The sequence below is a fragment of the Mus caroli genome, unplaced genomic scaffold (assembly GCF_978045245.1).
Source record: "Mus caroli unplaced genomic scaffold, Mus_caroli_1 scaffold_1, whole genome shotgun sequence".
In the NCBI taxonomy this organism is placed as follows: domain Eukaryota; kingdom Metazoa; phylum Chordata; class Mammalia; order Rodentia; family Muridae; genus Mus; species Mus caroli.
This window is the reverse complement of record NW_028227256.1, coordinates 21,840,617-21,984,795: the sequence shown is the minus strand read 5'-3', so window position 1 is coordinate 21,984,795 and position 144,179 is coordinate 21,840,617.

Sequence of the window (144,179 nt, the reverse complement as noted above, 5' to 3'; positions counted from 1 at the left end):
AAATAAAAGGATATACCTTCGTCTCAGCACCTCACGGAACTTTCTCCAAAATTCACCATATAATTGGTCACAAAACAGGCCTCAACAGATACAAAAATATTGAAATTGTTGCATGCATCCTATCAGACCACCATGGACTAAGGCTGATCTTCAATAACAACATAAATAATGGAAAGCCAACATTCACATGGAAACCAAACAACACTCTTCTCAATGATACCTTGGTCAAGGAAGGAATAAAGAAAGAAATTAAAGACTTTTTAGAGTTTAATGAAAATGAATCCACTACATACCCAAACCTATGGGACACAATGAAAACATTTCTAAGAGGGAAGCTCATAGATCTGAGTGCCTCCAAAAAGAAACTGGAGGCAGCACACACTAGCAGCTTGACAACACATCTAAAAGCTCTAGAAAAAAAGGAAGCAAATTCACCCAAGAGGAGTAGACAGCAGGAAATAATCAAACTCAGGGGTGAAATCAACCAAGTGGAAACAAGAGGAACTATTCAAAGAATTAACCAAATAAGGAGTTGGTTCTTTGAGAAAATCAACAAGATAGATAAATCCTTAGCTAGACTCACTAGAGGGCACAGGGACAACATTCTAATTAACAAAATCAGAAATGAAAAGGGAGACATAACAAAAGATCCTGAAGAAATCCAAAACACAATCAGGTCCTTCTACAAAAGGCTATACTCAACAAAACTGGAAAACTTGGACGAAATGGACAAATTTCTAGACAGATACCAGCTACCAAAGTTAAATCAGGATCAAGTTAATGATCTAAACAGTCCCATAGCCCCTAAAGAAATAGAAGCAGTCATTAATAGTCTCCCAGCCAAAAAAAAAAAAAAAAAAAAAAAAAGCCCAGGACCAGATGGGTTTAGTGCAGAGTTCTTCCAGACCTCAAAGAGGATCTAATTCCAGTTCTGCACAAACTATTCTACAAAATAGAAGTAGAAGGAACTCTACCCAACACATTCTATGAAGCCACAATTACTCTCGTACCTAAACCACAAAAAGATCCAACAAAGATAGAGAACTTCAGACCAATTTCCCTTATGAATATAGATGCAAAAATACTCAACAAAATTCTCGCTAACCCAATCCAAGAACACATTAAAGCAATCATCCATCCTGACCAAGTAGGTTTTATTCCAGGGATCCAGGGATGGTTTAATATAGGGAAATCCATCAACGTAATCCATTATATAAACAAACTCAAAGACAAAAACCACATGATCATCTCTTTAGATTCAGAAAAAGCATTTGACAAGATCCAACACCCATTCATGATAAAAGTCTTGGAAAGATCAGGAATTCAAGGCCCATACCTAAACATGATAAAAGTAATCTACAGCAAACCAGTAGCCAATATCAAAGTAAATGGTGAGAAGCTTGAAGCAATCCCACTAAAATCAGAGACTAGACAAGGCCACCCACTTTCTCCCTACCTATTCAACATAGTACTTGAAGTCCTAGCCAGAGCAATTCGACAACAAAAGGAGATCAAGGGGATACAAATTGGAAAAGATGAGGTCAAAATATCACTTTTTACAGATGATATGATAGTATATGTAAGTGACCCTAAAAATTCCACCAGAGATCTCCTAAACCTGATAAACATCTTCCGTGAAGTGGCTGAATATAAAATTAACTCAAACAAGTCAATGGCCTTTCTCTACACAAAGAATAAACAGGCTGAGAAAGAAATTAGGGAAACAACACCCTTCTCAATAGTCACAAATAATATAAAATATCTTGGCGTGACTCTAACTATGGAAGTGAAAGATCTATATGATAAAAACTTCAAGTCACTGAAGAAAGAAATTAAAGAAGATCTCAGAAAATGGAAAGATCTCCCATGCTCATGGATTGGCAGGATCAACATTGTAAAAATGGCTATCTTGCCAAAAGCAATCCACAGATTCAATGCAATCCCCATCAAAATTCCAAATCAATTCTTCAACGAATTAGAAAGAGCAATCTGCAAATTCATCTGGAAAAACAAAAAAACCTAGGATAGCAAAAACTCTTCTCAAGGATGAAAGAACCTCTGGTGGAATCACCATGCTTGACCTAAAGCTTTACTACAGAGCAATTGTGATAAAAACTGCATGGTACTGGTATAGCGACAGACAAGTAGACCAATGGAATAGAATTGATGACCCAGAAATGAACTCACACACCTATGGTCAATTGATCTTCGACAAGGGAGCTAAAACCATCCAGTGGAAGAAAGACAGCATTTTCAACAAATGGTGCTGGCACAACTGGTTGTTATCATGTAGAAGAATGTGAATCGATCCATTCCTATCTCCTTGTACTAAGGTCAAATCTAAGTGGATCAAGGAACTTCACATAAAACCAGAAACACTGAAACTTATAGAGGAGAAAGTAGGGGAAAGCCTTGAAGATATGGGCACAGGGGAAAATTCCTGAATAATACAACAATGGCCTGTGCTGTAAGATCGAGGATTGACAAATGGGACCTCATGAAACTGCAAAGCTTCTGCAAGGCAAAAGACACCGTCAATAAGACAAAAAGGCCACCAACAGATTGGGAAAGGATCTTTACCTATCTTAAATCAGATAGGGGACTAATATCCAATATATATAAAGAACTCAAGAGGGTTGACTCCAGAAATTCAAATAACCCCATTAAAAAATGGGGCTCAGAGCTAAACAAAGAATTCTCCCCTGAGTAATACCGAATGGCTAAGAAGCACCTAAAAAAAATGTTCAACATCCTTAATCATCAGAGAAATGCAAATCAAAACAGCCCTGAGATTCCATCTCATACCAGTCAGAATGGCTAAGATCAAAAATTCAGGTGACAGCAGATGCTGGTGAAGATGTGGAGAAAGAGGAACACTCCTCCATTGTTGGTGGGATTGCAAGCTGGTACAACCACTCTGGAAATCAGTCTGGCGGTTCCTCAGAAAATTGGACATAGTACTACTGGAGAATCCCGCAATACCTCTCCTAGGCATATATCCAGAAGATGTCCCAACCGACAAGAAGGACACATGCTCCACTATGTTCATAGCAGCCTTATTTATAATAGCCAGAAGCTGTAAAGAACCCAGATGCCCCTCAACAGTGGAATGAATACAAAAAATGTGGTACATTTACACAATGGTGTACTACTCAGCTATTAAAAAGAATGAATTTATGAAATTCCTAGGCAAATGGTTGGACCTGGAGGGCATCATCCTGAGTGAGGTAACACAATCACAAAAGAACTCAAATGATATGTACTCACTGATAAGTGGATATTAGCCCAGATACTTACTATACTGAGATATAAGTTACAATTTGCAAAACACATGAAACTGAAGAAGAACAAAGACCAAAGTGTGGACACTTTGCCCCTTCTTAGAATTGGAAACAATCACCCATGGAAGGAGTTACAGAGACAAAGTTTGGAGCTGAGACAAAAGGATGGACTATCTAGAGACTGCCATATCCAGGGATCCATCCCATATTTAGCCTCCATACGATGACATCATTGCATACACTAGCAAGACTTTGCTGAAAGGACCCTGATATAGCTGTCTTTTGTGAGACTAGGCCGGGGCCTAGCAAACACATAAGTGGATGCTCACAGTCAGCTATTGGATGGATCACAAGGCCTCCAATGGAGGAGCTAGAGAAAGTATCCAAGGAGCTAAAGAGATCTGCAACCCTGTAGGTACAACAACATTATGAACTAACCAGTACCCCAGAGCTCTTGACTCTAGCTGCATATGTATCAAAAGATGGCCTAGTTGGCCATCACTGGAAAGAGAGGCCCATTGACATGCAAACTTTATATGCCCCAGTACAGGGGAACACCAGGGCTAAAAAATGGGAATGGGTGGGTAGGGAAGTAGGGGGAAGGGTATGGGGGACTTTTGGGATAGCATTGGAAATGTAATTGAGGAAAATAGGTAATAAAAAAATATTTAAAAAAAAAAAGAAAAGAAAAGAAAATGAAGCCACAACATACCCAAACTTATGGGATAAAATGAAAGCATTTCTAAGAGGAAAATTCATAGCTCTGAGTGCCTCCAAAAAGAAACTAGAGAGTGCACACACTAGCAGCTTGACAAAACACGTAAAAGCTCTAGAACAAAAGGAAGCAAATTCACCCAAGAGGAGTAGACAGCAGGAAATAATCAAACTCAGGGGTGAAATCAACCAAGTGGAAACAAGAAGAACTATTCAAAGAATCAACCAATCGAGGAGTTGGTTCTTTGAGAAAATCAACAAGATAGATAAACCCTTAGCTATACTCACTAGAGGGCACAGGGACAACATCCTAATTAACAAAATCAGAAATGAAAAGGAGACATAACAACAGATCCTGAAGAAATACAAAACACCATCAGACCCTTCTACAAAAGGCTATCCTCAGAAAACTGGAAAACCTGGATGAATGGACAAATTTCTAGACAGATACCAGGTACCAAAGTTAAATCAAGATCAGGTTAATGATCTAAACAGTCCTATATCCCCTAAAGAAATAGAAGCAGTCATTAATAGTCTCCCAACCAAAAAAACCCAGGACCAGATGGGTTTAGTGCAGAGTTCTATCAGACCTTCAAAGAAGATCTAATTCCAATTCTTCACAAACTATTCCACAAAATAGAAGCAGAAGGTACTTTACCCAATTCATTCTATGACGTCAAAATTACTCTGATACCTAAATCACAGAAAGACCCAAAAAAGATAGAGAACTTCAGACCAATTTCCCTTATGAATATCTATGCAAAAATACTCAATAAAATTCTCACTAACCGAATCTAAGAACACATCAAATCAGTCATCTATCCTGACCAAGTAGGGTCATTCCAGGGATGCAGAGATGGTTTAATAAACGGGGAGGGTTTGGGGGACTTTGGGGATAGCATTGTAAATGTAAATGAAGAAAATACCTAATAAAAAATCCCCCCCCCCAAAAAAATGGTATTCAGAGCTAAACAAGAATTCTTACCTGAGGAATACTGAATGGCTGAGAAGCACCTGAAAAAATGTTCAGCATCTTAATCATCAGGGAAATCTAAATCAAAACAACCCTGAGATTCCACCTCACACCAGTCAGAATGGCTAAGATCAAAAATTCAGGTGACAAACAGATGCTGGTCAGGGTGTGGAGAAAAAGGAACACTCCTCCATTTTTGGTGGGATTGTAAGCTTGTACAACCACTCTGGAAATCATTTTGGAGGTTCCTCAGAAAATTGGACATAGTACTACTGGAGGATCCAGCAATGCCTCTCCTGGGCATATATCCAGAAGATGTTCCAACTAGTAAGAAGGACACATGCCCCACTATGTTCATAGCAACCTTATTTATAATAGCCAGAAGTTGGAAAGAACTCAGAATGCTCCTCAACAGAGAAATGGATACAGAAAATGTGGTACATTTACACAATGGAGTACTACTCAGCTATTAAAAAGAATGAATTTATGAAATTCCTAGGCAAATGGATGGACCTGAAGGGCATCATCCTGAGTGAGGTAACCCAATCACAAAAGAACTCACATGATATGTACTCACTGAAAAGTGGATATTAGCCCAGAAACTTAGAATACCCAAGATACAAAGTACAATTTGCAAAACACATGAAATTGAAGTGTGGGGAGCAAGTGTGGCAGCAGTCCCAAGAAGGCGCCAGGGACTGCAGCTAAGTCTTATGACTTGCACCTGACTTCCTCATACATCTGAATATAAGCCACAAACATCGTGAGAGCTGCGCAGGTGTACCAGGTTACTGGCGAAGCCATTTTGGTGGAGATATGCCCCTGCTGCCCTGATTAGCTGAAGCTGCGTACCTGGTGAGGTGATGTGGCCTGCTGTGAGTGGATGGGAACTGATAGTATATAAGAGTGAGAGACCCAGGGCTCGGAGTCTTTCGCCTACACAGTCAATGTGCAGCCCAATAAACGTGTGCAGAAGGATCCTATTGTGGTGTCTTTCTTGCTGGCGAGTCAGGCGTCCCACACTGAAGAAGAATGAAGACCAAAGTGTGGACACTTTGCCCCTTTTTAGAATTGGGAACAAAACACCCATGGAAGGAGTTACAGAGACAAAATTTGGAGCTGTGATGAAAGGATGGACCATCTAGTGATTGCAATATCCAGGGATCCATCCCATAATCAGCTTCCAAACGCTGACACCATTGCATACACCAGCATGATTTTGCTGAAAGGACCCTGATATAGCTGTCTCTTGTGAGGCTATACCGGGGCCTAACAAACAAAGAAGTGGATGCTCACAGTCAGCTATTGGATGGATCACAGGGCCTCCAATGGAGGAGCTAGAGAAAATACTCAAAGAGCTATAGGGGTCTGCAACCCTATAGGTGGAACAACAATATGAACTAACCAGTACCCCCGGAGCCCATGTCTCTAGCTGTATATGTATCAGAAGATGGCCTAGTCTGTCATCATTGGAAAGAGAGGCGCCTTGGTCTTGCAAACTTTATATGCCTCAGTACAGGGGAACTCCTGGGCCAAGATGTGGGAGTGGGTGGGTAGAGGAGTGGGCAGGGGAGGGTGTGGGGGACTTTTGGGATAGCATTGGAAATGTAAATAAAGAAAATACCTAATTAAAAAGAAATCTATTATTAAAAAAAAAAAAAAGAAAGAAAGAAAGGTCTGACCCAGGTCTTTTAAATGGGAAGTCATTTTAAAACTCTGTGTGACAGGCATTTAGGCAAAGGACATGCTGCCACATTAAGCCATTACCAGGCAATGCACGTTTCCACACGTACAGTGGACTGAACAAGCATGGCATGCTCTCTGTCTTAATCCGATGTTGCATTTTTGATGAAACACCACAGACTGGACCAACAGTGCAAATATGTCTTCCACTGGAGGAATCCTATGCCTACAAAGAAGTTGACATGATATTTGATTTCTGGCAAGGGTTCTACTCCACTTTGAAGATGTTACCATCCTGTGACACCTTACAGAGAGGAAGCAGGCTGTATCCTCAAAGAGTGGAAAGAGGAAAGACACAATACAATGCCCACTTTTCATTGTTTTATTTATTTATTTATTTATTTTTAATAAAACAATAACCCATTCTTATGAGTGGAGCTATTATAACTAAATCACCAGGGTCTTGTGTATCTCAAGGTGACCTTGAACTTACTATGGTAGGCAAGGATGACCTTGCACCTCTGACCCTCCTCCTTTATTATGAATCTCAACCAGGGCTTCCTGCAAGTTAGGCAAGTCCACCACTCACCAGTTATATCCTCTGATCTTCATTACCTATTAATACTATCTGACTGGGTGTTAGGATTCACTACATGAAATTAGAGAGCCACAAACTCTATGTTCCACATTCAATTTCTTCCTTTATTATGATATGCTTCATGGGCCTAGAAACTACACAACCGTGTCTTCTCTTAACAGGATATTAGGCAGGTATATTTAAAGCAACAAAGACAAAGCAAATAAGATACTATTTATATTTGTCTTGTGGAGCAAACCTAAATGTGCTGGCTTGTCAAGAACTCGAATGTCAGAGTCCAAACACTTCCTGCACCAACATCCAGGCAGCAACGTGTCCCCTGTCGAGCTGCACAACCTATTTATCTACAAGGTATAAGTCTATTTGTATAAACCCAGCCTGCAGCTTTTAAATAGTGATGTGTAGTCTGTCTACTTCCATTAGCTTACAGCGGGGCTCCTGAAGCACTGTTACAAATGAATTGATTTCAGTGTCAGCCAAAAGTCTACCCAGAGACAAGTGCCAGGCAAGGCTAAAGAGAAAATTGAGTTAGCGGCATATGGGATGTTTGTTCCTTGGATCGTGTGAAGGTTACTCCCAATTCTTCGTGCTTATCATCTGAGGTGGCTATGAGGACAGTCTCCCCTGGGGAGGCAGACAGTCGCCTATCTGTAGAGAGAAGTGAGATCATGCTGCAACAGTAATTTGTCAGATGGCTCGGGAACAGAGCAGCTCGCAAGACGTTTTTGTTTATTTCAGTCAAATAGTTCCTGTCCATGTTCCCCCAAACCTTATTCTCCCACTGTTTCCGAATATTTTGTTCAAGCCATCCTCTTTTTTTTTTTTTTTTTTTTTTTTTTTTTTTTTTGTCAGTTGCTGTGAGTTTTCTGAAGTCCTTATTGGAAGACTTGTTCTTTCTCAGAAAAGGATATACCATAAAGTGAAGTCTGTCTGTAGGTTCGAGAACAAACTTACTCCTTCCTTTGCCTCGTGCCTGGTGCCTTCAGGCTGCTCTGCCCACCAGGAAGAAAGCCACTGCCTGCAGAAGAAGTCTGTTTGTTTGTTTGTTTGTTTGTTTGTTTTGCCTTCAAACACCACCTATCTCTGAGGAGACTGGGAAAAATAAGTGTGTACTTCTTACTTTAAAACAGTTCTTAGATGTCATGGGTTCTCTAAACACTTAGCCATCTTTACTGAAGTACACCTGGGTATTTCAGAATGTCTATTCTGACACAATTTCCCTCCCTGTCTTCTTCTGGGCCTTCTCTGCCCTGATGAATTCTTTTCCGAAGCAAATGCTATTCCTTTGATCATGAACCCTCTCTGGATTATGTTGGCGAAACAAAATAACAAAGGAAATCTTCTTGCAACCCACAACGTTAGTAAGTGAATAAGCATCAAGTCAGATTGTGATACTCATCAGCAACTTGGTAAAAGATTGCAAAAAGCAAGCAATCAGTCTCTCCCTTTTACAGAGTCAGGTAGATGTAGCTTCGAATGTGCACCATTTCATGCTAAACACACAAACAAAAACATTCTTCAAAAAACTCTGTGTTTAGTTGACACTGTTGGTACCCCTGGGAGCTCCCAGAGACTGAGGCATCAATCAAAGAGTATACACAGGCTGGTCATACCCCTCCACTTTACCCCCACATGTGTAGCAGAGGGCTACTTTGTCTGACTTCAGTGTGAGAAGATGCCTAATCCTGCAGAGACTTGATGCACCAGAATGGGGGATAGGCAAAAACTCTGTGCTTGTTCACCACTATTATGCCAGCACTTGGGAGGTAGAGTCAAGAGTATCAGAGTTCAAGTGAATTGAAGTCAAGCCTGAGCACCTAGGACCCAGCCTTTTAAAAGGTAACGACACCATTTTGACAGCCTGGTTGGTCCACATGGATCATTGTCATGATCAAGAAACTGGGTAACCACCTATGTTAGGAACTGGCTTCATTCAGAGGAAGAAATAAACACATACAGGTTTATGAAAACAGACAGTTTTGCAATTTGAAGCCCAGTAACTGCGAATAGAAGCTCTAAGAAAACATCATGAGTTTAGAGCCTGAGTGCCAGGCTCAGTGCCCAACACCCTCATATCTCAGAACTACTCAGGAATCTCCCTCAATAAGAGATAGTATTTCTTCCTCGTAGTAATGACTCTGAGATCCTTGAGTAAGATGAGGCAGAGTCACAGGGCCGAGCAAGGCTTAAACAGGACCTAGATGCATGCCAGAGAGGAAGCAAGGGTATCATCTCAAGTCCCCTGCACCAAATGGCTTAAGAACAGTGGTTTCAGAGATGTCTGCCGTAGTGTCCACAAGAAAGATCACTCCTATTCATGTTTCTCCTTGTAGTTTAACCTTGACATTGCTTTCTATCTACTGTGTGCGTGTATGAGGACCAGGTGCAGGAACAGGGATGGAGGTTACTCTATGAGAAAGCTGTACAAGTTGGGGCAGGAGGAAGAAATAGGCGTGGACTCACCCTGGAGCTGGAGGAAACTCCGGAGTTCAGAAACACTTGCTGAAGGTGTCGCCGGCAGAAACATCTGGACATGATTCTCAAGTACCTCACCCCCCACCCCCCGTACACATTTTTGTGAATTCATGTCTAGCATTGTGGAAAAAAAATCCTGTTTTCAATAATTGGGTTGTTTCGGGTTTTGTTTGTTTGCTGGTTTTTGTTTATTATTTTTGTTGTTGATTTGGTTTTGTTTGAGGCTTTTGTTTTGTTTTTGAGATTATATAATTCCCCCCTTCCCCATCTTCGCTCCAAACTCTCCTATGTACCACTTTGCTCTCTTTCAATTTCATGGTTTCTTTTGTGTTTAATTATTGTGTGTTGAGGTGGTTCCTAAATATATAAATACCCACAACCCGCTCTGTCTGTATAATGTCCTTGTATGTATGTTTTCAAAGCTGACCATTGGTTGGATAACCAGTTGGTGTTGCACTTCCCTGGGGAAGACTGTTTTACTCACTATAGGCATTCCTTAGTTGTCTGCAGTTCTCTGTGTAAGGTTCGGGCTTTGTGAACTTTCTCTTGTTCATGTCGGCCTGTCTGTTTTTGTCATCCTTGTTCAACTCATGATCAGGCAGCCATATTGGTAAGTTTGTATAGGCTTAGCATGGGACATTTCTAGAAGACATGATCTCGCAGCAAAATCCCTGTTCCTCTGGTTCCTAAAAGACTTCTAAAACACCCCCTTCAAATGTTTCTGCAGTACAGTCAGGTTTGGGAGCTCTGAGTTTAGATCTAACAACTCAAGCTGGTCTCTAGATCCCTCCTCGCCCCCCACCCCCACCCCTCAAACTACTCCTAGAGAATTAAGCCTAATATAGTACTGGAAATGAGATTTTAAAAAATATGTAATACTATTATCTTGTAAATAAATAAATAAATAAGCAAGCAAGGTCATTCCGTTCAAATATGACTTGGAAAGGGAATTTGAATTCTTCCAGCTGAGGAAGCAGATGGGTTGTTGCAGACACTTCCTCTGTCCTGCCCACTGAATCATGGAGTTGAGAATCCAATGATGGCATTTTTGGTCTTTGGATTCGTTTTTAAATGGGTTCGATCCCTGTTACTTCAGAAAAAAAAAAATTAAAAAGGACATTTTAAAAAGGACATTGATTTCAGGAAAAGAAATAGAGATCTTCAGGTTAGGATAGGCCCCTGAGCTGCAGGAGAAGCAGATAGAGGTTTCCTAGGATGTTATCAATGGCTCCAGGAGAGAATACTTCCAGGAAATGTCCAAGGCTTGAGTGGGAACAGGACATCCAAGAACTTTAAAATAAGCTAAACTGATCAGTCTGCTACCATTCCTGCCTTCGTCTACTACCCTGTCTCCATTACACTCCAGTTAGTACATGAAAAGCCAAAGGCAGAGCACTGTGTCTGCGACAGATGACTGGCAGCAGTAATTAAGCAGGAAGCTTGGTTGAAGGCTTGCCTTCCTGAATAGCATTTGGATCCTTAGGGCTGAGAAAAATATGAGTTTCTTAGCACCTACAGGTAAACTGGAGAGCCTATAAAAGATGTTTTCAAGGTCTCTTGGTAGGTGGGCAGTGCTGTATGCCAGCAGGACTCTGTCTGAAGAACAGATGCTCTAAAAGTAGTGTCTTGAACACAATAGGGTTGGGTGCAGAGATGCAGAGGCAAGATGAAAGAGAAAGGACGTTTTGATAAAGCAATATAAGTTAATAAATAGCAAAGAGAGAATAAATGGGTTATGGTGTCCAGTAAAGGGATTTAAGATGCAAGATGAACAAAAATCATGGATAAAATAAATCATAAAGGATTTGCAGACCTTCACAGATATAAATCCTTTGTAACTCTGCCTACCAAATAGAAATATATCCACCATTTATTCCACAAGAATCAGAATAAATACCAGCTTGCATCACCTTGGAATGAAAATAAAACAAAGGAGCTGGGAGAGTGATTCCTATGTAATGAAATTAAATTTCCTCTAATGGTTACCAGGAAATACAGCTTCACAATTGTATAAAGGGAGGACATGACCCCTCCAAAGTATGGTTAACAGAAGGATTCTTATTGTAGAAATGAGAGAGAATACAGCCAGAGGCATTTAAAAGAGTCCAGAGCAGAGAGAGAGAGAGAGAGAGAGAGGGAGAGAGAGGGAGATTGCCAAGAGAGAGCATGGCTGATTTGTCAGGGTTATATAGGAATGAGAAGCTGTGGGAGAAGAGAAGCCAGTGGAGTGGGAAGTATAGAGTTGGGGCTACAAGAGAATTTCTGAAGGAGCCCCAGGCACTGAGTGAGCCTGAAGGCCAGCATGGGCTTTGGTACACTAAGAGGCACCACACTTAGCTAGATTGTCCCCATCTGTGTCTTATGAACCTGTCAACACTAAGTAAACGCCATGAGAAAACCGTCATTGGTTAGTGCTCACTGTGTGTAGGTAGGAAGGTAGGCAACTCACACATATAAGATCAGAAATCTTCCAAAATAATGGCAAAACCGGGCATTATTTCTATGGAATGTGAGTTTCTGAGAAATGAGTTGCATAGATTAGACAACTAAGGAATGGCAGAGTTAGAATGGAAACTGAGGACTTAGAGACAGGGAGCCTTTTGTACCTCCCCCACCCCTTAGTTTCCTGTATAGATCCTAAGGACTGTACTCCCAGAGGCTCCATTGTGTGATGAATTCCAATAGTCATGAGACACAGAAGCACTATGCAAACTTCTCATCTAAGCATACCATCCCATATGTCTTTGGCCCTCAGTTAATCTATGTACAGCGGATAATCTCGCCTACTGATTTCCAGTTCTCCAGTGGGTCAAGTTTCCAAGCCTTTCCTATAATGTTCTCTCATATATCATATATACATATAATTTATGCAATGTTCTCTGTGATTTCATACCAATATGTGTGCATTACTTATTGCATATGTACATGTGAATGTGCAAAATATATTATAAATGTTATAGATTATTATAAATATACCTATATTTTGTAGGTATTTATAGGTATAATATATTCATATTTTATAGGTATATTTTAAAATATATTATAAATTTTAAATTAAAAACACTTTCAGCATAATTATTGTAATAACTTTATTACTATTGCTCAAATATGCTAGATGCAGTATGATAACATATGTGTCTTTTTTAATTAAAATGATAGATGAGGAGGAGTTTCTTTTTTTTAATTTTTAATATTTTTTTATTACGTATTTTCCTCAATTACATTTCCAATGCTATCCCAAAAGTCCCCCACACCCTCCCCCCCCCCACTTTCCTACCCACCCATTCCCATTTTTTTGGCCCTGGCGTTCCCCTGTACTGGGGCATATAAAGTTTGCATGTCCAATGGGCCTCTCTTTCCAGTGATGGCCAACTAGGCCATCTTTTGATACATATGCAGCTAGAGACAAGAGCTCCAAGGTACTGGTTAGTTCATAATGTTGTTCCACCTATAGGGTTGCAGATCCCTTTAGCTCCTTGGGTAGTTTCTCTAGCTCCTCCATTGGGAGCCCTGTGATCCATCCAATAGCTGACTGTGAGCATCCACTTCTGTGTTTGCTAGGCCCCGGCATAGTCTCACAAGAGACAGCTATATCTAGGTCCTTTCAGCAAAGTCTTGCTAGTGTATGCAATGGTGTCAGCGTTTGGAAGCTGATTATGGGATGGTTCCCTGGATATGGCAGTCTCTAGATGGTCCATCCTTTCGTCACAGCTCCAAACTTTGTCTCTGTAACTCCTTCCATGGGTGTTTTGTTCCCAATTCTAAGAAGGGGCAAAGTGTCCACACTTTGGACTTCGTTCTTGAGTTTTATGTGTTTCACAAATTGTATCTTATATCTTGGGTATTCTAAGTTTCTGGGCTAATATCTACTTATCAGTGAGTACATATCATGTGAGTTCTTTTGTGATTGGGTTACCTCACTCAGGATGATGCCTTCCCGGTCCATCCATTTGCCTAGGAATTTCATAAATTCATTCTTTTTAATAGCTGAGTAGTACTCCATTGTGTAAATGTACCACATTTTCTGTATCCATTCCTCTGTTGAGGGGCATCTGGGTTCTTTCCAGCTTCTGGCTATTATAAACAAGGCTGCTATGAACATAGTGGAGCATGTGTCCTTATTACATGTTGGGACATCTTCTGGATATAGGGCCAGGAGAGGCATTGCTGGATCCTCTGGTAGTACTATGTCCAATTTTCTAAGGAATCGCCAGACTGATTTCCAGAGTGGTTGTACAAGCTTGCAATCCCACCAGCAATGAAGGAGTGTTCCTCTTTCTCCACATCCTCGCCAGCATCTACTGTCACCTGAATTTTTGATCTTAGCTATTCTGACTGGTGTGAGGTGGAATCACAGGGTTGTTTTGATTTGCATTGAGGAGGAGTTTCTATCCACACTTTTTTTTATTTTTAGAAAGATTTATGAATTTGTTTGTTTTGTGTATGTGGGTATACCATCCCTCTCTTCAAACATGCCAGAAGAGGGCATCAGATTTCATTATGGATGGTTGTGATTGACCATGTGGTTTCTGGGAATTGATCTCCGGACCTCTGTGAGAATAGTCAGTGCTCTGAACTGCTTCGCCATCTCTCCAGTCCCAAAATATGTGTCTCTTTTAACTTTCTTATTTTATATTTTACTTTGCAATAATAAATGTTTTCCAGATTTATTTTCTGTTAATATTCTTTTAATTTATGGGTTTTCCTATGGTTTACTTTTAAAATTATGATTCTGTTAAAACCAGAGACCCCGAAATTAATAGAGGAGAAAGTGGGAAAAAGCCTCGAAGATATGGGCACAGGAGAAAAATTCCTGAATAGAACAGCAATGGCTTGTGCTGTAAGATCAAGAATTGACAAATGGTTCCTCGTAAAATTGCAAAGCTTCTGTAAGGCAAAAGACACCGTCAATAAGAGAAAAAGTCCACCAAAAGATTGGGAAAGGATTTTTACCAATCCTAAATCAGATAGGGGACTAATATGCAATATATACAAAGAGCTCAAGAAGCTGGACTACAGAAATTCAAATAACCCCATTAAAAATGGGGTACAGAGCTAAACAAAGAATTCTCACCTGAGGAATACCGAATGGCTGAGAAGCACCTGAAAAAATGTTCAACATCCTTAATCATCAGGGAAATGCAAATCAAAACAACCTTGAGGTTCTATTTCACACCAGTCAGAATGGCTAAGATCAAAAATTCAGGTGACAGCAGATGCTGGCGAAGATGTGGAGAAAGAGGAACACTCCTCCATTGTTGGTGGGATTGCAAGCTTGTACAACCACTCTGGAAGTCAGTCTGGAGGTTCCTCAGAAAATTGGACATAATACTACCAGAGGATCCAGCAATACCTCTCCTGGGCATATACCCAGAAGAAGTTCCAACTGGTAATAAGAACACATGGTCCACTATGTTAATAGCAGCCTTATTTATAATAGCCAGAAGCTGGAAAGAACCCAGATGTCCCTCAACAGAGGAATGGATACAGAAAATGTGGTACATTTACACAATGAAGTACTACTCAGCTATTAAAAACAATAAATTTATGAAATTCTTGGGCAAATGGATGTATCTGGAGGATATCATCCTTAGTGAGGTAACCCAACCACAAAAGAAGTCATTAGATATGTACTCACTGATAAGTAGATATTAGCCCAGAAACATAGAACACCCAACATATAATTTGCAAAACACAAGAAAACCAAGAAGAGGGAAGACCAATGGGTGGATACTTTGTTCCTCCTTAGAATAAGGAACAAAATACCTGTGAAAGGAATTACAGAGACAAAGTTTGGAGCTAAGACAAAAGGATGGACTATCCAGAGACTACCCCACCCAGGAATCCATCATCAGCCACCAAACCCAGACACTATTGCATATGCCAGCAAGATTTTGCTGAAGGGACCCTAATATAGCTGTCTCGTATGAGGCTATGTCAGTGCCTGGCAAATGCAGAAGTGGAGGCTCACAGTCATCTATAGGATGGAACATAGGGCCCCCAATTGAGGGGCTAGAGAAAGTACACAAGGAGCTGAAGGGGTCTACAACCCTATAGGTGGAACAACAATATGAACTAACCAGTACCCCCAGAGATTGAGTCTAGCTGCATATGTAGCAGAAGATGGCCTAGTCGGCCATCACAGGGAAGAGAGGCCCCTAGGTCTTGCAAACTTTATATATCTCAGTACAGGGGAATGCCAGGGCCAAGAAGTGGGAATGGGTGGATAGGGGAGCAGGGCAGGGGGAGGGTATAGGGAACTTTCGGGATAGTATTTGAAATTTGAAATGTATATAAAGAAAATATCTAATAAAAAATTATGTGTCTGTGTGGACATCTGTGCATGGTGTGTGTACATGTGAATGCAGAGGCTTTGAATGCTAGAACGGGGTCCCCACTCTCCTGGAAATGGAGTTACAGACAGTTGTGAGCTGTCCTACATGGGTGCTAGGAACGTAACTCAAGGACATTGTAAGAGGAGCACCAGGATGTTCTTCATTGCTCGGCCACCTCTCCATCTCCGATTTCGATTTTCTCAGGGTCTGCCTTTAGAATTCAGCTTATCCTTAAACGCAGGACTGACACTCCTTCCTCAGCCTCCCTGAGTGCTAGGATTACAGACTCAGAGCACAATGTCTGGCTTAGGTGATGAATCTTCTCTTTTTCTGTGACAGTTATTAAAGTTGGTAAATAGATTTACCCTTTGGCATGAGCTTATGAAATGCTGGTGCTCTTATATTTTTAACAAATGTGCTTAAATATCCCAAGATATAAAATATTTTGAACAGCTTAAGATTTTCTGTTTCTAATTTTCTTACATATTTTGCACATGACTGTCAATAGAAGACTTAATGATAAGAGAGAAGCAATGTCCAGATGCTAGTTTTTACTGTAGTCAGTCTGTGGCAGAAAGGGCAGCTGGTTTCTGTTCCTATGCTACCAGAGTAAAATTTGCACATAGATAACTGCGAATCTACCTGGCAGTCCTTGGCGGAGCTGAGGAGATGCCTCTGACTTTGTCCATCTGGTATGGCTCACAAAGAACCTGATACAAATAGTTACTTGAATACATTCTGGGAGCGCACGCGTGCTTCCTGTGTTAATATTTTAACTATAGTCTCCATGTTGATATGCATTAGACCTGCTGAATATTTTCTTAGGTATATGTAATTAAAACTAGCTAGTAAAATCGTGAAGCCTGCCTGTCCAATGACGTTGCTGTGTGACCAAGCCCTTATGAGTCACCGCTGTCGATCAGTGGTGGCTTTGGAATAAATCTTGGTAGAGGAATACTCACTACTTACTGTAACACAAGTGGGTACAAATCAGGAGCCACAAGAAGAATCCAGGGACTATACATGGGTGCCACTTTGCAAAGGTTAATTGTTTAAGTTATGATAATTCCTTTTTGCTTCCTGATAAGTGGATGCCCGCATTCTTCTCTAGAGACCATGATAACTTCCACCTTCACTGACCCTTCCTAAGAGTGATTACAAGCTCTCATCTAACACAGAATGCCTTTGCATCTTTCTCGCTAAAACCCAAAAACAGCTATTCCTATTCCTATACTTAAATATTGAACAGAAAAATGCCAACCATCAAGAAATAACAGTGAAGCACTCCATAGGGGGCATAACTGTTGTGGGTTTAAAACAAGGGGAGGAAAAAAATTAAAATACCATTGCCTTAACTCTTGGGCTTTGTAAATTAAAAAAAAATAGGTGATTTTGTTAGTGAAAGATATGATTTCACTAGTATCAAATATTAAAAGAATATTTTCAAATGTCAACATTCTGTGTGTGTGTGTGTGTGAGAGAGAGAGAGAGAGAGAGAGAGAGAGAGAGAGAGTCTCCTATGGTATTTGGAATTTCAGAAGACAGACTAAAGGTCCTTCTAAAAAGAGAAATAATCACAGGTGTACATTAACAGTAGTTTTATCTGGAGCCATGCATGGAGGTACACACCTGTAGTAACAGTATAGTGGGAGAAAGGAGAAGCAAGAACACCAGGAGTTTCCAAAGTTATCCCTGGTCAAATTATAAGTTAGTGTGTCCAGCCTGCAGTATATGAGACCCTGTTTCAAAAGAAAAACAACAACAACAACAATTAGCAAAATAACAAACAAAAATGAGACTCTGAAAGCATATTTGACAATATGTGTGTTCATGCTATACAAAAGGAACACAATATAAAAGGGGCATACAAAAGGTGATCATATTGTCATGAACGAGATTAAATTCTGGAAATTAATAATGGAGCATGTGTTTTTAACAATTCAGAAGCCTAAATAATGGAATCATAATTGGATTTTATTTAGTTTTTAATGTGTTTCTATTTTTAAATATGTATTATGCATATGAGAACATTCTAGTCACTGTAAACATTTTAAATATAAAGTACTATTTTGGAATTTATTTGGCTGCACCCCATTGACAATTAAAACATATGACTTCTGCAAGATAAGCTTTATTTTTCATACTTAAAAATGGTCTCAATGAGGTATGGTAATTTCATACCATCAATGACCCAGCTGCACTGGGAGTATAGGTTTTTTCCTTGGGGCATCTGAAAACCCACCCAAAGAGTATTCCCTGTAGCAAGATTGAAAGCAGTAGCCAGTGCACAGCTGCAAGCAGAAGGAAGGCTTCCTTGAGGAGGGCCTGCTGGCTCACTCTAAACTTCTCAGCAGCAAGCTGGGTATTCAAGTTTTTACCCAGAGGTAAGCTACTTTCCCCCCCACCCCAACTTGACATAAACCTGGATGTATCTAGAGGAGCAAAAACCTTAACTGAGAAAATGCCTCTGTAGAATTGGCCTATAAGCAAGTCTGTGGGATATTTTCCTGATTAATGATGGATGTGGAAGAGCCCAGCTCACTGTGGGCAATGATATCCCTGAGGTTCCTAGACTGTATAAGAAATCAGGCTGATCAAGCCTCTAAGAGCTAGTAAGATCACACTCCTCTATGGCCTCTGCTTTAATTCCTGCCTCCAGATTTCTGTCCTGGGGTTCTGCCCTGGCTTCCCTCAGCGATGGATTATAACCTGTGACCTAAAATAAACCCTTTCCTCCGCAAGGTGCTGTTGATCATAGAAACACTACAACAAATTGGTAACCAGAAGGTCATCTGATAATCGTATAATATATAACTAGCTTCCAAATATTTGAAGTTTTATAAGAATGGCATAATTATCATAATAGCATCAGCAAAAGAGCAGAAGAGAAAGAAATGAAGATAAAGGATGCAGATAAGAAAAAAAAAACTGTAGAAACTAAAGATTATTCTCACCTGTAAGAGGAAGAAGAAAAGCCTCAGTAGTGGGATCAACTACAAACATTGGAAGATCACATTCTATGTTCCAAAAGTCAGTTGCAGAGACCAGTTAATTGAAAAGAGAAACATGCAGAGGCCTAGGGATCTCTGCATGGCATGTCCTCTTCTTCCTTTTCCTGAATCCCTAGGAGATAATGAGAATCTTAGAAATAAAGTAGATGATGACAATTAGTATCTAATCTCTGATCTTCTGTGTGTGAAACAGAGAAGGATACAGTTGATAGGTAATGTGTACATAGATAACTTCAGTGCCATTGTAAATTGTTTTTGTATGGATTTGATACATTAATAAGATTTGAGTATATATCTAATTTTAAAGAATATAGGTGCAGATATGTACTTGAACTGTGGCTACAATGAACCAGTCACAATAATTTCAAATGTCTATGAGATCATTTTTAAAAGGTATATATTGTGGGGAATTTAACTTGTGTAACAGGCATATGGTTTTAGAAAAACTGGATCATAAAGATAATAGAATATCTTAGGACTAAGATACTAAGAAACTGCAAAGGATTGTGCCGGTTTACTTGTGCATATCCCAATGATTCTGACTTCTTGTATATGTGAGAATCAAAAGGTGTGTATATATGTGTGCAGAAGGGCTCTTGTGCAAGGGAGAGATAGGGATACAAGCATCTAAAGAGCTACAGATAACCTTCCATGCTCAATAGAGTCTCCGTGCTGCCCAGCTAAAGGTGAGGGCCCCTTACCATTATTAGGTCATCAGAAAGCCTCTCCTCCCAAACAGACTGGTCCTTTGGATGCTAAGCAATAAAATGCTAGTAATCACAGAAATCCAGTTTTACCACTAAATAACAATGGGTTTGTTTGATTAAGGCAGGACAATCATTTCCAGAAAACAGACATCAGACCATTGAAAGGCTCCATTGAGTTTATCTCTACTTTGTGTTCTACCAACTCAACTTGCCTGTGAAAGCAGAAAACTCCTGTTTTCAAAACCTATTCTACTTGATCTTTCAAGATGACACACTTGAATAGCATTGATCAGAGTCTTCGGTACTTTGTATAATGTAGAACACTTTCCTGAAACGCCCAGATAAATGTAGTTCTTGACCTCTGGAGGCTTCCTTTGGTGAAAATAAGACCTTACTAAAATTTTAAGAAGAAAAGGAATTTTCACAGCCATCTATTACTGTGTCGCTCCTTGTCATGAATCACACTGACTGTGTCATGATAACCTGACGATGTGGGCACCAGTATTATCTTCATCTTGCAAATGAAGAAACTGAAACTCAGAAGTAAAATGATGTGTCAGAGAGAACAAAACTAACAACAAATAATGCATAAAAGCCCATATAAGAGCAAAAGGGTCTAAATTATCTAGGTCATGTACCAATGTACCATAGCCATGGTATGATTGCTTTAAAATATGAACTTTTAACATATGAAAATAGTTTTGAAATTATGTAAAGCAGTATAAGTGTGTCAAACATTATATTTAAATCATTGTTTTATATGGTTAGAAATTAATTATAAACATTGTAAAGTTTTAAAACTTTATACATTTATGGAGAAAAATAAGAAAGGAAACACCAGCAAACTGAAGTAAATACAGAGCTGGATAATATAGCATTTGATCAGCTATATTGCAGCAAGATTTTGTAAGTCAATACTCAATATTGCTGTTATTATTGTTGTTTATTATTATTACTATTGTGAGGCAGTGTATGTGGTTTAAGGGATGATTGACGTCTAAGGCGAGTGGGCACCAATTTGCTCTGATGACTAAAATACTCTTAATTTGAAACCCAAACCTGGGATCAGAGCACAGCTTCTCCTCTTAAAAACATAAGGACAGGCCTCTAGAAGTTACCCAGTTCTGATTTCACTTCTACCCAAAAGTGTAGTAAATAAAGTTGTTCCTTATCCTTCAGTAGGAGACAAATTGCCCACGTGGGAGACTCTTGCTTTCAATCTTCAACCCCCCTACTCATCTTATGAAATTTAGGGGTAAAATCACTTAGACACACACATTGTTAAGTCTAGCCAGCTCTCACCTCCCATCTCCCCATGGGTCATTGTTGGCCATCTCTCCTCTAATGAATTGTCACTCTTGCAAAGTTGTGAACATTAACACCAAAGACCCACAGGGACACATGGACCAACTCTCCTGGAGTTAAAACATCATATGTTAGAGTCAAAGATGTCTTGAGCAGTAATAATCTTTAGGACTGGAAAGTAACTTGAACCAGCCATACCCAACATTTTCAACCCATTTAGGGCCGCAAGCTCCAAGGTCTCTCATTCTCCATATAATGTCTGGCTGTGGTTCTATGTATGTGCTTCCATCTGCGCAGAGGAAGCCTCTCTACTGACTGGTCTATGAGAATTGCAGGATGTCATTAGTGTTTGGGACTGGGTTGGTGTTTGTTTCTCTCTTGGTAGCCTGCAAAGTACTTTCCTGTACCAAAGATGCTAGAATGTAAGGATGAAGGCTCTATGTGACACCAGCTAGACTTCTCCACATTCAATGAATTGTGTAGGTGTTGTCCTCAGCAATGGGAGCTTCCTGTCTGTTTGTGGAGAGTGACCTATAGTCTTCACTATGGCTTGGGACATTCAGATATTTCCATAGAAACCCTGTGTGATCAACAACTCAGTTAAATGTAAAACTATCTTAGGGCTTGAAGTTTCACTTGGTGGCAAGAGAGGACTCTGTCTCCTCTGTTATTTGGTGATTTAATTTAGATTACCTTCATTTATGTATATGTATTTAGGAAGCTTCTACTGTATTAGGTTTCCATACTACCCCTCCAATGGCCCTTACCTGTAACTGAACTTCCTCAATCAAAGCCCTCTCTCCTACCCTTCTGATTCCTGGCTTTAACTCTCTCATCCATTTATAACTATTCTATTGCCCTTTCCTAATGAGAATATCTGCCTGCTATTGTTCTTTACTCTGATACCCAATATCTGTGGTTCCACAGATTGTATCTTATCACTGAATTTATAGCTAATATTCACATATAAGTAAATACATACCATATTTCTCTTTCTGGATTTGGAATATCTCACTCAGGGTGGTTTTTTTTCTAGTTTCATCCATTTGCCTGAAATTTTGATGATGTTATTTTTTAGCAGCTATGTAAGACTCCATTGTGTAAATGTACCACACTTTATATATCCTTCTGTTGAGGGACAACTAGGTTGCTTCGAATTTCTGGCTATTTTGAATAGAATACCAAAGAACATGTTTGAACATATGTGTCTGTAGTAGGATTTTAAAGGGTCTTTGAGTGTATGCCCAAGAGTGGTTGTCTTAGAGTTTCTATCCCTGCACAAACATCATGACCATGAAGCAAGTTGGGGAGGAAAGGGTTTATTCAGCTTACACTTTCCACGCTGCTGTTCAACACCAAAGGATGTCAGGACTGGAACTCAAGCAGGTCAGGATGCAGGAGTTGATGCAGAGGCCATGGAGGGATGTTACTTACTGGCTTGCTTCCACTGGCTTGCTCAGCTTTCTTTCTTTCTTTCTTTCTTTTTTTTTCAGCTTGCTTTCTTATAGAACCCAAGACTACCAGCCCAGAGATGGTCCCACCCACAAGGGGACCACTCCCCTTGATCACTAATTGAGAAAATGCCTTATAGGTGGATCTCATGGAGACACTACCCCAACTGAAGCTCCTTTCTCTGTGATAACTCTAGCCTGTGTTAAGTTGACACACAAAACCAGCCAGTATAGTGGTGTAGGTGGATTTTGAGGTCTCATCTTCCCAAAGAGCTGCCATACTGAGCTCCATACTGGCTGTACAACCTTAGACTCACACCATCAATAAAATAGTGTCCCCTTGCTGCACTGATTCGCCAACATGAGCTGTCACTTGTGATACTGATCTTAGCCATGCTGGCAGGTGTAAGATAGAATATCAAAGTGATTTAGGTTTGCATTTCCCTTGTGACTAGGAATGTTGGCCATTTCTTTAAGTGTGTCTTAGCCATTTGAGATTTGACTTTTGAGAATTATCTGTTTAGAGCTGTACCTCTTTTATTAACTGGGCTATTTGTTTTCTTGATATCTAGTTCTTTGAGGTTTTTGTATGCTTTGGATATTAATCCTTTATTGGATATGGAGTGAGAAACACTTTGCTGAAAGTGTTTGTCAGCTGTAGGAGTTTTCCGGTGCAAGTTTAGTTTGATATGATAGTATCATCTCATATGTAAATAAAGATACTTTTGACTTCTTCCTTTTCAATCTGTATCCCTTTGGTCTCTGTCAGTTGTCTTATTGCTCTGGCTAAAATTTCAAGTATCTATATTGAATAGGTATGATCTTAGCCATGCTGGCACATGTAAGATAGAATATCAAAGTGATTTAGGTTTGCATTTCCCTTGTGACTAGGAATGTTGGCCATTTCTTTAAGTGTGTCTTAGCCATTATCTTGTTCCCGATTTTAGTAGAATTACCTTGAGTATCTCTCCATTTAATTCTATTCTGGCTGTTGGCTTGCTGTACACTGCCTTTATTAGGTTTAGGTATGTCCCTGGTATCCCTAATCTCTCCAGCACTTTATCATAAAGGGATGTTGGATTTTGTCGAAGGCTTTTCCTCCATATAATGAGATTATCATGTGTTTCTTTTGTTTTCTTTCAGTTTGTTTATATGGTGGATCACATTTACTAATTTTTATATATTGAACCATCTCTCCATCTCTGGAATGAAGCTGACTTGATTGGGCTGGATCTTTTTGATGTGTTCTTGCATTTGGTTTTTAAGTATTTTACTGAGTATTTTTACAACTGTGTTCTTAATGCAAATTGGTCTATAATTCTCTTTCTTTGTTGGGTCTTTATATGGTTTAGATATCAGGGTACAATGTTCTGTAAATATTGATTTGGCCCATGTAGTTTATGATGTCAATTACCTCCAGTATTTCTCGGTTTAGTTTTTGTCTGAATGAGCTATTGGTGAAAGTTGGGTATTGAAGTCTCACACTATCAGTGTATGAGGGGCAATATGTGTTTTTTGTTTTTTGGCTTTTTTTGGTTTGCTTTTTGATTGAGTACAAAATGTCCTTCCCTACCTCTTCTGATTGTTTTTGGTTTAAAGTCTATTTAGTCAGATATTAAAATGACTATACTAACTTGTTTCTTGGGTTCATTTGTTTGGGATATCTTTTTTGTCCTTTTACTGTGATCTGATGTGTATTGTTGATATTACTGTGTATTCCTGGATGCAGTAGAACCTGGGGATCCATCCCATAATCAGCCACCAAACCCAGACACTATTGCATATACCAGCAATATTTTGCTGAAGGGACCCAGATATAGCTGTCTCGTATGAGGCTATGACAGTGCCTGGCAAATACAGAAGTGGATGCTCACAGTCATCTATAGGATGGAACACAGGGCCCCCAATGGAGAAGCTAGAGAAAGCACCCAAGGAGCTGAAGGGGTCTGCAACCCTATAGGTGTAACAACAATATGAACTAACCAGTACCCCCAGAACTTGTGTCTCTAGCTGCATATGTAGCAGAAGATGGCCTAGTCGGCCATCACTGTGAAGAGAGGCCCCTTGGTATTGTAAACTTTATATGCCCCAGTACAGGGGAGCACCAGGGCCAAGATGTGGGAGTGGGTCGGTAGGGGAGCAGGGGAGGGAGAGGGTATAGGAAACTTTCGGGATAGCATTTGAAATGTAAATAAAGAAAATATCTAATAAAAAAAGAATAAAAAAAAGAAGGTTGGATCCTGTTTTTGTGTCATTTCAGTCAATCATTTTATTAAAGAAATTAAGTTGAGAAATATCAATGAGCAGTGTTTCTTGATTGCTGTTATTTTGTTAACAGTTGTAGGGTGTGTGTGTGTGTGTGTGTGTTTCTCCTGTTTTGATTTGCTAGTCACTCAAGAATTATTTATTTCTGTTTTCCTTCCTGCTGTCCACTCCAGGCTCCTCATGTAGCACTCAGCTTCAGCCCTGGCCATGGCCACATGCAGGGCCTAGCCTGGAGCCTAAGCTAAGTTGTATGTGTTTCTTGAAGACCTGTGTAGAAAGACAAAGAACCTGATTGGGTGCTATTTCCCTTGGATGCATTCTAAAAGGAGCCAGCTCTCAATGAACCCAACCAGAACATTCTAAAGGCTGTATTGGGCATCCAGTCAAGGAGGAAAACAAAGTATGTATGTATGAAAAAAATAACAGAAAAAGAAAGAGAAGGATGAAAATAAAGAAAGGGGAAGATAAAGACAAAAATCCTTCCTATGACCCAGTGAACAGCAGCAAGGAGATTGTGGTCCTCTTGCAGTGCCTAAAGCCTGAGAGCAATAAATGTCATTGAGCAACCTAATCTAGTTGCAGCTATTGACACCTCCAACAGAGGAAGAGAATCACTTTGGAGTGGCTGTCCAGGAGAAGGTGTTTGAGTGAAAGACAGGAAGGCTTCCTATTATAGTAAATATTAATGGGGGGAGGGCTTCTATCCCACCTTAGATAATTTAGTTCCCAGGTAAAAAACACAAAACCTTTATATTCATAGTATGCCTTAGCAACACAAAAGCTGGGTAGACATCAGCCCTCCAAGCTATTTTATGTATTTTATCCCTATCAATAATCCAAGATATGACTTGCTGTGTTCTGCCTGGACTGCTCTTACTCCAGCCCTCATGGCCTTTTCTCATGATTCACCTACCCTGTGGTGTCCTCTCTCTTCATTTTCCCTTTCCTCTTATGATCTCTGCTCAGGCTCCATGCCTGGCAACTGAATGCTCCGCCTATCTCTCTTTTACCTCTATAGCCAGCTATAAGCTGTAGGCATCTTTATTCAATCAATACTTTTAAATCAAGGAGCAAAGTTATATAACATCATTTGATATATGTGAGGATCTCCTCATGGGGGGGGGGGGCAACCAGACCTTGGGGGCCAATATTTCATATTATAATACATCAACAACTTCCATTGGGAAATCCTTGAGTACTTCTCAAAGAGGGGCAAGTCAATGACCAGAGCATCCAAGCATCCCCATGTGAGTAATTATTGGCAAGTGGTGCAAAATCTGGATGAAGCAGAGTACTTCGATATCGGAAAATTGTGACAGAGATCTATAATGCTTATGCTGTGCTTCATGACATCATTTTGAAGAGCTTTGAGAAGTTCAAGAAGGCCCATAGGGAATCAAATGAAATGATCTATTAAGCCCCTTCCCTCATTCTGTGATTTAAACAGTAGAGAACTTCCTATTCATCACCAGGAACTCTAGGTTTTACCCAATCTTCTTTCTGTAGGGGTTTCTCTTTCACTTTGCTTTCCAAACATAATGAATATATAGTTGCCCACAGAAAGAAAGAGAGAAAGAAAGAAAGAAAGAAAGAAAGAAAGAAAGAAAGAAAGAAAGAAAGAAAGATAGAAAGAGAGAGAGAGGAAAGAAAGAAAGAAAGAAAGAAAGAAAGAAAGAAAGAAAGAAAGAAAGAAAGAAAGGAAGGAAGGAAGGAAGGAAGGAAGGAAGGAAGGAAGGAAGGAAGGAAGGAAGGAAGGAAGGAAGGAAGGAAGGAAGGAAGAAAGAGAAAAAAGAAAGAAAGGAAAAGGCAGTAAATAAATGTAAAAGAGCAAACACAGATTTACATATCTTAAAATGTATGGGTTCATACTCATTAAATCTCCCGACATTGATTCAGTCTGATGAGTTCTATGAGGAATAAACACATGAAACTTTTTTTTTTTTTTTTTTTTTTTTTAGCAGTAGGCAGGAACCAGGGAATCAGGGAGCAGTAATAGCAAACAAAGGAAAGAATACAGGCCTGCTGATGACCTTCTTGTAAAAAGCTAAAGGGGCTAACTGCCCATACCTCCTTGGAGGAGGGTTTCACATTGCAGTTAAGTACAAGAGTGAATGCTGTGAAGGCCATTCTACTCAGATGGAAAGGTGTTCTGGATGTCCTGAGACTTGAAAGCCCAAGAACCACACAGCTCTGAGGTGGGACAGTGTCCCAGTGGAAGGGCATCCTAAGACATGAGAGCTTAGGAACCACACATCTCTGAAAGGAAGCCTCCTCAGCAGAGGTGTTGCAGCTCCCAAGGGAAGGGTATCCCCAGCTGAGCTGAGGGCTCAGCCTCACCCCTTTGCTTCTCTTCTTCTCTTCATTGTTTCTTAATTTCTTCTGATGAGAAAGTCAGCAGGCAGCAAATCTCATGAAAGAGATTTATTGGAGGTGTATAGGGATGAATCCAGCTGTGGCTGCCTATTCTCCCAAGAGGAAACAGACAGCAGCAGTGAATTAGACAAAGCCCAGTGCTTATACAGGGGTTCTTGGGGTTGGCGCTTTCTAGTGTGAGGATTGGTGGGGTTTTAAGTCCTGAGCTTAGAAGTTTGGTGGGTTTTTGTGTTCAAGGACTGGTGTATTTCTGTGGGCACTTTGGGGACTGCTGGTTTTTCCTATTCAGGGAATTGGTGGCTTTTGTTCAGTTTTTTCACCTAAAATTAGCATAATCTGGGGAGGTTCTGGAGATGACCTTTGTGACAATTATGATAGTTGGGACAGTTTGGGGTAGTGGTCTGGCTGCTGGAGGCCACTGGCTGGCTTGACCACTGCTGGCTGGCCACTTTCCTGCCTTGAGGGTTTACAAATCGTAAAGTATCCAAAGTTTACAAAATACACAACATTCACAAAGGGAGCCCAGGGCAGGGAAAGCCTTTCCTGCTACTTGAGTTTTGTAAATTTCTAACAAATGTGATGATGGCCTAAGTCATCTAGAAAATATTACTGTGTTTTCTTTCAAGTCAATAAAGATTATCTTAGCATGCTTTATATAAAATTAATCTCACTACAAGCTCTCTCTCTCTCTCTCTCTCTCTCTCTCTTTGTGTGTGTGTGTGTATGTGTTACATAGATCATAGTAATCACTGTAGTTATTCCCCTCAACAGTTATACAGTTCATTAGTAAAGCTATTTAGCATTCAGTCTCTTGGCCTTTAGATAACTGAAGTGAACTTTTCTAGAACAGGAATTCATTCTTTGTCACTCTCTTCTCCATAAATAAAACATGGTATTCACAAACTTACATTTCTCTCCTAGTCAAAAATTCCTGTGAAAGTATGATATCAACAACAGTGGTTACAATGTTATCAATTTTACCTGTTCTTCTCTCCTTCCTGAATGAGGTGACTTGGACCCAGAAAGATACTCATGGCATATATTCACTTATAAGTGAATATTATCTGTGCTATAATCCATATACCCAGAGAAGTACAGTAACAAGATGGGCTCAAGTGGTATTGTAGAATCTCCCTGTGAAGGAGATAGACAACATGGGTAAACAGCAGGAAGAGTCTTGATGGAGTTGTGCACATGGAAACAGGAGGGATCAAGTTAAGGAAAAATGAAGGAAGAGAATACTAGGAGAGATAACTGGAAATGGGGGAGGGATACATCTTGGGGACAAAGTAAAAGCCCAGAGCAGTGAAAATTCCCAGGAATCTATGAGGGTGATCCTAGCTAAGACTTCTAGCAATGGAGAATATGAATCCTGAACTGGCCATCTCCAATAACCAAGCAAGACTTCCAGTGGAGGGATTGGGACACAATTTGAAGTTATCTGGAAAGAGGTGGCCAGCTAAGGAATCACCTCCATTAGATTGGCCTATGAGCAAGTTTGTGGGCCAATGTTTTGACTGATGATTGATGTGGAAGGGCCCTACCCACTGTGAGCAATACCATTTCTTGGCAAGTGGTTCTGGAAAGCAAACTGAGCAAATCAAGAAAGAAAGCCAGTAAGCAAAGTTCCTCCAGGTTCTTGCTCTGCTTGACTTCCTACCTTGACTTCCAGCAGTGAGGAACTGTGAGCTAGGCATGTAAGACAAATCAGCCCTTTCCTCCTAAAGTTACTTTTGGTCATGTTTAACTCATCAATAGAAAGCAAACAAGAGTAGACATGAAGGTTCCAGCCAGACCTCTATGGGCTCTAAAATTTTTCAATCATTCCAGGTCTCCATGTTGCTTAATGTCCAGAACTTAGTTATCTTTTGGATCTTTTACAACCTTATGTCTATTCAAGAACCAGCCTGAGTTCTGGTCCTGGTGTAGATTCTGCATTCTTAGGACCAGAGTTGCAACTCATCTTTGATAAGTTCTCTAGCCCTCTTGCTGAGGCCGTTGTCTGCTTTCGTCAACACCATATGAACAGAGAGGCCAAATCTGTTAAGTTCAGACTCCACTTTAGAGAACCTGGCCTAAGTTTGAACTTGGGTAAACTAACATACTGGTATCTAGCATTAGTTTCCAAGTTGCCCCGCTCCCTCCAAATAAAACCTGAGCCTAGCTCTGGTCTCTAGTCTAATCCACAACAAGACCAATGTCTCCAGGTTAAACCCTCAACAAGACCAGTGTCTCCACATTATTTCCCCAACAAACCTGCACCACCAGATTACCCCCTGCCTAATGACCACTAATGCAGAGGAGAGCAGAAATTAAGTTTATGATATAATTCCCAGCACCACCCAATTATGTTAAAGGCCACAGTAGCTTTCCAATTAGATGTTTGCACACTTAGATGTTTCCCCCTGCCTTGCTGCTTACTATGAAGCCTTGTTCCAATAATTTATTCAAGGCTCCCCAACCACCAAAACCATCCTGCATGATGACAGTATATTGGAGGGTCTTAGACTATCTTGAACTGAATAAAGACCCTGCTGTGAGTTGCATCAGATCAGTTCCTGTCTGTTTTGGAGGGAATCACTAACACTACAGAACAAAGTTTATCTCATTTATCTTCCACATTGCCATGAATGGCATTGCCATTTACCCAGTCTCCAACCAGAACTATTTTTTATTCTGTCTTCTTCAACATTCATCAGATCCATCCTCCCATTTTTTCAATTAATCTACAAGCTTATCTTGAGTCTATTATCTTCTCTGCATCACAACTTCCATTGCTATAGTAAAACCTATTCTCATCCTTTTCTAAAAAATTGTTCTACTTATAATCCTGTGTCTCCTTTGACCTATCCATTTTTAATACAATAGCTAAAATGATTTTGTGAAAATACAAGTCTCTGACACCCTACTCCTACTAAAAATACTCCACTTATGTCCCATTTTGCATGGAATGAAATAAAAACATCTAAATTCAGTCAACAAGAAACTTGTGTAACAACAACTTGTCTATTTGAGCTTGTTTTGTGGTCTATAGGGCCTCCTTAACTTCACAAAGAACTCAGACCATTCATTTTTTTTCAAATCCTAAGATTCTTCCTTCTGACTGGAATGCTCTGAGCAACAGCCTCTTGGACTCCGTGACTTATCACAAGTATCATCTCCTGGAAGAAGCTGGTGATGACAACACTCTGTCCTCTCACCACTGCCTATGGTTGATCCTTTAACTAACTAGAAACTCACAGGAATGAGAGTGCCATTACTTCTTGCCCTTGAAAACCTGCAGCTCATTCTTCTTTTGAGTTTGCATCTTTTCACAGCACTTGAATCAGAAGTTTGCTTCTAGGTGGAAATATTAATGAGAAGTTAGCGAGGTCCACTGGCAGGCTTTCTGTTGTGTTGAATGCTTGCCATATGCTAAGCCCCCTCCTTTTTCTGACTTTTCTATATTTTCTGGCTGCACAAATAATTAGTTATTATCCATTGCTGCAAAATAACTTATTTTCCTTGTTGAATGTTTAGTGGTACTCTGCTACATTGTCAATCAGCTTGGTTGCCCATGTCACTCTCTGGAGCTGGTCTAGCTACATCATCTCCATCAATTCCTGCCTGCCTGTTCTAACCTGCTAATAAGAAATATCATTCATCTTCCCTTCTGCCCCCTCCTTCTATGGATGCTTTACAGGACAGTGGATGCTATTTCAAAAGCCCAGAACAAGCGACCATCTGCCATCTGTTAAGCCATCATTCCTCCTTCATTAAAAAAACAACAACAACAAAAAAAAACAAAAACAAAACTTTCTTAAATGTAAGCTTGTTTTAGAAAAAGTGAGTTTAGAGAGAAATGAGATACTGCACATTTAGATTCATGTGTCTGACAGTGTTCCGCATGGCTTACTGCGTTCACTTAATAAGAAAAATATGAAAAAGCCTAAACAGAAAAAGCAAAAACACACATCTTCTTTCTTTGTATCTTAAATGCATGTAGCCAAATTTAATGGATACATATGCCCATTCTATTTGTGACATGGTACAGTGTGACAAATCAATGGGGATCCAGAAAGTTCTATTCCATTCTGTGGAGTATACAACATATTCCATATTCATATTTTGTAGTACACATAGTACTACATAATTAAGGTATATATAACATATATATGCTAATATCCTAAATGCACCCTCAAAAGAACAGGGTACATAAAATGAACAGACTACAAATAATTTGAAAAGGATGTTAGTCTGGAAACCTTTCTTATATATAAAACAACTGATTATCTCCAACTTACACAAAAGCTATCTTTGTAACATAAGACCACGTGAGCCTAAAAGTATCTGTCTTCTTTACAAATAAAGACTTTATGCATTTATTGAGACAGTCTTCACTTAAATACAATAACAACTTATAATTCTCCAACAAAGATCAAAATATAGCATTCATTGTTAACCACCCCCCCCCGAAAAAAAAAAAAAACCCATAGACAATTCTACTGAGTATTTCTGATTCTTTGAGTCCTAAACCAAACATAATACAAGCTATGGAAATTCCTGGCTGAACATGATGATAGCTTTTTATTGAAGTGGGAGATAATAAAAGACCATGAGTATACTATGTATCAGTACTAGTGTCTCTTAAATCTCTTATCTAAAGGAATTAATCCAATGAGATTAGGCAATGAGTCCCTTCTTCTATAGGCATAATCCCAGTTTACAAATTTCAGAAGAAATGTGGGTAATTTTTTAAGGCTGCTGGAAGAAGCATAGTGCGATACTGGGCAGGATGATTATACAACCTACAAGAAAGAATAAAGCAACTGAAATTAGTCTTCAGAATTGAAGATATCAGGGTGACAACTACTTTTATCAAAATACAGAACTTTTATGAAAGGGTTATTTCCAGATTTTTCTGTGATGTGATTACTGTATAAAAAGAAAGATGAGTTTAAATTATAACTTAAAAGAGATTTTTTCTTTAAAAGTAAGGAGGTTTGTTGGGATATATTATAGAATTCAAATGAAGCATCGGCAGAAATTAACTCAATCTCCAGTCTCAGAACCATAGAACAAGAAGCCTAAGAATCTATCTGAAGTTGCTTCCATACCAAAGAAAAGAATTTAAGCAGAGTGCACCTAAGGAATATCTTGTGAATTTGTATTCCTGGGTTATATTCTACATGAATCATTTAAAAAAATACTTTTAGCGACTTCGTTAAAATTTCACTTACGTATACAATGTTTCTTAAGCATGCTCCCATTACCCCTTATCTGCCTTTCAACTTCATATCTTCTTTTTATATTGTTATTATTTCTAACCCACTGAGTCTAACTAGTACTACCCATTGCCATTAGATGTCATGGACACCCTACCAGTGGCTATCTGTCCCCCCCCCAAAAAAAAAAAAAACAAAAAACCAAAAAACGTAACTCTCCATTTCTCTATCGCTATTAGCTTCCAGTAGTTCCCTAGCTAGAGGTCAGGGCTAAGTAGGCCCCATCCAAGTTAGAATTTCCACTGACTTGATCTTCTGCGGATAACCACAACTACTGTAAATGTATGGATGTAATCACATGTCATGCTTAGAAGACAGCATTTGACAGCTCTCCTCTATCCACCTCCCATTCTCCGTCTTTTATATTCTTTCTGTCCCCTCATTCACAATTCTTCCTGAGTCTTGAAGGAGAAGTGATGTAGAATTCCTAAGTATGGCTGAGAATCTAATGTTTGCATTAACCACTATCCACATTAATAAGCTTCTCTGACCAATGCTAAGACCAGCACAAATCTATGGATATAAACAAATACTTAGAAGGGAGTTTGACAATATGATTCTTTTAGCAAAACAGCATCAGTTCCCTCCAGGTCTTTCAGACACAGGTTTGATTCTGTTTATAATATCAGTCATATACATCATGTACATGCACATACACATACATATATCCTATGGGGCAGGCCTCAAATTCAATCAAGAGAACAATTGGTTACCACAACAAACAGTCTTGCCTCTATTGCAATAATGGGCACATTTAGCCAAGGTAGTTAGTATTGTAGCACACAGGGACCAGAATGGACAAGATCAGTGATGACTTCCCCCCAGCATCCTGCACAATGCCTACTAGTCCTATGAAGACGAGCCAACAGAGACAGTTTCCTGTCAGTTCAAGACTGATCTCTCTATAATCAAAGCACATGGCATCCTCAGCAACAGGTTCGTACTGTATAGATTTGATGAGTAACCAAGAAGAATGGCAGTAGCTTATAATTTTTGGATGTCTCTGATGCCTTCCTGACCAGTAACTTGTAGAGAGGTGACCCATGTTTGTCACTGAGATCTTCATTTAATAGCCCACACCTTCTGGCAGGATCATTATTCTCCACATGGGGTGCCTCTGTTTGAATATTTTAACAAAATGTATTACAAGCTAGTGAGTGTCATAAGGCTTCCTCAAGCATCCTCAATTAGAATGAACTCATTCCCTAGTCCCTCCTCCCTGCATCCCCTTACTCTCTTTGTCATCTCCTGTCTTTACCCCGAATTCAATTTTCAGTGATTCTTTCAAAACTTTACTTTTAATATTAATTTTGTATTTTAATAGTATGTGGAATTCTATTTTCAGAAATGAAAAATTATTACTGGAAAAATTATTATTATGTAGAGAAAAGTATGTATAGTCAAAGTCAACATAAAGGTAAGCAACAATTTTCACACTTGTAGATCATTTGAAGGTTGTCACATCTCTTTTTCAATATCACACGCTCCACGATGCTGAAGGTCAGGTCCTGACACAACACTGAATTCCAAAGTCAGGAGATAGAAGCAGCTATCACTAAATTTAAGCTCTGGGAAAATCTAAAGATGAAGAACTTTGTGAATTAAATATGCCACAAATATTGTATGTTGAGAAATTGCATTCATTAGACACAGAAGTGTCCCCATTACTAGCCTTAGTTCCCCTCAAGAGTGATAGGGTCACCCCTATTTCACAGTTATAAATGTCACTATAATCTGAATGAGTCTGACACTTTTTCTTCTAGATTAACTGCATAATGGCTCGGCCTCATTCTGACATTTATATTTCTCTGCAAGGGGAAACCCAAAATGATATCTATCAATGCGGAAAGAAGTCCTAAAGACTGACCTTTAGCTCTCTCAGGAAGATTATGTAGTAACAATGTTTTGAAAGAAAAAAAATAGTATACTTATGAACTGATAAGTCTCTCGGTCACAAGAATAATGTTTCCTGTGAAGGCCCTGTGGTAGTCAGCTTTCCATGACTGTGACACAGTGCTGAGAAAATTAAGAGGAAAATCTACCATTCCAAGGCCTACTTCAAGGACACACTCCCAATTACCTGACTTTCTCAAATGAGGGCCCTCATCTGGTTAGCTTAATCCCCTCCCAATACCGCCACCTGCTGGCAACTGAGCCTCAAACATACGAGCCTTGGGGATCATTAGAGCATTTAACTCATTAGAGAGTTCTAAGAATCTTTAATAAAAGCTCTCTGGGGTAAACATGTAAAACTATGCCAATATACCACAAATGTTACATATTTATGCACTCTAAAATTATAACACTATAAGTAGAATAAATTAGAATGCATTTAGTTTGTGGTGAATGCACACAGGCACATGTGTGTATATGTGTATACTCACTCATATGTAGGGCTGAGGTTGATATCTGGTTTCTTTCTCAATTGCTTTTCACCCTATTTTCTTGAAATAGAGCCTCTCACTGAGCCTGGAGCCTGCCAGGAAGCCCCATGGACTCTCTTATGTCCAGTTCCTCATCACTGAGATTTCAGTTGCTTGCCGTTGTGACCAGCTTTTTACATGGGGCATAGGGATTTGAACTTAGGTCCTAATGCTCTTCTTTCAGTAGATAGGAACTAATGAGTAATGTATCTGTCACGTATCAGCCACCTGGGAAAACACTGCTTCTTCCTGACTGTGTGTAGATTAGCTATGGCTCTGATAAAAACAGCCACACACACTGAGTAGCTTAAACAACAGACATATCTACATAGACTTCTGAAATCCAGACGTCTGAGGTCAACATTTGGCTGACTTTGCTCCTCTAGAGGCTAGGTAGAGAATCTACTCCATGCCTCTTGCCTGGCCTGAGTTTGTTACTGGTCATCTTTGCCATTCCTTGACATGAAGAAAACTCATCCTGACCGCAGCCTCACTCCCACACACTGCTCCCCTGTGTCTTTGTCCCTGTTTCAAAATTTCTACTATTTATAAAAATGCAATCATATGGATTAGGGCCAACTCTGTCAACTTGATCTTAATTTAATTACTTAGAAAGACATTACTAGCAAATAATGTTGTATTCTAAAGTGCTGGCCATTAAGACTTCAATATTTAAATTTAGGAATAAGAGTCTAGAACAGATGGAGGCAACTTCACCAGCAGTAAGGAGGAGAATAACCTGGAGGTAAGAAATGCTGGTGTTTATCTTGGAGTGTGATGGCATCTTAAACAAGACCCCAACTGTTTTATACAAATTACCTACTATGGCAGGTTTGACAATTTTATCATTTATTTCTTCCATGGTTGACCAAATCATATTACCTTGTGACTAAATAGAAGTAATTGTCTGTACTCTCTTCCCAGCACTTTTCTACCCCGAAACAGATATATGATGGATATATATCATAGACAGACAGATAGATGATAGACAGAAATAGGATAGACAGATAGATGATAGATATATGAATGGATGGATGGATGGATGGATAGATGGATAGATAGGATAGACAGGGAGATAGATAGACAGACAAATAGATAGATGACGGATAGATACAGCCATTCTTCCATAGATAGATAGATACATAGATTCATAGATATATAGATACATAGATACATGCATGGATAGATATATAGATAAAGACATATATAGAGACATAGATAATCCTTAGTTCCTTCAGCTACTTCCTAATTCTAGGGCTAATAAATAGATCTCTCAGCAAAGAAGCTGTCACACAGCCACTAAATTCCTAGTCCCAGACCAGTGCCAGAATAGAAGCATCAATTTTTACCAAAGAATTGCTATCCTATTCTCCAAAGTAACCATTAGATTTAACAATTACCTTCACTGGAAGGTCAGGTGATAGTTCATCATCCTCCTCATCCCAGGAGAATCAGTGGTAACAGCAATAATCTATCTGGGACATTCGATTCTTTGTTGACTCCAACTCTGGTCCCTTTTCAGTGCCTTAAATAGCTTGCATTATCTTCATACTATGTGTGAAGTTTCCTTTAATCAGATGTCTAGTATTCATCGAAGTGGTTCAATCCTATAATTTTCAGAAAATTGTACATTAGTGGTGTGTGTGTGTGTGTGTGTGTGTGTGTGTGTGTGTGTGTGTGTGAATAGAAACAACACAAGAAGTAGCTCAAGACTACAATTAAGATTTAAAGGGGAGTCACAAAAATGGCCAATAACAGGAAATACCACTTCAAAAAATCACCATAATATAGTAGTGGAAGCTGGAAATGTCTTCAGAGCAGATTGTTTACGTTTATGTTTTCTTTTCTCCCACCCTGACCTTTTTTTTTCTTAATAGTTCTTCCTCTCATCTTGCCTGGCTTAAAGTTTCATTCTGTCTTCCCACAAGAATATAACTCCCTTGTAGCCTCTGTTGGATCAATCCACTGTGGTGGTATTGTTGTGAATGCTGTGGCTGTGGTTTGGAGTATTTAGTTTGTCTTGGTTTGAGGGAAGGGTTCTAAAGATAAAATTTCTTCTAAGTAACCCAAGCAGGCCTTGAACTTAATCAGTAGTCCAAGTAGGCCTTCACCTCTCAAGTAGCTAAGATTACAGGTGTGTACTACTGCTTCTGACCAGGATCCTTTTCTTTTCAGATATATAACACATATTCTTCAATACAGTAATAATCTTTTCAAAGACACAGTGGTATAAATTACACTGCAATATGTGTTATGCCAGAACAAAAAGTCATGGAAGAGAAAATATAAGTAATGGGTTCTATCTAGCAGGGAAAGGGGGTATAATTAAAAACAGGATTAAAATTTGCCAGATTTTTATGTGAAATATCAAAAGAAATTCCAAAGTAAAATTTCTATTTTGCTCTATACTGTTTAGTCTTATGAGAATTGATACTATAAATAAACATATGAGCATCACTTCAAAGTGGAGGGGGTCAATGGCTATGATATTCATTCCAGTCTGTGACATATTTACTTTCTTGTACTAGAGAATATAGATTAACATGAAGTAAATCTCCAGAAACCACATAAAATACAGCTATGGTTTGACAAGGATAATGGCAGATTTCAAGAGCTCACATGCTAACCAGCCTAATCAGAATGGCAAGCTTCAGATTTAGGGAGAAAGCCTGCCTTGAAAACTACAGTGGAGAGTAACGTGTCAAGACTCTTGTTATGTTCTGCTGGTATACACCATACACACACACACACACACACACACACACACACACAGGAGTAAGTTATAATTTTCCTATTTTCTGCCTAATTCATTGTTAGGTTGTCTGGATAGTCCTGCTATAGATGATGGATTGGCAACTGTCTGCTGCATCCTCTGCTCTTTTTCTGTGCACCAATGCCCTTTGTAAGAATAAACAAACAGACCTTGGGCACAGAGTCAGCGGACACCCCCAAGGTCCCTAGAGGACTCTCCACATGATCTTAGAACCTCTGGTGAGTGGAACACAACTTCTGTTCCAATCCAATCGAGCAGGACCTGAGACAGCATTAATTAGGGAAACAGAAAACCCAGCCTGACCAGGGTCACAAGTCCCTCCCAGTCGGTGCCAGCACTGGGTAACCTTGGGCACAGAGTCAGCAGACACCACCAAGGTCCCTAGAGGACTCTCCACTCGATCTTAGGACCTCTGGTAAGTGGAACACAACTTCTGCTAGGAGAAAGGTTCAAACCCCAGATATCTGGGCACCTTCCCTGCAAGAGGAGAACCTACCTGCAGAGAGTACTCTGACCACTGAAACTCAGGAGAGAACTAGTCTCCCAGGTCTGCTGATAAAGGCTAACAGAATCACAGGAGGAACAAGCTCTAACCAGAGACAACTACAACAACTGACTCCAGAGAATACCAGATGGTGAAAGGCAAATGTAAGAAACTTACTAACAGAAACCAAGACTACTCACCACCATCAGAACGCACCACTCCCACCTCACCCAGTCCTGGGCACCCCAACACACCTGAAAAGTTAGACCTGGATTTAAAAGCATATCTCATGATGATGGTAGAGGACATCAAGAAGGACTTTAATAACTCACTTAAAGAAATAAGGAGAACACTGCTAAAGAGTTACAAGTCCTTAAAGAAAAACAGGAAAACACAACCAAACAGGTAGAAGTCCTTAAAGAAAAACAAGAAAATGCATCCAAACAGGTGATGGAAATGAACAAAACCATAGAAGACCTAAAAAGGGAAGTAGACACAATAGAGAAAACCCAAATTGAGGCAACGCTGGAGATAGAAACCCTAGGAAAGAAATCTGGAACCATAGATGCGAACATCAGCAACAGAATACAAAAGATGGAAGAGAAAATCTCACATACAGAAGATTCCATAGAGAACATCAGCACAACAATCAAAGAAAATGCAAAATGTAAAAAGATCCTAACTCAAAACATCCAGGAAATCCAGGACACAATGAGAAGACGAAACCTACATATAATAGGAGTAGATGAGAATGAAGATTTTCAACTTAAAGGGCCAGCAAATATCTTCAACAAAATTGTATAAGAAAACTTCCCAAACCTAAAGAAAGAGATGCCCTTGAACATACAAGAAGCCTACAGAACTCCAAAAAGACTGGACCAGAAAAAAAAATTCCTCCCAACACATAATAATCAAAACAGCAAATGCACTAAATAAAGATAGAATATTAAAAGCAGTAAGGGAAAAAGGTCAAGTAACATATAAAGGCAGGCCTATCAGAATTACACTAGACTTTTCACCAGAGACTATGAAAGCCAGAAGATCCTGGACAGATGTTATACAGACACTAAGAGAACACAAATGCCAGCCCAGGCTACTATACCCAGCCAAACTCTCAATTACCATAGATGGAGAGACCAAAGTATTCCACGATAAAACCAAATTCACACATTATCTTTCCACGAATGCAGCCCTTCAAAGGATAATAACAGAAAAAAAAAAAACAAAAAACAAAAAACAAAAAAAACAAACAAAAAAAAACAATACAAGGACGGAAACTACACCCTAGAAAAAGCAAGAAAGTAACCCTTCAACAAACCAAAAAGAAGACAGCCACAAGAACAGAATGCCAACTCTAACAACAAAAATAATAGGAAGCAACAATTACTTTTCCTTAATATCTCTTAATATCAATGGACTCAATTCCCCAATAAAAAGACATAGACTAACAGACTGGTTACACAAATAGGACTCAACATTTTGCTGCTTACAGGAAACCCATCTCAGGGAAAAAGACAAACACTACCTCAGAGTGAAAGGCTAGAAAACAATTTTCCAAGCCAGTCTGAAGAAACAAGCTGGAGTAGCCATTCTAATATCGAATAAAATCAACTTCCAACCCAAACTTATCAAAAAAGATAAGGAGGGACACTTCATACTCATCAAAGGTAAAATCCTCCAAGAGGAACTCTCAATTCTGAGTATGTATGCTCCAAATGCAAGGTCAGCCACATTCATTAAAGGAACTTTAGTAAAGTTCAAAGCACACATTGAACTTCACACAATAATAGCTCTAGAACAAAAGGAAGCAAATTCACCCAAGAGGAGTAGACAGCAGGAAATAATCAAACTCAAGGGCAAAATGAACCAAGTGGAAACAAGAAGAACTATTCAAAGAATCAACCAAATGAGAAGCTGGTTCTTTGAGAAAATCAACAATATAGATAAAACCTTAGCCAGACTCACTAGAGGGCACAGGGACAGCATCATAATTAACAAAATCAGAAATGAAAAGGGAGACATAACAACAGATCCTGAAGAAATCCAAAACACTATCAGATCCTTCTACAAAAGGCTATACTCAACAAAACTGGAAAACCTTGATGAAATGGACAAATTTCTAGACAGATACTAGGTACCAAAGTTAAATCAGGATCAAGTTAATGATCTAAACAGTCCTATATCCCCTAAAGAAATAGAAGCAGTCATTAATAGTCTCCCAACCAAAGAAAAGCCCAGAACCACATGGGTTTAGTGCAGAGTTCTATCAGACCTTCAAAGAAGATCTAATTCCAGTTCTGCACAAAGTATTCCACAATATAGAAGCAGAAGGTACTCTACCAATGCATTCTATGAAGCCTCAATTATTCTGATACCTATTCCACAGAAAGATCCAACAAAGATAGAAAACTTCAGACCAATTTCTCTTATGAATATCGATGTAAAAATACTCAATAAAATTCTCACTAACTGAATCCAAGAACACATCAAAACAATCATCCATCCTGACCAAGTAGGTTTCATTCCAGGGTTGCAGGGATGGATTAATATACAGAAATCCATCAATGTAATCCACTATATAAACAAACCCAAAGACAAAAACCATGTGATCATCTTGTTAGACGCAGAGAGAGCATTTGACAAAATCCAACATCCATTCATGATAAAAGTCTTAGAAAGATCAGGAATTCAAGGCCCATACCTAAACATGATAAAAGCAATATACAGCAAACCAGCTGCCAACATCAAAGTAAATGGTGAGAAGCTTTAAGCAATCCCACTAAATCAGGGACTAGACAAGGCTGCCCACTTTCTTCCTACCTATTCAACATTGTACTTGAAGTCCTAGCCAGAGCAATTCGATAAGAAAAGGAGATCAAGGGGATGCAAATTGGAAAGGAAGAAGTCAAAATATCACTTTTTGCAGATCATATGATAGTATATATATAAGCGACCCTAAAAATTCCACCAGAGAACTCTTAAACCTGATAAACAGCTTCGGTGAAGTAGCTGGATATAAAATTAACTCAAACAAGTCAATGGCCTTTCTCTCCACAAAGAATAAACAGGCTGAGAAAGAAATTAGGAAAACAACACCCTTCTCAATGGTCACAAATAATATAAAATACCTTGGCGTGACTCTAACTAAGGAAGTGAAAGATCTGTATGATAAGAACTTCAAGTCTCTGAAGAAAGAAATTAAAGAAGATCCCAGAAGATGGAAAGATCTCCCATGCTCATGGATTGGCAGGATCAATATAGTAAAAATGGCTATCTTGCCAAAAGCAATATACATATTCAATGCAATCCCCATCAAAATTCCAACTCAGTTCTTCAACGAATTAGAAAGAGGAATCTGCAAATTCATCTGGAATAACAAAAAAACTAGGATAGCAAAAACTCTTCTCAAGAATAAAAGAACCTCTGGTGGAATCACTATGCTTGACCTAAAGCTGTACTACAGAGCAATAGTGATAAAAACTGTATGGTTCTGGTATCTTGAAAGATAAAGTAGACCAATGAAATAGAATTGAAGATCCAGAAATGAATCCACACACCTATGGTCACTTGATCTTTGACAAGGGAGCTAAAACCATCCAGTGGAAAAAAGACAACATTTTCAACAAATGGTGCTGGCACAACTGGCGGTTAACATGTAGAAGAATGCGAATTGATCCATTCCTATCTCCTTGTACTAAGGTCAAATCTAAGTGGATCAAGGAACTCCACATAAAACCAGAGACACTGAAACTTATAGAGGAGAAAGTGTGGAAAAGACTCAAAGATATGGGCACAGGGGAAAAATTCCTGAATAGAAGAGCAATAGATTGTGCTGTAAGATCAAAAATTGACAAATGGGACCTCATAAAATTGCAAAGCTTCTGTAAGGCAAAAGACACTGTCAATAAGACAAAAAGGCCACCAACAGATTGGAAAAGGATCCTTATCTATCCTAAATCAGATAGAGGACTAAAATACAATATATATATATATATATATATATATATATATATATATATATATATATATATATATATATAAAGAACTGAAGAAGCTGGACTCCAGAAAATCAAATAACCCCATTAAAAAATGGGACTCAGAGCTAAACAAAGAATTCTCACCTGAGGAATACCGAATGGCTGAAAAGCACCTGAAAAAATGGTCAGCATCCTTAATCATCTGGGAAATGCAAATCAAAACAACCCTGAGATTCCATCTCACACCAGTCAGAATGGCTAAGATCAAAAATTCAGGTGACAGCAGATGCTGGAGAAGATGTGGAGAAAGAGGAACACTCCTCCATTGTTGGTGGGATTGCAAGCTCGTACAACCACTCTGGAAATCAGTCTGGCAGCTCCTCAGAAAATTGGACATAGTACTACCAAAGGATCCAGCAATACCTCTCCTGGGCATATATCCAGAAGATGTCCCAACAGGTTAAGAAGGACACATGCTCCACTATGTTCATAGCAGCCTTATTTATAAATAGCCAGAAGCTGGAAAGAACCCAGATGCCCCTCAACCCAGGAATGGATACAGAAAATGTGGTACATTTACACAATGGAGTACTACTCAGCTATTAAAAAGAATGAATTTATGAAATTCCTAGGCAAATGGATGGACCGGGAAGGCATCATCCTGAGTGAGGTAACCCAATCACAAAAGAACTCACATGATATGTACTCACTGATAAGTAGATATTAGCCCAGAAACTTAGAATACCCAAGATATAAGATACAATTTGTGAAACACATAAAACTCAAGAACGAAGTCCAAAGTGTGGACACTTTGCCCCTTCTTAGAATTGGGAACAAAACACCCATGGAAGGAGTTACAGAGACAAAGTTTGTAGCTGAGACAAAAAGATGGACCATTTAGGGACTGCCATATCCCGGGATCCATCCCATAATCAGCTTCCAAACACTGACACCACTGCATACACCAGCAAGATTTTGCTGAAAGGACCCTGATATAGCTGTCTCTTGTGAAGCTATGCTGGGGCCTAGCAAACACAGAAGTGGATGCTCACAGTCAGCTATTGGATGGATCACAGGGTCCCCAATGGAGGAGCTAGAGAAAGTACCCAAGGAGCTAAAGGGATCTGCAACTCTGTAGGTGAAACAACAATATGAACTAACCAGTACCCCCTGGAGCTCGTGTCTCTAGCTGCATATGAATCAGAAAATGGCCTAGTTGGCCATCAGTGGAAAGAGATGTCCATTGGTAGTGCAAACTTTATGTGCCTCAGTACTGGGGAACACCAGGGCCAGGAAGTGGGAGTGGGTATGTAGGGGAGTGTGGTGGAGGGTATGGGGGACTTTTGGGATAGCACTGCAAATGTAAATGAGGAAAATACCTAATAAAAAATTTTAAAAAAAAAGAATAAACAAACATCAGTGGATGAGGGGTGGCTCAGTGAGGAAAAAGTGAACATGAAGAGTTGAGTTTGGTTCTGTTGCACTGTCAGGCAAATCCCTAGGATGTGCTGGTCAAGCAGCGTAGCCAAACCAGTGAGTTGCTGGGAGATGGTTTCTCAAAAAAAGGAAGATGGAGAAGCAAACGAGAAAGACATCAACCTCTGGCCTCCATGTGTGACTGTGTCAGTAAGTGCACCTACCTGCACACACATGTACGGGGGTGGGGGGTGGGGGTAGAGAAAGGGAGGGAGGGAGGAAAGAAGAAAGGACAAAAGGTCAATGGAAAGTTTAAAATCACAAAAGAATGTGATGTTTATTATGTGTTTGGCTACTTAGCACTAATTGAGTCAAAAGACATCTTTTATGAAAAATTGAGAGAGGAATGCTTTTAAAACATAAAACAGATCATCAATAATGACCCCTTTTAGGAGATAATAACATTACGGTAACTATCTCTTTAAAGGAATTTCACACACACATGAGATTCATGTAATCTTAGCTGTCGTTCAGATTTTATTCCATGCCATCATGTAGCTGGTATCACAGGAGCACTCAAACACCAGACTACAAATGGGGTTGGCTGAATATGTTCTATTTTAGTGCATCAGGAGGAGGCAGCAATGTCCCAGTTTAGTCAATCCCATTTTCTATTTGGCAGGTCACACACCAGCCCTCCAGTTCATGAAGTTTCTCTCTATTTCTGGGATAAAAGCTCTTCTTGCCTGTAGAGCACTTCAACCATGTCAACTCTGTGAGGAGGGAGTTGAGGGGACTGATGTCTCTGCTGGATGTCATGAGCAAGACAAGTGCAAAACTGACAAGCTTAAAGATTCAGGAGAAATATCCCAATTAAAGTGCAGTTGAAATGCAGAGACCAGTCACAGTAACAATGTATGCATGTAGGAAGGAGAAACACATCCCTGTGGCCAGGGTCACAGAAGAAAGGGCATAGGCAAATCTGCTCAAAGGAGGCTTTTAGACACGAAGGAGGTGGCGGTAAAATAAAAAAATAAAAGATAAATAAAATGAAAAAAATCACAAATTCTTACATGCCACATGAAGCCCTCCACTAAAGAAATGCACTAGAGTGTTTAGAGAGGAAGTAAGAAATGGCTTCTTTATGAAGCTGCCTGGTTCTTATCTGTACAATATTTGTTTTCTAAAGCTCATCTTCAATACCCTGTCTAAGTTGTTATACTTCAACTGTATCCATAATGGCTCTCTTTCTTCCCTCCTTCATAAATGTCTACTTTTTCTTCTTTTTAATTTTTTTTATTTATTCACTTTATATCCTACTCGCTATCTGCCTCCCAGTCGTCCCCTCCCACATCCTTCTCCCCCCTTTCACCTTCTCCTCTGAGCAGATGGGGCCCCCTGGGTATCCCTCTCACCCTGGCACATCAAGTTTCTGCAGGGTTAGGTGGATTCTCTCCCACTGAGGCCAGACAAGGCAGCCCAGCTAGTAGAACATATCCCACATATGGGCAGCAGGTTTTAGGATAATCCCCAGCTTCCATTGTTCAGGAACCATGTGAAGGCCAAGCTGCACATCTGCTACACGTGTGTAGGGGCGGAGGAGAGTGTATGTCAGGCCTCTGTGTACTCTTTGGTTGGTGGTTCAGTATGAAGAGTTCCAAGAGTCTATGGGTCTTCCTGCGGGTTCTCATCTCCTTCAGGGCCCTCAATCCTTCTCCCCTGACCCCAGACAACTCTGCCATAAGAGGCCCTAAGCTCCACGCACTGTTTGGCCATCATTCTCTGCATTCTTCTGTGTCTGCTTGTTGGGTGGAGCCTCTCAGAGGACAGCCTTGCTAGGCTCCTGTCTTCAAGTGAAATCAGGGATTGGTGCTTGCCCATGGAATGGGCCTCAAGTTGAGGCAGTAATTGGTTGGACATTCCCTCAGTCTCTGTTCCATCCCCTGTCCCTGAATTTCTTGTAGACAGGATAAATTTTGAGCTGAAAGTTTTATGGATGGTTGGTGTCCCTACATGTCCTCAAGATCCCCACCCACCCCCACTCCCACCCCTGCCACCTCCTCATTCCTGTCACTTGCAGATTTCCATTCATTCTTATAACCTTCTGGTCATCTCCTCTGTCTTTCCCCACACATGATTCTGAACTACCACCCTATTCCCCTCCCCATCCTTCCTCCCACCCAGTTCCCTCCCTTCATCTGCCTCCTATAACTGTTTTATTTTCCCTTCTAAGTTAGATTCAAGCTTACTTGCTTGGGCCTTCCTTCTTGTTTAGCTTCCTTGACTCTGGAGTGCAATGTAGGTATCCTGTATTTTATGTTTAATATCCATTTATAAGTGAGCACATACCATGCATGTCCCTTTGGGTCTGTGTTACCTCACTCAGGATGATATTCTCAAATCCCATCCATTTGCCTGCAAAATTCATGATGTCTTTGTTTTTAATACCTGAATACTATTCCATTGTGTAGATGTACCACATTTTCTTTAACCATTCTTCAGTAAAGGGACATCTAGGTTGTTACCTGTTTCTGGCTATTACAAATAAGCTCCTTCTATGAACATAGTGAGTGAGTGTCTTTGTGGGATGGTGGAGCATCTTTTGGGTATATGCCCAGGAGTGCTTTCACTGAGTCTTAAGGTAGAACTATTCCCAGTTTCCTGAGAAACAACCAAATTGACTTCCAAAGTAGTTGTACAAGGTGCACTCAGATCAGCAATGGAGAAATGTTTCTCTTTGCTCCACATCCTTGCCAGCATGTGCTATCTCTTGAATTTTTTATCTTAGCCACACTGACTAGTGTAAGATGGAGCCTCAGAGTTGTTTTGATTTGCATTTCACTGATGAATAAGGACTTCAAACATTTCTTTAAGTGCTTGTCAGCCATTCAATAGTCTTCTGTTGAGAATTCTGTTTAGTTCTGTAAACCAGTTTGGTTTTTTTTTTAAAGAATCATTTATTTATTTCTATGTATGTGAGTACTCTGTAGCTGTACAGATGGTTGTAAGCCTTCATGTTGGGAATTGAATTTTTAGGACCTCTGCTCAGTCAGGTCTGCCCCTGCTAGCTCCTGTTGGCCCCACTTTCTCTGGTCAACTTCCCTAGCTCAGTCCCTGCTTGCTCTGGCCCAAAGTTTATTTATTATTATACATAAGTCCACTATAGCTGACTTTCAGACACACCAGAAGAGGTGTCAGATCTCATTACGGGTGGTTGTGAGCCTCCATGTAGTTGCTGGGATTTGAACTCAGGGTCTTCAGAAGAGCAGTCAGTGTTCTTACCCATTGAGCCATCTTGCAAGCCCTGTAAACCAGTTTTTAATTGAGTTAGTTGGGATGTTGGTGTCAAAGTTCTTTAGTTCTTTATAAATTTTGGATATCAACCCTCTATCAGATATAGGGATGGTGAAGATCCTTTGCTAAACTGTAGACTGCCATTTTGTCTTAATGACGGTGTTCTTTAACTTATAGAAGATTTTCAGTTTCATAAAATTCCATTTATCATTTGTTGATTTTAGAGCCTGAGTCATTGATGTTCTTTTTAGGAAGTTGTCTACTATACCAATGAGTTCAAGGCTATTCCTCACTTTCTGTTTTATTAGATTTAGTACATTCTGTTTTATGTTGAGGTATTTGATCCAGTTAGACTTGAGTTTTGTGCAAGGGTGATAGATACGAATCTATTTGCATTCTCCTACATTCAGACGTCCAATTAAATCAGCACCATTTGTTGAAGATGTTTACTTTATTTCATTGTATATTGTGGGCTTGTTCCATAGGTGTGTGGGCTTATTTCAGGGATTTCAATTCAATTCCATTGACCAATCAGACTGCTCCTGTACCAGTACAGTGCTTTAGCAATGTTTCCACTTACAAATTTGGGTGCCTTTGTGTTTGGGACATAGGTGTTCAGAAACAACATATCATCTAGGTAGATTTTTCCTCTGATGAGTATGAAGTGTCCTTTCCTGTCTCTTTTGATTAATTTTAGTTGAAAGTCTATTTTATTAGATATTAGAATGGCTACTCCAGCTTATTTCTTGTGTCTGTTTGCTTGAAAAAATTTGATCCAGTCTGTTACTTTGAGATAATATCTATCTTTATTGTTGAGGTATGTTTTTTGTATGCAGCACAACGATGGATTCTGATGGATCCTGATTTTTTATCCATTCTGTTAGCCTCTATTTTTATTGGAAAATTGAGTCCACTGATGTTGGACTCAATGATGTTGGACTTAATTATCAATGATTATTACTTGTTGTTATTTTTATGTTGGTAGGGTTACTGTGTGTGTGTGTGTGTGTGTGTGTGTGTGTGTGTGTGTGTGTGTGTGTGTTTGTATACTTCCCTTGTTTTTCTGAGTTACTTCTTCTTTCTGTGGGTTGTTGTTTTGTTTTGGATGTAGTTGTCTTCCTTGGGTTGGAGTTTTCCTTGTAGTATTTTCTGTAGGTGCTTGATTTGTGGATAGATATTGTCTTGATTTTTGTCTTGAAATATCTTATTTTCTCCATCTATGATGACTGTGGGGTTTCCTGGGTATATTAATCTAGGTTGGTATCTGTGGAATTTTAGAGGTTGCAAGACAATCTGTGCAGGCCTTTCTAGCCTTTAGAGTCTCTTTTGAGAAGTTGGGTGTAATTCTGGTAGGTCTTCCTTTGTATGTAACCTGGCCTTTTTCCCTTTCCAGTTTTAACATTCTTTCTTTGTTCTGTAGGGTTTTTTTTTTTCTGTTTTGATTATTATGTGGTGGGAGTATTTTCTTTTTTGGCCCATATCTATAAGCTTCTTGTATGTTTATAGGCACCTCTCTCTAGGTTGGGAAAGATTTTTTTCTAAGATTTTGTTGAAAATATTTTCTGGGCCTTGGAGCTGGGACTCTTCACCTTCTTCTCTTCCTATCATTCTTACATTAGGTCTTTTCATGGTATTACAGATTTGGTGGATGTTTTGTGTCAGGAATTTTTTAGATTTAGATTTTTTTTTTTGACTGATGTATCAATTTCTTCTATTGTATTTTCAGCATCTGAGATTCTCTCTTCCACGTCCTGTATTTTGTTCGTGATATTTGCATCTGTTGTTCCTATTCTTTTCCCTAGGTTTTCTATCACCAGAATCCCCTCAGTTTGTGTTTTCCTTATTGCTTCTATTTCCATTTTTATGTCTTGAACAGTTTTATTTATTTCCTTCACCTGTTTAATTGTATTTTTTTGTATGTCTTTAAGGGATTTGTTTCCTTTTAAAAGATCTCTACCTGTTTGACTGTATTTTCCTGTATTTCTTTAAGAGATTTATTCATTTCCTCTTTAAAGGCCTCTACCATCCTTATACGATTGGATTTAAGTTTCTTGTGCTTTGGTTGTGTTAGGATACCCAGGGCTGTAGTACAGTAGCTGTGCTCTGAAGGTGTCATATTGCCTGGAATTTTGTTGATTGTATTTTTTCCAAGGCCCAGGGTCATCTGGATGATTTTGTTTCCTGAATGTTTCTGTTGTAGTAGGTACTGGAAGGTGGGTTAACTTCAATGGTCCTGGTGTGGCAGGCCTCTGATGGGTAACTTTTGGCAGTATGGTTCCAGATCATCAGGTTTATATGGTTCAGGATCTGATGAAGATGGCTGAAGAGGTGGCAGGAGAATGGTGGTTCATTGGGAACAGCAGACTGTTTAGGGCAGCGTGGGGTGCTCCAGAGGACTAAAAGAGCAAGGAAGATAGGGGAGGGGAGGGAAGATAACCTGTATGGTTCAGAATTAGGTCGAATCAAGGTGGGCAGAGAGCTGTCAGGTGAATCTACTTTTTCTTATTAATTATTTCTATAATGTAAGAAGAAATTGGTGAGCGAGTTCAATTTAATAACATTATACACCACATATAACCCATGACCCAAAGAAAGATCCAGAATAAACAGCAATAGTGACCAAAGTGTTATCCCTGCAGTGGGGTGACATAAATGAGTAGTACACCTTAGATGTGCAAAGTCACAAATGGAAGCCCAGCTCTGCCTTTGGCACAAGCTATTTTATCTTTGACTTCCATATTGTTATCTCACACATTTAAAATTTGAGCTAGTTGACAAAAGTAACAAACATGAAAAATTTTCTTAAAAAACACAATTACTCGTTTGGTTGGGCATTGTGGTTTATCTACTGAAATAAGCCTGTCTTATCTGGCCTCAGGTTACATTATCTTTAAAATGGGCACACACACAAAAAAATAACCTGTTTTATAGAAGTTTCTGAGGATTAAATGACAATGTGACAATGTACTGAAAGAACTTGTATTAGTACCTGGCACTGTATGGCTACACAACATATACTCGATATTAATACTGATGATGTCTTCTTGCATTCGAAAAATGATTGTATTAGTCAAGGTTCTTTAGAGGAATGGAATATATATATATATATATATATATATATATATATATATATATAGAATTTGCAAGTTTATGTTAAAATTCCAACAATAACTGAACCACATCTGAGAAACTGAGAAACTCAGTCCTTAAGTATGGGTACCTCATGGGTACCCAAAATGGCCCTGAAAGGTTTTTGGAGAGCAATTGGAACTTAGTCCATATAGAAGTCTGGAGATGTTTGTCTTGATGTCGGAGAAACAACCAGCAGCAGCAGCAACAACAACAACAAAGTAGGTCAACTCCACAGCAGTGGGGAGGCCAAGTGAGCAGAAAGACAAGAGACCTTTCTTCTGTCATATCAAAGGGTGTTTGGTCTTTTAACATTCAACTTTTTAAAAAGAATCTCACATCAGCTAACTCACTGCCCCCATCATCCCCTCACAAATTCATGATCACTTTTTAAAAATGATTATTGTTATAGCTGTATAAATGTGTACATCTATGTATATTTCAGGCTTCTTTGGGGATTAACACCCACATAAGTCATCTGATCCCAAGTAGTCAGTCCTGTAGACAGAGATAGATAGATAGATAGATAGATAGATAGATAGATAGATAGATAGATGATAGATAGATAGGTAGGTAGATAGATAGATAGATAGATAGATAGATAGATAGATAGATAGATAGATAGATAGATGTAAACCCATATGAAATCATTAGAATATTATCCCTGGAAGAGATTGATACTCAGCAATTGCTGGTCAATTGCTGTAACTCCTCATCTGAGAGAACTACCGCATGGTTTTTCACCTGCCACTATTGGAATGACAACTGGTGTTATCATTATGCTGATCTTTTTCTGGTAAGCTAGTGAGAGTTCATGGGTGCACTTTCCATACTGTGTCTATGGGGATACAATCTACCTATAGGTCTCCTGGGCCTCTGGGTCTTCTAATTTTTCTGTTCCTTATTCCCTGATTACTCCTGTGCCTTGGGTTTAATGATTGCATTGCAGATGTATTAGTTAGGATTTGGCAGCTCATAGTCCCTTGTTCTCCATTTTGTTAAGTTGTAGATCTTTGTCTCCATATATTGTAAAATTAAGCTTCTTTGATGAAGGATGAAAACTAAACTTCTTTGTGAATATAAATATTTTTAAAATAGGTATTATATTAGTTTAGTAAAACGGCAGTAGTTGAGTCTCTTTTCAAGTGTAAGACCTCTCTAGCCATGGCTAGGTTTACAGTAACAGGAATGATTTGCTCCAGTTGATCAGGTCTCAAGTTCAATTAAACAGTGTTGGTAATCCCTCAGCTAAAAATGTCACAGTTTCACTATTGTGGTTATCTTCCCAGTTATCATGGTTATCCTGGAGATCCGTAGATTTTACAACTAACTAGGTAGGATCACCAATTGCTCCTCTCCCTTGGCAATTTGCATAACACCTTCTGGTTACCATGAGAGTCTCTCCTCAAGCAGGAAGCTTTCAGATCAATTGCAGATTAATTCCTCCAAGTCCTGAGTCCCTAATGCATCATATCTTCATAACTACTGGCATCATATATTTGACAAATATGTCAGAAACACACAATGGCAAAAAGACAGCCTCTTCAATAAATAGTGCTGAGATAACAGACTATCCATGTTTACAAGAATGAAATTATATTTATCACCCTTGCAGAAAAATCAATGCCAAATATATATGAAAAAATCCTCAGCGTGAAACATGAAATGCTGAAAATGCTCTAGCGAAACACAGCCAGTGCCCTGCAGGATATAGGTATACAGAAAGGCATTCTGAACTAACCTCTATTTGCCCAGGAATTAAGCCTAAATATTGACAAGTAGTTTCTCAAATAACTCAAAAGCTTTTGTACAGCAAAAGAAACAAGTAATCAAGTAAAGAGGAAGCCCAGAGTGGAAAAGAATCCTTGCCAGCTATACATTTGACAAAAGATGAATGTCCAGAATATATAATGAATCAAAAATGAAAGAGTCAAGAAAACAAGTGACCCAATTTTTAAAATTAGCTCGTGTGTTGGTTAACTTTGTGTCAACTTGACACAAGCTGGAGTCTTCTAGCAAGAAAAACCTTAGTTGAAAAAAAGGTCTCTACCAGATTGTTGGTTGGCAAGTCTGTGAAATATTTTCTCAACCAATAACTTGTGAGGGGCCTAGCCTACTGTTGGCAGTGTCATCTCTGGACAGATGGACCTGGGTTGTACAAGAAAACAAGCTGAGCAAACCACAGATAGCAAAACAGCAAGCACCATTCCTCTGAGGTCTCTGCTTCTATTCCTTGAATACTTTCCCTGACTTCTCTCAATGATGGGCTAAAGCTGTAAGATAAAATTTTCTGTCTAAGTTGTTTTTGGCCTTGCAATTTTGTCATAGTGATAGGACTCTAAACTAGAAGTGACATGTATCTAAACAAAGAATTCTCAAACAAAGAAATAAGGTGGCCAAGAAAGATCTCAAAAAAGTTTTCAATGTCCTTAGCAATTAGAGAAATGCACATTAAAACTACTTTGAGATTTTATCTGACCCCACTCAGAATGACAAAGATTAAGAAGACAACCAAAAACAAATGCTGACAAGAATGCAGGGAAAGGGTAGCAATCATTCAGTATTGGTGGGAAAGCAAACTGGTGCAGCCAGTCTCTCAGTATGGAGAATTCTCAAAAAGCTTGAGGCAGATTTACTGTGTGACCCAAATTTACCACTGCATTGCATATGTCTAAGGACTCAACATCCTGCTCCAAAGACACTTGCTTGGCCATGTGTATTACCTTTCTATTCATGACAGCTAGGAAGTGCAAATAACATAATGGCCTTTCGTTGATGAATGGATAATAGTGATGAGGCATATATACACAATGGAATTGTGCTCAATTTAAGAAAAAATTAAATCATGAAATATGCAGGTGAACGGATGAACTAGAACATACTCTATTGGGTAAGATAAAGCAAACCTAGGGAGACAAAGCACCACATTATCTACTTGTGTTTCTTAGCTCCTAGTGCTTTGATATGAGTATATAAGCTAAATTAACAAGAAGAAGGAATCTCGAATGGCCAAGAAGCACTTAAGGAAATGTTCAAAATTCTTAAACATCAGGGAAATGCAAATCAAAACAACCCTGAGATTCCATCTTGCATTTACCAGAATGGCTAAGATCAAAAACTCAAGTGATAGCACAAGCTGGCAAGGATATGGAGCAAGGAGAACACTCTTCCATTGCTGGTAGGAGTGCAAACTTGTACAAGTAATTTAGAAATCAATTTGGTAGTTTCTTAGAAAACTGGGAATTCTACCTCAAGAACCAGCTATACCATTCCTGGGTATATACCCAAAATATGCCCCACTACACCACAGGGGCTCTTGCTCAATTATGTTCATAGCAGCTTTATTCATAATAGCCAGAAACTGGAAACAGCACGGATGTCCCTCAACTAAAGAATGGGTAAAAAAAAAAAAAAAAAAGTGGTACATCCACACAATGGAATAGTATTCAGCTATTACAAACAAAGACATCATGAATTTTGCAGGCAAATGGATGTAATTTGAGAATATCATCATGAGTGAGGTTAGCCAGACCCAAAAGGACATGCATGGTGTGTACTTGTTTAGTAGAAGAAGATATTAGCCACAAAATACAGGTATGATGACGGAGGAATGCTTCCAACTTCCAGCTATTATAAATAAAACTGCTATAAACGCAGTGGAGCATGTGTCCTTATTACATGCTGGAGCATCTTCTGGGTATATGCCCAGGAGTGGTATAGCTGGGTCCCTAGCTATATAAATATATCCAATTTTCTGAGGAACCACTAGACTGATTTCCAGAGTGATTGTGCCACCTAGCAACCCCACCAGCAATGGAGGAGTGTTCCTCTTTCTCCACATACTCACCAGCATCTGCTGTCACCTGAGTTTTTGATCTTCACCATTCTGATTGGTGTGAGGTGGCATCTCAGGGTTGTTTTGATTTGCATTTCCCTGATGACTAAGGATGTTGAACATTTCTTTAGGTGTTTTTGAATTTCCTCAGTTGAGAATTCAACTCTGTTCCCCATTTTAAATAGGTTTATCTGGTTCTCTGGAGTCCACCTTCTTGAGTTCTTTGTATATATTGGATATTAGCCCCCCTTAGAATTTAGGATTGGTAAAGATCTTTTCCCATTCTGTTGGTTGCCATTTTGTCTATTGACAATGTCCTTTGCCTTATAGAAGTTTTGCAATTTTATGAGGTCCCACTTGTCGATTCTTATCTTAGCGCATAAGCAATTGATGTTCAAAACAGTTTTCTTTAAGACAGTTTTTATTCGTTGAAAAGAGCATGTGAAGCAACACTGGGAAAACATAGTCATTAGCACTCATGCATGCTCACAGGGAAAGAATCCAAGGCTTACATAAAAATCGAATAAATGGTGCTAGAGGGATGCTCCTGTAACTGCTACTCCTGAACCCACATTGGGTGGCTCAAAACCATCTGTATATGCATTCCAGGGAAGTTAACACTCTCTTCTGGCTTATGTGGATACAGGGCAGGCACACGGTGCGCATACATGCATGCAAGAACTCACACACATGCACAAAATAAATAAAGCTTAGATTTTTAACAAACATTTGCAATGGTACCGTTTAAACAGTTTTAAAAACTCACAGAAAGTTAATGTGCCTTTTGGTTATATCTTATCTAAAAACCTAAAATGAAATAACATATAGGTAACCATCTTACTGTGAGATGAACGATGCCTGTAAACATACATATGTAAATATCAATTGTAAGTATAATATATATATATATCATTATATTCATCATATATATCATAATCTCATATCTTTATGTGTATGTATATAAATTTACACATGACATATGAATATATACACTCCTATACTTAAGATGCAGAGCACTTTTGTCTTAATTAATATTCAGTATATCACACTAAAAGATTAAAGTCCTCATTATATGATGAACATTCATAAATGTTAGATAGACTCTAATGTCACAAAATTAAACTACCTTTTAAAAAAATAATAAATATATTAACTAAAAACATTTTAGTTATGCTACTAAGAAATAAATGTAAATTGAACGCCCAATGGAGTTATGTATTTTATACAGAAGTTGGTAGGGACATTAAAATTTAATAGTCAAAGTTAATGAGGGGCATAGGAAAGGAGATGCTTGTCCACTGTTGACATTAAACACCATATAAGCTGCTATAAACGACCATAAAATATGCCTAGTCTTTAACCCAAAATTTCATTCTTCATCTTTTGCCCTCAAAATTAGCCATTGAGTGTGGAGAATTTTCATGTATAATTATGTTATTCCCAATACTTATTGTAAAAGCAAAATCCTGGAAGTAGTGCAAATATTCAAATTAGAAACTCATTAATTATCTTATAAAAAGAACATATGAAAGACCATTCCACAGTCTAAGGTACTACCAGAGAAAATGAGATAATAATGTATTCATTTTCTTCTTGGAGCTCATTATTTTCAAATCTTCTAAGATTATTTTTTAATGTGTATAACTTTCATTAAATTAAATGTTATTTTTATAAAATATCATAGCCAAAAGATGCAGAAACATAAGCACAAATAAAGTTCCATGAAGCAGTTCTAAGAGGAGAGATTTCATGGATTAGGAAAAATAAATGCTTCAAGCTCACAGCAAGAGTAGTAGAGTAGAAACAAGAAGCCAGGTGTGATTTTTGAATAAACAGTATGCATCTATCTTTGACATATTTGCTCAATAATACAGAAAAAAAGTGTTCAAGTGTTCCACATTTTTCTTTCCAATATTCCACTCAGTGTGGTGATCAATACACACCACATGCATTGTCTAGAGCACCATAGGACTAGGCACTGAAAAGATTGTTTCTTGGATAAATAGAGAGAGGCATTATATTGTTCTTTCATCATCTCTAATGATAACATAAATTATGTGATACACAGATAAACACCTGAAAGGGGAATTTTTACTTTTTCCTAAAGTCTTTGACACCGAATGTCAATGCAGAAATTATTTCTAATGATCAAGACAGAAAGAGGTTATATCTCACGGCTTAGAGAGTCTCCAGCCAGCCAGGTTCAACTAGAACTAGACATTACCAAGTTTGTCACAATGACTGACAGAACAATAATGGTCTTCCTCTGATTCCATTACTTTAATCTCCAGGTGAGCTGCCTTGAGCTCTTCTTCTTCTTCTTCTTCTTCTTCTTCTTCTTCTTCTTCTTCTTCTTCTTCTTCTTCTTCTTCTTCTTCTTCTTCTTCTTCTTCTTCTTCTTCTTCTTCTCCTTCTTCTCCTTCTTCTCCTTCTTCTCCTTCTTCTCCTTCTTCTCCTTCTTCTCCTTCTTCTCCTTCTTCTCCTTCTTCTCCTTCTTCTCCTTCTTCTCCTTCTTCTCCTTCTTCTCCTTCTCCTTCTTCTACTTCTCCTCCTCCTTCTTCTTCTTCACCTCCCCCTTCCCCCCCTTCTTCTTCTTCCTCCTCCTCCTTCTTCCTCCTCCTCATTCTCTTCCTCCTCTGTCTCCTCTTCCTCTTCCTCTTGTTCTTCTTTGATTCTTTGTGTATTTTATGACATGCATCCCAACCTCACTCAATTTCCTGTCTCTTCATATCCTCCCTTGCAACCTCCCCTACAAAAGAAAACTAAAACAATGAAAATTAAAATAACTAACACTAAAACAACAACACAGTATACCCTTTGACCATACTTCTTTACCTACAAATGTTTGTTGCAATGAGTCATTGGTCTGTTTTGAGGCCTTTGGCTTCTGTTAAACCATCAATACTAGATCTTCACTGAGACTCCTTTCAAATATCCTTTTGTTGCCCTATGTCATGGAGATCCTGCAGCTTTGGATCTGCAGGACTGACCTCTTCTTGCACTCCAGCATTTCATAGATGAGGTAGATGTTGAGTTGTGCCAAGTCAGAACCTGGATCTGGTCCTGGGTGATAGCTGAGTTGGTCAGATTGCCAGTTTTCCTGTTTTGCCCAGGCAATGTGCTGGGCCAGTTCTCTTGAGTAAGGCAGCCAGTGAGGGGCAGGGGCAGCTCTCCCAGATTCACACTACCCAGTTCTTCAGCACCAGTGCCACCAGACCCAGCTCTCCTATGCTGTTCAGGTGGGAAGCAGGGCCAGTTTAGCAGTTTTCAGACATCAGCATGGCCTCAGGTAGGAGCCCTGACCACTGACATCTACAGGGCCTTTGATAACCCGAATCTGGGCTATCACAACAAACCCTGGATGCATAGAATCGCAGCCAAGGTCCACTGCAGCAGCATAGGTCTGGATGTCACCATGGCCTCAGGTGGCAGCGCAGACCATTTAGAACAGTATGTCCTCAGGTGGCAGCATGGTCTTCAGACATCCACAAGACCTTAGGTTACAGTAACTCAGGCCATGAACATCTACAGAGGCCCCAGCTATAGCAGGACCAGGGACCCAGACATGACTCTCAGCGGCAGCCTGGACCATGGTGTCACCAGGACCTCAGATGACAGCACAGGCTACTCAGATCAATTTAACCCCCTGGCATCAGTACAGCCACCAGACATCAACATGGTCTCATTCAGCACCCCGGCCTCCTGACATCCAGATGGCCTTCAGTGGTAACACAGGCCACAGATATCATCAGTGCAGACCCCACATGCATCAGAGCCATAGACCCAGATCTCCTCAGAGCACAAACCACTCAGTGTTGCTTTTGCTCCTGTCTCGATGCTTCTCACTCCATCGTTTCCATCTCTGCATCACATATTTGCTCTTGGTAGTAGTACTCGCTGTAGGGCCGAGGGTGAGCACTTGGTTTGTGCTCTTTGTCTCTGTCTCTGACTCTGTCTCTGTCTCTCTGTCTCTGTCTCTGTCTCTGTCTCTCTGTCTCTCTCTCTCTCTCTCTCTCTCTCTCTCTCTCTCTCTCTCACACACACACACACACACACACACGCATGCACACACACATCCCAGGACCCCAAACAACTTATTTCTAACTCTTACTCTCTTATGCTCTTTCCTCAATATCACACAGGAGATTCCCAAACCATTATTCAACAGAGAAGTTAGAGGTCATTAACACAAGCCACACACCCACCTCCCAAAAAAAACTGTTTCTAAAAAGCAGCCTGAAATCTCTGTATCAGTCAAGAAGAATATATAAGCTGTGACAAGGGAAGAACTCAGGGGAAAATAAATTCTTGCCACAGAGATATAAAATACAAAACATTCTTAAGTGCCCCAAAAGCTCTTACATACCAAAATAAAAAGAGACAGAGAGAGAAAATAGCAGTTGAAATGGCCAAAACATAGCTGTAGACTTTTCAAACTTAAATACTATGTTAAAGCATATCAGAGGAAAATATATTTACTCTTAGTCAAATAAATGCGGACTCCATGTTTTACCTCCTAGATTTGCAATAAAAGTGCTTGATAATTTTGTGCTAGGAACAGTGCTCAGATTTAGGGCTGGTAAAGATCTTTTCCTAATCTGTTGGTTGCCTTTTATCCTATTGACAGTGTCCTTTGCCTTACAGAAGCTTTGCAATTTTATGAGGTCCCATTTGTTGATTCTTGATCTTACAGCACAAGCCATTGGTGTTCTGTTCAGGAATTTTTCCCCTGTGCCCATATCTTTGAGGATCTTCCCCACTTTCTCCTCTATAAGTTTCAGTGTCTCTGGTTTTATGTGGAGTTCCTTGATTCACTTAGACTTGAGCTTTCTACAAGGAGATAAGAATGGATCAATTTGCATTTTTCTACATGATAACCGCCAGTTGAGCCAGCACCATGTTGAAAATGCTGGGGGGGGGGGGTCCTCACTGATTTTTAGCTCCTTTGTCAAAGATCAAGTGGCCATAGGTGACTTCAATCTGGATCTTCAATTCTATTCCATTGATCTACCTGCCTGTCATGACCAGCCAGAGACTCCCCCACCTGGGGCTCATCCCATGCACAATCACAAAACCCAGACACTATTGTGGATGTCAACAAGTGCTTGCTGACAGGATCCTGATATAGCTGTCCCCTGAGAGGCCCTGCCAGTACCTGACAAATACAGAAGGAGATGCTCACAGCCATCTTTTGGACAGAGTACAGGGTCCCCAATGAAGGAGCTAGAGAAAGGACCCAAGGAGTTGAAGGGATTTACAGCTCCATAGGAGGAACATCAATATGAACTAACCAGTACTCCTAGAGCTCCCAGAGACTAAATCACCAACAAAAGAGTATACACATAGTGGGACTCATGTCTCCAACTACATATGTAGCAGAGAATGGCCTAGTTGGTCCTATGAAGGCTCAATGACACAGTATAGGGGAATGCCAGGGCCAGGAAGTAGGAGTGGATGGGTTGGTGAGCAGGGAGAGGAGGAAGGGGATAAGGGGAGGAGGTTTTTGGAAGGAGACCAGGAAAGGAGATAACATTTGAGGTGTAAATATAGAAAATATCTAACAACAAAAAAAAGAATTACTGACCTAAACAATAAAGAGTTTCTAATGGTTATTATATCCAGGTGAAGAATAAGGAATCTGAGCATGGAAAAAATTTACCTAGATTCACATAGTTCATGATTATAAACTATAATTCAGACAAAATGAGGCTGTCTCAAGACCTGGAATTTTGGACCATGCAGTCCTTTGCCTTTGAAACATGAATCCTGAAATTAGGTTTAGGAGGGACAATTTTTCCCACTATGTTCTTTGTACATTTGTCATATACTAATTTTTCAAAGCTTGCTGGTAAAATGACTCAAAATATCATACAGATTTTAAAACATAGCTATAAAGAAGAGGAAAAATCTTGAAAAATTTTGAATCTGTCTAATGAAGAACTAGTCCTTCCAGATAGTAAAGGCATCTATAAATACAGAAAACAATTATTAAACAGTAAAGAATTGACAGAAAGCGATGGGGAAAATGGTTCAACCTGCCAAGTATTTACTGCAGATGCAGGAGTACACAGGTCAGTCTTGAGCACTGCATCAAGAGTTACAAACGGCAGCTGGCACCTGGAATCCCTCAATCCTGGAGCCGGAAGACAGCAAGTCTATCTGAAACCGTGAGCTCCATGTTCCATGAGAGATGCTCTCTCGAAGAATACGGTATAGAAAGATCTACTAAAGACAACCTGGCATCGCCCTCTGCCATACACACACACACACACACACACACACACACACACACACACACACACACACACACTCATGAGCTGATAGAAGTCGAAGAGATCAATGTAGAGAGGAAAAATGACTTAAAAGCTAATTTTAGGAAACTAAGAACATAACGTATAACAGTGAAGTCTTCACAAAATAGGAGAGCTATCCAATTAATGTGACTGGGTAAAACTAACTACTTGGAAGAACGCGCATTTAAGATGTCATCTAATCTCATAGGCAAACTAACCTGCAAATTAAATAGCAACCACTGAAGTTGAAGCAGGGAGAAAAAAGTCAAGAAATGCTTTGGTGGAGCAGCTACCTCCCTATCTAAGCACATGTGAGGAAGGGAGGGAAGCACACAGTCTGGGAGGGAAGCACTATCCTTCAGAAATCATTGTCAGGGGCTGGAAAATGGCTCAGGAAAGAGTGTTTGCCAGAGCACAGATCCACAGAACCTGTGCTTTAAAAGACCAGTAGAAGAGGTTGGGGATTTGAGGGGGAGTGGGGAGACACATGAGAGGAGTTGGAAGGAGAGAGACAGGGGTTGAAATTATGTAAATTCTGTGTTTGCGTATGAAGTTCTCGACAACAAAAAGCACAGCAGTTGCAGTGGCCTGAGTCTAAGCCGCACAGGGGAAGCAGGAGCAGAGAACCCTGTAGCAAGCCACCTAGTTGGACAAACAAAAGGGTGAGGTCACAGCTTAGGGAAAATCCTTGCTTGAGTATATGAAGTGGAAAGCACTCAAGAAAGACACCAGATGCCAACTTCAGGTCTCCACAAGCATGCAGACACAGATATATATGCAATGTCACACACGTGAGCACACATGCACACATAAACACGCACAGAAAAATAATTTTTAAAAAATACTTAATACACATAAAAACAAGATCATGAACTGGGAGTCTTTTTTACATTATTTTTATTAGATATTTTCTTTATATACATTTCAAATGCTATCCCGAAAGTTCCCTATACCCTCCCTCCGCCTTGCTCCCTTACCCACCCACTCCTGCTTCTTGGCCCTGGCCTTCCCCTGTACTGGTGCATATAAAGTTTGCAAGACCTAGAGGCCTCTCTTCCCTGTGATGGCCGACTAGGCCCTCTTCTGATACATATGCAGCTAGAGACACGAGCTCTGGGGGTACTGGTTAGTTCATATTGTTGTTCCACCTATAGGGTTGCAGACCCCTTCAACTCCTTGGGTGCTTTCTCTAGCTTCTCCATTGAGGGCCCTGTGTTCCATCTTATAGATGACTGTGAGCATCCACTTCATTTTTCTAACAAATATAAGGAGTTATTAACATTGTATAAATAGCACAATTAATAATCAAAAAATAAAGTACCAAGGTGCTACAATGCAACACTGTCCAGGGAGATGAGTTGACCAAAGAAGAAAGCACAAATTACACACAATTCATTTAATTCTATCTTTGCTGAAGATCTCATTATTCTTCCTATTTATAGGTAGGTATAAACTGGCAACTGGAAAGTTTAAGCTTTGTTCAATGAGATATGAACACAGCCCCTCCTTTCACTCCAATGCCTCTGCTTTTCTTTGAAACACTTATTCCACTCTCTAGACATCGCTGTGTATCTCTATACTGCTCCTCCTCCATTTGAAATGGAGATATGTCCAAATGAACTCACTGTAAACTGGAAAAGAAAAAGGAGAAAGAAAGAAAGAAAGAAAGAAAGAAAGAAAGAAAGAAAGAAAGAAAGAAAGAAAGAAAGAGAGAGAGAGAGAGAGAGAGAGAGAGAGAGAGAGAGAAAGAAGGGAGGGAGGGAGGGAGGGAGGGAGGGAGGGAGGGAGGGAGGGAGGGAGGGAGGAAAGCCAAAGATGCACCTACTAAACCCGATCTACTAAAGGCCCAGTGGTAGAAGAAAGCACCAGGACATCACTGTGCATCCTGGTGATGGGTGGAGGGACCCCTGGAGATACAGCTCCTTGCCTTGCTGCCAGCTAGCTCTATGTGCACACTGCCTTACATCCCACTGGCCAAGAAAATGTCAAACTGTGGAACTGGAAATAAGGTGGTAGTACATTCATACACTTGCACATCATCTTAAAGACTAAATATTATAACTTAGGCTACTGTAACCTGGTCACTGCACATGTGGATATGTACAACAGCAAGAAAGTATGTTGCCATCAAAGACAAAATTGAAAGAAGTTCTATTTCATAGTTATGAATTCATGGGTGAGATCTCTGAAGTCACTGTACCTTGTTGATTCAGGAAACATCCTTAGAAGATTGGCTAGTAAGACAATCTAATCTTATTCAGGTAGGAGTGGCTTGGGGAGATGAACAAACAAATCTCTGTAAATACATTTCTGGTGGAATTATTTCTATATTCTGTATAGTAACTTACCAGCAAGCCAGAGGCCAACTAATAAGAAATATCTAAAGCATTCTCAACCTGCACAAATCCAGTTGAGTGTATATTATTACCAAGAAATGGAAAGTATATTTTAAGAAAACTATCAGTGATTTCTAACTTGAAATTTTCATTTGCTTGAATTATTTAAAATAATCTTATAGCTAAATTAAAGCCTAAGGATATTTCTGCATAAAAGTTAATACCTATGTTCTGAGTTAAATCAGTTTCCTGGCCAGATCATTGCCTCAAAGAGCTATATTATTACTGACTGACCAAAGTTAACTGACTGCTAAACAAGAGAGGATAATGTAAACTTGGATAGGAGAGGTTATGTCTGAAGCATTTTATGAATTCTTGCCAAATCCAGGATCTATTTTCATGTTCAGACATCTGTTACTCTGAAATGGCCTCCTTCCTCCCTAATCTACCCTCGTTATTTCAAGCCTCCAGTTCCTTCAGCCTAAAGTTTCCCTCGTTTGCAATAACACAGAGACTTTTTCCTGTTCTTTCCTGGATCCTCACGCCATAACGATATATTTTATATTCCCAAATCTCTAGGTCATATTAGAACAGATACCAGGGTTGTTAGCTGTAAAAGAAAAGGATTGGCTATGAGAGGCGGAAGGGATTCTGGGTGGTTAAACTGCATATCCACAGTCACTCAGGGACCTTCATTATGGGTAAACCCATAAGTGGGTGGGGAGAAGAGCAAGGGGTATCAGGTGCCAACATTCCATTACAACAATTACCACTGCTGCCAAGTGGCATGCCTTTAAATGTCCCCTAATTAAACCGATGGCTTGCAAATCGATCAGGTGAAAACTGACACTTTTTTAACATTCATAAAATGGATTAGATATCATAGTGTTGAACCGGATGGCTTATACTGATTTTAACCCACAAGGTGACATCTAGTAGTAAAAGTCTGTACATATAAACTATCAATAGTGTGCCCACTGAGTCCATGAAACACATACTCTGGAAACACGCTATGAACAAATACGGCAAGGTTTATCACTGTTGAACAAATACGCAAACACAACACACTAAATAGTACTCTCAAAATCAAAATAGAAAGCTGTGTCAGATTTGCTTTTATTCTGGGTGCCGAAAACTACAAAGAAAATGAGAAAAATAGAAATGATGAAGGACATGCATATTTTGATTATTCAATATTATTAATATTAATATAATTAAATGTTATAATTAATATTATATAATTAAACATTAGTAATATTTAATATGTGTATATATTAATTAATTGGTTAAATGTTGTGAATCTGTTTTCTTTTCTCTTGAGGTTTCTAAGAGACTACAGCCTAAGTGTTTTTACCACAGTAAGTAATGGTGATTTGAAAAATCAGTATACAGCATCAGATTTTTTCATTTCTTTCATAAATATAGGATGCACCCTAGACATTCACAGCCATAGGCTTGATGAAAGGGTGACCGGAGCAAAGATGGAGTCCCACTGATCTTCTGAGCAGCACGGCGCAGTCGGTCTCAGACGCAGTGATGAGCATGACAGACCCCGAGTCACTGGGGTGCTTTACACTTTCAGTTTTCTAGTGTGTAATTCGTTGTCTGAACACTGAGTGCTGGGGAAACACAAGTGACCGCATTGTATGTAAAATAATGAAGCCGATGCTGCCAACCACTGGCAATGTGCCAAGACAGACACATTTGGTCTAAGAAACAAGGACCAAAGCTTACCTTGAGGAATCGGCAGCCCGGGAGTCTCTTATGTTTTAGCAATCATCAAGGTTAACTGCTCACCTTGTTACCACACTCTCCCAGGGGAGAGTGTTGACAGACTTTAATTCTTAATGTGTTAATGTTTCGGATAAAGGAGATGAAAAAAAATACAAAGAAAAGAAATATGCATATATACAATCTATATATGTATTTATTTTCACACACACACATATATATTCAGAGAGAGAGAGAGAAGAGAGAGAGTAGGGAAGCAGTGGGGAGGGAGGGGGGAAAGAGAAAAGGAAAGAAATCGGAGCTAAAGCTTGCCATTGTAAAAAGCAATTTTCTTATCGTATAGACTGAATAAAGCAAATGTATTTTTTTCATACACTTAAAAAAAAAAAACAAGGCCAAGAAGTGGGAGTGGGTGGGTAGGGGGGTGGGTGGGGAAGGGTATGGGGGACTTTTTGGATAGCATTTGAAATGTAAATGAAGAAAATACCTAATAAAAATATATATTTTTAAAAAGCAATTTTTATATTTAAGTATAGACTTCTGGAAAAATTCAAACTGTCTGGAAGTAGCAGGAAAAAAAAACAAAAACAAAAAAAAATATTAGTGGCCCCAGGTACTTTCCTTTGACAAGAGCATCACTTTCCTGTGTTTCACACCAGATATTTTTAAATGTAAGTAAACAAATACATGATCTCTCTATTAACCACAAGAGGCACATTGTAGGGCTTACTTTTTCTACATGGTCTTACCTTAGAGATTGTTTCATGTCAGTGCATCATAAAGAGCTTCTCACTGCGTAGCGGTCTCTTCTATGAATGTATATTTAGTTGTCAAGTCTCCCTTTCAAGTAGTAGATGCCGTAGTCATTGTCACTTGTATAGATGCATATTTAGTTGTCAATATTCCCTATGAAGAATGTTAGCTTGTTTCACATCTGTGTTTTTATAAAGAAACAGAGCACTACTATACAGGGATAGTATAGCTTGATTGGATCTTAAATCAGAGCATTATTTAATAAATTGGTTGAAACAGCAAAGAGGCACGTTTTCATGCTTGAAACCATCTTATCTGATCAGTTTACTCCATAAAATCCAGTTTTATCACCAGGTATAACAGCAGGCTCCTTCTGAACCTTGGTTACGGATGGCATGCCATACTGAGTTTCATTAACTAAGAAATGGTGTTACCAGTCATCAGAATATTGCCTTCATTTGAGGACATCTTTGACCTTAATTAGTGAACTCCCCCTTGCTTTTCTTTACCTTTTCGGGGGTGAGACCAATGGTGTAAATTTTGTTTTGTGTCACCCTCTCTGGTGCTGTGAATATGCTTGCCCCAGGGAGTGGCACTATTAGGAAGTGTGGCCTTGTTGGAGGAAGTGTGTCACAGTGTGGGTGGACTTTGAAACCCTCTCCTAGCTGCCTGGAAGTCAGTCCTTCTCCTGAATGCCTTTCAATCAAGATGTCTTGGGTCCTCAAACACCATGATTGCCTGGATGATACCATGCTTCCCACCATGATGATAATGGACTAAACTACTAAAACTATAAGCCAGCCCCAATTAAATGTCATTTTTGAGTTGCCTTGGTTATAGTGTCTCTTAGCAGCTGTAAAACCCTAATTTAGACACCAGTTTTTGATTTGACCCTTCCCCATTTCAGATCTCGCCCAGTATCAGTATTCAGAGCTTAACAATGTATCTCAGCATAGTTTATAGGTCACAATAGTTCAGCTGTGAAATGCATAGGCAACAAAAGAATTTACTGGACGTATATCAGGAGCTTATAAAACTGCCCAAAGGACAAGGCTTTCAAAACAGAAAGAAATCCAATTGAAAGGTGAATACAAATCAGAACATCTGAAATCACACTTGGACTCATAGAGGAGAGGAGAGGAGAGGAGAGGAGAGGAGAGGAGAGGAGAGGAGAGGAGAGGAGAGGAGAGGAGAGGAGAGGAGAGGAGAGGAGAGGAGAGGAGAGGAGAGGAGAGGAGAGGAGAGGAGAGGAAAAACAGAAGGAGTAAGGGAAGAATCTAGGAAGCAGAACCGAAAGCAGAGAGAGAGGGAGGGCATTTTTAAAAATATAATCTAGCAACTCGAATTCAACACAATAGCTTTTAAAAAAAACTGTCCCCCTGATCTCAGAGACAAGCCTGGCTTTTTTTCGTCCTTTTCAGCTTTGCTGAACTTCCTCTTTTCCCTGCCATTTCTTATGCTCCAGACTGGTTATTTGACACAAGCTGTCAACATACAAAGAATCATCAAATTAAAAGGAGTCATTTTACAGGATCCAGCTGCCTCCAGACATATTCTGCCCAGATCCTAGATGAAATTCTTGTTGCATTACATGACAAGGAATACATCTAAACTCAACCCTGAAGTTAAGCATCGGGGCTCACCATGTTCCTAACCTTGTGCTCAGTTTTGTGATCTGACCATGATTGGCTGACATGGCCTTCATCCTTGCTCTCCCTGTCATCATTTGGTGGCTCTTTCTCTACTGGGAACAGTAAGCCTTCCTGCAAGGTTTCAGCCTTGGCATTTATCCCTCCACGGTTTTATAGTTAGTAGAGAAGTTGAAATATTTCCTTGATTATGCCTCCACTCTTTCAAATTACTCTCAGGAAATGTCAAAGCCAGAAGAAATATCTTGGAGAATGTGACTGAATTAAAATTGTGCAGAAAAAGTGGCCTGTCTTAATGAAATTACCTAGAACAGGCATGCCGGCCGATTAGTCTTCCAACCTCAAAGAACTCATTTCCTTACTTGATTTCTTCCTCAAGGAATAATCTAACTGTCTTTGTTGTCTGGATGTCTAAAACAGCCCATGAAAGGCCAGGTGAAATGCCCATGCTAACTAACCATTTGCTGGGTGGCAGGTGTCCCATACTTTCTTCATCTGACAGTTAAAAACCCTACTTTAAACTTCTATTTATAATCACATTGTAACAGACTGCCAGACCTTAACACAACTAACACAATGATGGAGGTACCATTCAGGCCTTGGAACCCAGCATGTAGGCAGCAACACTTGCCAAAACAAAAACAAACACCTGATGCATCAAAGTCCACTAATGTACCAGGGACTGGAAAAGTCCCTAAATGTACTAGCCTTGACTATTGGCTTTGGTAGTTCTGTTTATGCCTAAATGTTCTTGCTAACTGAGGTGTGTCAAACTAGGGTGTGCTTTTTGTGTTTAGAAACTCACCCTGGGAAAGGCCCAGGACTGTACTCTGGTCCAGAACACCCAGATAATAAAGACTTTCTACTGACTTGAACCCATGTCTGAGTAGTTATCTTTAGTGGCTACCTCACAACAGCATTTATAATGATTGCATGAAAAATAAGTGGCTCGTTGAACTCCTATTACATGTCAGTTAGAGAGAGCAAATATAACTCTGACAGTTACTAACTTAGAACTAAAGAATTTCTCAACAGTTTGGTTGTGAGAATTTGCACATTCTGAAAGTGGTCGTTTCCTGGATGCACTGCATTCGCAGAGAAAATGTGAAATATGGTGTACGAGCAGAGTTGGCATTCACAGGTGACGATCAGATTCTTGGGAATCTAATTATAGCAGAATGGATTAACAGCAAAGAGCTGGAACCTAAATTTGGTAGATGAAGAGGCTATGTAGACATCATGGTAAAAGCAAAAGGGTCAGCCATACATTAACAAACACAAAATTTAACCGTGTCTGGGGTCAAAAGAAAAACATAAGACGAACGGGAACTTTGCATCTAAATATTTCTTAAGACTTATTACTGTTCTTGCAAGAGGCTATTTTTATTGTTTCATTGCTGTTATTTGTTGGTTTATGACAGGGTTTCTCTGTTTAACCCTGGTTGGCCTATAATTCACTATGTAGATTCAGGCTGGCTTTGAACTCACACAGATCCAAGCTTCTGCCTCCTGAATACTGTAATTAATTTGTGTGTGTGTGCGTGTATGTGTGTGTGTGTGTCTGTGTCTGTGTGTCTGTGTGTGTCTGTGTCTGTGTGTGTCTGTGTGTGTGTGTGTGTGTTGTGTGTGTGTGTGTGTGTGTGTGTGTGTGTTTGCACATGCATCTGTGCATATCGGGCATCTAGGTCCAGCCCTCGTATGCTTTTTGGTTGGTGGTTCAATCTGTAGCCCCCAAGGGTCCAGGCTAATTGACTGTGGGTCTTCTTATGGAGTCCCTACCCCCTTAGGATTCCTCAATTCTTCCCCCAGCTCCTCCACAAGACTTCCAGTGCTCTGTCTAATGTTTGTGGGTCATGCATCTGTTTTAGTCAGTGGCCAGGTGGAGCCTCTCAGAGAACAGTTATGCTAGGCTCCTGTTTGCAAGCACAACAGAGTATCACTAATAGTGTCAGGGATTGGTGCCTACCCATGGAATGGGTCTCAAGTTGGGCCAGCCACTGGTTGGCCATTCCATCAGTCTCAGTTCTATCTTTGTCCCTGCACTTCTGGTAGGCAGGATAAATTTGGGGTAAAAGGTTTTGTGCAAAGTTGATGTCCCCTCCCTCCACTGGAAGATGGCTTGGTCTGTTGTTCTTTTATATGTCGTCTTACTTAAGTAAATGACAGTTTTCAGATTTAACATTAGTAAATTATTTTCAATTAAACAATTCAGTAGGCATATTCTTAAAGTGTATCTGGTGATACACACTTCGCAGACTTTTCACATTACTTCTATTGGCTAACTAAATTCTTAGTATTCTAGAAGACTTTAGAGATGGTACTTACTATATTCCATTCAGTCACATTTAGAGTGGTCTGAAGACAACATCAAACCAAAGACTTGCTTATACAACTATTTAAGATGAAAATCTTCAGTTCTCTTCCTAATTACAGGCAGTGACTTTTACCATTCCATGGAAAGCTAAATATTTTCCCTGAAGTGGGTGAAGCAGAGGTTTCCAGAATTGTCAGAAGCCAGGGACTATTGAAGAGAGAAGGCTGAAGAAATGCTAGAGAAAGGAAAAACAAAACTGTATTAATCCAGTAACCAGAGAAAAACAATTCACAAACATTACTGATACAATTAAATTATGAAACTACCAGATGAAAACAGAAAAATACCCAGGAACTTGGAATAAAGGGTACCCAAAGGCTCAGGAAACAAAAGCAAAGGCAGGCAAATGGAACTCCATCAAACTGAAAAGCTTCAGGAAGCTATCCTCAGTGTGGAGAAAAAAAAAAAAATCTATGAATGGGAGAGGTCTTGCAGACTCTACCCTGAAGAGGGAGTTAATGAATATGAAGAACTTGTAAGAACACCCACAAGTTTAATAGCAAAATGAATAATGAGAGAGAGGAGGAAGAGGGAGAGGGAGAGGAAGAGGGAGAGGGAGGGAGAGAGAGAGAAAGAATAAATCCCAATTAAAAATAGACAATAGGCTGGACAAGGTGGTGTAGACCTGCAGTACCAGCACTTAAGAATCAGAGGCAGGTCAAGGTCTGTGACTATAAAGCCAACCTGGTCTCTACCGAACATTCCAGGGCAGCTCAGGCTAAATGGGACAAATAATTAGAATCAGGAAAGATATAGTTAGGTGTGTTAAATTTATTTTTACGATTTTTAATTCTCTGTGTTTTTGTGTCTACAGGGAGTCATGAGCTAGGAACCAAACTTAGGACTTAGATTTCTTAGATTTCTTATCTTTTTTTTAAAGAAGAAATACAAGTGGCCATCATATTTTTAAAAAATTCAACATTACTCATCACCATAAAAATGTAAGTAAAGAACACCACAATGAGAAATGGTGTCAATTCACCAAGATGAGCTGCTGTCAAAAAGTTTGGGTAACAAATGCTAGATAGAATGTTAGGAAAGAGAATTTTTGAATACAACAGATTAGTGCACTTGTTTTACAAAATAATAATAATAATAATAATAATAATAATAATAATGAGGAGGAGATGGAAAGGAAGAAGAGGAAGAAGAGGAGGAGGAGGAGGAGGAGGAGGAAGAAGAAGAAGAAGAAGAAGAAGAAGAAGAAGAAGAAGAAGAAGAAGAAGAAGAAGAAGAAGAAGAAGAAGAAGAAGAAGAAGAAGAAGAAGAAGTTACCTCAAAAACTGAACTATCACAGCATCCAACAATCTGACTCCTGGGGATATATTCAAACAAGAGAAATCAGTGGATCAAAGACACACCTACCATCCTATGATAACTACAACACTATCCACAACAGCCAAGAAATAGAAACATTCAGTTTCCATTGTCTTGGAAGGATCGAAAAAGATGTGGTATGCATACAAAGTAGAATAGTACTCATACACAAGCACATGCACATGCGCGCACGCACGTACACACACACACACACACACACACACACACACACACACACATCTTATCATTTTAAAAACACAGAAATAAAAATGGAGCTGATTTTTTCATGAAATAAACCAGGCCAATAAAAATAAGTTACTCGGGGTCTTCTATGTTGAAAAGAAGCAGGTTACTCTCCTAGAAGTTAAAAGTAGGAAGGTAATTAATGACCACAAAACATAAAAATAATTTTTAAAAAATTGACTACCTGAAAAAGTTTTATATGCATTTTTTTTCAATTCTTGCTGTGACAATGTTTTTAAATCACAGCAGCAAGCTCACCAGGGCCTAGTTTTCCTTAAGTCTCCCCCACTTAATGAATGAATGAGAAGAAAAAAAAACAAATAAAAGGAAATGACATGACAGGTGCTAGGAGGGGAACGATTACTATAGATAAAAGGGACAGGATAGCCAGAAGCAGGGACATCTGGGAGAGTTCAGAGTGAACATGACCAGCCTGAGCCAGGCTATGTGAGGGGAGAGAGAGGCAAGAAGGGAGAGCCCAACCAAGAGCCCAGAAAGGTAATGGGTCAACCAAAAGTCAGATAACCAAAATGACTGAATTATATACAGAAGGGCCTCTGAGGAAAGAGCACTGGGCTGGAGAGTTCAGGGGTAGAGGGCTGGGTATGCCAGCCATACCCTCTAACAGGAGAGACTGAAGGAAGCTGGGAGATGGCAGCCAGGTTCACTTTATATATATATATATATATACACACATTAAGTAAACACCTCAGCCATTTGTCATGGGAAACATTTGAGATGTAACAGTAAAACTTCATAATACAAATGCCCCTACTGCACTTCCCGAACCTGATGTCCTGGAATGGCAGACCTCTTGTCTCTTTCCCTCATTTCCTTTATGCTTACTCTTTTAAAACTAGCCAGTTCCTTGAAACAGTGAGGTCAGACCCCAGACAATGAGGAAAAGACAGTCACCACCTGTGTTAGACTAAAAATTATATGAACTTCCCGCCCCAGTGTGCTTGCTTTGATCAGGGTACTTTCTTTTAGCAAAAAGAAATTGTCTCCTAGAGTTCCTTTCTCATAGCTCCTGTATTTCTTTGTGTGGCAGCAAGAATATTTGACCCAACACTCTCAACCTAATGTTCTGTAATGAGTATCAATTTAAATCTTCATTAATTTTATAGAGTGATTTGAACGTTTATTCGGTTTAACAATTAAATGGGCCAGAAAAGGAAACAATTTTACATAAAATAATATCATTTTCATCAATTAAAACTGAGGAAATTTAGTGACCAGTGGGAGAAAAATAATAAATAAACTATCATAGAAAACACAAATATAAATAAGCTATCACAGGAAAATATGAATATAAGTCAGAATTTAGCACATGAGAGAAGAATTTCGAATCTGTAGCAAAAGAAGATTAGCTCACCAATATTGCTGAAGTCATTATTTGGCTGTCTGCTTTTTTCCTTTACACTCTCATCTAAAATATAAGCTAATTAAGGAGTTACCAATGATGAATAAATTAATAAATCAAGACACATAAATAAGAAATAAATCCAGGAAATAAAGTCTAATCAGATGTAGGGGGACATACTTGTAATCTTAACACTCTGAAGACAAAGGCAAGAAGATACTTCCAAGTTCGAGGTCAGTCTATTCTACACAAGTTCATGTCTTCGTGTGATGGATGGAAAGGCTCTTAAAGTCCCCCTGGTCACTGAGGAGCCACTGGAAATTGATGGTGATGGAGATGGAAATGGAAAGTCAGTTTACTTCAGGGATATGGCAGCAGGGAAGCTTCCTGGGCTCCAGTAGATGGTTTTACACCCACAACCATACAAGCAGCACCAAGTGGTTTTAATGAGTATTTTAAAAGAGCACATGTGAGAGAAAAAATGGTGAAGAAATATAAAGGAGGAACTGGAGGGGAAGATATTTCAGGTGCATGTTTTTCAAAACACAATATATGTATATACATAATTCTCTATGAAAAAAGACTCAAATTTAAAAATAAATAAAATTCACAGGCTTCATCACAAAATAATTAAAGCCTATATCAAAAGGCATTTTGTATTGACAAGTAAAAGACATTCAAAAGGAAGATACATATCAGCCACATATATGTTCAAATTATTAAGAACCCAGCAAGAAAAATATTAAATAAAATGTTATATACTTAAAAATGGGGATAAGCAATAGCAAAGAAATGACCAGGAAACACAGATAGTTTTCAATATCAAAATACTTATTTGGTCTGCCATATTTATGAGAATCTATATATCTATTTGTCCATCGAGCAATTAATCTAATCATTTATCTTTTAAATTCTAAGACTGGCAAGAAGAAGGGAAATTTATAATACAGAATTAAGTATGAGAAAAGCCCAGGTAATAAAAATTTCTAGCATCATGGGTATACAATCTCTAATATAGCCAGTAAATTCTGCTGCTATAGAAACAAAGAATGTATATACAAGTAAACATGACTGTGTTTCAATAAAACTGTATTGACACGTACAGGATATATTTGGCCCATAGAATTTAATTAATAAATTCTCATTGTAGATGGTAAGAACCAACCATCCTTTAGAACAACTTTTCTACTATATGTACTAAAAGCATTCAAAATATGCTCATCATTTGTCTAAGCAATCTGTGTGCAGCCCCACACCATCTTGGGCGTGAACTCTGTGGACAGTCCCCAGGTCCCCAGAGGCTCTGCCTGTAGCCTCCCCCAGCCTGAAGCGGGCTTGTGCAGACCTTGTCACCACTGAAGTGGGGCCACCTGTGGTGTAGCTTTCCAACTTGGCTGACTTCTTTTGTTGTGTCAACTGCCACTGTGCTTCACTGGGATCCTGCTGCCTGCTGAGAAACCTTTGAGACAATCCATGTTGTGAGGAATCTTCAGGCTGAATCCAGGTGCCTGGATGGACTGGCAGGGGGGTGGGCCTACCCCTTCTATAAGCTTAGACTCTAAATAAACTTTAAGGTGCCTTGAATAGAGTACTTTTATCCCGACATCTTTAATTCTCTCCCCATCAAGTCTCTTTCAGAACCAACCTGCCTTTCAGGAGTACACGGTTCATGTAGGCTGTGGGCAGCTTACAACTACATCTGACCCCAGGACTCAGGTGAGAGTGCGATCTTTTATCACGGGTCTGTCAGAGACCAGTCCACTCAGGAGAGCACACAGGCCTCAGAAGCAACAGAGCTTCTTGTACAGGATCCCTTCGGGCATTCATCTTCAGCCAGGAGGTGGATCAAAGCTCCTAACCTCTGTGCACCTTCCCTATAAGAGAAGAGCTTGCCTGGAGAGAGTGCTCTGACCACTGGGACTCAGGAGAGAGTTGGACTCCCAGGAGTGCTGACACAGGCTAACAGAATCACAGGAGGAACAAGCTCCAGCCAGAGACATCTAGAACACCTAACATCAGAGATTACCAGATGGTGAAAGGCAAACTCAAGATTCTTACTAACAGAAACCAAGACCACTCAGCATCATAAGAACCCAGTACACCCACCACAGCAAGGGCTGGATACCCCAACACACCCGAAAAGCAAGATTTGGATATAAAATTATATCTCATGATACGAGTAGAGGATTTTAAGAAGAGCATTAATAACTCACTTAAGAAAATGCAAGAGAACACTGATAAACAGGTAGAAGCTCTTAAAGGGGAAGCACAAAAATCACTTAAAGAATTACAGGAAAACACAATGAAACAGGTGATGGAATTGAACAAAACCATTCAAGATCTAAAAATGGAAGTAGAAACAATAAAGAAAACCCAAAGGGAGACAACTCTAGAGACAGAAACCCTAGGAAAGAAATCAGGAACCATAGATACAAGCATCAGCAACAGAATACAAGAAATGTAAGAGATGATCTCAGGTACAGAAGATTCCATAGAGAACATCAGCACAACAATCAAAGAAAATTCAAAATGCAAAAAGATCCTAACTCAAAACATCCAGGAAATACAGGACACAATGAGAAGACCAAACCTACAGATAGTAGGAGTAGATGAGAATGAAGACTTTTCACCTCAAAGGGCCAGAAAATATCTTCAACAAAATTATAGAAGAAAACTTCCCTAACCTAAAGAAAGAGACACCCATGAACATACAAGAAGCCAACAGAATTCCAAATACACTGAACAAGAAAAGAAATTCCTCCTGACACATAATAATCAGAACAACAAATGCACTAAATAAAGGTAGAATAATAAAAGCAGTAAGGGACAAAAGCCAAGTAACATATAAAGGCAGACCTACTAGAATTACACCAGACTTCTCACCAAACATAATGAAAGCCAGAAGATCCTGGACAGAGGTTATACAGACCCTAAGAGAACACAAATGCCAGCTCAGGCTACAAGACCCAGCAAAACTCTCAATTACCATAGATGGAGAAACCAAAATATTCCATGACAAGACCATATTCACACAATATCTTTCCACAAATCCAGCCCCTCAAAGGATAATAAAGGGAAAACTTCAACGCAAGGAGGGAAATTATACTCTAGAAAAAGCAAGAAAGTAATCCTTCAACAAACCTAAGAAAAGATAGCCGCAAGAACACAACTCCAACTTTAACGACAAAAGTAACAGGAAGCAATGATTATTTTTCTTTTTTTTTTGTTAGGTAATTTCCTCATTTACATTTCCAAAGCTATCCCAAAAGTCCCCCATACCCACCCCCCACTCCCCTACCCACCCACTCCCCCTTTTTGGCCCTGGCATTCCCCTGTACTGGGGCATATAAAGTTTGCAAGTCCCATGGGCCTCTTTCCAGTGATGGCCGAATAGGCCATCTTTTGATACATATGCAGCTATAGTCAAGAGCTCCGGGGTACTGGTTAGTTCAGAATGTTGTTCCACCATAGGGTTGCAGATCCCTTTAGCTCCTTGGGTGCTTTCACTAGCTCCCCCATTGGGGGCCCTATGATCCATCCAATAGCTGACTGTGAGCATCCACTTCTGTGTTTGCTAGGCCCCGGCATAGTCTCACAAAGACAGCTATATCTGGGTCCTTTCAGGAAAATCTTGCTAGTGTATGCAATGGTGTCAGCATTTGGAAGCTGATCATGGGATGGATCCCTGGATATGGCAATCACTAGATGGCCCATGCTTTCATCACAGCTCCAAATTTTGTCTCTGTAACTCCTTCCATGGGTGTTTTGTTCACAATTCTAAGAAGGGGCAAAGTGTCCACACTTTGGCATTCGTTCTTCTTGAGTTTCATGCAGTTTAGCAAATTGTATCTTATATCTTGGGTATCCTAAGTTTCTAGGATAATATCCACTTATCAGTGAGTACATATTGTGTGAGTTCCTTTGTGATTGGGTTACCTCACTCAGGATGATGCCCTCCAGGTCCATCCATTTGCCTAGGAATTTCATAAATTCATTCTTTTTAATAGCTGAGTAGTACTCCATTGTGTAAATGTACCACATTTTCTGTATCCATTCCTCTGTTGACGGGCATCTGGGTTCTTTCCAGCTTCTGGCTATTATAAATAAGGCTGCTATGAACATAGTGGAGCATGTGTCCTTCTTACTGGTTGGGACATCTTCTGGATATATGCCCAGGAGAGGTGTTGTTGGATCCTCCGGTAGTACTATGTACAATTTTCTGAGGAACTGCCAGACTGATTTCCAGAGTGGTTGTACAAGCTTGCAATCCCACCAACAATGGAGGAGTGTTCCTCTTTCTCCGCATCCTTGCCAGCATCTGCTGTCACCTGAATTTTTGATCTTAGCCATTCTGACTGGTGTGAGGTGGAATCTCAGGGTTGTTTTGATTTGCATTTCCCTGATGATTAAGGATGTTGAACATTTTTTCAGGTGCTTCTCTGCCATTCGGTATTCCTCGGGTGAGAATTCTTTGTTCAGTTCTGAACCCCATTTTTTAATGAGGTTATTTGATTTTCTGGAGTCCACCTTCTTCAGTTCTTTATATATATTGGATATTAGTCCCCTATATGATTTGGGATAGGTAAAGATACTTTCCCAATCTGTTGGTGGTCTTTTTATCTTATTGACGGTGTCTTTTGCCTTGCAGAAGCTTTGCAATTTTATGAGGTCCCATTTATCAATTCTAGATCTTATAGCACAAGCCATTGCTATTCAGGACTTTTTCCCCTGTACCCATATCTTCGAGGCTTTTCCCGACTTTCTCCTCTATAAGTTTCAGTGTCTCTGGTTTTATGTGCAGTTCCTTAATCCACTTAGATTTGACCTTAGTACAAGGAGATAGAAATGGATCAATTTGCAATCTTCTACACGATAACAGCCAGCTGTGCCAGCACCATTTGTTGAAAATGCTGTCTTTTTTCCACTGGATGGTTTTAGCTCCCTTGTCAAAGATCAAGTGACCATAGGTGTGTGGGTTCATCTCTGGGTCTTCAATTCTGTTCCATTGGTCTACTTGTCTGTCACTATACCAGTACCATGCAGTTTTTATCACAACTGCTCTGTAGGACAGTTTTAGATCAGGCATGGTGATTAACAATTATTTTCCTTTTGTTTTCTTTTTGTTTTTTTGTTTGTTTGTTTGTTTGTTTGTTTGTTTGTTTGTTTTTTGAGACAGGGTTTCTCTGTGTAGTCCTGGCTGACCTGGAACTCACTCTGTAGACCAGGCTGGCCTCCAACAATTATTTTTCTTAATGACTCTTAATCTGAATAGACTCAATTACCCAATAAAAAGACATAGAATAACAGACTGGCTACATAAACAGGACACAACATTTTGCTGCAGACAGGAAACCCACCTCAGGGACAAAAACAGACACTACCTCAGAGTAAAAGGCTGGAAAACAATTTCCCAAGCAAACAGGCTGAAGAAACAAGCTGGAGTAGCCATTCTAATATCAAATAAAATTGACTTCCACCCAAAGTTATCAAAAATGAAAAGGAGGGACACTTCATACTCATCAAAGGTAAAAATCTACCAAGATGAACTCTCAATACTGAATATCTATGCTCCAAATGCAAGGGCAGCCACATTCATTAAAGAAACTTTAGTATAGGTCAAAGCACACATTGTACCTCACACAATAATAGTGGGAGACTTTAGCACCCCACTCTCATCAATGGACAGATCCTGGAAACAGAAACTAAACAGAGACACATTAAAACTCACAGCAGTTATAAAACAAATGGATTTAACAGATATCTACAGAACATTTTATCCAGAAACAAAAGGATATACCTTCTTCTCAGCACCTCATGGCATCTTCTCCAAAATTGACCACATACTTGGTCACAAAACAGGCCTCAACAGATACAAAAATATTGAAAATATCCCATGGATCCTATGAGATCACTACAGACTAAGGTTGATCTTCAATAACTACATAGATAATAGAAAGGCAATATTCACCTGGAAACTGAACAACACTCTTCTTAGTGATACCTTGGTCAAGGAAGAAATACAGAAAGAAATTAAAGACTTTTTAGAGTTTAATGAAAAGGAAGGCACAACATACCCAAACTTATGGGACACAATGAAAGCATTTCTAAGAGGAAAACCCATATTTCCGAGTGGCTCCAAAAAGAAAGTAGAAAGAGCATACACTACCTGCTTGACAGCACACCTAAAATCTCTAGAACAAAAGGAAGCAAGTTCACCCAAGAGGAGTAGAAGGCAGGAAATAAGCAAACTCAGGGCCGAAATCAACCAAGTGGAAACAAAAGGAACTATTCAAAGAATCAACCAAACCAGGAGCTGGTTCTTTGAGAAAATCAACAAGATAGATAAACCCTTAGCCAGACTCACTAGAGGACACAGGGGCAACATCCTAATTAACAAAATCAGAAATGAAAAGGGAGACACAACAACAGATCCTGAGGAAATCCAAAACACCATCAGACCCTTTTACAAAAGGCTGTACTCAACAAAACTGGAAAACCTGGATGAATGGACAAATTTATAGACAGATACCAAGTACCAAAGTTAAATAGGTTCAGATTAATGACCTAAATAGTCCTATACCCCTAAAGAAATAGAAGCAGTCATTAATAGTCTCCATCCATAAAAAGCTCAGGACCAGATGGGTTTAGTGCAGAGTTCTATCAGACCTTCAAAGAAGACCTAATTCCAATTATCCTCAAACTGTTCCACAAAATAGAAATACAAGGTACTCTACCCAAATCATTCTATGAAGCCACAATTACTCTGATACCTAAACCACATAAAGATCTAACAAAGAAAAAGAATTTCAGACCAATTTCCCTTATGAATATCAATGCAAAAATACTCAATAAAATTCTCACTAACCAAATTCAAGAACACATCAAAATGATCATTCATCATGATCAAGTAGGCTTCATTCCAGGGATGCAGGGATGGTTTAATATATGGAAATCAAATTCAAGAACACATAAAAATGATCATCCATCATGATCAACTAGGCTTCATCCCAGGGATGCAGGGATGGTTTAATATACGGAAATCCATCAAAGTGACTCAATATATAAACAAACTCAAAGACAAAAACCACATGATCATCTCTTTAGATGCTGAGAAAGCATTTGACAAAGTCTCAGGAATTTGTGATAAAAGTCTTGGAAAGATCAGGAATTCAAGGCACATACCTAAACATAATGAAAGCAATATACAGCAAACCAGTAGCCAACATCAAACTAAATGGAAAGAAACTTGAAGCAATCCCACTAAAATCAGGGACTAGTTAAGGCTGCCCACTTTCTCACTACCTATTCACTATAGTACTCAAAGTCCTAGCCAGAGCAATTAGACAACAATAGGAGGTCAAGGGGATACAACTTGGAAAGTAAGAAGTCAAAATATCACTATTTGTAGATGATATGATAGTATATATAAGTGATCCTAAAAATTCCACCAGAGAACTCCTAAACCTGATAAACAGCTTCAGTGCAGTAACTGGTTATAAAATTAACTCAAACAAATCAGTGGCCTTTCTCTACACAAAGGATAAACAGGCTGAGAAAAAAATTAGGGAAACAACACCTGTCACAATGGTCACAAATAATACAAAATACCTTGGTGTGACTCTAACTAAAGAAGTGAGAGATCTATATAAGAACTTCAAGTTACTGAGGAAAGAAATCAAAGAAGATCTCAGAAGATAGAAAGTTCTCCCATGCTCATGGATTGGCAGGATTAATATAGTCAAAATGGCTATCTTGCCAAAAGAAATCTACAGATTCAATGCAATCCCCATCAAATTTCCAACTCAATTTTTCAACAAATTAGAAAGGGCAATTTGCAAATTCATCTGGAATAACAAAAAACCTAGGATAGCAAAAACTCTTCTCAATGATAAAAGAACCTCTGGTGGAATAACCATCCCTGACCTCAAGCTGTACTGCAAAGTAAATGTGATTTAAAATTGCATGGTACTGGTACAGCGACAGACAGGTAGATCAATGGAATAGAATTGAAGACCCAGAAATGAACCCATACACTTTTGGTCACTTGATCTTTGATAAAGGAGCTAAAACCATCCAGTGGAAAAAAGACACAATTTTCAACAAATGGTGCTGGCTCAACTGGAGGTTATCATGTAGAAGAATGCAAACTGATCCATTCTTATCTCCTTGTACAAAGCTCAAGTCTAAGTGTATCAAGGAACTCCACATAAAACCAGAGACACTGAAACTTACAGAGGAGAAAATGGGGAAGATCCTCAAAGATATGGGCACAGGGGAAAAATTCCTGAACAGAACACCAATGGCTTGTGCTGTAAGATCAAGAATAGACAAATGGGACCTCATAAAATTGCAAAAGACACTGTAAGACAAAAAGGCCACCAACAGATTGGGAAAGAATTTTTACCAATCCTAAATCTGATAGGGAACTAATATCCAATATATGCAATGAACTTAAGAAGCTGGACTCCAGAAAATTAAATAACCCCATTAAAAAATGTGGTACAGAACTAAACAAAGAATTCTCAACTGAGGAATGCAGAATGGCTGAGAATCACCTGAAAAAATGTTCAACATCCTTAATCATGAGGAAAATGCAAATCAAAACAACCCTGAGATTCCACCTCATACCAGTCAGAATAACTAGGATCAAAAATTCAGGTGACAGCACATGCTAGCGAGGATGTCGTGAAAAAGAAAGAACACTCCTCCATTGCTGATGGGATTGCAAGCTGATACAACCACTCTGAAAATCAGTCTGGCAGTTCTTCAGAAAATTGGACATAGTACTACTGGAAGATCCATCAATACTCTCCTGGGTATATACCCCAGAATATGTTTCAACTTGTAATAAGGACACATGTCACGAGCTACCGTTCTCGCCAGCAAGAACATACTCGGAAAACCGGATTCTTCTGCAGCAAAAGCTTTATTGCTTCTTCAAGAGGGAAAACCCAGACCCCAGAAAATGGCGTTGCTTATATAGCCCTCAGCCATGGCGTTTCAGCACCTGATGTGGCGTGTCAGCTCCTGATTTGATGCTCGCCCATCACCCCATTACTACGCCCCGAGATGAGCAGTGACTAGGCGTGAGTTCACTCTTGCACCTGCGTACAAGGCTTGTTTACTAGTTAGGCACAGTGGAGGCCAGCGCCATTTTATGATGGCGATTGCTCACGGCACAGCTCTCCACAGACACATGGTCCACTATGTTAATAGCATCCTTATTTATAATAGTCAGAAGCTGGAAAGAACCCAGATGTCCCTCAGCAGAGGAATGGAAACAGAAAATATGGTACATTTACACAATGGAGTACTACTCAGCTATCAAAAACTATAAATTTATGAAATTCTTAGGCAAATGGATAGATCTGTAGGATATCATCCTTAGTGAGGTAACCCATTCACAAATGAACATACATGATATGCACTCAATGATAACCTGATATTAGCCCAGAAACTTAGAATACATAATTTGCAAAACACATGAAACTCAAGAAGAACAAATACCTGGAACACAGGATCCCCAATGAAGGAGCTAGAGAAAGTACCCAAGGAGTTGAAGGGGTCTGCAACCCTATAGGTGGAACAACAATATGAACTAACCAGTACCCCCAGATCTCGTGTCTCTAGCTGCATAGGTAGCAGAAGATGGCCTAGTTGGCCATCTTTGGGAAGAGAGACCCCTTGGTCTTGCAAACTTTGTATGCCCCAGTACAGATGAACACCAGGGCCAAGAAGTGGGAGTGGGTGGTTAGGGGAGCAGGGGGGGGGGGGTATAGGAACTTTCAGGATAGCATTTGAAATGTAAATGAAGAAAATATCTAATAAAAATTTAAAAAAAAAAAAAGAAGAAGAAGAAGAAGGAAGACCAAAGTGTGGGTACTTTTTTCCTCCTTAGAATGGGGAAAAAATACCATGGAAGGAGTTATGGAGACAAAGTTTGGAGCTGAGACGGAGGAGAGGCCCTTGGTCTTGCAAAGATGCCCCAGTACAGGGAAATACCAGGGCCAGGAGGATGGGCGTGTGTGGGTTGGAGAGCAGGGCGGGGGGGGGGGGGGAGGGAGGGTTTGGGGACTTTTGGAATAGCATTTAAAATGTAAATGAAGAAAATACCTAATTTTAAAAAAGAAAAAAAAAACAAAAAAAACATTGTGTGTATCTTAATGGTATTCATCAAATAATTTTATTAGTATTTAAACTTAAAATTTTAGGTACACTTTCCCTGATCACTCCATATCTCAAAATTATGCCACAGATAGACTTTGTGAGATGAACAAATTCAATTACCAACTGAAAAGACCAAAGTTCCAGGAGTATACTGTATGTCCTAAAGAGTCTGCATATGTGTGTGTATTTGCATGCACACACATTTTACGGTTAACAGTATAAAATGACAGATAAGAATTCCTGGTTTGAAATTCACGTTAATGTCAATATGAATTTGGTCATCACTTAGCTTCTTTAAACATTTCTTTGATGGTAAAATGAAATAAGTACCTGTAATTGCCACACTGATGTATCATGAGATTTAAATAACACTTTTGAATGGCAAAACAGGGCACTGGAGTGACAATAAAAAAATGCCACTAAGTTAAACAGCTTACAAAAAGTAGAAAATCATGTTTTCACTCTGATGGAGATCTGACACTCCAAGAGGCTTAACAGGGTGGTTTAAATGGGAAATGTCCCCCATCAGCTTGTACTTGGACACTTAGTCCTCCAATACATTGCACTGTTTGGGGACATTATGGGACCTTTAGAAGGCAGTACCCTGCTGGAGGCATATGTCATTGAGAAAAAGCTTCGAGGGGTTAGAGATTTGCTTCCTGCTCTGTATACAATTACAATTTTATCAGCCAGCTCCCTGCTTCTGCTTCATGCCACGCCTTCTCTACTTTAAGGATCCATCTCCCAGGAACCATAAAATAAGCACTTACTTCCTTAAGTTGCTTTTGATTGTAGTATTCTACCACAGTACAGAATGCAGCTAACAGGCTTCATTGTGTGAATTTTGGTGATACGAAAGTACTAGGTGTATAGCAAATGCTTAGAATGATTCAATCAATGACATGTAAATACATAACCAAGTGATCCAGAATTCTTATTTTTATTATCTTCTTTGTAGTTTCTTACTTTTTAAAGTTTCATGCAACATGTGCATATTATCACATAATTATTTGAAAATATTGAACTACATTTCATTTCATTTCAAAGGAGAGTACCTTACTAATAGCACTTTCAAGAGTTCTGTAATTTCTGGTGAATACTAAGCTGGTCCAAAAAAAACTTCACAGCAGGCTAATGCTCTCTTCTATCAATAGAAGAAATATGGGGATGTTTTATCTCAGTTGAGGTAGATTTAGATGTGGATTTTAGAGCAGTGGAAGAGAGTCTCATTGGTAATTAGCAGCAAAGTGACCTGTCAGGAGGCAGGATGTCCAGTGTTCTCCCAGCCTCAACAGCTCATGCCCTATTAAAAACTACAGCTGAGAAACAGTATCTGTGAATCTTGAATCTTTGTTGAATAAACCAATTGGACCAAACATGCATTTTCTCTAGGATCTGAGTCCAGAAGTTTCAACTATAATCTCATTTAATCAGGTAATCTACCTGCCAGTTTGTAAGAAATATTCTTGGAAAAAAACCATTCCAGTGTATAGTCCCAAATCCCCCTTCACAGTTCCCTTTATCCCTCCCTCCCTTCCTCCCTCCCTCCAGTCTTTTCTTTCTCCCCTCCCTCCCTCTCTCTTTCCTTCCTTCCTTCATTCCCTCTTTTCTTCTTTTCTTGCTCTGTTCAGATTTCAATAACAAGGTGGTGTGGTCAGCATACAAGCAATCTAATTTTGCTTCTCACAGTTTGAACAGCAGAAAAGGTCAAGATCAAGGTCCCAGAAGATGCAGTAGCTGGAGAGGGCCTGCTTTTCTGGTTCAAAGAGGATACCTATCAATTTTGTCCTCACATGGCAGAAGGCACATAGACCCTCTCTGGTGTCTCCTTATAAAGACACTATAACAATCAGGAGGGATAAACTCTTGTGCCTTTATAACTTCCTAAATGTGCATCTCCCAGTGTCAACATCTGCAGAGTTAATTTTGAGACTATGAGTCTGGGACGTTAATTTGGAGCTTTAATGTCCATCTCAATATGTTCCGTACAGTCACACTCAATGAGTGCCTACTTTTCTCACTTCCTCTACCCCAGCACACTAACTTACCTTCAACTTTATAAACAGGCATGTTTCCTTTTCAATATGTAATTCAAAACCTTAAGTTGTACTGCAATGGTAGAGAGGTTGACAGATTCTGTAGCAACATCCCTGTGTGCAGCTTTCCTTAAATGCTAGTTAAGAAATGGTTGACAAAGCCTAGTGATTAAAAACATTTGCCACTCTTCAAGCAGACACATTTCCAGAGGACATGAGCTCAGTTCCCAGCACCCATGGCATGTGACTGATAATCAACCAGATCCAGAGGACATAATGTTCTTTTTCTTCTGCTTTTTCAGTTACTTGCATATAAGCATACATATATGCATAGACATACACAAAGGCATATGAATTTAAAAGTATATTTAAAAGCTTGTCAAATGGGAATGTGAAGATTTGGGGCATCTACTATGTGAGTATAGACGGAAGCAGTAGCATGGTTTGAGGGTAATGTCCACAGTGGTAGTTCACCACTGTCAGTAGCAATGGAGGCTCAATACAACACTAAGCCAGTCTTGTCTAGTCTGGTTCTGCAGTGCTGCCCTGAATGTGTTCCTGACACTTCAACCTGTCTTTTGTTTTTCTGGTTCTTCTGGTGATACAGTCCCGCAAACCTTTTCCAGCTGAAAATGGTTAAAGATGTTCTCCAATCTGCAACTAAGATTCTGTAGTGTCTAATGTGAGACTTTGCATGCCTTTCTTAAAAACTATTTAGGTGAGGTTTGGAAATTTTCATGGGCAGAATAAATATTGATGGACAAGAAAAAAAACATTATAAAACTCAGCCATGAAACCACCCCTTACTTACCAGGAAATCACCCATTGTCAAATTGGAGTGCATTGTGCTCAACTCTGAAGACATAAACAAAAATAGTGCTTGCTCTAATTGCAGCAATAAAAACCAGATAATAGTAAACCCCAAGAATAACTGTACATCACCTATATTATCTCATTTTCTCTTCAATCAACCTAAAGGGTATTTGTCCATATTTCTTTATTAAACTTATGCTTAAAGAGACTTAGAGACTTAAACAGAAAGTTGAACATTGTTCAGAGTGATATTAAAATTAAAACTCTGACTACAGACTGTGACAGAGTAGAACAACCTGTAGATATCCATTCACTCAGTCTGACAACAGTAATTGGCACTAGCTCTGGTCAGGCCTGATACTAGAGATCTTGAGAATAGTTCGATTCATAAAAACATGAAGTTGGGGTTATGAAGTCATGGCAAGTGACTAGAGGCAGATGTGGGACTTGATAGAAATTAAAGGCAAGCTGTCATTCCTCAAGCACACACAGAATTCAGTGGAACCAGTGGTGTTCACTGAGTACCTCTGAGATCCAGTTTGTCTGCTTGGAGCTGAAGAGGGATCATCAGCTGCCAAGTGTTTGCCCTATTCACTTACTGCTATGGTGTCAGAACCAAACCTCAAAAGATTCATGCAAGTTTGGGAAAACAATATGGTAAGTTTTATTCCAATGTGATGAATAAGAGGACATTGGATAGGGGAAGTTGGAAGGTGAGAAACACTTCAAATGAGAAATAATGGAGTCTTAAAGAATGAGTAAGACTTTATAATGAGTTTTAGACCAATATCCTCCCTCATATCCTATTTTGATTTCTTGTCACAACTCTAAATTTTAGGGGTTTCTTAAGACTATGATTCTACGAATACAATTTAGTCAATGTGAAGGCGAATACTGCTAGATAAATCTTTCAAAGCTGGAAAATCTTATGTGCATATTTCCCATATTGCTCCAATCTTTATAAAATTAGTTGTAATGCTTGGCCTCTTTCTTTAAGCTTTAAGTTTCTGTCTTTAGATAACTATACCTATGTATAATGCAGAATATAAATTGACACAGTCATATATGTACACACATATATGATCACTCTAGCTTCAGCACCTTGCAAAAATCATATATTAATATAAGTAAATAGAACTTAATAATCGTTCAAATAATTGTCAAGTCACCCTTCCTATCTCCTCTGGCATCAGTACCTCCATTTAGCCCAGACAATTACCCTTCTTGTCCTTTCTGGCCTTCAAACCCTTCCTGTCTCCTCTGCTCATCTGCATCCCAATAGCAAATGATGTTAATAAACCCATATCTCAGATGACATGGTGACAGGTGAGTTTAAGTTTCTTCACACACTCACAGAAATAGCTTCATATTTTCTTGGGAAAATATTATTGAACAAATTTTTCTAAGAGTTTACATGGATGCTATATGATAAACATGGAGAAAAGAGTGTAACGGGATTCATCATCGCCCTTCATGGGTAGTGAAGCCAGGTGGAGAAATCATGCAAAAGATCAAGAAATTGCACATGGAACTCATTTCCCTAAACTTTAGATTTTTATTTCTTCTCTGTGGTTAAGCACTGGCACTTAAGGTGGGATAAAGTATGGCTGAGAGGAGTCATATTTTGTTCACTGAAATAATGCTATATTTAACAGGCACATGTGTTGAACATACTTTTATCCTTTGAACATTGGAAGCATGAGTGCTATTAGAAATAGGAAAAAGTATAATCTCGGGTATTTTTCCTATTCTAAACTTTCATGCTGATGTAATGGAAAAGTGAGTTTTTGTTAACTTCAAAAAACTCATTTCTGTGCTTGCTCATAAAATTCTGGTGATTCTTTGAAAATATTTCATGAGGTCTTACTTAATTGTTTTTATGACAGCAATAAAGCATTTCTCAGACATTTGGCCCATCTCACACAAGTGAGTCATATTCTTATGCTAGGACAGGCCATTTGATGTTCCTCCATTATGGCACTTCTGGGTATATGATGACTATACAATTCTATAGGTAGACTTGGTCTGGAAAAAGTCCAAAGATGACAGATTACAGAACAGCTTGGTAATGTGAAAAGGTTTTGCTGCAAAGGTCAACATCCCAGTCCTTATAAGAGATTGTACTGCAGGTTATCTATTATTCTTAGCTATGATGAGGGATTGATAGGTAAGTTTTCAACCTCACATACTGTATAACTGTTCTAGTGTATCTCAAACAGGCTGGCTAAAATAGAGCAAATGCATCGTCTTACATTTCTGGAGCCTGAATGTTGAAGATAAAGATTGAACAGGGTTGGTTCCTCTGAGAACCATTGTATCAGGAAAAGATTTTTTCTCCAGGTCCCTCTCCCAGGACTGCAGTTTGATGGCAGTCTTTAAGTATTTTTGCTTGTTTGTTTGTTTGTTTTTGCAATGATCTGCCTTCCTCACTAGATACTGTTCTTGTGTGGAGGTGGCCCAAAGTTCTATAAGAACACCAGTCAAATTGGAGTAGGGGTCCACTCCTTTCCAGCATTAGCTGATTTTAACTAATTAGCTAACATATGTATTGGCAGTATTCCTGACTTAGTTATGACATTAATCCCAGTTGTGCAGAATACAACCACATCAGGAAAAAAGGATCATTACTTAGGAGTTTCTGGGCAGCCTGTTTCAAATTATAGCATCTAGGTTTAGAATTGCCACTCTAGAAAAATACTCAATAGACATCCCTTAAGAAGTGACTATGATTTTCTCCTAATTTCATGAAAAAAGGAGGAACTTTTGCTACCAAGTCCTGCATGGCTAGGGAGGGGACAGGGTGATATGGCTCCACCCTGGAACAGGGCCAGCAGGACATGGTCCTCCACAAGTGTTGATGGTTGTTAGGCATAAGACTTGTTTGTGTAATAATTTACATATTATTATGTTTCTCCTCCTGGGGATGCTCTCCCTGTTAAGGTTAATGACTTCATGATAATTAGAAACAGCATGAGTCTAGGAGATGGGAGTGTGTTCCTCGGCAATATGGTAAACCCTGTGATGTTCAGGATAGCCCTTAAGGCTGTGGGGAAGAATTCTGAAAACATGAGTTCAAAAATGTATAATTTTAAACTCTGCAAAATGTAAGGATGCAATATGAATTGTGTGAAGGGCTTGACAGACCTAAAAGAACAAAGGCAGCTGCACTAATAAGCTGGCTTGTCAGAAAGATACAAAGGCAGGCAGATTTCTGAGTTCAAGATCATCCTGGGACAGAGTGAGTATAGGTCCATGCATAGTGAGAATGGTGATCTCAGGGCCAGATCCTACCCAGCTAGCTTACTGTCTGTGCTTACAAAGCCAGGAAGATTCCTGAGTTCAAGGTCATCCTGGGACAGAGTGAGTTTATTTCTGAGCATGGTGATAATCATAGGGCAGAATCCCCCCAGCTAAACTTATTGTTTGTGCTTGCAAAGGCAGACAGATTTCTGAGTTTGTTTGCTATGCTAAAAAAATTTACTTGCTGTCTTTTTCTAAGAATCAAGAGGCTAAGGTCATAAAATGCTGATTCATGGGATAAACAAAAGGAAACCAAGGGTAATGATTGAATTGATATGTAAATTAAAGACTAGGCTTTGGTCTTCAAGAGCTCAGCTATCTAAACATCTTTTTAGAAAGCCAGCTCTAGCAGAACACAAAGCTATCAGCTTGTACCCACTATTGACAAGTTGTTCTTTCAATGCTCTCAAACCCCTCTTCCTCCAAGCTGATGATGATAGAATCACATAAAGGGAAAAAAGTATCCTGTACTCTGATACCATGGAGACCCCATGGAAAGGCACTGGTTGTCCTGGTCAAGGTGCAAGCAGATGAAATGGCAAGTAGACAAATTTTGTTGGTCCTATCATTACTATGAATGATATTGAAGCACTACCTTCTGAAATGGCTGATTCTTTTTTCCTTGCAAATACAGTACTGCAATGTTGTTCAGGGAGTAGTAAAGTATCCTGGTAACATAAAGGAAGCCATTTAAAATTCCCTGGAGCTATTTGTTCTTTGAAAATGATGAATGGAGTGGACAGCCACTTTCTTATCTCGGTGTTCAGAAAAAGGGATGAATGAATGAAGCTAAGAGTATAGGGAAGATCTCACATTCCCTCAATGAACTTTAGACTCTAAATATACAGCTCTATGTTCATCTTCTGTTGCTATATAACCTGTTGGTATAACTTTGAGATGTCAAGAATTCTTTTTTTCCAACAGACCTAATGACTAAAGCTCTGCAAAATCTTTACAGGAGTTTTCTCCTCAGGATCTCATCACACCAAAGCCACGGTATCTCATGACTCTGAAATTAAGATATAAGCCAGGGTTGCAAGTGGTAGCTAGGGCTCAAGGGCATTTGTTGGTATTAAAATTATTTCTCAGGCATTTATACAGCCTCCTCCATCTTCAAGCCAGTAACAACTCATTGACTAATCACATTTTTACCTCCTATGATATCTTGCTACTTTCTCCAAGGTATTTAAAGGTGAATGAGATTGCACTGGGCCAAAACAAAAACTACAGGCTATTTGCTCAATTTTAATGTAATCTATTTAGAGATCTTAATTATATCTTAACAACAACAACCAGGTTAGTTTAGTTGACTAACCAGTAGATGGGAAGGGAGACCTCTTCAACATCCTGCCAATCCCATAATCTAAAGACTCAAGAGATTGATAATAATTAAATAATATTTAAGCCCATTGTTAAAGCAAGTACATAGAGAATAAAACAATAGCAAAAAAGAAGCAAAATACAGATAATTATCTTTCATTTTCTTTGACTCAGTCTTAGTTTACTAATAAAATCTCGAGTAACAGAAAAAAATAAGTTAGAAAATCATTTAAATCTGGTATCCTACAACTCTGCCCCTCCTGTGGACGTGAAGGAAGGTGGACCAGCCTTTGTAAGGCTAACTTCCCTGCTGTAATGATTAGCTTTTGTCAACTTGGGACAAACTGGAGTCACCTGTGAAGAGAGAAACTCAAATGAGAAGATGTCTCCATAGGATTGACCTTTAAGTAAGCTTGTGGGACATGCTTTAAAATTATAATTGATAGAGGAGGTCCTTGTTCCTGTGGGCAGCACCAACCCTTACACCATGGATCTGGGGTGCTTAAGAAAGCAAATTGAGCAAATCAGTAAGCAGCTTTTCTTCATGGTCCCTGAGTTCTGGCCCTGGCTTCCTTCAAAGATGGGCTGTAGCATGGAAGTGTCAGCCAAGTCAACACTTACTCTGCATGCTGCTCTCCGTCATGATATTTACCACAGCAACAGCAAGGAAACCAAGGCCCCTCCCTGGCTTGTAGCATCATCAATGAAAGGTAAATAAGATTCACACCAAGATAGCAATGTTATAGGACTCAAATTTGATAACTTCTAGGTACTATATGTAAATTATACACCCTAAGGCAATTGTGATTCATTAAGATTATCACAGAACATCTAAACCAGATTCAGAAATGACCAGTTTTTTTCAATCATTATTTCACTCAGTAAATTAGTAAGCATGGAGGATAAATGAATTTTGTGAACCAAGAAGTAGACATTTATAAACACTTGTCTAACACTCATGTAAGGGGCATCCTCTGTATGATTGTGTGTGTGTGTGTGTGTGTGTGTGTGTGTGTGTGTGTATGTGTGTGTATGTAGTTTCATGAGTATAGATTGTATTTGAAAGGACTATGCGGCAACTGTACTGTGGTAGTTCAATGGACACCATAATAAAATCAGAGCCTAAAGTAAAATAAAGATTTTTTTTCTTTTTAAAGTTACAACAAATTCTGGTAAAAGAGATTTAATAACAGAGCATTAGAGAAAAGTCTGAGAGAATGACCGGGAACCAAGCAGGTAGAGGTGAAGTCATAGCAAAGGAAACGAGGAAGGCATCACCAACCCTCAGGAAAGTTGTCACTTGTCACACTCAGCCTGGGTGACCTTGACACAACTCCAATCACACAGATATGGTCAGGTACCTTCCATATCCCTCGTCACCAGTCTTTTACTCTGCATATCCCTGTTTCCCTTTAGTACAGCTCTAACATTCTGCATCCTAAAAATTATTATATTTATACTTAACAAGCACTTGTGTAACATGAATTATGTGCAAAGCACTGTTCTATACTCCTTAATATTAACTTAACATGATAATCCATCTTCATAACACTCCTATAAAGTTGGAATTGCCATTATATCTATTTATAGGCAAACATAACTATAGTAATTTGTTTCTGAGCCTTTTTCTCCTTAAACTGTAACTTTATTTGAAACTTAAGCTTCCATATATAATATTAACATTATCAAAATCTGTTTCTTCTTGTTTTAAAAAGAAAAGAGTAATTTTTTTCCAAGTGGTTTCTTCCTCTGTTCATAGCTTCCACAATTTACATCAGGAAAGGGTTTGAAACAAAGTTGCTCTAGGCTTTATCTTCATGCAAATGACAAAACATATTCAGACTCACTTTACAGACATCTTTGAAGTGCACAGATTACCCTCACATAAAATGAATCCTGATTAGAGGTGACATTGTGATTTTCTAAACAGTGTCAGTCTTAATGAAGGAAAGTTCTTCCTCCACAAAACAAAAGGCTCCAAGTAGTCTCCTTTTTATCCACATGTCTCTTGTACAGCATTCAGCCTTTCTCTATTTTAAAAGATCATTCAGTTCAAGATCTTTTGGTTTTTTCTTACTTCCATTTAATAGATATGACTAAAATCTGTCTTTCTTGTACTCTTAGCAGGAAAAGCATGTTCTTGACTTTCTCACATTTTATTACTTTAGCATATATATATATTCTCATATTTATCTCCATTTTGCTACCTCAAGGTCAGGTTGAAATATTAGAGAAATAGTCCAATGTGGTAAATTGCTCTGCCCCATTCTCCCACTATAAGGTTTTCAATTAGCCCTGGGTGTGATCCTGACTAATAAGCCACCCCTGGCTTACTCTGAAAGCTCCTGGGAGCTAGTGATGGAAAGCAAAGGCCAGGAGATGAACTGAGTGTACCCACTTCAGCAGAAAGGCATTCCCCAGAAAAGTGTCAATAAGTCTAAATTTCATTCTGTGTTTTTAATCTTTCAAGTTTCAAAAATGGACCTGATATCTAAAAAATGCATATAAAATATATAAACATAAACCGATAGCTGCACAATACTACAATAGGCTGGAAATAGATGATATTTGGGGCTGGATTTTATTTTAACTTATTTGTGAAAAAAGATCCCACCATGTAGCTCTGACTCTCCTAGAACTCACTGTGTAGACCAGGCTGGCCTCAAGCTCACAGAGATAGTCGGCCTCTGCTTCTCAAGTGCTGGGATTGAAAGCATGTGCCACTACACCAGACTTGGACTAGAATACTTAAAAAAAAAAAAAAGAAAGATTATTTTTATTTTTAAGTGGGGTTGTGTGTACGCAGATGAGCAACCCTTCCTTGCAGAGGCCAGAAGGTATTGGATCTTTGGTGCTGGCATTATTGGCACTGTTAGCTGCCTCCCACTGGTGTTGAAAACTGAAGGCCAGTCCTCTACAAGAGAGGAATAGAAACTTAACTGCTAAACCACCTGTCTATCACTGGACCAGAATATTTTGAGAAGCTAATCTAACTGGCTTTCTTGGTTAGGGTTTCTATTTCTGTGATGAAGCTGTATGACGAAGGTAACTTATAGAACAGAGAGTCTACTTAGGTTTACAGTTCAGAGGGTTCGAGGCCATGACCTTAGCGCCAGGGAGCATGGCAGCAGGCACACAAACATGTCCCCAGAACAGAAGTTGAGGGATCTCACAACCAGATCCACAAATAGAAAGAAACAAGGAGCTAACTGGGAATGACACTAGTCCTATGAAAGCCCAAAGCCAATCCCCAGTGACACACCTTCTCCAGCAAGGCCACTCCTCCAAATCTTGCTGAACAATTCCACCAACTGAGTCCAAGCACTCAAAATTAGGATTCAAAGGTGCTCATTCTCCTTCTAACCACCATATGGGTAGATATTTGTATTTGAGAATTCAGAGGAAATAATGTTCACTGAAAATTAAAAGCTCAGAAACATGAAGACTGTAATGTGTTTGAGGTTGTTCTCTGACAATAGTTAACAGCTTTCTCCATCATGATCCTAAAGCAATTGTCCCTAAGTAATGCAGCCAGAAGGATACCGGAGGATCCAGCAATACCTCTCCTGGGCATATATCCAGAAGATGTCCCAACCGGTAAGAAGGACACATGCTCCACTATGTTCATAGCAGCCCTACTTATAATAGCCAGAAGCTGGAAAGAACCCAGATGTCCCTCAACAGAGGAATGGATACAGAAATTATGGTACATTTACACAATGGAGTACTACTCAGCTATTAAAAATAATGAATTTATGAAATTCCTAGCCAAATGGATGGACCTGGAGGGCATCATCTTGAGTGAGGTAACACAATCACAAAGGAACTCACACAATATGTATTCACTGATAAGTGGATATTAGCCCAAAACTTAGGATACCCAAGATATAAGATACAATTTGCTAAACGCATGAAACTCAAGAAGAATGAAGACCAAAATGTGGACACTGTGCCCCTTCTTAGAATTGGGAACAAAACACCCATGGAAGGAATTACAGAGACAAAGTTTGTAGCTGTGATGAAAGGATGGACCATCTAGAGACTGCCGTATCCAGGGATTCATCCCATAATCAGCTTCTAAATGCGGACACCATTGCATACACTAGCAAGATTTTGCTGAAAGGACCCAAATATAGCTGTCTCTTGTGAGACTATGCAGGGGCCTAGCAAACACAGGAGTGGATGCTCACAGTCAGCTATTGGATGTATCACAGGGCTCCCAATGGAGAAGCTAGAGAAAGTACCCAAGGAGCTAAAGGGATCTGCAACCCTATAGTTGGAACAACATGATGAACTAACCAGTACCCCGGAGCTCTTGTCTCTAGCTGCATATGTATCGAAAGATGGCCTAGTCGGCCATCAATGGAAAGAGAGGCCCATTGGACTTGCAAACTTTATATGCCCCAATATAGGGGAATGCCAGGGCCAAAAGAATGGGAATGGGTGGGTAGGGAAGTGGGGGGTGCTATGGGGGACTTTTGGGATAGCATTGGAAATGTAATTGAGGAAAATATGTAATAAAAAATATTAAAAATTAATAAAAACAAAACCTCTAACAAGACACTCTGAAAAAAAAAAAAAAAAAAAGACCAGCCCCATAGTTCTCTGTGCTGAGGGCAGTCATGAATGCCTGATTTGGAAACTCACTCACTAGGCCAATTGCAAAACAGGCTTCATGTTCTCTTATAGTATATTGCAAGGTACTTTTCAAACTTAAGATGCCATTTGGGTGGAAGGTAATCTGAGCACAGAAATAGGAATAACAGCTAATGTTTATTTCACGTTTACCTATATTTCAAATGCTCAAGTACTTTACAGGCACTGATTTTTATTCTCTTTCTTTGTCATCCAGATGAGAAATCTATTGGGAGCATTAGGCCACAGTCAGCCATGATGGAACCCTGTAAGGAAAGAGAACCTTCATTCCCATCAGACAAGGGGGGTACTGGTCGTCACATGACCTAGCATATATTCCAGACGTCACAAAGGAAACCACCAGATAAGAGTCAAGTTATAATCAAAGTTGCCTTGGGTCTTAGGCCAGGAGGACTGGGCTTGTATAATAGGCAAAAGCAAGCTCCTCGTCCTTAGTTTTTAACTGAGGAGTGAGAAGCTTGGGAATTTGAGAAAACTGGTGAAAGAGTTAGTGGGAGCCAGGGTTAGATCCCTGGATATCTAGCCCAACATCTGATAATCATACAAGTCTGAATTGAAATCTTATCTTTCACATCTGTCTGAGATTTCCATTATGAAAAATATATCTCCAAGCCTCACATAAGTTATCTGTTGTAGCCTTTAATAACCACCTTACATTATGTATATGTATTAGCTATGTATTGTTGTTTCACAAATTTACTCAAAACCTGCTTGCTCAAAAATAATAATAATTAGCATTACACAGTCTCAGAGTGTTAGGGATCTACAGGCAGCCTAGCAGGTTGGTTTTGCCTCGTGACTCACATACTACCATGCACTAATCTGAAATCCTGATGAAGGCCAGAAATATGTCCTCAAGGGGGCAAAATTGGGCCTTTGCTGTAATTCCTTTTACTGAAGCTTCTTAAGCCATAAACAAGGCAGTGATCCAAGTTACGGCAAGCCAGGAGCCATGCGGCATTTGGTTTTGGTTGGTATTGTTGTTTGTTTTTTGCTTTGTTCTTTAGAGGTTTTGAGAATTCTGCCAATTCTCAGTGTTTGAGCACCATGACTTCTGTCTTCATCAAGCCAATTCATATAAGCCACTAACATAACCCAATCTCAGGAAAAAGAAATGGTCTGGAACCTCTAAAGAAAGGTCCAGAGCTTGTTGGACATATTTTACAATCATCTACAATATTTAATCTAGATTAATCAGAGAAATTTCTGGCTTCACTGTCAAACCATCAACAGATTTTAATTTTACCTTTAAATATCAGAATGTTTTATTTATTTACAACATCTCATAAAAAAATAGGGAGAAAGTCTGGCCTACCTCATCTTTTCTTATTGTTACCTCAACTCCATTGCAGTGTACCTAGAAATGCTGAGTTGATCAAGGGTGGACCCTGACTAACCTATGTCACCATGCCCTTATCTGCAGCCGTGATGCACTAAGCTCTCTCCCTTCCTGTATCATACTGACAAATGCACAGTTTGTTTCCAACTTCAATGGCCAGCACTTCTCCCTGGATGACTGACTTCCATTTCCACAGGCTTTGGCCCTCAATGCCTGTCCATGGTGCTCAGCAAGTTGCTGTTTCCTGTCTCTGTCTTCACAACTTCCTTTTCTCCTACACTAATAGGACTAACCATTAAGGGAAAGGGTCTCAGCCTGGCACTGCTGACATTTGGTGCTGGATGACTCTGCTGTGAAGGGCCACCCTGCCCTCTGTAGCACACTTAGTGACATGCCTGTCCTCTACTTGTGAGATGCTAACACGTGAAAAATAAGAATGTGATTGCCAAATTGTGTGTGTCTGTTTGTGTGTATGTTTGTGTGTTAAAATTGTTTCAAATGTGACTTTCTTTTCTTTTTCTTCTTTCTTTCTTTCTTTTTTTTCTTTTTTTTTTTTTTTTTTTTTTTTTGAGACAGTGTCTCACTAAGTAGCACTGGCTATCCTGGAGTTCATTATGTAAACCTGGCTGGCCTAAAATTCATAAATCCTCCTTCCTCTGCCTCCTCTGCCTCTGTCTCCTGAGCACTGGTATTGAAGGCATGTTCCATCATACCCAGTTTATTCTTTATTTCTCATATCAATCTTATCGAGCAACAGTCATATACACATCCCCTCACTAAATATCTTATCAAAAATATTAAAATTCACTTACTTTGTATTTGATCAACATATAATTAAGTATTGTCTTAGTCAGGGTTTCTATTCCTGGACAAAACATCATGACCTAGAAGCAGCTGGGGAGGAAAGGGTTTATTCGGCTTACACTTCCATGCTGCCGTTCATCACCAAAGGAAGTCAGGACTGGAACTCAAGCAGGTCAGAAAGCAGGAGCTGATGCAGAGGCCATGAAGGGATATTCCTTACTGGCTTGCTTCCCCTGGCTTGCTCAGCCTGCTCTCTTATAGAACCAAGACTACCAGCCCAGAGATGGCACCACCCATCTTGATCACTAATTGAGAAAATGCCTTACAGCTGGGTCTCGTGGAGGCATTTCCCCAACTGAAGCTCCTTTCTCTGTGATAACTCCAGCTGTGTCAAGTTGACACAAAACTAGCCAGTACAAGTATCTTATCTTTCCTTGACAAATGAAGATGCTGGGGCAGAATTGCATAATATGTAGATTTCAGAGCTCTCCTGTGCGCGCACAGAGAAGCTAGCACTACAGGGTGGGACAAGTATCTCTCTACCAAACAGGGCCCATTGAGGAAGGCAGGAGACTGGAACTAGAGACTTTCAGAGTGGGGTGCTGCCAAAGGGAAGGAGGAAAAGAAGGAAGCATTTGTGTAAGGCAAACAACAGACACACCTAAAACAGAGCTCAGATTTTAGTACAAACTTGGCCCACGGCCTTGAGTGAAATTAGGAAAGCATCTAAGGAAGCTGTTTTCATCACTCAAATGTAAGAAAATATGTAATGCATTCGTTACTCCACAAATAATTGCTTGATGCCCACTTTTGTGTCCAGCAGTGTCCTAAGTCTACATCCTACTCCTGCCCCTTGGAACCTCTAGTGTCTGCTCACTCCATTGCCTTGATGAGTAAGGTCTTTTCAACTTGACCCTACCCTCCCTTCTCAGCCCAGTCTTTGCCTTTGATGCATTATATTTCACTAATGGTATTTCCCTGAAATGTCTTTCCTATCTTTCAACTTTTATTCTCTCTTAACATGCTTGTGCTGGCTAGTTTTATGTCAACCTGACAAGCTAAAGTTATTAGAGAGGTGGGAGCCACAGTTAAGAAAAATGCCTCCATAAGATCGGGCTATAGGTAGACCTGTAGGGTATTCTCTTAATTAGTGATTGAAGTGGGAGGGCCCAGCACATTGTAGATGGTGTCATCCCTGGGTGGTCCTTAGTTCTATAAGAGAGCAGGCTGAGCAATTCCGTAAGCAAAGCCCCTTCATAATCCTCTGCTCCAGTCCTGCCTCTAGGTCCCTGCCTTGTTTGAGTTCCTGTTCTGACTTCCTTCAGTGATGGACTACAATGTGGAAGTGTAAGGTGAATAAACCCTTTCCTCTCTGACTTGTTTTTGGTCACAATGTTTCATCACAGCAATAGAAATAGGACATCCTTTCCCGTGTCTTCTCTGTCAAGGGTATACTTCCTTTCTAGGCTCAGATGTTATAGTTCCTACTCCAAACCTCAGTCTGTAATGCCAGCTGTTAATTCACCCACCATAATAACTTCCTACAGTGCCCATCTGGACTTCTTAGAGCGTGGTTCTCAACCTTCCTAATGCTATGTCTATTTAACACAGATCCTTCTGTTGTGGTGACTCCCTAACCCAAACATTCTTTTTGTAGCTACTTTATAACTGTGATTTGTTACTATTATGAATTATGATGTAAATATCTGTGTTTTCAGGTGGTCTTAAGTGACCCCTATGAAACAGTCATTTCACATCCCAAAGGGGTCACAATCCAAAGGCTGAATCTTAGAGGCACCTTTGCTCTTTTCTCTAAGTTTTAATGAACTGGTCATGGATCAACCTAGGCCACAAGTAAACCCCTTAAGAAGATGAAATTTGGTCTCACCTTTACCACTGAAGCTGTGATGGCTATTCTTGGTTGTCAACCTCACTACACCGGGAATTAACTAAAACTCAAGTGTCTGGCTACATCTGTGAAAAAAAAAAATCTTAAATCATTTGAAGTAGAAAGACCAACTTTTGATCTAAATCATTTGTGGTGGGAAGACCCACCTTTAATCTGGGCCACACCTTTGGCTGGCAGCCTATATAAATAAAGGACGTGGAAGAAGGAAGCTTGCTCACTCTTTGTCTCCTTGCTCTCACTAGCAAGTCCATTCCTTCACTGGCATTAGAGCCTACTTCTTTGGAATGCTGGCATCTACTGAAAACCAGCTGAGACATCCAGTCTCATGGACTGAACAACTACTGGATTCTCATATCATCCATGTTCGAATAACTGGAACTAACTGGGACACAGACACAGAGACAGATAGACAGACAGAAAGACACACATATACATAACACACACAGACACACACATACACACACACAAATTTTATATATATATATATATATATATATATATATATATATATATATATAGTATATCAGTTCTGTTTCTCTAGAGAACCCTAAAACAAAGGCTATATGTGCTTAATAAACATTTATTGAATTAAATTAGAAGTTGAGTTTTCAACACTTCAATTTTTAAAGATTAAGCAAAACCTAAGCCAGCATAAGAATCCCCATTTTCTGTGTATGCTGCCAACTATCTTAATAACTTTGGCATTTGTAGAACTTTATTTCATTTCTGAAGTGCTTTATAAATATTCTCTAATTAACCCTCCAATGGCCCTGGGCTGGTGTATTGAGTGATTCTCTACACCTTGGACTAGCGCGCTTATGAAGGTGTGAAGCTGGATCTTTTCCAGAGCACAGACAACATGAGAAACTAGAAGGATTGTCAGTCACAGAGAGGGACTGTGCCAATGAGGACAAACACAGTTTTTTTCTGTTCTCTTTCTTACCACCAATAACATTTTATTCTGACTTTTAAATGGTAATTTTTATAAAATAATTCAAGTCTTCTGTAGCTGATCTATTTTTTATAAAAACAAAAGGTTCAAAGGAGTATAAATATGGCTGTGTTCAAGGAGAGAAAAAAAATGATTACATGTACTAAAAAGTATCTTTCAGATGCAGCGAACTCTTAACACAAGCCATTGTGGAAACATACAGACTTCCTGAACACATATGTTCAAAGTTAATGGTGACACAGACAACACGAATCTGGCTCTGTGTCACACCATTCATTTTACACACACAAAAAAAGGGTTCCACATAAATTTTTAGAATTGTATCCTCTAGCTAAATTACACAGAAACATATAGAAAGCTATAATTAAGAAAGTGTTTCCCCTCCTCAGATTTAATACTCTGAGATATTATAAAATTGTGTCTAATTTAATTTTTCCCAACATATTACACAATTTGTTTTAATACCTACAATGCACTAAGTACCAGGCAGTATTAATCACCTATAAAAGCATATCTTGTGCTATAGTTAAACATGTATAATAGCATTCATTATAGGCAGGTTGACTACAAAGGCATCATTATTAACGTATCTCTTGATTTCCTACACACTAAAGCACTTAGTGTTTAAATTACATAGCACTTGAGGACATTTTCTCATTTAAGCAACATGAAATTATGAGGCCTACAGCTGACCTCTTTTATTTGGGGAGTAGTTTTCAAGACTCCTGAAAGCACCAGGAATTGTTGTGAACCAACGTCTATGCAGTGCAATTTGGATCCACTGAATGAAAGGATTATTTATGATCTAGTTTAGACCCTCAAGAGCTCACCATGCTATTCAAAACAGTAGACAGCTTTTGAAACCTTTCAGTTATTCCTGAAATTTGATATTTTTCAGGCAACTGGAGTAACAGAAAACAAGAAAATGGAACCACAAATGGGGCAGGGACTACTTTCTATGTTAAATTGTTCAAAGGAGAGAATTAAGTTCTCCCTTCAAAATTGTGGTAGCCAATACCTTACCGCTGGGCCATATCCTCCTCCCAGCACTGTGTATTCTTGGTGAGACTGGATGTATTTGGGGTGGCATTGTCAAAGATTAGTGTATCATCTAGAAATGATATAATGAAGACAGCATCTCACTTCTGTGCTCACCTCCTAAAAGCATATAACCTCACTCTAGCAATCAAATACCAGCAGAGAGACATTATATAATACATTTGACCAATATTCTTCACAGCTCTCCAGATCATCAAACAAGAACTGCCACCGCCACAAGTTAGCTAAGAAGACATGACAATTGCAGGTAATCACTTCAATACAAACCTGGGACAGGGGCTGGAGAGACGGCTTAGCGGTTGCCTCAGAGGTCCTGAGTTCAGGGAGAGACGGCTTAGCGGTTGCCTCAGAGGTCCTGAGTTCAATGCCCAGAAACCACACAGTGGCTCACAACCCTCTGTAATGGGATCTGATGCCCTCTTCTGGTGTGTCTGAAGATAAAGACCATTGTACTCATATATATTAAATAAATAAATCTGTAAAAATCAAAAACAAAGCTGAAACAGAAATTGAACATGAGGTAAAAAAAATAGGAAAGATCAATAAAACAAATGTTTCATTAATATTAATGTATCATCAATTATAAGAATGCACCATACGGGTGTAGATATTAATAATAATAAAGGAAAGTGGGTGTGAGATGCATAGGAACTGTTTGCATTCTTGTTGTATTTCTTTTTCTTTTCAATTTCTAACCGTTCTAAATAAATACTCGGTTTAAGATAACTTGCACCGAAGAACATGTGCAAATACTTACATACAGGAAAGAGCTCATCCACAGAATATGTAAAGGCAGCCTTGGGCTGGAGAGGTGACTCAGGGCTTAAGAGTCCTTGCTGCTCTTACAGAGGACTGAAAGTTTCAATCCTAGCCCTCAGGTCAAGTGAGCCACAAGCATCTCTAACTCTAGCACTAGAGTATCCAACAGCCTTTCTGGCCTCTTCAGGCACTGCACTCACATGCACAGTACATGCATACACATACAAATACACATGGACTTAAAAATAATGTCTTTATTTAAAAAAAAAAAGAACAGATCTGTGTCAGATATATCTTTTAGAACAACATGTTGAGGAACTATAATCACTTGAACTAAAAAGACGTTTACAAAACAGTCTATGCCAATGGCCAGATAGAGAAGACAGTGATTAGCATCATTCACTTACCAAGAGAGAACTAAAACCATAAGAAACCATCCCATTGCTAAAACCATCCAGTGGAAAAAAGCATTTTCAACAAATGGTGCTGGCACACGTGGCGGTTATCATGTAGAAGAATGCAAATTGACCCATTCTTATCTCCTTGTACAAAGCTCAAGTCTAATGGATCAAAGACCTCCACATAAGACCAGAGACACTGAAATTAATAGAGGAGAAACTGGGGAAAAGCCTCGAAGATATGGGCACAGGGGAAAAATTCCTAAACAGAACAGCAATGGCTTGTGCTGTAAGATCAAGAATTGACAAATGGGGCCTCATGAAATTGCAAAGCTTCTGTAGGGCAAAAGACAATGTCAATAAGACAAAAAGGCCACCAACAGATTGGGAAAGGATTTTTACCAATCCTAAATCTGATAGGGGACTAATATCCAATATATATAAAGAGCTCAAGAAGCTGGACTCCAGAAATTCAAATAACCCCACTAAAAAATCAGCCACCAAATCCAGACACTATTGCATATGCCTGAAAGATTTTGCTGAAGGGACCCTGTTATAGCTGTCTTGTAGGAGGCTATGCCAGTGCCTGGCAAATACAGAAGTGGATACTCACAGTCATCTATAAGATGGAACACAGGGCCCCCAATGGAGAAGCTAGAGAAAGCACCCAAGGAGTTGAAGGGGTCTGCAACCCTATAGGTGGAACAACAATATGAACTAACTAGTACCCCCCAGAGCTCATATGTAGCAGAAGATGGACTAGTCGGCCATCGCTGGGAAGGAAGACCCCTTGGTATTGCAAACTTTATATGCCCCAGTACAGGGGAATGCCAGGGCCAAGAAGCAGGAGTAGGTGGGTAGGGGAGCAGGGCGGAGGGAGGGTATAGGGATAGCATTTGAAGTGTATATAAAGAAAATATCTAAAAAGAAAGAAAGAAAGAAAGAAAGAAAGAAAGAAAGAAAGAAAGAAAGAAAGAAAGGAAAAGAAAGAAACCATCCCATTTTCATGCAGATGATTACGGCTTTAAAAACTTAACAGTGCTAAATCTTGGTGTGAAGAAGGGACGTCAGAGTCTTGGTGTTGGGAAGGTATATTGGTAAAACTAGTCTGTAAAACTATTTATTACAATATATCACTTATATCCCAAAATCCACAGTGGTAATCATAAGAACCCCAAATCTAAATAATGACAATTTAAGTCCCACCAACAAAGAAAATAGATATTGTGTGAATGTATACAAAGAGATATTAAATAATAATGAAGAGAGATTCAGTTACCATGTATAAGCAATAGAGGTGAATTTCAAAGGTATGACCAAATGAGCCAGGCATACAAGAGTCTTGCCATACAGGCAGAAGATAGACCTGAGCTATGGAATTTAGAGAAACAAATCCTACAGGTGGCTCATAGACTGTTTCTTGTTTTGACAGGCTGCCAATCTATTGTAAAACCTTGGTCTCAGCCTTCACTGCAAAAAATTCCATTTTACAAGTAACAACATGACTTAACACCAAGATAGTATTTCTTTAACTGATAACCAGGGACTTTGGGTAATCTTTAAAAGGAATGAGATATTTGTTAGATGAGAGGCAACCAAGAAACAAATAGCTGTATCTTGGTATCTGTGCTCCAGATGGGCAAAATGCCCCTTCCCTGCTAAGCATCGTTCAGGCTGGAGATAGGCTGTTCTCATTTCATTATATTTTTAAAGTAAGACACCAGGGAATGTTCTCCCATGTGTGTACTAATGAACGGTCGATATCCTCAAAGGACCTCAGCTTCATTATAATCTCATTTGCATTGTGGTTTCTGCCTCCCTTCCCACTATCTGGGCTTTTCTAGAGTCTAAACGGGAGACTCTGACAACCATAATTTAGGAAAGGAAAGGAGGTCACTTTTCCTCATGAATATGCCCTTTACCTCATAAATATGTATAAAAACATACCAACTCAAATCACCGAACAGTCAAAACACAATCTTTATAAAACCAAAGAGAAATATGAGCTTCAGATATTTGATATTAGAGAGTTATTGTTTCTTTGTAATGCTGATCTGAATGCCTACATTTTAAATGGGCAGCCCTTATGTTCTCTTTAATAAAAAGTTTTACTTAAGTTTAAAGTTACATATACAGCTGACAGTCCCACGGTCCCCAGAGGACTCTCCACATCGCAGGCGCTAGATCACCCAGGATCTTGGGATCACTAGTGAGTGGAATGCACCATCTGTCCCAAAACAACTGGAAGGGGCTTGTGCCAGCAGGAACAGGGACACAGGAAGCCCGCCCAACCAGCAGCTGGGATTTGTTCTGTTCAGCGTCAGCCCTGTGCCACCTTGGGCATTGTACTGGCTAGTTTTGTGTCAATTTGACACAGCTGGATTTATCACAGAAAAAGGAGCTTCAGTTGAGGAAATGCCTCCATGAGATCCAACTGTAAGGCATTTTCTCAATTAGTGATCAAGGGGGAAAGGCCCCTTGTGGGTGGGACCATCTCTGGGATGGTAGTCTTGGTTCTATAAGAGAGCAGGCTGAGCAAGCCAGGGAAGGCAAGCCAGTAAGGAACATCCTTCCATGGCTTCTGCATCAGCTCCTGCTTCCTGACCTGCTTGAGTTCCAGTCCTGACTTCCTTAGTGATGAACAGCAGTATGGAAGTGTAAGCCAAATAAACCCTTTCCTCCCCAATTTGCTTCTTGGTCATGATGTTTGTGCAGGGATAGAAACCCTGACTAAGACAGGCATGAACTTGGCAGACAGTCCCACGGTCCCCAGAGGACTCTCCACATCACAGGCGCCCTACCACTCCAGGATCTAAGGATCACTGAGGAGAGTTGGCCTCCAGAGAGGGCTCTGACTCCGGGACTCAGGTGAGAGCACCATCTTGTATCACAGGTCTCTCAGAGACCAGTCCACACAGGAGAGCACATGGGCCTCAGAAGCAACAGATCTTGAACAGGGTCCCTTTGGGCCTTCATCCTCAGCCAGGAGGCAGATCTGAGCTCCAGACCTCTGTGCACCTTCTCTGCAACAGGAGAGCTTGCCTGCAGAGAGTGTTCTGACCACTGGGACTCAAGTGAGAGTTGGATTCCCAGGATTGCTGACAGAGGCTAACAGAATCACAGGAGGAATAAACTCCAGGCAGAGACAGCTAGAACACCTAACACCAGAGATTACCAGATGGCAAAAGGCAAACGTAAGAATCTTACTAACAGAAACCAAGGCCACTCAGCATCATCAGAACCCAGTACACCCACCACAGCGAGTCCTGGATACCCCAACACACCCGAAAAGCAAGATTTGGATTTAAAGTCATATCTCATGATGCTGGTAGAGGACTTTAAAAAGGGCATTAGTAACTCACTTAAAGAAATACAGGAGAATACTGCTAAACAGGTAGAAGTCTTTAAAGAGGAAGCATAAAGTTACGTATAAAGGTCAATAGTCTATTTTACGTCCTTGATTTTTCAGGTTAGTATACCAAGTCATAAATATTATATATAATATATATGTTATAATTATATACTATATATTATTATTGCCTTTTCCTTCCCTGTGCCATTAATCATTCTTTTACTGACTTTTGTCATTTTTTAGAACCTCTCTTTCTGTTCCCATAATTTCCAAGTAGCCCCACCCCTTGCTCTCATTGATGAAGACAGGAGAAAGAACCCATGACCCAGTTAGAGCAGGGACCACTAAGGAGCAACTCGGCTTCTCACCCTGTCTTGGCCAAACCAAGAAATAGCCTTGCTTCTGTCTATCAACAGACTGGCCCAGATGGAGACCAGAAAGACCCCAAATGGTAAGGTATCTAGATTTGTGTTCTTGTTTGTATTTTTCCTCTCTGGTATCCTCATTAGCAATGACCAAAACCACTGTGGGAAGGAAAGGGTTTCTTTCTGCTCAGAGTTCTGTATAACCATTTATCATAAAAAGCAGTGAGGGAAAGAACTCACTCAGGGCAGGAACCTGAAGCCAGGAAACTGATGTAGAGACCATGGAAGGGTGCTGCATACTTGGCTTGCTCTGCCTGCTTTCTTATAGAACGCAGGAGTATCACCGGCCCAGGGACAGTGCCATCCACAACAGGATGGACCTTTCCTGTTGATAACCAGTTACAAAACTGCCTTACAACCAGATCTTATAAAGGCATCTTCTCAGCTGAGGTCCCCTCCTCTCTAATGACTCTAGGCCATATCAAATTGACAAGAAACTAGCCAGTATACCTGGGGAGAGGGAACCTTGACTGAGAGATTGCATCCATCAGATTGGACTATAAGCCAGTAATTGATGTGGGAGGTCTCAGCCCTTGGAGGCAGTCCTGTGTTGTAGAAGAAAGCTAGTTGACCAAGCTTTCAGGTACAAACCAATAAGCAGCATTCCACCATGGTTCCTGCCTTTGTTTCTGCTCAAGTTCTTGCCCTCTGACATCCCTTTGTGGTGGACTGGGATCAGGACATGTAAACCTGTAAATCCTTCTTCCACAATTTATATTTGCTTCCTGATAGTTATTACAGCTATGGAAAGCAAAGCAGGACATTCTCCTTTTCACACAGCTTCGCGGAAGCTCTGGGAGGTTGGCTACTTCATTGGCCCTAGAAAGTGTAAACTCAAACTCCAGTCCTGGTATCTTGGGTGGGGAGGCACATGACCACTGTGAGTGTGTGGCACCTGGACTGACCAGATCACCGTATGCCTCAACCCAGTGAGTCTTACTGACTCCTAGATAGGGACCCTCAGTGATGTTCCTGTCTTGGTATCCCTCCTGCTCCCACGGGCGTCCATCCTATTACCTTCCTCCTAAGCTCTCAGCTATAATGAAATTCCTTTCTGAAACTTACTCCTCCATTGTCAGAGAAAGTCATTCTCGGAGTTCATGAGACAATGTACAGGAAGAAGTTGGCCAGGGTGGCACTGGTAGCCATTTATCAGTCAAGACCCTAGCTCTAAACTTATGTTATTCTCAACGCAATAAATCCCTTATCCTATCCAAGAAGCAACCCCCAGCCCTCAGTTACCTTCTCCTAAGAATGTTCCCCTTCCTAATGGTCTCATGGTTCTCCCTCTGCGTGCATGTATACACACACACACACACACACACACACACACACACCTAGATTCTCCATGTAGAGACAATATGAGGCATTTGACCTTCTGAGCCTGGCTTATTTAACAATCTTCAAATCCATCCATGTTTGTGAAAAATGTCACGATTTCGTAATTCTTTACAGATGAAAAAAAGTCCGAGTCATATTTTCTTTAACCACTCATCTGTTCTGTCATCTAGGACTGTTCCACTCTTGGCTGTGATGAGCAGTGTAGCAGTAAACAGTAAATATATGCACTGGTCTCTGGGACAAGTCAAATTAAAGTGCTTTGAATACACCCAATAGAGTCAGTGAGTGATGTGTTAGTTCTACTTCTGGGGTTTTGCAGTCTCCTGTATTACTTCACTGGCTGTACCATCTTTCATTCCCATTACACTAATTGTTCCTTATTTTCTTGATGATAGACATTCTGAATGGGGCAAGTTAGACACAAAGAAGTTCTAATCTGCATTTCTCTGACAGTTAAACATTTTTTTTTTCAAATATGCCAAAGCCATTGAAAGTTCTTTAGAAAATCTCATTTATTGATTGTATGACTGGAAAGTGTTTAGTTACATAAATACTTTTATACTTATTTATTTTATGCCTAGGTGTTTTGTCTGTCTGTACATCTGTGAAGAATGTATATGCCTGGTTACCAATTCAAAGGGTAGAATTGGATCCCCTGAACCTAGAGACAGAAATGGTTGTAGACACTTGTAGGCCCTGAGAATCAAATCTGGGCCCTCATAAGAACAGCCAGTGTTGTTAGAGCCATCTCTGTAACCCTGAGTGTTTAACTTTTCTGCTCTTTGTATATTGTAGATATTAGTACCTTGTTTGTTGTATCCCTGGCAACTATTCTTCGTTACTCTGCAAGCTACTACTTCATTTCAGTGGTTGTGAATTTTGTATTGAAATACTAATACACTTGTCAGTTTTAGGGATAATTTCCTGTCCTTTTACAATCTTTTCTAGTAAGCTTATATATATAATGTTTGTGTGTATATATAATACATATAAGTGTTTGTATATATGTGTGTATATACAAATATATAGTGTACATATGTATATATATGTATAATACATATTCAGTAAGCTAATGTATGTATACACATACACATATGTGTGTTGCCTATGTTTTCATCTAGGAATTCCACGGTTTGGTGTCTTATATTAAGGTCTTCAGTCCATTTGGAATTGATTTTTGAGCAGGGTAAAAGATATTGATCTAGTTTCTTTTACATGTGAATATCTATTTTTCCAGCACCTTTTGATCATGACCTTTTCTTCCAAATACACGTTTGATATTTTTGTCAAGAATTAAGTGGCTATAACTTGGTGGGTTTATTTCTAAATTAATCTATCCCATTGGTCTCTATGTTTATTTTGTGCCTGTGCCAGTACCTTACAGTTTTTATTGTTACAGCTCTGTACTATAGTTAATGAGTATATATTGCTCTTTCTGCTTAGGATTACTTTGGCTATCTCAGAGGATTTTGCGTTTCTATATGTATCTTGAGATTGTTTACCTGGAGAAAAATGTGATTGGAATTTTGATGGAATTGCATTGAATGTGTAGTTTGCTTTCTGCAGGACTGCCAATTTTATAATACTAACCAATGGCAGCCTTTGTCTTTTAAGATACATTCTGAGATAGAGGCAAAATATCACCATGTCCAGGGTCTTTTCAAAGTAATTCTACAGAAGAATAGGGAATTAAGACAGAAAACAGACAAGGGTTATGGCTACGAGTGAATTTCTTACATGATTTATGTATTTTTGTATTTTTATATTTATTAAACCAAAGGGATTTTTAAAATGGAGTAAATTTTTTCCAACCGAAGAAGTGAAGAAATAGAGAACAGGAAAGAACTCCTGGGGAATTGCAGGCAGAAGTACAGGTTTCTCTGTCCAATATTCACCTCTACCAAGCTCTACAGACAACATTTCCCCACTGTTTGATGCTGCAAACTTTAGAAGAGTGAAATAAATCATTCTCTCTAACAATTTGCTTGCAGCATTTAATTTTACACATATTTATTTTTAAAAGCCTTCCAATGTAAGATACTACTGTGCTACAACTCACTTTACAGTTACCCAGGAGCAGTCCAGAGCCCGAGCTAGTCTAAATTCACAGAATGATTCACCCAAGGAGTTAATTAGCATTCAATTTATTGCTTTTCATATCATCTTAGCTGCTGAAGCAACTAGTTACCTGAAAAAATTATGTATTTTTGGCATGCTTGTCAAATTTAATTTGGTCGAGTTCTGAGGCAGAAGTAACAAGTATTTTTCTATTTCTCATGTCTGAAGAGCCACAAGTATATCTGCTACATTTGACTAGAGTAATGTAATGTGCTAGAGTATCCGTCTCTAGGCAGCTGTACAGTCAAAGCCCCCAGAATTTAACATCTCAAAGGACATCCCTGTTGCAACTGCTATTGAGGATAACAGCTGTCAACAGCTAATTGCCTGGTAGCATATCTAGTTTTCTTACATCACAGCAACTGATTTGAGACCCAAGCTGGTGTTTGATGTGCTATATCAAGGGCATATTCATTTTAAGAGGAATGCTCTTCTAAAGCAAAAATCAATGACTCTTCCTTTTGCTTTCTTCATTAATTTGATAGGAATAAATTAGGCTGACCTCACCCTGAGAAAGTAATGTTAGGGGGTCTCAGGAATTATCTTTGTGTGTTATGTCAAAATACAAATATAAAGACTAGGAATATAATTCAGTAGTAGAGCAGTTGCCTGGCATGGGTGAGAGACCTGATTGGAGCCTTAGCAATCTCAAAAACCACTAAAACTCAACTACGGTCTTCTGACTTCTCATTCATTTGCATCATTTAAGCAAATAGCAAATGAACATATAACACCCAGTAAATTTAAACTTGAGATAAGCAATAATATTTTCAGAATAAGTATGTCCTGTGAAGATTTAATATATTTTATGCATATAAAGTTCTTATGCACCCTTCATATATCAATGCTAAAGTATTTGCTCTTTACTTTATACTTAATACAAATTTAATTATTTGTATTAATTCATTAACACTAATTAATTAATCTTGTATCCTGTATTTTGTTTGACAATCTTAACCCTTCCTTACATCAACACTAGGAACAAAGAGAGTAATTAATCCCATACAGGAATAGAAAGTTAAGACAGAAAACAGACAGGAGCTATGGGTACAAGTGAATTTCTTACATGATTCTCCGATTTGTAATTTCTGGATATTTATTAACCCAATGGGACTTTTAAAATAGAATTAAATTTTTTAAATGAAAGGGGTGATGATAGAATGGAGAACAGGAGAGAACTCTTGGGGAATTACTAGGAGAAGTGACCATTTCCAGGACTTCCAAGTAGATGAGATATTGTACATCATTTTAGTTATTCCTGGTCTTACAGGGATAGTGTCTCAAGGATACCAAGTTAACATCCAGCCAGCTATACACATTGTTTCAAAATGAATTCCAACAACAAATCTTCACTGGAGATGCAAACTCATCAGAAGGAGCGCCTCAGTCAATTCGACAAATAGATTCACTTGGAGAGAGTTGCACTCAGAGTCACAGAACTTGACATTCTGCAGGAAGTGTGCCACTAACTTCCCTCTGTGACCCGGGGGCAACCACAACCTTGCTGAGGAAATCAAAGTAATCTCTATTGAAGAGTTGCTTCTCAAACTTTAAATGCATGCAAATTACCTTGGAAACGTGTTAAAATGTGGATTCTGCTTAGGGGGAATGAAGTCTGCATTTCAAACAAGGTTTCAGTTAATTCCTACACTGCTGGTCTGTACACCACTCTAAGAAGCTAGGGACTAAGGTAAAGCAAACTACATAAGGGATCTAGGCAAGCTGCAAGCTGTGACACTAAGAGAGAGACTCTGCTACATAAATTGAGTCTCAAGGATGCTCAAAATCAAGGTAAGTTACCTGTACTCAAAGCCAGGAATATAGCCAGAATCTCATTAACTAATGATTTAAAAATAGATGGAATCCACCTTTAATAGATATAATATATATAATATATAAATATATATAAATATGTATATAATATATATGTGTGTATAAATATCCATTGCCTGAGTGATCATCACTTGCGTCATAAAATTAGTGTTTACAGAAAATGGGTTAAAAGCAAACCAATCTGTAACTTTCTCCAGCTCTGGACTGGGGCCGTTGTCTTGAGATCCATATGCCTAACTGGGTCTGGAATAGATTTTAAGGACAGCACAAGAACCTCTTGGCATGGTACAAAATTGGATGCTAATGATGCAGTGCTGATAATTAAAATACTTAATAAGCATATGGCTCAGGTGTAATTCCAACTGGAATGTGTCTGGCCAGTCCAGAGAGCTTCTACGCCATTCTGGTATGGACCAGGTGAACGTCTGGGCCTGCTATTTCCAAAGCTGTTTTAACCTTCATTCAATGGTTGAAGGACTTAGTGGTCCAGACAAAGGCCTGAACCACAGCTGTGAGTGGATTGTCGAAGGCCATGGAAAGTAACATGCTTCAGAAATCAAGCACATGGCACAAGTCGACGAAAGTTATTTTGTGGTTACCACCATGTACTTTCCAAAATTGCTTTCACTAAGTTTAATTAGAGTTGAATTATCAGGTTTCACTGAGGATTAACAAGAAAGATTTTCATGAAATTAGCAGATAAGGGTTTCTTAAAGCCCCCACATAGTTTATTTCATTGTGTGACCTATCCAACATAGTTCCAGGTCAATTGACTGGAAGTCAATGCAGGGAATGTCTAATTTGAAAGTTGGTTCAAAAACACAAAACAAAAACAACAAAACCTACTGTGACCATTTGCTGGTTTGAAGTTTGCTTTTATAATATGATGAAAAGGAATGTTTTCATCCCCTCTCTTTAACTCTGTAACTCTTCTAACTTTGCAGACAGTTCAGCTATATTTATCAGAGAGAGAGAAATACTCAAGTCAAGAGTGAAAGGCACATAGCAAAGAGAGGGAGGATGACAATTCACTTCAACAACAGTAGCAGCAACAACAACAAACTGACAAAACAAGCAAAGAAACCCACCTTACCCATCTTTCTGAGAAGTAACCCAAGAGCCATCATAATGGTATATATATATATATATATATATATATATATATATATATATACATACATATACATATAGTTAATTGTGATATTGTGATTCTCCTTTGAGGGGCCCATACCACATACTAGCTTTCTATGATTGTCAGTTGGAGAAGCCCATACTCTGGCTCTCTAGTGTGTCTTATTTCCTTTGTTCAATGACACTTTCCCTTGACCTTTAAACTTAAGCCTGTGTTATCTCCAATTCAGCCTTTGTCACACAGGCTATGCCTGTTCCTCCAAAAAAGTCAGGAATCCTGGTTTGGCCTGATCGAGTCCCTGAACATTTGGAGAAATGCTTCAGGCTGCCATGTGACTCCTCATAGCTGTGTCTCTGTCCCCTTGCTACTGACAAATGAATCTTGGCAGAGGGAGACTCTAGGCTGAGCTCTGGAGATGCAGAGAAGCGGGCATCAGCCACTCAGGTACTCACACCCTCACTGAGGACCATAGGCAACCTGCAAATATCTGCACAACCATAAAAGCACAGCAAAGAGAATCTCACCAGATCAAGCACAGAAAAGGGATAAACAACTCCCAGTTCCCAGGGTCCAGTCTACTCAAGGTGGCTTTTTTCTTCTGCTCAATAACGTAGGTTTGGGAGTGCTGTAATTTTCTCATTCTTTCCAGAAACTCCAAAGCCTATCTACTTTTTTTGCTTGTTTGTTTCTTGTGTTTTAATAAACCAATGAAAAGAAACAAAACCCATGAAACAGACAAACAGCTCACCTCAGTGCTGCAGGGTAACCTAGTCAACCTTTAAATTAAAAAGCCTAGGGTTCCCAACAGTCTGCCTCTGAGTGTACTGAGTGCAGCCTGTCTCCCTGCTGATAGGAGAAATTCAGGAACTTTATCTTAAGAAAGAAAAGTCTGGGACAAAAAGCAGCAAGGGATACAAGCAAAACACAGCAGACCATGAAAAGAAGCCAAGATGCAGGGAGAAAGGCAACTGCATCACCTGTGTGGGCAGGAGAGCAGCCATCTTTGCAGGGATGAGACTGGTTTGAGGTGTTTGCCCATGAATAACAGATGTCAGTTTGACTGCAATTATTGCGCTACAGCTTTTAGATGAGAGATGTTGTACATATGACTTTAAAGAGGACTGAGAATACATGGTACTTGCTCTGTGAATTATAAATGAAAAGGCTATAAAAAAAGAAATTAGGGCAAATTTTTCATAAACAAAAAAAAATTGGATGTACCGATCACATTTGAAAATAGTGCTTAAACGCTGAGAAGAATGAGACTAATAATAGCCAATAATATCTTTTATATGAAGAAATCTCATTAAGTCATATTTGATATGGTCAAATTTATTTTTGTACAACTTAGCTCGTAAATCAAAGGTTGGACTGGTCTAGAAGGTGATTCAAAATTCATAATTAAAGCCATCTGGCCTGTTACTAGGAAGACAGAATAATCTTTCTTTCACTGCATAGCTAAAATAAAAGTCCTTGGCCCTGTTGCTCCAAATTCTTTTTGATGCTATCATGAGTCCTATTGTTAATTTTGTTCTTTAGTCTTGCTATGCTTTTTAAAAAAGGTTATCTTGGTATCTTTATTTATGTGAATATGTGTGCATGCATGTATGCATACATGTGTATGACTGCCCCAGGACACCAGAAGAGGATGCTGGATTCACTAGAGCTAGAGTTAAGAACATGTGTGTGACTTCTGACATGGGTACCAGAAGCAAAATCTCAACATCCCCAAACCACTGAGCCATCTTTTAGCCTGGGTTTGTTTGTTTGGTTGCTTGGTTGGTTGGTTGGTTGGTTGTTTAGTTGTTTGGTTGGTTGGTTGTTTGGTTGGTTGGTTGGTTGGATGGTTTTTCTGTTTGTTTTTTATCTGACTGTCACTTCTTAGAGTATAAAACAGCTTCAATCTGAGAAGAAAAAGAAATACAGCTTTACCTACAGGTAATGAGTCAGAGGATTCAAGACATACAACATAAAGTTCCTTTCAGTCCACACCGGTATCTCAAAGCTGGCCTGAGTCAATCCAAAGCAGAAGGCTACAGAGGAGACTTGTAAGGGTAAAGGGCAAAACAAAATGACCCCCAACCCATATCACCCTACCCCCAAAAAGATAGAAAACTTCAGACCAATATCCCTTATGAATATTGATGCAAAAACACTCAATAAAGTTCTTGCTAACCGAATCCAAGAACACATCAAAACAATCATCCATCCTGACCAAGTAGGTTTCATCCCAGGGATGCAGGGATGGTTCAATATACGGAAATCCATCAACGTAATCCAGTATATAAACAAACTCAAAGACAAAAACCACATGGTCATCTCGTTAGATACGGAAAAAGCATTTGACAAGATCCAACACCCATTCATGATAGAAGTCTTGGAAAGGTCAGGAATTCAAGGCCCATACCTAAACATGATAAAAGCAATCTACAGCAAACCAGTAGCCAACATCAAAGTAAATGGTGAGAAGCTTGAAGCAATCCCTCTAAAATCAGGGACTAGACAAGGCTGTCCACTTTCTCCATACCTATTCAACATAGTACTTGAAGTCCTAGCCAGAGCAATTCGACAACAAAAGGAGATCAAAGGGATACAAATTGGAAAAGATGAAGTCAAAATATCACTTTTTGCAGATGATATGATAGTATATATAAGTGACCCTAAAAATTCCACCAGAGAACTCCTAAACCTGATAAACAGCTTCGGTGAGGTAGCTGGATATAAAATTAACTCAAACAAATCAATGGCCTTTCTCTACACAAAGAATAAACAGGCTGAGAAAGAAATTAGGGAAACAACACCCTTCTCAATAGTCACAAATAATATAAAATATCTTGGCGTGACTCTAACTAAGGAAGTGAAAGATCTGTATAATAAAAACTTCAAGTCTCTGAAGAAAGAAATTCTAGAAGATCTCAGAAGATGGAAAGATCTCCCATGCTCATGGATTGGCAGGATCAACATTTTAAAAATGGCTATCTTGCCAAAAGCAATCTACAGATTCAATGCAATCCCCATCAAAATTCCAACTCAATTCTTCAACGAATTAGAAAGTGCAATCTGCAAATTCATCTGGAATAACAAAAAACCTAGGATAGCAAAAACTCTTCTCAAGGATAAAAGAACCTCTGGTGGAATCACCATGCCAGACCTAAAGCTTTACTACAGAGCAATTGTGATAAAAACTGCGTGGTACTGGTAAAGTGACAGACAAATAGACCAATGGAATAGAATTGAAGACCCAGAAATGAACCCACACACCTATGGTCACTTGATCTTCGACAAGGGAGCTAAAACCATCCAGTGGAAGAAAGACAGCATTTTCTTTTTTTTTTTTTTTGATTTTTAATATTTTTATTACATATTTTCCTCAATTACATTTCCAATGATATCCCAAAAGTCCCCCATAGCGCCCCCCACTTCCCTACCCACCCATTCCCATTCTTTTGGCCCTGGCATTCCCCTATATTGGGGCATATAAAGTTTGCAAGTCCAATGGGCCTCTCTTTCCATTGATGGCCGACTAGGCCATCTTTCGATACATATGCAGCTAGAGACAAGAGCTCCGGGGTTCTGGTTAGTACATCATGTTGTTCCAACAATAGGGTTGCAGATCCCTTTAGCTCCTTGGGTACTTTCTCTAGCTTCTCCATTGGGAGCCCTGTGATACATCCAATAGCTGACTGTGAACATCCACTCCTGTGTTTGCTAGGCCCCGGCATCGTCTCACAAGAGACAGCTATATTTGGGTCCTTTCAGCAAAATCTTGCTAGTGTATGCAATGGTGAAAGACAGCATTTTCAACAAATGGTGATGGCACAACTGGTTGTTATCATGTAGAAGAATGCGAATCGATCCATTCCTATCTCCTTGTACTAAGGTCAAGTCTAAGTGGATCAAGGAACTTCACATAAAACCAGAGACACTGAAACTTATAGAGGAGAAAGTGGGGAAAAGCCTTGAAGATATGGGCACAGGGGAAAAATTCTTGAATAGAACAGCAATGGCTTGTGCTGTAAGATCGAGAATTGACAAGTGGGACCTCATGAAACTGCAAAGCTTCTGCAAGGCAAAAGACACCATCAATAAGACAAAAAAACCACCAACAGATTGGGAAAGGATCTTTACCTATCCTAAATCAGATAAGGGTCTAATATCCAATATATATAAGGAACTCAAGAAGGTGGACTCCAGAAAGTCAAATAACCCCATTAAAAAATGGGGCTCAGAACTGAACAAAGAATTCTCACCTGAAGAATACCAAATGGCAGAGAAGCACCTGAAAAAATGTTCAACATCCTTAATCATCAGGGAAATGCAACTCAAAACAACCCTGAGATTCCACCTCACACCAGTCAGAATGGCTAAGATCAAAAATTCAGGTGACAGCAGATGCTGGCGAGGATGTGGAGAAAGAGGAACACTCCTCCATTGTTGGTGGGATTGCAAGCTTGCACAACCACTCTGGAAATCAGTCTGGCGGTTCCTCAGAAAATTGGACATAGTACTACCGGAGGATCCAGCAATACCTCTCCTGGGCATATATCCAGAAGATGTCCCAACCAGTAAGAAGGACACATGCTCCACTATGTTCATAGCAGCCCTATTTATAATAGCCAGAAGCTGGAAAGAACCCAGATGTCCCTCAACAGAGGAATGGATACAGAAATTATGGTACATTTACACAATGGAGTACTACTCAGCTATTAAAAAGAATGAATTTATGAAATTCCTAGCCAAATGGATGGACCTGGAGGGCATCATCTTGAGTGAGGTAACACAATCACAAAGGAACTCACACAATATGTATTCACTGATAAGTGGATATTAGCCCAAAACTTAGGATACCCAAGATATAAGATACAATTTGCTAAACGCATGAAACTCAAGAAGAATGAAGACCAAAATGTGGACACTGTGCCCCTTCTTAGAATTGGGAACAAAACACCCATGGAAGGAATTACAGAGACAAAGTTTGGAGCTGTGATGAAAGGATGGACCATCTAGAGACTGCTGTATCCAGGGATCCATCCCATAATCAGCTTCTAAATGCGGACACCATTGCATACACTAGCAAGATTTTGCTGAAAGGACCCAAAGATAGCTGTCTCTTGTGAGACTATGCAGGGGCCTAGCAAACACAGGAGTGGATGCTCACAGTCAGCTATTGGATGTATCACAGGGCTCCCAATGGAGAAGCTAGAGAAAGTACCCAAGGAGCTAAAGGGATCTGCAACCCTATAGTTGGAACAACATGATGAACTAACCAATACCCCGGAGCTCTTGTCTCTAGCTGCATATGTATGGAAAGATGGCCTAGTCGGCCATCAATGGAAAGAGAGGCCCATTGGACTTGCAAACTTTATATGCCCCAATATAGGGGAATGCCAGGGCCAAAAGAATGGGAATGGGTGGGTAGGGAAGTGGGGGGCGCTATGGGGGACTTTTGGGATATCATTGGAAATGTAATTGAGGAAAATATGTAATAAAAAATATTAAAAATTAAAAAAAAAATCATGGAGATCAGCATTTTGATTTTGTCTGTATTGCCAGCATCAGAAAGGTCATGCTACATTCTGATGTTTTGTTTGTTTTTAAGATGAAACAGTTTCACATTGAGATTTTATTTTTTTTCCAAGGTTTATCTTTATCATGTGTACAGACTGTGTCTATGTGAATGGATGTCATGTATGTGCAAGTGGTCAGGAGGCCCAGAGATGATGTGGAATCCCCTGGAGCCAGAATTATAGGCCATTCCTGATGTGGAGAATAGATACAGGCAAAGTAGGCTCTTTGAGGACAGCAAAAACCACAAAATAAAATACTTTTACCTGCCGAGCCAACTTATGACCCCTGAGAAATCACCATCATTGATGCTGAAACTTGTTTTTAAATTTATTTGTTTTTGTGAAATTACTTTTATTGTGTCCTATACTTATGATATATAAAATAGGGTATCTTTTCTTTTTTTAAAGAATTATCAAGTTCTTTCCATAAAACACAATCCAGAGCAGCAGGATGAATGATGAAAAAAATGTGAGCAGACATTTAGGGGCAAATACTGGGCTTTGGCAGCCTTAACAAGCTAAGGTTAGCTACCCATCCCCAATATGCCAATTAAAGAGACAAATGAGAGTGAAAAGAAGAGAAAGGACAGTCATTCAATGTGACCATGTTTAGGTTCATTGCCCACCCCCATGCCCAGTCCATCTGTGTTGCACTAACTTAAGTTTATACAGAGGAAGGAGCACATCTTCCCGGTGAAGGAGTGGTCCCATCCATCACTGTCAGCATCTGTTATGCAAGTTACTCCTGTGGCTGCGATGTAGACCTGAGCCTTTTCTGCCTCCTAGCATGTGATTCCTGGGAAGTTTTTTAATTCTATGGAGTCCACGGTTTCAACAGTATTGTGTCAAAAGTTCAAAATATAGACTCTTCTGCCAGGACAGTTGCAATCCCACTGAGAAACAGCACAAATGATGCAGGGTCCTGTCGAAAGTTCATAGGTATGATTAGAACACAGAAGATCCTGAGAATTCCATTATTTATGGAGCTTGCATCACATCAGGCCCTTGCTAAACTCCTCTAATTATTTTAACCCATTCTCCCAAATAATTCAATAGTGGAATTGTGTCCATTTTAGATCAGGAAATTACAGTTTAGCAAAGTTAAACAAATGATTCAGGTGCCGTAAGTGTCACTAAATTGGTATGAAATTGCTTTTTTTCTTATGAATACAAATCGTGATGGCTAATAGTGGTTGTCAACTTGACTGCATTGGGAAACAACTACACCCAAGCTACAGGGTGCTCCTAAGAGGGCATTTCTTTAATGAGATTACTTAAAGCAACCAACCTAAATCTGAACCATAATTTCCAAATAAGAGGACACAAAAGAAGGAAATATTGCCTTTTGCCTGCTTGCCCTCAGGCTCACTGGCAAGGTCATCAGTCCTGGGAGGACGCTTAGTCATTCCTTCACTGATATTAGTCCAAACCTCTTTAGGATCCCAATCTAGACTGAATACCAGCAGCTCTCCAATGCCAGACTGGAACTGTGCAGACATCCAGCCTTGTGGATTGAACAACTAGTAGATTCTCAGACTTATCAGTATGAGATAACTATTGTTGAACTACTCAGACCACAGCACATCCTCTAAGCATGTAAATACACACACACACACACATACACACATACATGCACCCAAATATGAGTAGTAAAAAGTTAAAGCAAGAACCAAAGAGATTCTGAAAGAAGGTTGGCTTTTTTAAAACCCAAGTCTACTGAAACCTGTTTCTGTAGTGACTCTTCAGTCCAATTGGGTGGTAGCAACATTAGTCTCATCTTGTAAGGGAAACAACCACCTCAAACCAAATCTCTATTTATGGAGGTCATGGAGATGGCAACTGGAAGGTTCTCCTCTAGTATCATGGTGTAGGTTTGACTTCTTCCTACTAATTTTATCAAGGAGCAGTACTTGGATGCACCTTAGTTTAGCAACCAGAACAATACGATGCATTTAATTGAACCCACACTTGCCTTTTCCTAGAAAACAGAACACATAAAAAATAATCACCCCTGCTGCAAACAGCCAGATTCTATGTGCAAAGATGAAAACTAATAAATTCTTTCTTGATAGACAAAGGACAGAAAGTCCAAGCGAGACAACCAAATCCATTCTTTAATTTGCAGCCAAGTAATTAGACTGCAATGAAATGCATCCTAAGTCCCTTGTACAAAACCCAACAAACAACCAGAAAGGGAATGCAATTATTTAAAGACAGTGGAAGTTTGTATATATGCTAATGACATGATAGGAAATAAATCCCTTATCAAAAGAATGTCTAACAACTGTGAAAAGTGCACAGCATCCCTATGATGAAAAGAGATAGAAAAACGTAGTTTTCTTAAATTTACCAGTCTCTATGTGCCGCTGCTCATCAGGCAGGGAAACCTGGGGATGGAGACTAGTCAGCTTTTAATCCTCATGTTCTTTCTTGTTCAGAATCGATCATAATACTTTGGTATTGTAGAAATGTAGTTCTTTGAGGCTAGAAGAATATTAAAAGTTGGGTGTCAAACATCTCATTAAATTGGACAGTTTTACTTGTTTCCAGACAACAGGATAACTTAAAATTGGAACCTGATATTTTTATTTTAGAACCGTAGTCCCATATTTTTAAATCAAAAGTAATAAATGTGTTTGTTTTATGTGTTCTGTAACCCTGAACATTTCTCTGAAAGTATTTTACATCCTGTAATTATATAGAATTATATGTACTTGCTGTTTGCATAATTGTAAATTTTACAAAGAAGTAAGAGTCAAATTGTAGGCTGGCATTTTAAAAAATATGTATTATATACAGATTGCAACTCAAGTAACAGACACTTTTGCATTTACTGTGCTGAGAACTTTTGTATTGCAGACTGGAAGTGTATTTCTGTGTCATTAAAGAGAATCCCAAGCCCATTGTCAGCTCTTTATTATGATAAATATGATATATATTTATATTAACATTTCCTTTCTGTTTCTAGTTAAGATTTCCTATTCTATTCTTCTTAAGGTAGGCTTAATTCCTTGAGTAGATTAACATTCACTTCTACTCCTTCAGAAGCAAGGCACTTGGGTTTGATAATTGTACTCACTCATGGGTCACTGATTACCTTTGGTTTTGTTCTCTCTGACTCCATGACTATTTCAGTTCTTTTCTTTCATCTGACTTTCTGTTTTCATTTCATGTGCCCCCCTCAGATTAATGATCACGTGGATTTGGTTTTTGTTGTATGGTGGTTGGGGTGAAAATGGCCCAAAGTGGGCAGGTTACTGTGTTTGCACACTCAGTTCCCAGTTGGGGGAAAAAATAAGAGGTGTGTCCTTGTAGAAGTAGCTGTGTCCTTTTAGAAGCAGCTGTGTTCTTGTGGGAGGAGGTATATCACTGGGGGTGGGTGCTGAGATTTCTTTTCTTCTTTCTCTTCTTCCTCTTCCTCCTCTTCATCTTCATATTCAAGATTTACTCATTTTATATATGTGAGTACACTGTTGATCTCTTCAGACACACCAGAAGAGGGCATCAGATCCTCTTATAAATGGTTGTAAACCACCATGTGGTTGCTGGGAATTGAACTCAGGACCTTTTGAAGAACAATCAGTTCTCTTTATTGCTGAGCCATCTCTCCAGCCTGAGATCTGAGATTTCAAAAGCCCATGTTAGGCCCAGTGTCTCTGTCTCTCTTTGTCTCTCTTTGTATCTTTCCACCCCCTCTCCCTCCTGTCTCTCTGTCTGTCTGTCTGTCTGTCTCTCTCTCTCTCTCTCTCTGTGTGTGTGTGTGTGTCTGCCAGCTGCCTGAGGATCAGGATACAAAGCTCTCAGCTACTACTCTAGAACCATGCCTGTCTGTTTCCAACCACAACCATCATGGACTAACCCTCTGAAATTATATGCAATCGCCAATTAAATGATTTCTTTTATAACAGTTAGTTGCCTTTTTCAGCTTCTCTCTTTAACAGCAATAGAACAATAAATAAGTCATGCAGTTTTGTCAGCAGTGAGAGCCAGAGAGCCAGAGAGCCAGCTCTATACTGTCATCTTTGGCAACTTGAAGAGTTCCCTAAGTCTTTTAGGAATTTGACTCAAACCAAACCAGGATTCATGGCATTTGTACAGAAAAGAATTATAGCCATAGCCAGTTAGATGCAGAGCTGGAGGTTTGGTTAAAGATACTTTCGTGTAGGCTTTAAGTGAGGGTTTCGAGACGGAGAGGTATTCGTACAGAAACCAGGACATCCAAGTGAGCATCCCAAAGGAAAATAGGGAGAAAGTAGGAAATATCTAAGTGTGAGTATGGGCTCCTCAAAGGAGAGTCACTAGTGATCATATTACTATTATTCACACACACTATTTTGGGTAGCTCATATACTGTATTTCTAAAGGTTGCTGTGATGGTTATTCTTGGTTGCCAAGTTACATGCATCAAGAATTAACTAAAATAAAAAAAAATAGAGGGGAACACCTGTACGGGACTTTTGCTTAATATAAAGTAGGAGAATCCCCTTCTAATCTGGATCTTTGAGGTAGGAAGGCATACCTTTAATCCAGATCTTCTAAGATGAGAAGTCTTACCTCTAACCTGGGCCACATCTTCTGCTTCAATCCTATATAGGGACATTGGAAGAGCAAACTTTTGCTCTCTCTGTCTTCTTGCTCCCACTTTTCTAATGATTTACTTTATACATTCCATCACTCTAGAGAACTCTGACTCATACCGTTGCTACAAAAACATATTTTTTTCTTTTACTCTTTTCTGTTGATGGAACTAGAGCATGGTTGGGCAGATGCTTTGGATGGAATTATAATCTGATCAAATAAAACCAAGAGACACAAGGCTTACATGGGGGAGTGGAAATTAGTTCATGTCCTTTGTCTCCCAATGGGATTTCTGGTGAGATTTCTAAAACTTCTCAGGTTTAGAGCTGGAAGGGGAATAATGCCATAAGTGGTTCTTAGTAGATCTGGGATTCTTAGCTCTGGGTTGGTGAGAGCTTCGGTTGGATCCTGGGTGAGAAGCTCCACCACATTCCCTGTGTTCTCATCAAGGCTTCTGTTTCACGTGTACATCCATCAGTTATGGAAGGGGGTTTAAGTTTGGCCAGTGAAAATATGGTAACCCTAATCCTAAATGCATATATAAAAACTCTTGGATTAGAAGACAGAGGAATCATTAGAATTCAGATGTAAATATTTTTATTACCGAGAGAAGCAAAAAAAAAAAATCCTTTACATAAATTAATAATAGTTCTATATAACTGGTATCTAACTTAGCCTTTATTGGACTTAAATCTTCTGTTCTTTGAGTTCACCAGTTGCTGCTTCAAAGTGTACACATATCTATATTTTATCAGACGCGATTGTCTGTAGTCACTGTTAATTGATATTCACAGAGGATTTTTGTTTTATAATTACATTATTGATCTCTGGAACAGCATTATACAATATTCTTAGATTAAGAGGAAGCTAATGACTTTAGTGCTAGACCTGACTTTAGTAGGCATTAGCAAACCAGAAGTAAAGAGAAAAGGCAAAGTCACTTCTATCTCCCTGTGGGACATGTGAAGGAACATTTGGAAGGATCTTTGAGGTCCCTGCTACTTCCTAATTATTGATATAAAAAATTTCTGAAAATGAATTTGTGGGACTACTTATTAATAGAAATGATATCCTTGTTCCACTTACGTTATATTAGATACCCTTCTGACACTACGAACCCACACCCCAAACACATGCCAATTCTCATTGCTTTTGAGATTGCATTAGAGCGTCCTCCAAGTCAAGACAAGGCCTATCATGAGAATTAATACTTGCTGAAGATTTAGTACCTGCCAGGTACAGCTCTTAGTATTTGACACATGTGAATCTACTTTAGATTTTTAAATCCCCAGAACAAATCTTTCTGAGCTCATTTCACCTGTGAAGAAATTGACACAGTGAGGTACACAGCTATGTATATAAAAGAATCAACACTTAACAGCTTCAGTGCCAGACTGTTAACCAGAACACTGTGCTTCTCTAGATTTGTCCAGGAAAACACACATGCATGCACGCATGCACACATGCATGTACATGCACACACTCACATACACACACATACACCACACACATGTATATACCCATACTCATACACACACTACACCCATGATACACACAATCACATACACACACATACACCACACACACACACACACACACACACACACCTGAAGCCAGATTCCCAGTTACCACATCCGAAGTCCCTGCTCTCATCTAACAATACGACTGAGGGATGATGAACTCAATCTTCCATTAGCTCCTCCAGATCTACTTTATGCTGCTCTGTCTCAAGAGCCTCCTCTGCTATCCTGAAAAGGGAGGCAGGAAGAAGATCCCAGTAAGTAACTCTCCTACCTGCTTCATCTTACCAAAGGCCTCAGGTGCAGTCAGGTTGCAGTAACCATGTTTACTTTGTGGCTTCCTGCCTCATTGTATTTCCTCATGTGTTTGTTCATTTCTAAGGCACAGTTGTGGTTGCTTCTATTCTAGGCTCTCCTACTTGTGATGGTTGACATGGATCACCCATTTGACAGGATCTAAAATCATTTAGGAGACAAACCCCTAGTTATATCTGTGAGCTGGTTTCTAGATGGAGTCAACTGAGATGGACACCTAGATTTGGGTGTCTCTCTTCAATAAGCTCGAGTTGAGGGTTGAATAAAAGAAGAATGTGATCTGAGTACCAGCATTCATCTCTCTCTGCTTCCTGACTGTGAATGCAATGTGCCTAGCCACCTCACATGCCTGGTGCTATGTCTTCCTTGCTATAATGGGTTGTACCCTCTAAATTGTAAGCTTGTATACTCCCACTCATTCTTAAATTGCTTCTGGTTGGGTTGGGTATTTAACTTCAGCAATGAGAAAAGTAGCTAATACAAGTCCCTTGATTATAACACCAAACAAACACAGACAAAACATGCATAGGCATGTTTTGATAAATGGACTGCTAGATGCCCTCCCCTGTTCCCCTAACCTCTTGAGTATTCTTGGGATGTCAGAGTCATTAAGATATGTGAAAGTGACTTTTACTTGCCAGATGTATTGTCACTTTGACAGTTTGCTGCTGAATAAGCTCACCCTTTCTAGTTCTTTCTGAACTCTGAGCTGGCTAGTTCAACTCAGCTGTTCTGGTTCAAAACTCATCTCCAAACTGACTGACTCAAACTGGCTTCTCTCAGCTTCTCACTGAATTCTTCTGCTTGGAAAAACTGCCTCTGAATTCCATGAACTGAACTGCACTGACAGCACTGGCTACATGAACTGAAGGGAACTGAATGGAACTATACGAATTAAATAGAACTGAACTCAACTGACCTTCACCATATTGCATGAAGTCAACTGAACTGCAGTCTTCTGAACTGCCCTCTTCCTGACTCACTCTGTGCTGACCTTCAGTAGCCTTTCTTTCCTACCTGTTCTCCTGAGAGTTGCGTGTATCTTATCTCTGACTCATTCTGTCAAATCTTTCTCTGATTCATCACTTTGTTTGCCCCTCAATTAGATGTCGCTTTCATACATGGCTTCTTCCTTTTACAAACTAAGTTTGCTTTCATTCTGGGGCGGGGTGGTGGTGGGGGAGGATTAAAGATGTGTGCTAAGGGTGTGTCTGTATTCTAGCCAGATCACATAGACCTAGAAGGTTTTTGGATGTGATCCTTTGTCAGAGCAGCCATGTTGCTGGATTAAAATTCCTTTACATTGATATATGTCAATATATATGGTATACAATGAGGCATAACAGGAAGGTCTCCATTATTTGCACTTGTTTATTCAAAAATATTTTTCTGAGCATTTATGACTAATCAGACATTGTGCCATGCTCTGGAGGGACAGCCATAATTATGACAGAATAGAGCCTATCTAGCATGCAGCTTACATTTCAGTGGGTGGAGCAAAAAAATTTTTTTCAACAAACCGTATAATGTGGTAACTGCTATGAAGAAAATAATTATAATAGTAATGCAGAAAGCAGATGGAGGCTGAGGATATGCTGTTTCCCACATCATGGTCTGCAGAGATTTCTTTGAAAGTTTTCTTTTGAATCTAAGATAAAGGAAAGCAGTTGGTGATGTGGAGAACTGGAAATGCAGAGTATTCCAGCACTTTTGATGAAGTGAAAGAAAGTGAATGTTTCCCAAGCATGACAGGGAATAAGGAGAGAGAGGTAGATAGGAAAAAAAAATAAGACTTTCTAATTCTTTAGAAACTGTTCATTCTTTGGCTCCTAGCAAAATTTAAGATTCTGTACAGATTTTAGTCATGATGAATATGAAGAAATCTGGGTGAACAGAGTCCAAGGAGGGCAAATATAAAAACAAAGGTGAGCCATCTTGGCTTGAAGGGCCTGTGAGGATTCTGCTACCTGAAATGATTCTTGTTCATTTGCTGACATTTTCGAGTTGGAGAGGACGTGCCCCAATGGATAACATGCATGTCTCTGAGCAGTGAGAAAATCTTCTGATGAGTAGAGGACACTCAGACGTTTGGAGAGGTTTTATTTCTCCAGGGTCCTCTCCAAACCACATAGACAGGTAGTTCACCTATCTCTGCAAACATCCCAGAAGTAATGATAAATGTTCATTCAGTTCTATGTTAATTCAGCATCCCTCAACTGGCTGAAACTTTCTGATAGAATGTGGGTTTTTTATGCTCCCCGCCATTTGTTTTACTTCAATTTCTGATTTGCACATTTTAAATTTTCTATTTTTATTTATCCTCCAAGAGGGATGAATAGCATCCAGAAGTGCTAATACACACGCAAACAAACAGACACAAAGACACACACACATACATACATACACATATGTAATATCCTGACGTTATGAAGTTTTCAAAGTTGCCAGTACTGGAATTCTACATAAAGAAACTTCACTTCTATGGGCAAGGTAGGTTTTAGCTTCACTTCAAGGTTACATTCAAATCCCCTGAGACAAATCTTATTTCCAGTTCACTACAAATCTAAGACTTTCTCAATTCCATAGAGTAGGCCTGTCCTGATTCTGCCATTTAGACCACTAGAGCTTTTCTGAACCTCTCCAGTGCTTGTCTTTGCTGTGATGCTCATCGGTTTCTGTGAGGCCCATGCACTTGGGGACTCTGCAATGATTCACATGCCGAGATCAGCTGAGGCTGAGATAGAAGCGGCCTCATTGCTTCTTAATGAGCAATCCATCACTCCCTTCGCCCCATTCTGAGATGTGTCTTCTCTCTTTATCTCTCAGCTTTCCATAGCCTCTTTTCTCCTTTGCCTTTTCCTCATCCCATCCTTAACTGATCTACTCGAACTTTTCTTGCTCCTCACATCATTGACCTGCTTCATACATTTAGCAGTCCACACTGCTGGATAGACTCAGTGAATCTATATTCCACTGTGGAAATGCATCTTCAGATGAAGGAAGAAAGAATATAAACTGGATCTTCATTTTTACCTTGCATAAATGAAGTGTTTGAGGGCACAAAGGTCATGCAGAAGTTAGAATGACTTTGTTTTAAAATCATGTCTAAATGTACTTGCTTTCATCCTCTGTGAATTAAACCTGACATAAATGTAAACAATAAAGCTTAAGGAGGTTGAGGAGATGGCTTCATGGGTAAAATGGTTGCTGTGCAAGCATCAGGACCTAAATTTGTATCCCCAGCATCCATATAAATGTTAGGTTTGGAGGCATGTGCCTGCAATCCTTGCTCTGGAAATGTGGAGACCTGGAAGTTTGCTGTTCACCTAGTCTAGTCAAAATAGGAAGTTACAAGGTCAACGAGAGACCTTGTCTTAAAAAAATGAAAATAATAAAAGTGGCAGAGGGCCCAGGAGATAGCATCGTAGGTTAAATAAAATAAAATAAAATAAACCAAGCAACTATAAGTTCAGATCCCTGAAACCCATATAAAAAGTCAGACATGGTAGTATGCATCTGTAATCCCAGCACTCCCAGAGCCAAGATGGCAGACAGAGACAAGAGAGCACTCTGAAAACTAGCTGTCCAGCCTGGAGTGCCAAGCATGGTGGCAGAAACAAGAGTGACTTGCCTTAAATCAAGTAAAAAGCAAGCACTGACTCTCCTGAATAATACACTCACACCATGGCATGCGTTCACACACAGTTGTTATAATGACTATAAGTTATTTTTAATCAAGACAGTTTGTCAGCAGAACAGGGGCCAGACAAAACATAAAATCCAACTGGGTTTCAGAAAATGGGAAGAGGGATGCTTTTCTCTCATTTCTTTGGCTAAATTGAATGTTTGTAGTGGAAGAACTACCTGTACAACCTCAGAGAGGACAACAATATCATTTAATGAAGTTAATGAGGTCAGGGAGTAAGAACATACAAGCCTGGGTGTGATGGTTTGAATAGGCATGGCCCCCATAGACATGTGTGTGCTTGAGTGCTTGGCCTACAGAGAGGGGCACTATTAGAAGGTGTGGCCTTGTGGAAGGAAATGTGTCCTGGTGGGAACGTGCTTTTACAGTCTCCTATGCTCAACCTACGCCCAGTGTGACACAGAGTCTCTTTCTGCTGCCTATGTATCAGGTGTAGATACATCAGCTCCTTCTCCAGCAACATTTCTGTCTGCAGGGTACCATGCTTTCTGCCATAACAATCATGGACTAAACCTCTGCAACTGTAAGCCAGCCTCGGGGAGGAGTAAGTGCCCTTGTACCTTGATTGATTGGCTCTATCTCTAGGAGCCTGACTGATTCTATAATTGGTTAGGGCTCCGGAGACTTTCCAAAGTGGTTAGTTACTCATTCTAACTACCTAGTCTTGCTTCAGGCCAGGTGACAAGGTGTCCTCAGATTGGTTGCCCGAAGCTGTGGTTGGCTGACCACAGGTTCCTGTGTTAAATGTTTTCTTTGTAAGAGTTGCTGTGGTTGAAATGTCTCTTCACAGTGACAGAAACCTTAACTAAGACTTAGTTGTTTTATTCCCTTTTCTAAGCTAAACACTTCAAAAAGCAAAGTCGTTTAAATGAGCAAATGGATATTCTCTGGTGTTACTAGACACATCTAAGAAAATAAGCCCATAACCATCTTGAAGAGATGTCAACCACTGACTATTTTTCAGGGAGAACAGTGTTTTACTCATAGAAACTTGAGAATGTCAACTGAGAAGAAGTTGATTTTCAAAACAGGTCAATCTCCATCATTTCAAGAGGATCAGTTAGAGTATAGCATTTGAAATAATTAATTAAATAATAATAATAATCCCTTTGGAAATCACAGGGTATTTGTTGTCCCATTGGAGAGTGTCTGAAGTCACTAGAGCTTGCTGGTCTGAAGAACAGGGGAACAGAAAGATCGTTGCTGCCAGGCTCAGTTTCCTTCTCAAAACCACATGCATTACTAAGAGTTTAGATCTCAGTTACAGCAACCACATGCAGATTTCTCAAAAGCATATTAATAAGCAAGAAACAAAAACATTACGTTACATTTTTATCACTGTCTTAAATGAATTTACATGACCTTGTATGGCTGACACAAACACCCATCTTCAACAGAAACCCAAAACTCCATAGGTTAAATTCAAGGGAAGTTGAAGAAACAGAAAACAGTAACCTGGGTTATGTAAACACCTTTTTCCCACTAACATTGTTTTTTCTACACTAAAGTAGAACAAAACCGCAGGAACCCAGAGATAAACACTACCCCCAAAATACTTTTGCTGCAAAACAATTTTAGGAAAAAAAATAAAAGCTATCCTCAAGGAGGCAAAAAGCAGACAAGGTAACTTTTAAGTAAGATAAATAAGACAAGTCCAGGGCAAAATAAAAACAAAATGAAATCCATAGCAGAACAGGGGGAAGTCACTGGTGGCACCTAAGAACTGGTTATACTGAAAAGATGGCCAAGAGTGCAGTGGACAGAGTCAGGGAGCTACAGACAGATTGTTTCGATAGAAATCGATTTGGTTACTTATTAATTGTATAGTAGTGAGAAGAATCTTACAATCGCTCTATTTCTTCATATGTTAAAGGAATTGATGAGAAATATGTCCCTGTACTACTTTGAGGGGTCTGGGGCACAACACGACATAAAGTATGGTAAGGTGATCAGGTAAAGTCCTACTTTGAGAAAGAAACCTGCCATCACACCTATTCTAAGCACACAGCAAACACTCTCACACATGTTAATTATAGCTGAAACCATAAAAACTCAGACATTCTAGCAAAACGCTGAATCTGCAAAGAAGAGGAAAGTAGCCGCCGTACTCCGGCTACTGAAGAATCAACATCGATTATTTAAAATTTCTTGGAAACACGGTGATCAAGACAAGGAAGTCCAGAAATTTATAAACGGCGACTTTCCCCAAAGCACATGGACAAAGTGGATGTTAGCTGATCTAGATTGTCAGTTTACAAGATCTGCAGTCACCATGGAAACAAATCCCTGGGTGTGCCTTCAAGGGATTTTTTTTTTTTTAGATCTGATTAATTGAGGAGCGAAGATGAACCCCAAATGTGAGCAGAGCATCCTTAAGCTAAGATCCATGACTGAATGAATGACGGAGAAAGCCAGGTGAGCAGCGTGGTTCCAGCGGGACCAGCTGCCTCCTGCTGCTCTGGCTGCCCTGAGTTCCCACGTTAGGGCACTGTACCCTGGAACTCAGACTCCAGGTAAGATCTCCCCTCTTTGTCAGGTATTTTGCCACGGGAATGAGACAAGTGATAATCTCTCACTATTAACAACGTAAACTAAGAAAACGCTCCAAACATAGTAACATTACAATTAGGAATTAGTTTGACCAAGAGTGAGCCCAAACTAAATTCTCCACTCCTCCTCCCGTGTCTTCTATCTGACCCCAACACTGTGTTTTTCCGCTGCATTTATTGAACAGCATAGGAAAAATGGTCTGAGAATAGATAAGCAAAGTGCGCCCCGCCCCTTTCTCTTTGCAGGCTTTTGGCCACCAGCCTGGGGGAACAAAGGGAACGGAGGTGGGGAGCTGGATCAGCCAAGAGTGCAACAGAAGGACCTCAGGGGTCTGCTGCTGTGAGCAAGTCTACTTTGTTTCAGAGATAGGGTATATACGGGCTTTTTTTAGGGTTACGGGTAGAAAGGGCTAATTGGTCATAGCAGCAAGTGGACTGAAAGGGCTGATTGGTCATAATACAGCAACTGATTGTCATGCGGGCAGGAAGCCATAGAAGGATGTGTGTGCTGAGTCCTGTACGAGGTCACTTTTCAGACAAGGTGAGTCATGGCTACTCACCTGTGTTCAGGGACACTCTTCGGACACACTCTGCAGACAGAGGAAGGGTCATGGAAGCCCCGCTAGAAGAGGGGGTCCCCAAGTGTGCACCAAACTCAGAATGCCATCCGGTCATGGGGAAATAGGAATTCTTTACAGAAAATTTTAATAGGGTTTTACAAAGGAGGAAGTTATTTTATTGATTCCAGCTGTAGCAGTTTGAATGTTTGGCCTGGGGAATGGCATTGTTTGGATGTGTGGCTTTGTTAGAGGAAGTGGATCACTGTGAGTATGGGCCTTAGACCCTCATCCTAGTCCCCTGGAAGCCAGTCTTCTCCTGTTTGCCTTCAGAACAAGACGTAGAACTCTCAGTTCCTCCTGCACCGTGTCTGCCTCAATGCTGCCATACTTCTGCCTTGTCGATACTGGACTGAACCTCTGAACCAGTAAGCCAGCCCCAATTAAATTAAACAGTTCCAATTAAACCGTTGCCTTGGTCATGGTGTCTGCTTATAGCAGTAAAACCTTAACTAAGACACCAACTGACTCCAGAGTAGCATTTAAAACCACAAAGAGATGTTATCAACCTGTGTTCACATGCTGAGTACATTTATAGGATATGTGTTTAAAGGCTGCTTTAAACAGCAAATGCTTACATTCACATACATTATTCTGGGTCAAGGACATGGAAGAATACATAACTTAAGGTTAAAGCTATGCATTAGTTTATGTTCCAAAGGCTGATTACATGAGATACCCAAAACCTAATAAGGTTGGTTGCACTGTTTTATTAGAGGTGGGTTAAACCTAAATAAGCTGAATAGAAGGATATCAGGCTAAAAACATAATCTTAAGTGGCCTTAAGGCATAATACTAACTTGGCTGCAAAGTCCAGCAGAAACTCAGTCTCTTTGGAATCAAGAGATGGTTTCATAAAAATTTATCCCCACAGTATCACAGAACATTTACATTTTAACTTTTCAGATGAAAGTGACATCTGCAAAAACACTCAGTAACATATATATCAATATACACAATCATATATATGCTATATAGCATATAATATATGTCATATATAATATATGTCATATATGATATATTCCTAATATGATTTGTATTATATTTTATATAATTATATATGGATATATAGATTATAAACTATTATATATAATTAACAATGTAAATTAATATATCATATATGTTGTATATATTATATATATATTAAAAATAAGAAAATTAACTATTTCAACTTTTTTTTTTAAATCCTGGATGCTGGGATTCACAGACAGTGAGACCATAAAAGTTGCTTCTTTATGGATTTAAGTTAGGGTTATCCTTGATATGTAAAAACCCTGTAACCCATAGCATGCATTAGTCCTGAATGTGAGCTGAGGTATTGTAGACAGTGTTATCTGTGTGCAATGAGACAGTGTGCAGTCAGTGTAGAGCAAAGCACCCATGCTGAGTTCTCAGAACCGTGGTAATGCGGTACCAATGACAACATCAAAAATTGTCTCATGCCATTAATACTGAATTAGTCATTGGCCAGTGAGTGTTTAAGAAACCTTTTATGTTGTACCGAATTTTAATGACCCCACCCCTCCCATTTTGGTTTTGCAGTCCAGGGTCCTAGAACACAGTTTGTAAGTCACAAGCAAAGTATCTCTATTTAAATCTTTTAGCTATTCCCAATAGCATGGCTGTAAGGACTCCTGGTCATATTTTTTTCTAGTTAGAGTGGCAACTGAGGGGCTATTTATTCCACTCCAGTCAAGCATGAAAAAAGTCAGGGTCTTTACAAACAAGTTAAAAAGCAAGGATTCTTTAAAGTATAAAATGATTTATGTAAACACCATCAAAGGATTAGAAAATATTAACACTGGGCTTTGACTTACGATGTTAGGACTTAGAAAACAAATATTTACAGGCAAGAAGTAGACTGGTTCAAGGCAAGAAGCAGGCTTGAAGAAATTATCCGCTGCTATTCAGTGCCCGTGTCTTGCCTCCTTGAGTTTCTTAAGCCCCTGAGGCAATCAGAATACTTGCAGTTTCTAGTTTAGAAACAATGTTAAAAGAAACGAATCAAATCTGATTTTCAAAAGAGCCCCTTTATCTAAACATCCAATCCTGTATTTCCATTTTTAGTAAGATCTGAAGTCCACATGTTTAAAAGGGAAGTATCTCTGGTTAAAAAGTTAAAAGAAGCAGTGGAGAAAAAAATGCCTTCTTTTCCAGAAAGTTGGTATGGAAAAAAATCTTCTTAAAAAGTTTATTTTAAGCTGTTCAGAGAGATGGATGGGAGATACACATTAACAGGAAGCTGGCAGCTCTGCCAGTGTCCACAGAAGTTTCCCGTCAAGCGTCTTACAACTGTACTCAGTTTAGTTGATACGGTGAAGTTTGATATTTCCGTGGCATTTCTCACTTTAAATGTCTGCAACCTTTTTAAACTTTCGTACATGGAGATCGGGGCGGGGGGGGGGTGTTGTTATTAAAAGCTAAAGCAAAAGAGAAGGTTTTAGATCATCTGCCTTTGGTAACCTTGTGGTTCTCAGACTCTGGGTCTGAAACCTGCAACCTAAGGTGAAGGAAAAAGCTTGGCGTCCAATGGGCTCTTTGAAAGGCCGAAGTTTCCGGGCTTTCAGACAGCTCTCCCTCTCTAGCTTTTTTTTAAAAATTATTATTATTATTATTATTATTATTTTACCTTTAGTGTTTCTCTGTGCTTTGGACCTGTTTTGGTTTCTGAACTATCAAAATTCATTCTCTTTTGTTCTTTTGTGACTGTCTTTCTCTTTTATCTATTGAATTTTTTGATTGGTTGGTTGGTTGGTAGGTTGGTTTTCAAGACAGGGTTTCTCTGTTTCACTATGGCTGTCCTGAAACTCACAATGTAGACTAGGTGGTCCTCGAACTCAAAAGATCCACCTGCCTCTGCCTTCCAGTTTCTGGGACCATAAGCATGGGACACCAACACCCATAAGCCTATTGAATTTTTGAGACAGTGTCTCGTATAGCTCAGACTTCTCTCAAACTGGGAATTCTGAGGACGAGTTTGGATTTTTGATGACCTCCCTGCTAGTGTGGGGATTACAAGCATCACAACTGGTTCCTGTGGTATTAGGGCCTGGTCCCAGGGCCCTCTGCATGCTAGGCAAGTACTCTAGCAACTGAGTTACAAACCTGCTTTCTATCTAAATTTGAAACCACTTGTTATATGATATATGACATATGACATATGATATATGACATATGATATATGATATATGATATATGATATATGATACATGATACATGATATATACATATATAATATATCATGTATCATGTATCATGTATCATATATCATATATCATATATCATATAATTATTTATCCAATTTAATGGTTATTATAGTAGAAGTCAGTTTGGTTAAACCATTATATGATAGATAAATTAAAATCACTTAAATTTATTTATATTTTTTAGGAAGGCCTATTTTGTACCCTAAAACATTTCTGAGGTATATTTTAATGTATTTGTGTTCTTATTTCTTTATCAAAGAGAATTCATTGTTCTACATGAGCAAGCTCAGAGAGTGGGAGAGAATCTCTACCAACTCTATACTTGATAGAAGATTACTAGCCAGAATATTTAAAGAACTCAAAAGAAAAAAATATAAAGAGTCAAGAAAACAAGAGATCCAATTTTAAAATGGGCGCTGAACAGAGTTCTCAAACGAAGAAATAAAAATGGCTAAGAAACATCTCAGAGTGTGTTCAACAGTCTTAGAGATTAGGGGAAAGCAAGCTGAAACAATTTAGAGATCCATCTTGCTCTAGTCAAAGAAATGATTGAGCACATTATTGCTGAGGCTGTAGGGAGAAGGATTTCTCAATCACTTCTGATGAGATTGCAGACTGGTGCAGTCACTGTAGAAATTAGGATAGAGAATACTCAAAAGATTTTTGTTTTTCAAATATTATTTATTTATTTTTATTTATATGAGTATACTGTAGTTGTCTTCAGACACACACCAGAAGAGGGCATCACATCCCATTACAGATGGTTGTGAGCCACTATATGGTTGCTGGGAATTGAACTCAGGACTTCTGGAAAAGCAGTCAGAGCCATCTCTCTAGCCTGATTTTTTTTTTAAATGTTTCTTAAACCATTTTCTAATTTCACTGTTCCTCCTCAAACAATTCTCTTCTTTCAATGTTCAGAGTGTTCTGGAGTCTCTGTCACCAGACTATCCATGTGTGCTAGGGGTGGGTAAATTGGCCGGCACCTCTGTGGGAAGGAGTGTCATAGACATTGAACCATGGAGAGAATTTTCCATGTTTGCTTTTTGATGGTTTTTCATGCATTCCGAATACAAGTCTTTTCATGAGTTCAAATATCTCCATTCAGATCCCTTGGTCTTGCCATTTTATCTACAACTTTTAAATGGTAGAACTTCTCAAATTTGATGACATGTAATTGACAATCAGTCCCTTTATGTTTTGTGTTTTATCTATTGAAAAGTTGCCCTAATAAATTCCCTAAATGTTCTTTTAAATTTATTACAAGTTTGAGTTTTGTTGTTGTTGTTTTACTTTGTTGTGGATTCTTTTCTTTCTTTTTTCTTTTTCTTTTTTTTTTTTTTTTTTTTTTTTGTTGAGACAGTTTCTCTTATAGCCCAGGTTGGCCTCACCTTTTTATGTAACTGAAGCTGGTTTTGAACTCTTGATCCTTTGTCAAAGTGCTGGTATTATAGGCATACACCACATCCTGCTCAAAGTTTAGGTTTAAGTTCATGGATGATCTATCTCATATTGAATGTTGTATATGCTACTTTAGCACTGTTTGAGGGACAGACTATCCTTTGGCCAGAACATTGCATTTGTATCACGTAAGCCCGCTGTCCAGAGATGCTTGGATATATTTCTGTCCATTTCCTTTCTTTGGCACTATTGTTTTATCTCTATGCCAATATGACTGCTCTTGAAGAAAGGTTCAGTGAGTTGTAGAGGTTTTAACTCTTATTATTTGTTTTGGTGGAGGGTGAAGAGTGGAGTAGGGCCAAGGATTTAGTAGTATTGACCCAATAGGTCTTGAACCTGGCCCAAGCTCAAGTGATCCTTGCAGATCAGCCTTTGAGTGCTGGGAAAATAGTTGTGCATCATTGGGCCCATTTAAAAATATATTAGGAAAATTGTTTTCCAGCCTTTCATTCTGAGGTAGTGTCTATCCTTTTCTCTGAGATGAGTTTCCTGTAAGCAGCAAAATGTTGGGTCTTGTTTGTGTAGCCAGTTTGTTAGTCTATGTCTTTTTATCGGGGAGTTGAGTCCATTGATATTAAGAGATATTAAGGAAAAGTAATTGTTGTTTCCTGTTATTTTTGTTGTTAAAGTTGGCATTTTGTTCTTGTGGCTGTCTTCTTTTAGGTTACCCAAGATATAAGATACAATTTGATAAACGCATGAAACTCAAGAAGAATGAAGACCAAAGTGTGGACACTGTGCACCTTCTTAGAATTGGGAACAAAACACCCAGGGAAGGAGTTACAGAGACAAAGTTCGTAGCTGTGATGAAAGGATGGACCATTTAGAGACTGCTGTATCCAGGGATCCGTCCCATAATCAGCTTCTAAACGCTGACACCATTGCATACACTAGCAAGATTTTGCTGAAAGGACCCAAATATAGCTGTCTCTTGTGAGACGATGCCGGGGCCTAGCAAACACAGGAGTGGATGTTCACAGTCAGCTATTGGATGTATCACAGGGCTCCCAATGGAGAAGCTAGAGAAAGTACCCAAGGAGCTAAAGGGATCTGCAACCCTATTGTTGGAACAACATGATGTACTAACCAGAACCCTGGAGCTCTTGTCTCTAGCTGCATATGTATCGAAAGATGGCCTAGTCGGCCATCAATGGAAAGAGAGGCCCATTGGACTTGCAAACTTTATATGCCCCAATATAGGGGAATGCCAGGGCCAAAAGAATGGGAATGGGTGGGTAGGGAAGTGGGGGGGTGCTATGGGGGACTTTTGGGATAGTATTGGAAATGTAATTGAGGAAAATATGTAATAAAAATATAAAAAAAAATAAATAGATAACAAACTTTAAAAAAAAAATAAAAAAAAAATATATATTAGAAGTATACATGGCCGGGCAGTGGTGGCACATGCCTTTAATCCCAACACTTGGGAGGCAGAGGCAGGCGGATTTCTGAGTTCGAGGCCAGCCTGGTCTACAGACTGAGTTCCACGATGGCCAAGGCTACACAGAGAAACCCTGTCTCAAAAAAAGAAGAAGGAGGAGGAGGAGGAGGAGGAGGAAGAGAAAAGGAGAAGGAGAGGGATCTACATGGCAAATTTCAGACTAGTTAGAGCTAAATAGTTAAGATCCATTCCAAAAAAAGGAAAAAAAAAAGATCTGAGATTTTGATGAAGTTTTCCTGAATCTGCACTTTAATTTGAGGAATAATTTGCATCTTAAAATGCAGAGCCTTTAAACCCATGACTGTAATTCCATTTATTCATGAGTTTTTCTCAGCAATGTTTTACAGTTTTCTAAGTCTTATATATATATATATTTGTTACTTTAAATCTTAAGTATTTTATGTTTTAATGCTAATGAAAATTATATTATTTAAATTCTGACAGTATACAGTATGCTACTTATATATAAAAATATAACCAGTGTTTTACATTGCCCTTAAACTGTTCAACCCTATTTAATCCATTTTTTGAGATTTTTTTTTCATAGATCTTGCTATGAAGCCAATTTTTCTTCTCTATTTCAATATGTGTGCCTTTAATGTCTCCTGATTGCTTCTGAAGTCTTCCCTTTGAAGTTTGTTGTCTAGATCACAAATGGTTGAGAGGGAGGGACTTTTCCCCTTCAACTTTGGGTGTGTTCCTTAATAAGTGCCCCCTCCAGTGGAAAGTTTTCCTCCTTATTTCTAGATATTTTGGCAGCCCTAAATTCTGTCCTTTGATACCTCAGTAAGAGATTCTTTGCTTGAGATTTAATGGTCATGTTCCCTATAAGCTGAAGGGGAACTATTGAGAAATAGTTGTCCAAAGGTGGTTTTACTCAATGCACATCTTTACTTTCAACGCTGAAATTCTGAAATTCCTTCAGATTTTTGCTTGCTTTTGATCATTCTCCAATGCCAGCCTTGTTCTTTTCTTAAAAAAAAAAAAAAAAAAAAAGGCTTTATTTAGAATTTATCATTGTCATGCTCAGGAATGGGGAGGCAATTCTCTATGATGCTACTCAACATTTCATGGCACATTTTGTCTCAATTTTGTCTCAAAAATTGTCACAAGAGTGTTTGAAAAAGTCCTGAAATATACAGCTTCCTACTCCAATACATTATGAACAGTAAGATCTTTTACTTTGAGCCCAGAGTGTCTATTTCAGTATTATGTATGTGTGGGTGGGTGGGGAGGCACTATGGCAAGCTACCTTGTTATCTTGAGAGTCCAGTAAGGCTGAGACCGTCCACAATCTTGACAATGTGCTAGCTTCTCCTGCACCTTTACTCTCTTATGACCAAAAGTCTAAACCAGTTTCATTTTTTTTTACTAATTGTAATATCCCATGATATGATGATATGTTAACACATTTAACACAACGTTTCCATATTAATGGACATTCTGTTTGTCTTAGAGTTTCTTGCTAGCTCCCACTGCTACTTTGAATAATATAGCCATACATATATATATATCTCTTGTCAAAATTTCATTCTATTTTGACATGTGTATTTTTCAGTTGCTTAGATTGCCAGGAACGTGACTACTCTTTTTATGCTGTAATTCTGTGTTTATTATCTTTTCACCACAAGAATATTTTACTGTTGGTGAAGTCAATTAAATATTCTTGTGAATGTTCAAAAGTGAGTCCTTTTAGCCATAACAACCAAAGTGACTCTAAGTGCCGGAGTTGGTCCCTGTGAGACAAGTTGTGATGCTTGCTGGTACCAGTCACCCTCATCCTTCAGCTTCTTCTTGGACATGAGGTGAAGACCTTCAGGTTCTCCAAGCACTGAGCTGCTGTGAATTCCAGAGACCTCTTTCTGCTCTCCCAGACCTGGTGGTAGATGATGGTAAAGGCTGCGGTGGTAGGAGTCTGCCTTACGAAATTAACAATCTTTGGGTATTTTCGGTGTCCCCGTTGCCTTTGAGCCTCCAATACTATGTGCCGAACTTTCTACATTAAATGTTTGGTGTTATAATTAGTGTATATCTTGCTTTCCTAATAATAATAATACAATTATTTAACATTTTAGAGTCGGTGGTTGAAAAAGAACAGACCTCATAGGTTCATATATTTGAATGCTTAGTCATTACAAGGATTAAGAGGTGTGGCCTTCTTGGAGGAAGTATGTCGGTGGGGATGGGCTTTGAGGTTTCAGAAGCCCTATCTAGGTCCAGTGGTGCTCTCTCTCTCTCTCTCTCTCTCTGTGGATCCGAATGTAAAATCTCAGCTACCTCTCTAACACCATGTCTGCCCGTGTGCCAGCATATGTCCTGCCATGATGATAATGCCTACACCTCTGAAATTGTAACCAAGCCCCAAGTAAATGCTTTAAAAAAAAAAAAAAAGAATTGCTGTGGTCATGCTGTCTCTTCACAGCAATAGAAAACTGACTAAGAAATAAGTTAGGTCTTTAAACAATAGTTTGTGTTTATATTTTCTTAGATTTTTCTATAGTATTTAACTTTTTACACATTGAAATCTGAAATTAAGTTGGAATCATGGTATAAGGGAAAATTTTATCCAAAATGATTGTTCATTTATTATAGCAAGTATTTCTTAACTGATTCAGCCTATGCTCACTGAGTCAGAAAATAAAGATATATTGTCAATTACCATACATTAAGATGTGTGTGATTAACTTCTGAAACCTGATCAATTTTTGATTTCTTCTGGTCTCCCCACCATGAGAAGACAAATAGACATAGTGCTTAATATTTTAGAAAATCTTGGAGTATACAAATGATAAGTTGTGGTTTGTTTGTTTGTTTGTTTGTTACAAAAGTAAGAATTTAATTTCGGGGCTTGCTTATAGTATCAGACAGTCCATGAACATCATGGTAGGGAAAATGGCAGCAGGCAGGTAGGCCTGGTACTGGAGAAGCAGCTGAGATCTTATATCTGATCCACAAACATGATGCAGAGAGAGAGAGACGGGGGGGGGGGGAGCAAAAGAGAGCTAATTGAAAATGACAAATACATAATTTTAGAATATCATACTATATGTTTATGTCTATGTTATACAATATTGAGTTTAGCATTAATATCTTTCTAATATAACTTTTACTGAAATCATTCAAAAGCCTTTCTTCTAACTTTTCAAAACGAAAAACAAAAAAATATGCCCAGCACAGTATCCCTGTCTTTGGTCACCCACTATTACAACAGAAACAGTAGAATGGTTCTCGCTTCTCTCTTGTATCAGTGTGGTTTGTTTCCCTTTTATGGGACTATGGTGGATGTTCCTTTGACGTAGCCTTTCATATCTTTCAGCTAAATATTCAGGTGTGGGATTGCTAGGTCATAGGCCAATCAATCGCATTTTTGATTTTTGAGGAAGCTGCACACTGTTTTCCACAGTAGCTGCGCTGATTTTTATTCTCTAACAGTGAACAAGGCTTCCTGCATGTGTCGCTTCTTATCTTGTTTCTTCCTGAAAATAGCTAGTACAACAGGCGTTACCCTGATGAAGTGTTTGCATCATTAGGTCATGGAGTAAAATCACATTAAAAGGAGGAGAAATTTACTTTGGGTCCCAATTCCAAAGTTTTCAGTTCACGTTCCGCATGCTCCATAACCTTTTGGTGAGACCAAACAGCTTGGGAGGGTGCGCAGGGTGGGTAAAGTATGGTGTGGTGAGAGTGTGGAGCTAGAATTCCAATCTTCCTTTCTAGAGCCCCTTCCAAGTTAACTGCGTTCTTCCCACTGCACAGGGATGGCACTGACCCCCAGTGGGCTGGGCCTTCCCAGATCAGTCATTAATTAAGAAAATATTAGACAGATTTGTCTATTGGCTAAACTTTTTTCCCAAGAAAATAGTTTATTCAACTGTAAATCAGTATTTTTAAATAAAAATTTTAAATATTACTTTTAATAGCATCCTAAAATTACTAATTAATAATGCAAATTTGGTAAATACTCAGAAATCAAGAAATCTTCTCTGAAAACCTTCAGCCTTTCTCCTACATTTCCAGAATAGACTTCTTTGGTTTAGGACTTAAAACTATCAGATACGTGCACTTTAGACTGGATCCAACACAACATGAGGAACAGAGAAGCAAAATTCTTTGCCAATGTATGGTGAGTGTTCCAGATCTGCAGCATCTGGACCGGGAATACCTAGCCTGCATCATTAATGTCTAGAAATTCTGTAGTGCATTTTATTTCTGCTGTCCACTCAGTCAAGAGTTGGTGGTCTATAAGGTGATTTTTTTCATGTAAGAGGGCCTTAGTTTATTGATTTGGTTTAAATTTACAGTTACAATAACTTTTATTTAGAGTAATGTATGTGTTTATCTACTTTATAGAATTTACTGGTACTCTCTTTTATTGACCCAATTAATAATGATAAGTTGTCTTCCACATGTACTTGGACAAAAGACATATTCCCTATTCAGATGTAAAGTTCTAAGATAAAGTTCATAGATAGATAGATAGATAGATAGATAGATAGATAGATAGATAGATAGATGATAGATAGATAGATAGATAGATGATAGATAGATAGATAGATAGATAGATGATAGATAGATAGATAGATGATAGATAGATAGATAGATAGATAGATGATAGATAGATAGATAGATGATAGATAGATAGATAGATAGATAGATAGATAGATAGATAGATAGATAGATAGATAGATGATAGATAGATAGATAGATAGATAGATAGATAGATAGATAGATAGATAGATAGATAGATAGTGTGTGCGTGTGTGTGTGTGTGTGGTGTGTGTATGTGTGTGTGTGTGTGTGTGTGTATGCATATGCCTAGAAATCTTTCTTTTACTCTAGATGATCAAATTTTCTGGCATGAAACTATGGAGAAGAGTTTTCATTTTCAAAGAGCCTCTGAACTTCTATGATATATTAATGGTACCTCTCCCTTTGAATACATATTTTCTTGAGCCTTGCCTCCACTTTAGTCTACTGGTTTGTCTATTTTATGTTTTTAAAGAAGCCACTCTTTGTCTCGGTGATGCTTGTGTTTTGGGGTATGTGGTCATTGTTTTCTCCGTTCATGTTTTCTTTTCCGTTCTACTTCTCTAAGCACAGAGTCGAGTCCTTTATTGAAGATGATCATGTCTTTTTTGATATAGACACTGAATGCTATAACCTTAGCTTTAAGTACTACACATATTGTGCCTTGCAGGATTTGGTATGTCTCCACTTTGATTTCTTTCAGAAAAAATAAATTTAATTTATTTCTTCAAAGCCAAGCACAGGGGTATATGCCTGTAATCCTTGCTCTAGGGCATTGGATGCAGGAATATTGCTTGAGGCTAGCATTTGATACAAAGTAAGTTCAAGGCCAGCTTCTCCTATATAGTGAGAGAACAAAAAATAAAATTAAAAACACTGAAATTTACTTCGTGATACCCCCCCCCGCCTTGATCCATTGTTATAAAGCAGGTTATACAGAGGTGGAGAGATGTTTCAGTGAATAACGTGCTTGCAGACTGTAGAACTGATGCTTGAATCCTCAGAGCTCACTCAAAGCTGGGCATGGCAGCACTTCTCTGTCATCCGAGGGCTCCTATAATAAAATGAAAGGTGGAAAGGAGAGAGACCTGGGAACTTCTGGCTGGCCTAACTGACCTGTAGAGTTGTGAGCGGCAAAGATACACTGTCTCAAACAGCATGTACAGTGAGGGCCACTGTCTCGCCAAAACTCTTGCATGCACACACCCTCCCCACAAACACACACGCAACACACCTATATGCAAAGTAGATTATATAATTTGTATGTGTCTCGGTGTTCTATCACTGTGAAGAGACACCATGACCAAGGCAAAGGCTTACAAAGAAAAGCATTTAACTGAGGCTGGTTTACAGTTCAGAGCTTTAGTCCACCCTCATCACAGCAGGGAGCATGGTAGCATGCAAGCAAGGTGTGGTGCTGAGAAGGAGCTGAGAGTTCCCCATCTGGGTCTGCAGGCATCAGGAAGGGAGACACTGAGACTGGCTTGGGCTTCTGAAACCTCAATGATCACCCCCAGGGGGACACTTCCTCCAGCAAGTACCCAGTCCTAAGTAGTGCCCCTCCCTGCTGACTAAGCATCCAAATGTATGAGCCGATGGGAGCCACTCTTATTCACAGCCAGCATTTTTTTCCTTCTAACTTATTTCTAGTTTTATTGTAGTAAAGCCAGAAAACAACACTTAATATGATTTTTTTTTTTAAAAAAAAAGGTATTTAGAATTATTCTGTAGCAAGCCATATGATGTATGAGGGGGGAATGTAGCATGTAGTGATAAAAGAAATATGTAGCAACTAGTGTTGGACAGAATGTTATAGAGATCACAGGTTCTTGTGTGTGTGTGTGTGTGTGTGTGTGTAATTTATTCATCTCTCATACAATACATCTCCATTTCAGCCTCCCCTCCTCTACTCCCCGTAGTGCTCCAACTTCTTCTCTCCCCAAGATTCATCACTTCTCCATTTCCCTTCAGAAAAGAGAAGGCCTCCCGGAGATATCAATTGTACACAGCATAACAAGATGTGAAGAGACTGGGCACAAACTCTCATATTGAGGCTAGATGAAGCAACCCCACAGGAGGAAAAGGGCCCCAGGTTCCGGCAGAAGAGTCAGAGACACCCACCACCCACATCTTCCTATTGTTAGTAGTTCTAAAAATAAACACCAAGCTAATCACTCATACCATTCCTGCAGAGGACCAGCACCACACAAACACAGCCCCCTTCATGCTTGCTGCTTCAGGCTCTGTGAACCCTTAAGAACCCTGCTTAGTTAATTCTGTGGTCTGTGTTCTCTTGGTGTCTACAACCATTATGGTTTCTGCAATCCTTCCTCCTCTTTCGAGGAAAGATTAAGCTTCGTCTAATGTTTCAGTGGGTCTCAACATCTGATGGGTGCAGCCTTTCTGATGATGATTGATTGGGAGAGATATCAGAGATACCAGGGGTTTGGTTTGGTTTGGTTTGGTTTAGTTTGGTTTGGTTTGATTTTGAAGCATGCTTTCTCTGTATAGTCCTCGCTATTCTGGATGTTCCAGAACTCACTTTGCAGTCCAAGCTAGCCTTGAACTCAGAGATCTGTCTGCCTCTGTCTCCTCAATGCTGGGACCAAAGGCATGTGCCACCATGCCTTTTAAATTTTTTAAATTTTTATTTTTATTTTATGTGCATTATTTTATGTGTTCTATCTGCTTTGTGTGAGGGTTTCTGAGTGTAGAAGGATTTTCAAATAATCAAGCTAGCTTTTGTCTTCAGTAAACAGTAATATTATATGTATAGCAAATAATTGTTTGAAGCTTATGACTATCAGTAAATGTTTGACTTGTGAACCTATTTTGTGTGCATATACCTTGAGTCCCAGGATATTGGATAGGGAGAGAGAAAAAATATTGAGAAACCTCTTCTAGAATACCTGCAGACAGTTGAAAGTCACTGTCATGGTTCGAATGGCTGTCAGTCAGATCCAGAATTTCTTTGGAGCAAAGGTTGTAAATTACATGCAAACATCATGATAAGGGAATTTAGAGATAATGTCCAACTACAGCTACCAACAACAGATGGAGAGGAGACTGCCATTAGGACTGTGGTATTATGAATGATGGAGCCATTCATTCATCAACTCTGGACTTTCCCAAGACCTCATATGTGAGCCTGTGT